This window comes from Curcuma longa, chromosome 4 (genome assembly GCF_044706935.1).
Source record: "Curcuma longa cultivar G26 ecotype Majalengka, Jawa Barat chromosome 4, ITB_CL_G26_1.1, whole genome shotgun sequence".
Lineage (NCBI taxonomy): Eukaryota > Viridiplantae > Streptophyta > Magnoliopsida > Zingiberales > Zingiberaceae > Curcuma > Curcuma longa.
In genome coordinates, this window is record NC_133864.1 from 11752956 (window position 1) to 11874851 (window position 121896).

The window sequence follows — 121896 nt, forward strand, 5'->3', positions numbered from 1 at the left end:
GCCCTGACACAGCTCGCAGCGGAGGGAATCCGTAAGAGTGGGGAATCCAACTCGGGAGCTTGGTTCGGCAGGCGGCAATGGCGGCGCCGATGCACAGAGAAGGAAGCAGAAGCAAGAGAAAGGGCTGGGCAGCCAACCGCCTCAGGTATTGTGTGTGTTTGGGCGGAAGGGGTGGGAAGTCAAGCGGAAAATATAATAAATTTGCTTTCTCCGTTTAGATTCAAAGCCCAGCCCATTATTATTAACATTTGCTAAATTTGCAATTTGGTCCTCCTATTTTTGTAGTTTGAAGTCAAGTTTGGTTCTCTCAAAGTTGATAGATAATATATATAAATGTGAGTTCCTCCCTATCGTGTAAAACTCATATTGGTTGAGAGAGTAATTAATTAAAATATTACGACCTTTTGATTTATTTAAGTACTCTAGTGCTCGATCGAGCATCTCTCGTGCTTCTTCACAAACTAGCTAGAGAGGCTAGCTAGGAAAGGTAACCACATCGACTACACACACGATATATAGCCATTGGATTTGGATACCAAAGTTGAGCGATGGGTTTAGAGCATAGGAAAGGAAGCCCAAAGGGGCGGGTGGACCTCTTAGAGTAATATTCTCCGAGCTTGAATATTCTTCTCTTCTTTAGTTCTCCGAGCGAGGAGGGCATAGACGGATGCACATAAGGGCTATCCTGGACTATAGCTCAGCTCCTACGTGCAGATAATATCATAGCATATCATGTCAAAACTTAATTATCGCGAGATATGGATGAAGGAGCCCACACCAATGAAAGATGGTGCTCGTATCTAATCGGAGTGACATCCTTATCTAGTCGCTTCAAAATTTATGGGACACATTTTGATCGGTTAAATTCATAAATCATTCAGTGCAATCTATTATATCTTCAAAAAGTATGAGCTGGACCGAGGAATATGAGAACGAGAGGTAGGTATCAAAGGATGGTGGAGGAGGAACTAACAAATTAATTAAAGAAAATAGTAGATAGAAGCAGTCGATCGATCGAGATGTGTCAACAAAATCTCCATTGTTCACTACTGTTTTGTCAGCCAATTTGCAAAGCAAAGCATTAATGTAGCAAAGTGCAGTGAGCAGTAGGTCCATAGAACTTTAATTCAGGGGTCCAAAATGCTCGATCGGATGGCTTGCAAATGGTTAGCTCCTTTCCTTTCCTTTCCTTGCAGGTCTTGTTCAGGTATGAAAGCTTTATTTGTCAAAAGTCATACACCAACTTTTTCCAAGTGTGCTTCTCAAAATGGTTGCCTTCGATCGACAGTGCCAACCTCCTTTGTTGGCATGGAATTAGCTAGAGGCCGACAGTTGTATTTCCATATCATTTTTATGTTACCATCCTTCTTTGTGTTCTTCTTTCTTGTAACATTGTCCTAGTCTCGAAAGATTTGGTATTGACTACACTCAATTGCTAGTTGTAGACAAGTCGCGGTGGGTTAGGTTTTCACAGCTTAGCCATATATGTACACGTACGGTCGAGTCGAGCTCTACTATTTAACGGTCGTCTTAGAATATTATTTGAATATTATGCCTTCTAATATAATTTTTATAAACTAGTTTTCCATTTAGAATGAATGAATGCATTAAATATTAATCAAGATTCTTGATCGATCGATCATTCGCTAGTGGTGTCGTATCATTTGTTTTCAAGATTTCAATGATTTCAAAGTCACTATGCATGGATCGTGTCAACTTTTTTACCTTTCCTATGATACTTTCAAAATCCTACGAAGATAGTGACAATTATATAAAGAATATATAATTAGTTCTACATTCTTTAAATTTTTTACCTAAACAATATTCCTCTATTTTTTTAATTTCTTATTGGATTTACTTTTGATGTGATGAAAGTTGAAAAACACATGAATGAAGAATTCAAATATCTAATCATGATGTTTCAATTCATGAAACCAACTAATGTTGATCAGGAACCGAACGAAGCACATTAATTCAACTACATGATTCGACTGATTAAGTAACAATCGATTGATAGTAATGATTCATCGACTCATGTTGAGATGGATGGAGTAGTTAAGTTGCTAAGTTAAAGAAACATTTGAATCTATAGTGGATTAAGCGATTGATAGATAAGATCAATATTGAGGCTATAAAAAGAATGCTTTTGAGAATATTTTCGACGTTGATTCCTAAAAGTTTGAGAATGAAGTACTAGTGTATTTTCGGACCAACAAGAGGCATTCCACAACAATCAACAGAGATCAAAAGTGAGATTCTTGAAAAGTTGTCACTTTCTTTGTATTTATTTTTGTGTATTTATTTTCTTATTGTATTAATTGTGAAAGATGTTGGGTTGCAAGGGTGCAAACATAGTCCCACATCTAAAGCACATGGAAAAGATCATGAGGTTAAAAGGATGGAAAGTATCTCCATTGATGTGAGGTCTTTTGGAGAGAGCCTAAAAACAAAGTCATGAGGGCTTAGGCCCAAAGTAGACAATATCATACCATTGTGGAGATATTTTGATTCTATCGGTACTAACAAAAGAGTTGTATGAGGTTTCTTCGCCTCTGAAAGGTATCCAAGAATGAGTTTGTATAGAATTTGCATTCAAACGACAAACACTCAATATCAAGGTGAAATGATCAAAGTTTTTCACCTCCTCTAACTCGCATGGGTCCTAATAAAATTGAGAAAGAATTTTACTCTATTGTTATTTTTGTTGAACCTCATTGACAAAATCTCACCTTTATTGTAAGCCTTTTGTACCTATTACAATGATCTTATAGGGTTTTGCCAGTTTTGCCACTTTAACGATGAAGATATAGAGGATTCTAAGAATGATCCATCTAAAAGATTGTAGGCTGTGGATTGAGAGTATGAGGGTTGTCGAACCATGAAGATTGCCTATGTCTCTATGGTGTGCTATAATTAAATTTATTTTTAATTTATATTTTCTATTGCTAATTCTACCTTATTGGGATCAGAGAAAAGGATTAGTTTTATTTGTAGTCATGATCACTATTCACTCCTCCTTTTTAGTGTTCACCTCATCAATCCAACATAAGTACATGACAATTAGATTCATGATGAAAAAGAAGAAGCCCTCGAGTTACAGTGTAGTAATAGGATGCTTACGTAGTTTTTCAGGCATCTAAGGTTCGAGTCCCAATTACAGAGCCCTGCATGATGAATTTTCTCCGATGGAAAGTTGGGCCTAAGAAAGTCAGGTTATTGAGCTGCCCCCACTGCAAGCGCTTCCAAATTTATATTAATGATAGATGAAAACTTCTATAGAGTCGATCAGTCATTCTTAGAATTAATCGATTCTAAAAGTTAGATATCTATACTAACTAAAACATTGATAAAAAAAAAACTTAATCATGGACACCAAGGTTTTCTCTACGTAATTAGCAATATATCTTTTCTAGAATGTGTAGGGCTAAAGTACTTTGAACTTCAACTAAAGCTTTCTATACAACTTAATTATATATGAGCCACTTGAAGTGATTTGATTTTGGCCTAACTTTTTGCATATTTAAATAAAGATACCAAATATAGATATATGATTACAAGCAATGATAACCTATAATAGCATATAGTATTCATTGATGCAAAATAAAATTGTTATAAATTCACAATGATATATATATGTCTTACGTACCTAGCTTATCTTTATTCGCATTGCTCAAATGGCCGTCGATATCATGAGGAGGGAGTGGGGACGTACACCATGCGAGAAGGGATTTCAACGGTAGCATCATTAATTTCTTCAAATGAAGTTGTCTTCATTTCATAGTACAATTATAATTCTAACTTATTTATACAATAAAGTGAGGTGAAAAGAATTTTAAATGCCTTAATTCATTTCTTGGATTACAATTATTTACTACATGCATGATTTGATTGACGCTTTACATAAACATTAATTTTAAACGAGTCAGTTGCTAATTTTATAGTGAGTCTAAATGGTCTAGCTAGCTAGCTAGCTATATAAATCGACACACTATGAAAATAAGTAAGACAAATTGTATCATGTCATAGACACATAAAACCAAAATTATATATAATTTTAAATAAGTAAATATTGATTTAGGCAAATCTTACACGATTCTCCATTCAAAATAAGTACTTATACAACAATAATTAAATAAACTATACGTGTTAATTGTGGTCCTTGGTCAAGAGACAAAATCTAGAAATGACCCAACCATTTGACTTAAAGTAAACAGTGATGAAGACTTTTCTAATACTTCAACAAGTCGACAAGTGAATCATGAATGTCGGCAAAATCAAAATCAAAAGATCATTTTTTTAATCCATAACCTAAAATCCTTAAAATACTTCTCTTTTAAAATTTATTAAAATATATTCACTGATAATTTAATTTTCAAAATATACTCTTTTAATTTATATCCTAATTTTACATAACTTTGATCAAAATTAATTATTTTAAAATCAAAATTATTTTTTTTGTAATCAAGTATTTAGTTATTGTGAGTTGACTAATTTCGAAATAGATGATTCAATCTTATATTTTATCCATCAAATAAGTGCCTCCTGACATGGCTACCGACATCATCAATAATTCAATCATCGTAGGTGTGTTCTATAGTGGTGGACTCACATGTTAGTCTATTTGGGGGTCTGACGACGTTAATAAGAAGAACGTATATAGAAGAGGAATTTCTAGCTTCCCCAGGTAGAGAGGATTTCTGACTTTTTTTCGATCAACCCGGATAAATATATATATTAATTTCTGACTTTGTTATTGTTTATGTAAGAATTAAATCTTGATTGCTTGAAAATGTACCTTGCCTCTTATGATCACATTAAACTTTGGGGATAAGATCAAAACTAACACTGCTCTAAGATTATACCATTTTAATTAAAATTATTTCAAGATGATATAAGTTAAAGTGTACTGTATCTAGAATCTAGAATAGTATATCTTTTCGTATGTGCTTCCCGATTTATCCTGGTGGCCGGTGAGAAACTTCTGTAGGACCGGACCGGTCACTCCCAGGGATTGAGTCCATGAGACTGACTGAGATTTATCATTTTTTTTAGAATAGTATATCTTTATCCTACGGGTTGGTTCAGATGATTTCTATATGAAAACTGTCATAATAATTAAGCTGTATAGAGGTCAATTCTCAATGAATATGAAATGCTCCATTAGCTATCTCACCCCTTTGCAATGGACCACTGAGCCCAATCGGAATCTCCATGATTTATTTCCCTTTCAAATCATTTGAGACGGTACCGAAAGAGCTAGAGTATCGTCTTTTAGCAATAGATTGTATCTTCGTGCAGCAACTTTATTATTGGTAAAAGTGAGAGTGGGGAATATTTACATATTAAATTATGAATAAAATATTATTTTGATATTTTTTTAAAAAAATATTTTTTAGTAATATAGATAATTTAGGGTTCCTTTTCATTTGTTTGCCATTTACATGTATTTTGAGTAAAGCATCTTTGTCCAAATTGATAGTTTTTACTACCTTAAACATTCTCTTCTGCCCTATAAATCTGGTGATCACTCTTCTCTGTGCCACACCACGTACGTACATCTCTCTCTCTCTCTCTCTCTCTCTCTCTCTCTCTCTCTATTCAGTATTGAGAAATGGAGTCGAGCGTGGAGTCCTTCCTCAGCTCATCCGCCGCTGCTATCTTCCTGGTGTCGCTCTCTCTCCTTCTTCTCTTCTTCGCATACTTCTCGGTCCCCTACTGGAAAGTCAGGCACGTCCCCGGCCCTCCGGCGAGGTTCATAGTTGGCCATCTGCCTTACCTGGCCAGCCACGGACCTGACGTCCTGAGAGCCTTCGCCAAGAGATACGGCCCCATCTTCAGGTAATTAATCATCGATCAGTGTGCTAGCTAGCTTGTTCCATGTGTGCTTGATTCATGCACAAACTGAACAGTAGTTGACGATGATCGATCGATCGATCAGGTTCCATATGGGAAGGCAGCCGCTGGTGATTGTGGCAGATGCAGAGCTGTGCAGGGAGGTGGGCATCAAGAACTTCAAGGACATCAGGAACAGGAGCAGGCTGTCCCCTGCTGCTGGCTCTGATTTGCTTCAAAACGGTCTTTTTCTCACAAGGTCACGATATATCGATCTTAATTAATTTCAAAATTAAAAGATTTATTATATTAATAAAAGAGTGTTTAATTGCAAAAGGGATTCAAGGTGGTCTATAACTAGAAACCTCATCACCGCTCTGTACCAGCCGACCCACCTCGCCGGCCTCATCCCCACCATGAACCACTACGTCGCTGCCTTCTCCGCCGCCGTCTCTCACTTCGACCGCCTTCACGAGGACGTCCCTATCTCAGACCTCGCCCTCCGCCTCGCCATAGACGTCTTGGGAAAGACGGCCTTCGGCATCGACTTCAATCTCTTGAGCGACCTGACCATCAGCGGAGTCGGCCGCGGCGACGGCGACAGAGAAGAGGACGCAGACGACGAGGCCTCTGCCTTTCTGAAGGAGCACACCTACTCGGTTTCCTCGCTCAAGATGGACCTGACCAGCTCATTCTCCACGACGCTCGGCCTCATCGCGCCCGTGCTCCAGACACCTTGCCGCCAAATTCTGAAAAGGATCCCCGGCACTGCCGACCACAAGCTCGAGCGGACCCACGAGAGGCTGTGCGCGCGTCTCGAAGCCATCATCGCGAGGCGGTCGAGGGAGTTGGGGCCGGGGGAGCCGAGGGACTTCCTGGAAGCGCTCCTGAACGCAAGGAGGCAGCCCGGCACGCCGGCCGCCGAGCTGCTCACCGACGGCCACGTGCGCGCGCTCGCCTACGAGCACCTGGTGGCGGGAACCAAGACGACCGCGTTCACGCTGGCGATGACGGTGTACCTGGTGTCGTGTCATCTGGAGGTGGAGCGGAAGTTGGTGGCAGAGATCGACAGGTTCGGCCCCAAGAGTTCGGTGCCAACGTCGGAGGATCTGCAGAGCAAGTTTCCTTACCTCGACCAGGTAATCGACGTTAAAATTCCATTCTGGCCCTTTAAGTTTTGTTTATTTTATTATGGTCTTAAAATTTTGGTTATACTATATATTTTGTTATGCCTTAAAATTCTATAAATTTTGCTATTTTTATTTTTAAAAAATAGGATTTCAATAAATGGTTATTTTTTTCCAAAAAAACCATTAATACTTAACATACAATTACATTAATGGTTATTAAGAGTTTGGATAAATTATGTATATTTAATGGAAAAAATTGATGAGATTTGTACTGATTCAAATTTGATAGATATATAGGAATGAAATGATTTTAAATTTGGAATTAATTATATTAATTAAATTCAGGTGATAAAGGAGTCTATGAGGATGTACATCGTGTCGCCATTAGTTGCAAGAGAGACATCCGAACAAGTGAAAATTGGGGGATATGTTCTACCAAAGGTCACCTTCGAAATTAAATTATATATATTAATTAATTAGCACTTGAGTTAATTTCTATATATTTTGTAAATAATTAATTATATTATACTGATCAAATTAAAATACCAATTTTTGTTTTTGAAAAAAAAACTCTCAGGGAACTTGGGTTTGGCTTGCACTTGGAGTGGTGGCTAAAGACCCGAAGCAGTTTCCAGCACCAGATGTGTTCCGACCGGAGCGGTTTGAGCCTACCGGCGAAGAAGAGAAACAAAGACACCCATACGCACACATTCCGTTTGGCATCGGGCCGCGTGGTTGCATTGGGCAAAAATTTTCTATTCAAGAGCTCAAGCTTGCGTTGATTGAGCTTTACCGACACTTCATTTTTAGACCATCTCCGATGATGGATTCTTCGCCCGAGTTTGAGTATGGTTTGGTTTTGGATTTCAAACGTTGTGTCAAACTCCGACCTATCAAGCGCACCACGGATATGTGTATATCTATATAATTAATGATGTCAAGGAAGAAATTAAGTTGATCCGATCCATCGTTTATCAAAATAAATATGTACAATGTGTATATATGTATTGTTCTGGTCAAATATCGCGGATAGTCAAGTCATCAGTCAACAAATTATCTAACACAAACGATTTTCGGGTTGAGCCAAAGAGTAGGACCTGATCTGAATCTGAAACATACTTAGAAGAAGAGATTAGATTGGTATCGAAAAATCCCGACAAACCACTCTGACACTCAAATTAGGGTTCCAGTGAGGATAGTGTAAAACAAGAGAGAAAGTAGTAGGAGCAGAGTTTCAGGGATCGAACATCTAACATAGTGATGGAGAGTCCTTTTATAACTTGCGCGGGGTCTCTCCACGTCGAGTGGGGTGACATCTTTCTAACTGCCTGCAGTCGCCTGTCGAGAAAGAAAATTCCTTCGAATCATCCTTCCCTTTTGATCGTATGTGCAAAAAAAAAAATTAAGGGGGGCACTGAAGGGAACCAGATCTGACAGCTTTACATTCATCTTGGCTTCATGCACAAGAAAGGGGGGGTATCAGAGGTGACCGCGCCTGGCCACCTGGTACCCCCTTTGTCCTAATGCGCAGAAGGAAGGGTATCAGAGGGGATCGAACTTGCAACCACAATGGATACATCCCCTGCTGGTACGTTCTTACATGGATATCTGCCTGTAGGAACATTCTCTCTGAGGAGTTGTGTGACGTGAGGGCGCACAGAAGGCCTGAGACGGGAACTCCGGAAGAGGTGATGGGGGGTGGAGTGGTTGAGGAGAGGTGCTAGAAATGATCGAGATGAGGTTGATCGAGACTAGAAATGATCGAGATGAGGTTGGCCAAGACGAGATTGACCGAGATGAAGTGTTTGGTGTGGTCCTGAGGGCCCGCTGAGGGAGTTTGGGCCGAACCCAAGTGACTCCCATGATATGGTTCAAGCTTGGGTCACTGGCCGACTAAATCTGGTGTAGTCGGGGTCATGTTGACTTGTTCTGACATTTTAATTTGGACCTTGATCATCAACAGACTTTGACCTTTGGTAAAGAAAAAGTCATATCATCCTTACCATCCGTATCATGTATATTTTCATTATGTATTATTTATGTAAAATTGATAAGAATGTAGAAGGAAAGACAAAAGATAGTTTCAAATCTATGCATTAGTTGAATGAGTATTATGCAAATAGAGTATCCTTTTTAGTATTTTTGATTAGAATGGGATGACTTTTTAATGATCATAATAATAGGGAGTGATTTTTTATTTGCCCCCAATGAAATCTAAAGCAAATCTATAAAAAAAGATAATAAAAAATAAAAAAGTGCCTTTTTTTTTATTAGAACATTTTTTTATTTATCATTACAATAACATCTCATTCTATTTCAATATATTTTTATTTATAAAAATACTCTTATTTTTTATTATTTTTCATACCTAATATAAATATTTCAACTTGGATGAATATTAATAATAATAGTACCTATAAGATGTACAATTTTATAACTATAATAATTATAAAATTATAATTATTATATAATTATAGCTGTTACAATCATATATTTATTATAATTTTAAAAAAAATAAGAATATTTTTTTAAAAAAATTAAGGGATATTTTGATAATAAATAAAAAAAATACTTGTGTGGATTCCAATAAAAAGAGACATTTTTTAAAATTTACACAAGGAACCCCTTTGCTTTCACGTAGAGAAAACTCCGATTCTTGCAATAAAAAAAACACTAAAATTTCCCCTTTGCTTTCACGTAGAGAAAACTTCGATTCTTGAAAAAAAAAAAAACACTACAATTTCCCCTTTGCTTTCACGTAGAGAAAACTTCGATTCTTACAAAAAAAAAACACTAAAATTTCCCCTTTGCTTTCACGTAGAGAAAACTCCGATTCCCTCTATCACACAAACACTTTATATTTTCTGTCTTATTTTTCAGCAAGATTGCCGCTGGAAACGTCGACATCTTAGTATCATCGATCGTCTACTGCTCTACGTCTCCAGCAAAAATGAACGATATCATTTCCGGCATCACTTCACTCTACACTTGTCTCAAGGATTGCTGCTTCCTTTCTTGCAACTACGTCGTGTCATACGAGGCTGCCATCTCCTCCTTGGCCGCAGAGCTCGCCCAACTCAAGAGCAAACGCGAGGATATCAAGAGGCAAATCGAGGCAGCCAAAAGGGATGGGCTCAATCCAAAGCGAGAAGTCCTCGGCTGGCTTGAATCCGTCGAAGCCCTCGCTTCGGGGGCTGAAGACATAAACGCCCAGTACCGCCGGATGTTCAAGTGTCTCTGCAACTTTCCGGTCAATGTCTGCTCCAGCTACCACCTCAGAAGCAGAGCTGAGGCGGCGCTCACGGAGGCCGCCAACCTAATGCAGAAGGCCGGAGAGTTCGCCGACGTGGCTGACGACCTGGACGTCTATCGCTTTCTCAAAATGCCGAATCCTAAAACCGTCGGCCTGGATACAGCGCTGGAGGCACTGCTAGGCCATGCAAGAGATGACGACGTCAGCATCATTGGGATCCACGGCATGGGCGGCGTCGGCAAGACGGCACTTTTGAGAAGATTCAACAATGATTTCCCAGAGAAGGAACTGGACAATCTGGATGTCGTCATCTACCTCGAGTTATCGACGGGGTACAAAGTGGAGGAGCTCCAGAAGTTCCTCTTCGATCGATTGAAACTCACATGGCAAGACGAGGAGCCGCAGAGGAACAGAGCCGACCGCATTTTCCGCGTGCTGAGCAAGATGAGATTTTTACTGTTGCTGGATAACGTATGGGAGCCCTTGAACTGCCAGGTCGTGGGAATTCCACTTCCCCAGCCGCCGTCCAAGAGCAAGATCGTGTTCGCCACCCGCATGGAGGAGATTTGCAGCCGCATGGGCGCAGAGAAGACGATCAAACTGGAATGCTTATCGGAGGGGGAGGCTTGGGCTCTCTTCAGATTCAACGCAAAGCTGGATCTCGATAGCACCAACGCATCGATACTGCATCTGGCTAGAGCTTTGGTCAAACAGTGCGCCGGCTTGCCGGCGGCGCTTATCACAGTGGCGCAAGCAATGGCGAGCAAAAGGACGGCCGAGGAGTGGAGGCATGTGCTGGCCATCATGAAGGAGGCTCCGTTCCAGCTTCCAGGAATGGAGGAGCATGTCTATCATCCTCTCAAACTCTCCTACGACCGTCTGAGCGACACATTGCGAACGTGCGCGTCCTACTTCGCTCTGGTGCAGGAAGGATGTTGGCTGAGCAAATTCTACGTTAGGGAGCTCTGGATCGGCGAAGGTTTCATCAACGACTTCGAGAGGTTGACAGATACTGCAGACAAAGCATCATATCTGCTCGGAATGCTACTCGCGGCGTCTCTGATACAAAGAATCGACGGCGAGTTCTTCAAAATGCACCCTATGGTTCGCTCCATGATACTGTGGATGGAATGCGATTGTGGGAAGAAGGAGAGCAAATGGCTGATAAGAGATCGACATGGTCTTGCAGAAGCACCTGGAGCCGAGAAGTGGAGAGTCGCCGAGAGGATATCTTTGGGCTGGAACAACATAGCTCTTATTCCCGACGAGCCTCAGTGCCCTGACTTGATCTACTTGCATCTTCGAGACAATAATCCTCTCAAGAACATACCCAATGAGTTTTTCTCCCACATGCCTTGTCTCAGAGTCCTGGATCTTCGGCACACTTCCATAGAAGAGCTTCCACCAGGGATTGGCAATCTTTCCCAGCTCCAATTGCTTGATTTATCCGGCACTAGGATTGCGTCTCTGCCGAGGGAGATTCAAGGTCTGGTGAACCTCAGATTTTTGGGGATGATATCAGTTACACATTTGAGAAGCATTCCTGGCGATGTCATTCGTTGTCTTCACCAACTGCAATGGCTGAATTTGTACAACAGTTACAGTGGGTGGAGCGTGATGGGAGCCCTGCAATTGGACGGAGAGGGGATACTTCTCGACGAGGTAGAAAGCTTGAAGAAATTGAAGGTTCTTGGCATCACCATGAGCTCAGCAACTGCTCTTCGAAGATTCTGCCAGTCGCAAAGGCTTGCAGGCGCTGTGTATTGGCTCCAGATCGAAGGCTGCGGAGGCTTGGCGAGTCTCGACATTCCATCTACTTCCTATCTTGGAGAAAACATGCACAATGTGATACAGATCCGACTCCATGCGATGCCTGATCTTGAAGAGGTAATCATTGGTGGTGATCTTCATGTGCTCAATGCTCTGTGGCACCTTGAATACCTTTATCTCTCGGATCTCCCAAAAGCTAAGATTATCTGGAAGAGCAGGCGTTTAGAGAATCTACATGAGCTAGAAATTACAGATTGCAATGCAATTGATCGGCTAATAAAGTTGGAAGACAATGCAACTAATTCTACAGGGATTATTACAATCTTCCCTGTCCTAAGAAAAATTGTGCTTCGAAAGCTACCGGAGTTGGAGAGTTTGAGTGACGGAGATCGAATAATAGCATTTCCTTCCCTGAAGACCATGGAAGTGAGGAATTGTCCCAAGCTAAAGAAGCTGACATTGGTTGCTGAAAAGCTGACAGAGATCAAATGTGACAGAGAATGGCGGGATGAGCTAGATTGGTCAGATGAAAGAACATTGTCCTTCCAGAAACTCTTCGAGGGAGCGAATCAAAGAATCATCGTCTAGATTGGTGAGTTTTTTGCTGGTTGCAGTGTTCTTTTGAGAGAAGTATATCTGCATGACTAATAGAATCTAGTAACGCTTGCTAATAGAATCTATCACAATCTCTGAATCACACTAGTTTTCTGCATCTATTTGTATGAATCTATCACATACTTCGTAGAGATCTGAATCCTCTATAATTACAATTTGTTTCTCAAAATAACTCTGCCTTTACTAGTCACAATGACGTACAGAATGAGAAACACGAAAAATCTTAATCTCTATGTTGTAGAACTCCATGAGTATCTTGTGTATAAGAAATATTGTGAGTAAAAGTATTAGTCTCGGATCAATTGGACTGTCACTGTCTATAGATGAAGCATTTCTTTAATCATGTCAAGTCCTGTCTTTAATTGTCTAGCTTCTCTATGATAAACAAGCAGTATAATGTAGCTGCAAGCTGCAATCTTTTATAATGACTTACATTCAATGTATTATCCCTAAGAATGCCATAATTGGACTCTAGTTTTTTATTTTAATGTGCAATTTTTTTAACATAAATATGTTTATGCAGTTCATCGTGCAGTATGTGGAGGTGATGTCTAACTTTTGATCATTGCAGTTCTCTCTCGAAGTTCTTGAAGACGGTGCCTTTCTTATCGCTTTGAAGTACTTTTGGTTTTGTTGGTTTGTGTGTGCTGGGAAAGATAACCTGTAGAGTTCAGATACAGGTTATTTTCTAGAAAGTTATGGGAATAAACTTTGCACTGATGGAGTGGCTTCTATGATGCTGGGGATTCCGAAAACTCGAGCAGTGGCAGTTTCTTGTATTCCGATTCTCTTTCGAGCTTCTAGATCAGCTCAATGTCGCGTGTTGTTCAGTAGATTTATGTGGTTTCAGTTTTTGCACTATAACATTGTGAAAGCCTATTTGTATCCGACTGTTCTTCCCACTGAGTGAAACATGTTTCCTTCATTTTGCCATGTTTCTCGATGGTTTCTGCAGTTTTTCTCTAGCAGCTGAAGAGTTTTACGAGAAGTGCCACAAATGGCATGATGATGGGATCAATCTACTGGCAGAAAGGAAAGCTCCAACCCGGCCCGCCATAGTAGAGGAGGGGCTCCGTCCACAGAATCTCTGCGGAATTCTCAGCGCTGTAGCAATCTGCCTGGTTCATGTAGATTCCGAATGGGTCAGGATACTTGTAGTACCCGGAGAAGTCCTTGATCCTCGGCTGCCGGATGAAAGCGGCGCCCATGAAATGGTAGGAGGCAAAGCTGCCGGAGCCCATGGCGGTGGACGGGTGCGGCGACTTCCATATCCTCGGGCTGTACACGTCTCCGCCGAAGAACACCAACGTGGCTGTTCTGCACAGCCCTCCGAAGAGGGAAGCTGGGTAATACCCGACCGTGGTGTCGCCGTACACCACCCACCATCTCTCGTCGTCGAAGTCCTGAAAATTACATTCTTGAGCTCGTCGACTCGGAATTCCAAATGTTATATGTCGATCCTAGCTCGTTTACCTTCCATACTTCTAGTGAGAATTCATACTGAAGTCCGTCGCCGGAGACATGGGAAAAGGCGGCTCCGAGGGCTATCTCGCTGCTCGTGTGGACAAAGCCCGGGCAAAGGAGGTTAAAGCAGCCTGTCTCCTTCCCTGAGTCGGCCTGTGCGATTGAAGAAATAAGCTAGGATCAGCGAGGAGATGGAAGCTAGAAGAAAATCATACTGTCCAGTAGATGAAAAATCTCGTCTTCTTGTCACCAAAAACACTGGGGTTGACCTGGTAGATCAGAGGGCAAAAGGATTATATTACTAGCTACTGGTGTCAAATGTATACAGAATACCGTATAGATCAAGAACATGACTGACCATCCAGCCAAGTTCAATGGACTCTGAGTTGTTATACCCTCCATGCCTTAGCCAAATTTGGCAAGTGGTGTATTCGTCGTCAGCCTCGACCCTGGGGTTGTAGATGCCGAGGCTTGCTTTAGCGCCAATGTAGTTGTATCCGCTTCCAATTAGCACTGCATACTGGATATCGGAAGAACAGATTCAGAGGCATGATGCGATCATGACTTTGTGAATGAATTGCAATGGAATTTGACAAGGACCGACCGCGTGCAAGCCTTCGATACCAGCAGCTATCGTCCGATTAGATAAATGGAGCTCGTGCTCGACAACCCCATTCCATGGTTTCCTGCCATAGTTTTCAATGGAAGGAGCATTGAGCAAGTGATGGTGTTGGACGCGGAGGATTGGTACTGTTCCATTGGGACATGTTCCACTCTTTTGCCATGTTTGTGTGAGCGTTAGGCCCGTCGAAGTAGTAGCCTGAGAGGAATACTTATCTCTCCTCCTCCTTGAGTGATCGTCAGTGGGTTTCATCTGTAGTAATCCATAACCATTTATCTATCTATTTATCTTATCTAGCTTATGAAAAAGCTCACATGTACCTTGATGATATGATTTTTGAGAAGTGGGTGATCAAAAGCTGGTTGCTTGTAAATATCGACACAGTCTATTACGTCACCATCTGCACTCTGAAAAAATTCAAGAAATAGCAAGCACAATTAGATTGCATCAAAGTCTTTAAGGTTTTCTGTACAAATAATGAAAAAACCTGAATGGTCTTCACTGCAGGTTTGTTGATAAGTTTTAGCTTTTCCTCCGCTAACAGTTCCTTTTCGAGGAGAGTTTTCGATTCCCTGGCCATCACTTGTGCGGCGAAACAGAGGAAGAGGAAGGTTAACAGAAACATCCTTTTTTCAGTTACTCTAAAGGCCATCGTTTGTACTGTGAAAGTCAAGTGCCTAGCTCTTCAGTAGATTTAAGCAGTGCAATGCCCACATTGCTTGGATGATTCAACAGATAGCCCGCTCACTCACACTTGTTGATGGATACCAACTAACCAGATGGGTGTCCCATAGCATGAAGCCCATAACACAGCAGCATGAAGCCATAACCAACCGAAGCACGAAAAAACACAAAGAACAAAAAAAAAAAGATTGCTCGTAGGAGTGTGAGCCCCGTTATGTTAACCCGATTCCTGGGCCAAGTGAATTACTGTGAGAGAACGGTCAAGATCTGCCGATCTGATCTCAAGGCTCCACGCAGGTCTCGGCCTTCCCCTGAATAGGGTTTGAGATCAGATCCAACAGGCCGCATCAAAGCGGACGCATCGCTGCGTTGAGTGACCCGGGGACTTTCCTGGATCATGTAATCCGATCACTTCATCCTACGAGCTGCAATGAGGGTCTAACTCATATCTTATTATAGAGCATTAGGAAATTTCAAAATTAAGATGTGGGACTAAATAACACGTAGGTTTCATCCGTTTATTTCCGCACTCTCCTCCAGAATGAGAATTGGCTTTGAGTTGTAATAATTTTAGTTAAAATTGTTATATTAATATTATAATAAAGTAATTTTTAAAATAAAAATAGGATAAAGAGCTATTTTAATATTTTTTAAAATTGGAGAGTTATTTTGACGATAAAAAAGGAGGATCTGATTTGCCACTAAAGGAGGTATTTGTCTTATTAAAAGCTAAATGATTGCTATTTTTTTGCTAAATTTCATGGAAAGGACGGTATCCAGCCGCTTAAATTATAAAATCTACTCAAAATGTCAAATAAAATGGATAAAATTTTCTAAATTCTAATGCAACCGTTTGAGTTGCCGCAATATCTGCAGATAAAAAAGACAAAAAAAAAAAAGCTTCGCTGGATCAAAAACTAACCAAAAAAGGAAAGGAAAGGACAATGGAGGGCGAATGAGGAGTGACGGAGTTCTCCTCCTTCCGTGAAGCTTGCGCTCGAGAATCGGAAGGGCTGGAGCGAGAATATGGACGACAAACCACTCTGGGACAAGATTTAATCAACATCTCTTTGAATCCGGAAAATTCGCCTACCTTTTTCCTCTCGATTTGGATCCCCTTCCTGTTCTTCCGCCTCCTCTTCTATAAACGCCGATCTGCTGCTACTGCTTCCGCCTCTGTCTTCTCCTGCTCTCTTCTCAGCTATGGCGCTCGAAGGCCATAACCTGACCAAGGTTGGGTGTGGCATTCCATCGAACGGCTCGTGCGCTCCGGCGGCGGCGGCAGCAGCGATCAAGTACTCAAAGAGGAACAGGCTCAATAAGACCCCGCAGCGCGGCCTCGGGGTCGCCCAATTGGAGCGTCTCCGCTGCCTCGAAGAGCAGCACAAGAACGCCGGCGACGCGTCTTCCTCCTTGGACTCCTCACAGCCTTTCGGACTCTCGCCGCCGCCCGCCGACTCTGTCGCCAAGCCACGAGCCTCTTCTGCTTTCTTCGCTGCGCCTCCGGTTCGCAACCTTCTAGCCTTCTCGCCGCCACGGCCTGTAACCGATGCCGCCGCCATCAATGAGCAGCAACGGCCGCACCAGCAACAACCGCAAGGGTTTCCCCCGACGCTTTGGGATGCTATCGATCTTAACGATGATCCTTCAGTGAAGAAAATCGAAACCCCTCTTTTCAGTAGCAATGCCCGATCGACAAACTTGGTCTACATGAAGCAGCAACAGCGGCCACCAACTGAATTGGTTGGCAAAGCTTGTTCTCCGATTCCTGACCTGCCTTTACTGATTTGAAATGGTGGATGTTGCGTGTTTTGCAGGTGAATTCTTCGACATTTCTCATGTCACCCGGAGTGAATCATCCTATGGAGCCCCCTTCAAACCAAAATACCTCAAACAATTACGACTTGCTTTCTTGTTGGAGAGATCAGGGAAAGGTATGACGAAGAACTTTTGGTTCCACTGGCCAATGTTGAATGTATGTGTTGCGTTGTGATTGTTGTTAATTTTGCTAGAATTTAGTAGAGATAGTTGGCAACAAGCTGTCTCGGCCTTCTCATCTCGACAATCTCACCGCTTATTTCCCTCAAATTCCTTTGCACTCCAGAGACGATTACTGGCCACCAATTCCGCACACTTCCAGAAAAAGGTCAGATCGATGCTCGTCGACAAATGGCTGTAATTTGCGAAAACATGAGTTCCAAGCTGTTAGGTACTTGATGCTTTTCTTGTTGTCAAATTGAAATTTAGCTTGTTTAGAGAAGTAACATGCTCCATCTCAGAGGAACCACTTCAACTTCGTTCATGGACTTGACGAGTTTGGATCGTTATAGTGAGAAAAGGAACAACGTAGGTTGCAGGGGTAATGATGGTGGTTTTCTTAGCTTAGGTGTGGTCTCCACATCGAGTTCGAGATCTATTGGCAACCCTCCGTATTGTCAATATGACTGTCCTAATTTCAGCTTGCAACATACTCAGGCAAGAAAAATACTTCATGGTGTCTTTGTTTTTAGTGGATAGTAGTTTGAGTAAATTGTTTATATTCTGCAGAAAAGCTCAGGCAATTTCTCTTCATCTAATGGAGTACTGTTCTATAATTTCCTGCCTCCTGGTCCAATTAGAAATGAGAAAACACCATCAGAGATGAGAGAACCACTAGTTGGTGGCATTGATCTCGACCTGAAACTTTAGGAGATTTTTGTGCTTTGGATGGGTTCTTCATACAAATAATTATTCCACGGTCATCTATTGTTATTTATTGTATCAAGGTAACAACAACTATGTTTATTTCCAACCATTGCTCCTTTCGTATGTTAATTCTTTTTGCTAGTTCAGTAGTCTTGCCATTCGTTAAGTAAAACATTAGTTTTGTATTTATTTGTGGAAATCGTTAGTTTTATTTGATCATGATAGATATCATTGTTTCTTTCCTTAGTGTTCGTTAACTTTATAGTCAAAATGGTTCACCATTACAATTCTATCTTCATTCATTGATCTGATTCTTGATGACAAACTAAAGAAGTATTGTTGATAACTTTGTCTAGCAATGCAATTAGATAATGGATCGCTAATTTTATGATAACAATTTGCATAAATGGTGAATTCTAATGCATACAAATTCTTAATGAAAAAAGATAAAAACAACTAGATGCCTTTATGATATGGGTGTCATCTCTTCAGGCCCTAGATTCTGAAATGGTACCCTCTATACGGAGGTCTCTAAATCGTTTGTGAGCCTACTTTTGTGCGTTGCTACTTGCTTATGCTCGCTACTTCATAATCTCGAATTTGAGTACATCTAAAGCATCAGCCTAATTGCTCTTATTATCTATTGGAAGTACACCTAACCACTCTCAAAGATTTTTTTTTTATATTCTATCTTTTTGTGGAAACGCAATCATCTTAGCATTTTCATCAATAGTACATTAATTTTTTGTTACATATGTTGTTTTCTAACTACCTAAGGCTCCGATTTATTAAATATAGCGGCGGGTCAACATCACAATGTTGTAAAATTCTCTTTGTAGACAAAGGGGCACAGCAATCACATAAGACATCAAAAGCTGACGCCGGATGGGATAGTGATTATCCTACGGGCAATATTGATTTTGTTGACCGACTGCAAACGTCGAAAATAATTTTCTAAAATCTGTTGATTCGGAAGAATACCAAGAAATAGGAAAATAAACGGCATTGTCGAAAATATTATTAAATCAAAAACTTTGTAAAGGAAGGAAAGAAATCCTAACAGAAAGGAAAAATTCTTAACAGACTCGAAATCCTAAAAATCCTAAAAGGACTTAAACTCATACGATATAAAAAAATAAAAATTTTCAAAACTACTCTAAATACCAAAAATCTTGAAAATTATTAAAAATAAAAATTATCAAAAATAATAAATCCTCCTGTATCAGTCGTCGTCGCAGGTTAAAAAAAACTCTTCTTCGAGTTTAAAGTAGTATCAGGTGGTCGCTAAGGAGGAAAATCAACTGACATCAATTTGGTAAAATCCACCGTCACCGCATCTGCTATTTGTCGCAACTTCTAGATAGGTGAAGCAGCCTGCTCCTCAAGCTCCATGATCATTGCAGCGATCCGCGACTACCAGCCTAAGCTTCGCATACGGTGACGCATAACGAGCACAGCCATCGCGCATGCAGCCACAACACTCACCATCGTCTTTGTCACTGGCACCTTTCCCATGATTACTAGAGCTGGTCCTAACGGATCCAACGAGCCACTACTTACCTCCCAAGCAACCAACGACCGAGGCTCAGAGCTCTGTATTCCAATATCCTTTTGCAGGATGTCAAAAAAGAAATTGAAGCAACTACAGTAACTCAAGCTGGCAAATTAGTTGACATGAAATTTGATGAAAAAAGATTGGCAAGGCATATATATTGAGGAGGGGGATATTATTGAAGAGATAGTTGGCTTCTCTTGATTTCCTTCGTCCACGAAAATGCCTTCATTCAAATCACAAGCATCTGTTATTTTTTTTGTTCCATTAGTTGAAACCTTTGTTAGCATTTGCTCATGTCCTTCTAAAACAACCGAAGTATTTGTATTTTCTATGTCCTTGGATAAATTTGTTTGCTGTGGCATGCATAAGGTGGTTTTTGATGAGTTTGTCCTTTATGGCCAAGGGGAAAGAGGATTCGAAAGCATTCCAGAGAGTATTAGAGGGAAGCAACATTTCATTCTGTGGACAAATAACAGGCAGAAGTTTATGATTCAAGAGGTAGTAGAGAGGCAAGAGTGGTGCATGATCATACGATCCAGAACCCTCTGACCTCCACAACCACACTACCTGCTTTCCTAGGTAACATCCCACTCCATCAAAGTTGGTGACAGTCTCGCTGACAAATGGGTCCTCCCCAATCTACCATTGTGGCGGGCGGTGGTGTGGGCTAGACAGAGTGGCTGAGTTGATGTGATCAGTCGCCCACGAATGCCTTGATGAACATCATTTCCTACTTGTATCTTGGTGGAAGAGAACAAGAATAGGGAATCCTTGATTAGGTAATAACAATAGAGATAGAATTGGAGATATAAAGGTAATCAGTAGATTATAACCATCAACCCTTGGTCTGTCCGGTTTGGGCAGACCAAAAACATTGGATAAATTAGAATCTCTTTCCTCGCACTCATATTTTCTGGCTGATTAGTGCTTCTTATCCATCCGCTCAGTTATCCATCGTTCGGCTTACTATGCGAATTAAACAAAGCCTTAGTTTTTCTTCACAAATCAAGGCTTGAATTGAATCTATAAACACTCTCATCAACTGGCATTCAGAAGTTTTATCTTACATATGATTAGTGAGTTCATCTAATATTAACTTTAAAAAGACAATGATTCATATCACATCAATTTCTGTCCCTTTATTAGCAGCATCCTGCCTACAGAAGCTGCATTTTATCTATAGCAAAGTAGTTAGTTTCCTAATCATTTTCTTTAAATTAGAGGAACCCAATTAGTGATTTCTTCACTAACAAGTCAATATTTGTTTGCACAGGGAGACTTAAATCACTAGAGGAGTTTCAACTCAGTGACAGGCAGAGACAAGCACCCAAAATTTCAGACACACCTTGTTGATGGGTCAAGAACAATCCGTCATTCGCTTGAATCACATTAATCATATGGACAACCATATAAAACAGAGTAACGGTGTATTAAATGTTCAGATCTCTACTTCAATATTTGTCACTTGTTCAGTGTCTTTCCTGATGGATTAAACTTATGCTGTGTGGTTGTAATTCTGCTTTCCTTAGTAAAACCCACAGAGTGTTCCAGTCATGATGCAAGTGAGAATGAAGGTGGTTGTTTAAAGTGAGAATGAAAGACACTGAACTTTCTCGATGGAAACAACTAATATCTTTGCATCTCTTCCTGGTGAAATTGCCAAAGCTCTGATTGTGCAAGATGATCCACACAAAATAGGTTTGATGGGAGAATATCTTTGGCTCATCTTAATAGCCCACAAGCATGTAACTGGTGCTTTGTGCTACAATTTAAGCATGAACTTTTCACTAAGCTGGCTATGAGCTAGAACACTTACCATAAGGAATCGAGCCTCAGTTGCTTGCAATGTGTTGGGAGTGCCATAGCTCTATGAGCCACAATTGTTATTGGAGTCAAGACAGTCATCCTTGTTTGTTTGCTCTATAAAAAAAAATCTCAAACTCAATTTTGTGTGGCTCACTTGTATTCTTTGTTGTTGAAAAAACATTTCAACTGTCTGTGATTGATCATTTTTTGGCTCTTTCTTTTATAGAGATAGGATCAACAAAATTAATTCTAATAGAGACATTGGAACTAATAGGCAATTTCCATGTAATTTTCCCCCCATATTATTCTACACAATTAGTCAACGTAGTCATTCCTCTAAATCTAGAAAATATCGGTATGAGAATAATATATTGTCCTCTTCTTGGAGAGCTACATGCATGATGATGAATGGGGAAAGCAAGTAACACAAGGAAGGTGTGACCATTGTCTCCTTGCTCTTTTCCCACATTTTATTCCATTTTTAATAGTTAGGTAACATTTAGAACTTCTCTTTTTTTTTTTTATAATTTAGTTATCTAACTTTTATAATTCAGTTAATCTTGGAGGTAATTAATCCGGCTCCACTTAAGTTTTTCATGTGGGAGGGGAAATTTTCTCGAGGGCTTTGCTCCCATGGGAATCAAACTTCTTATGCATTGGAACAAATTTACTATTTGTCGACCATCTCAGTTAAGTTTGGGAGTTGAAATCATTCTTTTATTGCAGCAAAAGGGGATAACCATCACCTCAGCAACCCTCTCGGACTGTCCCACGCGATCTGGAAGAGAGGTAAATCACAAGGGGCTTCATCCAACACAATGGTCCTCTGCACGGGGGTCAGTGAACCAGCGAGGTATTTTGCACATATTGAGATTTGATCATATGGAGATTAAACCCTTCTCTTATTATAACAAAAAGGTAAAATTCGTCATCTTAGCAATTTTACATGATTGATTCCATGATTATCTATGAGGAGATAAATCGAAAAATTATAATTCACCACTAGAGAGTTCTCAACTATTTTATTGAATGGAAAAGTATCAGTCATCATGATTTGACTAATAATTAATCATTGTGCTATATTTGTGGTGATTCACTTATATTGCATTGTAGCTTATGTTTATGATTGAAGCCAATCATTCAACCAGAGGGAGGGAGAGAGTTCCAGAGAGTTTTTTTAAATAAATATCTATAGAAAATTTTTAGATAATCATAAATATTCTTTTCGATAATCATTAGTCTAAATATAGAGATGAAGGAACCACAAGTAAGATTTTTTTTTTTCAAAATTAAAAGTTATTTAAACAATATATTATAAGAGAAAAAAATAAAGGAATTTGATAATTTCTTATATGTTCAAAATGGAAGAGCGAAATAATAAAATATTCAATTTTAATTTAAATTATCTTAGTTTATTTTTTTGTTAAAAATGGAAAAAGATAACCTAAAAAAAGCATGAGCCCCTGGTTAAATGTCAATATTCAAAATCGAAACTATGTTATGAGCCCTTTGGTTGTTATTTTTCTCGTCTATTTAGTTGTTCGAATGTGAGGAGCACATTCGAAGCATGACTAATGCTTTTTAAAACAGATTAAATGAATTAAAATTCATTGTCAGTGGACTACAGTTTGAAAACTATCCATTTTAAGTTAATAGTTCAATCGACTCAATCAAGTTCTCAATCGATTAAAATTTTATTCAATCAATTAGAACTCTAATTAACTCAACTAACTCATATTGACTAATTAACAACAGATTTACTTGCCTTTTCCAATCTTAAGAAGCCACTAGAGTGCAAATTAAAGAGGAGCATGCTTCTGCTAATTCCCTAACCATTAGAGAAGCTTCAAATAATGACTGGAGAATTCGACTTAAACTAATTAAGCCATGGTGGAAATAAATGAGGAGGGCGACAAGAGAGAAGAAACCAGTTGGAGTTTCATGTGGCGAAGGACCACCCAACCTCTTCGGATGAGGATGGTCACTGGTCAGCCTCCATTAATGACCCACACCGCACAACTCCACCTCCTCAAGGTTAGGTTGCTGCATCATATGGAAAGGCAGGACAAAACACATGTGAACAAAGTCAAAGCTTCACATATATATGTCTATGGACTACATCAAGTTTTATGATCTTGAGAAATTTATCAAAACAGTTCTGGACGACTCTCCATTCTCAGCATGTGATTCGTCCTTGAGCCAGACAATCCATGTTGTATCTTTCCTTTATTTGTAATTGTCTGTGTTGTGTATAAAGTCCCAGCTATAACTGCTTTCCTCCACTCAACTACCTTTGCCTTTCCAAGTTCCAACCCAATTAGCAAAACATGCTCCTCTCAGGTGCAAAGTCCAGTTTTCAGGCCTTTTGTCTTGCTGGCTTCCATGGGGAAAGCAGTGGCTACAGCTTCTCCAGTGACCTCTTGCCATCTCTCGGGGCGCATATCGACCAGTCAGTGAAGCTGAGGAGGTTCATTATATCGCCTTTCGATCCTCGTTACAGGTGAAGCACTGAACAATCAAATGATCGATGGTGATATTAATTCATCATTAGCCTGCAGCTGATTAACTGCTTAATCTTGTGTTGATTCACAGAGCATGGCAGATGTTCCTGATTCTACTTGTCATTTATTCAGCCTGGATTTGCCCATTTGAATTATCTTTCCTGAGATATCTCCCAGCAAAGCTTTTATGGATCGAGAACATTCTCAACAGTTTCTTCGCAATCGATATAGTGCTTACCTTTTTCGTTGCTTGCCTCGATCGGAAATCGTACGTCTTGATTGATGATCCAAAGAGAATTGCAGTCAGGTTTGTGTGTGCATGATTCTTTGTCCTAAGATTCAAGATTCATTTAGTTATCATGTAGCCAAACCATACAGATACCTGTCCTCCGGGTTCGTCTTTGATATCTTATCGACTGCTCCGTTTGAGGCAATCAGCCTTCTCTTCAGAGGCAATGGCAATGATCTCGGTTTCAAAATACTGAACATGTTGAGACTATGGCGGCTGCGGCGAGTTAGTTCACTCTTCTCAAGGTCTGCATCCTAAAAATCACAGTGTCTTCAAAGTCGGATCAAGAGTGAAAATGGTTTAACATCATGTTCCATATTCTTTTAATAGGCTCGAGAAGGACATCAGGTTCAACTATTTCTGGACTCGATGCACAAAGCTTGTGTTAGTAAGCTTTCGAGCTATCCTCTACTTCCTTTGTGTCCAAACACAAGTGGTGGTGAATAATGTACTCACACTTGTTGTTGGCTTCAGGTAACTCTCTTTGCTGTGCATTGTGCTGGATGCTTCAATTATCTCATTGCCGATCGATACCCCGACCCGAGGAGGACATGGATAGGTGCAGCCATGCCACACTTTAGATCTTCAAGTCTATGGGTCAGATATGTGACTGCAATTTACTGGTCCATTACAACACTGACAACAACTGGTTATGGGGATCTGCATGCTGAAAACACAAGAGAAATGCTATTTGGCATCTTCTACATGTTGTTTAATTTGGGGCTCACAGCTTACCTTATCGGAAATATGACAAACCTTGTTGTCCATGGAACCGGCCGCACGCGACACTTTGTATGTGTTCTTCCTGTTTTTGATTATCAGAAATCATTATAATCCATCTTAAACTGTCTGGTTGATTTTGTATGCTTAGCAAATGTTTATTGCACAAAGTACATCAAGTGTGGTAACTGCTAGTAGGCACATGCAACTCATGAGGTCTAGGAAGTAAAGAAGTCAGCAATTAGATTTGAATTGTTATTGTACTACCATCCTAGAAAACATTCTACTATATTGCTTAGGCCAATACAAAATCATCTTCAAGACTGAATGCCTTAACTATCTTCGAAAGTAATCATTTGTCTTCCTTAATCTTCTTTTGACAATGATGTGATGCAACAGAGGGACACAATTGAGGCAGCCACAGAATTTGCTGCAAGGAATCAGCTACCTAAGCAGATCAAGGCTCAAATGCTGTCTCACATATGTTTAAGATTCAAAACAGAAGGGCTAAAGCAGCAACAGACCTTGAATGATCTCCCCAAGGGTATTCGTTCGAGCATAGCATACAACCTCTTCTTTCCAATTCTACGGCAAGCATACCTTTTCCATGGAGTTTCCTTCAAATCCCTTCATCAACTGGTAGACATCATCAAAATATCTAAACTGACAACTTCTTGATTGTAGTCTTCAAACCTCAATAACAGTTAACATCTTTATTCACTGTCTTGCGATAAGTAGGCGATAGAGACGCAGGCCGAGTATTTCCCTCCAGGGGAAGATGTGATACTACAAGATGAGGCACCAACAGATCTATACATAGTAGTAACAGGAGCAGTGGTAAGTAATGAATAGTCGCTTTCATTTGTTAACAATGAGGTTACTGAATAGCTAGCTGATCACAGTTTCTTGCTTAATTTAATCACAGGACTTGAGATCATACATTGATGGAACTGAACAAGTACGTTAATGTTATCATATGTGCGATAAGTTTCATACTGAAGTATGTCTCTAAATTTGTGTTTTTATTCGAACAGGTTCATGGAAGGCTAGGACCTGGAGAAGTATTTGGGGAGATTGGGGTCCTGTGTTGCAGCCCGGAGCCATTTACTGCTCGAACCGTCGAACTATCACAAATATTAAGGCTGAGTAGCACCATAGTTATGAGCATGATCAAGGAGAATGTAGACGATGCGAACACGGTTATGAAGAATCTTTTAGAAGTATATAGATTGATCAGTTAGCCTCCCTAATAGATACGATACATCTAGTAGACTGCATTTCTGACACCTTGTTCTTCTTGATTTCATTTTACAGAAACTAAAACTACAACAAGGATTAGCTGCCCGAGTCGAGGAGGAACATGGTTCGTATAGCGAAAACCAGAGCCTCGTTTCTAGTAAGGAGAGTTACGAAGTCCAAAGAGAGCCATCCAGTTCAATTGACAGTAGTAACATGGAGATGCCTAGAAGAAGAAGAGTTGTCCTTCATAGGCTTTCGAGAAAGAAAAGAAGTTCGAAAGAAGACATAGGGAAACTCATAAACCTGCCTAATTCTTTGGAGAACCTCTTCGAAATTGCTAGTAAGTTTTACTTTTCAACAGTAGAAAGAATTCAGTGCACCATGTTGATGAACCATTGAGACTACGTGCAGGTGAAAAGTTCTCTGGCCATCATCCTATAAAGGTACTCAATCGAGACAATGCAGAAATCGACGACATTAGAGTTATTCGAGATGGAGACCATTTGTTTCTCGCAGAGGAGGACGATCATTGTGTTTGATCTTAGGCAAGGTGAAGATACCTGCTTCCTCACAGAAAATACCACAGTTCTCAACTACCCTGTCACCAACTGTATCACTAACAACAATGTGTAGTTTAGTAGAAAATCAATTGTTCAGAATTAGAATGAGAAATTTAAGTAAACAAGTTAATTTAGCTTCGAAAGAACTAGTTTCGGTAAGGGATTAAGCGAATAGAATGTTTAACAAATCCAATTTAAGGTTATGGACAAGGGGTTTAGGGCATGAAATTGGAGTTTCATGTGGACTTCAAACCCCAAAATGAAATTGACTTAATTCAAACAAAGTAAAAGAGATTTAAAAACATTGTCCTTGAACTCTAAAGTGAAGTAACAAACATAAAGATTAGAAAATCTTAAAATTTTAAGCACAATTATGCATGGAATAGAAGGAATAAAAGGACATGAAAATAATGAGTCCCTATTAAACTATTATAAATAAGGAGTACTATTTGTTTCCTTTCGATCCATTGTGCCATTGGTACTCTCCCACTCTATCCAAATCTCTCCAGCCTAAACTTTTTTTTTTTTTCAGAAACAGAAAACATCAAACTAAAGAATGTTCAGCGATTTGCAGAGCATTAAAGAAACATTAATGGCAGACAGCATTAAGACAGATCAATGGCAATAATGTTAGAACAAGGTTCCAAGATACACCCACTGAAAATGCCGGTGAACTCACGCTTCTGTGTCTTAAACAAAGCATTAAGTACCAATTTAAATGCAACTTTAAAACCCAATTAATCATCGCATCTCATTCAAAGTCTGATGGAATTCAGTAAGAAGAAGAAGAAGAAGCAAAATGATAAGAGAAACGGCGCCGCGGGTCCAAACTCATCTACTAGCTACTGTCATAATTAACAGTATTAAACCTTCATAATTCTCCTTCTGCACTCGAAAGTTGGTCGATCTTAACTCTGAATGATTGTGAGAATAAAAATGCTTGAAGTGTTCTTTCAGGTTTAGATTTTGTGGATTGAATTGGTTGTTCAGATCCAAATCAGGTTGGTAAGTACTAACTAACAGTGCTAAACTGCTCGGCCTCTCTGCCTTTATCTTCCTCCCCTGTTTTGTTGCACCACCCCCACCCAATGTCTCTCCCCCATGCAGCAGCCTCTGGTCTCTGATGGCTTGCTTCACTTCTTTCCTCTTCTTCCTTCTTCTTCTCCTCCTCCTCCTCTCCTCCGCTCTCCCTCCCGCCGCGTCCTTCTCCTTCTCCAGCGCCGGAGGAGGAAGCGTCAGAGACGGCCGCCATGGCCGCGTCCGCGTCTTCAAGCCTCGGCCATGGATTTACAGCGGCGAAGGGAACGGCGGCGGCCGCCGGGGCGGGAACAGGTTAGTCAGGAGGAAGGGAAGGCGAGGGAAGAATGCCGGCGGGGCTTTCTCCGCAATGCTGCCGAGGGGGTTCGTACCGCCGTCAGACTCCTCTTGGTGCCACAACGGCTCGCCCAAGTCCGTCTCCCTCTTCTGCGGTGGCAAATTGACCTCGCCGTCGCCGCCGCCAACTAGATGCCTCAACTGCTGATTGGATTAACTAGTTTTAGATGCTACTTAACTGTCCCGTCTTTCTTGGTATTTTTCTTGTTCTCTGTCATCTTGTCCATGTCAAATTCTCTTCTTCTTCTTCCTCATTGTTAGTTTAGTAGCTAGCGATGTAAAAATTGAGGTTGATCCAGAATTTTGATGAGTAGTGAGATCGCACGTTGAATTTTTTATGGAACACCAGTACTCTGATCTTCCATAAGTTTTATAAAATCTTCTGAATATTAAAGTGAAGCAAAAACAAAGCAGACAGAGCGTGGAATGAATGGAAGATTCTGCTTAGATAGTGTGCAGCAAGTAAGCTACTATTGAACTAACAGACAAGAAAGAAAAAGAAAAGGAACCACTTTTCAACTACTACTAAAAGTGGCAACAACCACGAGAGGGACATGATCATGTTCCCCCAAACCCTTCATTAATTAATGAACAATTAATTGAGAGAAAAAAGAGGAGTTGGAAGGGAATTATGGGTGAGCATTATTCACTAATTACGGTTACTTAATTGTTAGTATGATCTCTCATTATTATTTTGTAGTGATAGGTTGATAGCCTTTTTTTTGGTACAGAATTTAATTTGTCATAAGTGTTATCCCATTATCCAGAGAGAAGATTTGGGAACTCGAAGGGAAAAAAAAATATGACAAAGCTACAAATAACTCAAAAGACTACGATAGGAAAAAGACAAACCTTCGCTCAGAAATCTTGAACAGGATCTAATAAAAGAACGATGATGGAAAAAGACAAACTTAACCTCAGCTCGGAAATCTTAAACAAGATCTAAATAAAGAACTTGGGGTAATTTTCTTAGTGGAGTATATGCAACTTGAGGACTCAGACCTTGTGTATGTCATGCTAGTATTTCATGCTATATTTTCATACAATTTATCATTTCTCATATATATATATATATATATATATATTAGATCGGTTTTTATCGGATCTGATTATTGAGTCGACAATTGTAAAGCCTAACAACACAAAGACTCTGACAAAAGTCTTCTAGTGATGACAACCGAAAGAATTGAAAAAGAAATTAAGGAGAGATCAAGACAAACTTTGATGAGACCTCTCCGATACTCAAATTGGATTCAAAAAGAGAATTTGAAAGAGATGATAATGAAGTGGAAATAGTAATGCTCAAAATCACATCCGGTCCTCCTCAATGTTGCCTTTGTTACCCTATATAGGAAATGAAGAGGTGGTAAGAATCTCCAAGGACGTACCTTTTTTCTCTTTATCAAAAGGTGTGATCTTTTTGTAACGGATACTATTGTAACTATTGTATCGCATTCGAGATCTAATTGGCTGGACTAATTTGGTCAAGCTCGGCCATGAGTCAGTTGATCATGAGCTGATTGACTCGACCCAAGTTCAATCATGGGTTAGCTAACTTGACCCAAGTGCATTGATCAAGCCTTTAGCCTGATTGATCGGAATTGAACTCGGAAGAATTGGTACTCTAAAATCATAATGAACCAATTTGCGACCTTTCTTGGTGATTTAGTTTCAGCATCCTAAGCAAGTTCTATTCCCATGAGACACAATTCAGTCATTATCATTCATTTTCCACTCAATCTAGAAAAAAGTGTTATATTGTAAACCAATCAAGTCACTTACAAGCTATTCAGGTCTTGGTTCGAAAAAAAAAATTATTCGATTAAATTGACAAGCAGAACTTAAGTCTGATTTCGAGCTTGAAAAATATTATCGAGTCAATTAATAATATTTCGTTCGTGAGATGACGAATATATTTATTTAAAAACTCACGATCATGAATTATAAATATTATATATTAACGAATCAAATTCAAATTAAACTAGTTTAATTTTTAAATGAGTTATTTTTAAATTGAGTTCGAACTAAATTTGTTTAACTTTTAAATGAGTCATTTTCGAACCGAGCTCAAACCGTTTAGGAACTATTTAATTTCACTACGAGTCAAGCTGGAGCTTAAGAATTAAAATTCGAATCGAACTCGAGTCAAGCTCAAGCATAAGGAAAACAAATCGAGATCTAGCTCAAGCTTCTTACTGTTTGTCTCAGCTCCATTCAGTTACACCTCTAGCTATAGTGCAACGATAAATTATTTTCGTAGTTAATCATGCATTTATGGATCGATACGATGCACTACGGATTAATTTTCTCTCATGAAAAGACAATCCTATAAAATACCTACAGAGCAATGTACATTGCTCTTTTGTACTTTTTGATTTATCCTAGTAATTGATGAAAAACTTTTATTGGAATGAGTTCGTCATTTTCCGGACTAATAGGTTAAAAGAACTAGATACAGGAATTATTTAAAAAAAAAAGAAAAAAAATAGTACATAGCCACCAAAATCTATCTAAAAAAACCCTTCACCCTTTACAGACTTAAACTGAAATTCATATTAGCAAAATGTTTTTAACTATTTAAACTAAATAAGATTATTAGTACTGTAGCTTTCATAGCTCAGCTGGTTAGAGCACCCGTTTAGTAAGCGGGAGGTCTTGAGTTCAAATCTCAATGAAAGCAGGCGTTTAAATTATTTTTAAATTTACTTATCAATTAAAGTAATTCCTGATTAGATAAAATATTCTAATTTTTCCTTTTCAATTGTCACAAAAGGGACCATTTTCAATTGACCCTGTTGACTAAATTTCTTTTAGCTCCTAACAAAAAAGCAAGAAAATCATTTTTTTAATAAAAAATAATTATTATTTGAGTGCTGAAAATGGTAAAATAAATAAATAATTCATCCTAAACTATAAATTAATAAGAGACTAGACTTAACAATTTTTTGAATTTCATTTTCAACAAAAGAAAATATTTCAAAAATAAAATATGTTTATTCCCATGTCTGCTGTGCTTTTACATCATGATCTTAAAAGAAATTATAAAACGTCATAGAAAGATAAAATTGTTTAGAGAATAATAGTACAGAAAATGATCGAGATACTTGGGAACATTTATGAACGCTAAATCAAAATTAGATCGGCAATTTAATGCTCGTATTAATAAATTAGATTTATTAAAGAAAATAACTATATTGTGTTGCTTCGAGATCTGATTGGCTGGACTAACTTGGTCGAGCTTGGCCATGAGTCATTTGATTTGACCCAAGTTTAATCATGAGCCGACTTACTAACCCGAATTCAATCATGAGTTAATTAACTCGACCCAAGTGCATTGATCAAGCCTTGAGTCTGATTGACTGGAATTGAACTCGGAAGAATGGTCTGACTGAACTTGAGTTCGTCTAGAACTGATCCAGATTTGCATTGACAAAGTCTTAAACTTGCCACCTGCCCGTGCTGTCTCTGCCACATCACTTATACCTTAACAAACACATTTTACTGGAACCCTTATTAGAAAAGGAATTCACGCATAATTAATTAACTAACGTACTCTAAAATCATAATGAACCAATTTGCGACCATTGTTGGTGATTTAATCTGACCATCCCAAGCAAGTTCTACTCCCATGAGACATGTGCAAGACAATTTAGTCATTATTATTCATTTTCCACTCTGATCTAGAAAACGTGTTATATTTGCCTCCAAGGCTACAGAGAGGTGTAAATTAGTCTAAGTCCTTCGTGAGCTATTCAACTCTTGATTAAAAAAAAATCATTTAATTGAGTTAACGATCAAAGCTCGAGCTTTATTTCAAACTCAAAAATATTATCAAATTGATTAATAGTATTTAATTCGTAAGATCACGAACATATTCGTTTAAAGGCTCGTGAACTTATTTGTTAAGAGACTTGCTTATATATAGAGAGAGAGCCGTTTATGAATTATTTAATTTTGTTACAAGCCAAACTCAAGTTTAAGAATTAAAGTTTGAATCGAAGTCAAGCGGTCAAGCCGAGCTCGAACTTAGGAAAAATAAACTGAGATCGAATGTGAGCCTCTTATTATTCGGCTCAGTTTAGTTTGATTAAACTTCTAATTATATTGTAATAACAAAGTACTTTCGTAATTAATTATCCATCTGGATTGATTCATACCTATGACACTCTATGAATTAATTTTCACCTATGAAAAATACTCTTGTAATATTGATTGTAGGGGATGCATCATTTGTACTTCTAGATTTATCGATTTATCGGCGAAAAACTTGTATGTGACTGCATGGTACTGAGTCTGTAAAAAAATAGAAAAAGTAGTATATAGCCATCAACATCTATCTTAAAAAAACCCCTTTACAGACTTAAAAGTGGAATTCATATTGGTAAGAGAGATTTTAAAGTATTAAAATAATTCTGAATTCTTATTGTAGCTTTCATAGCTCAGTTGGTTAGAGCACCCGTTTAGTAAGCGGGAGGTCTTGAGTTCTAATCTCAATGAAAGCAATCATTTCGATTATTTTGAGTTTTTACTTGTCAATTAAAGTAATTTCTAATTAGATAAAACCATATAAAATATGCTAATTTTTCCTTTTCTTCTGACGCATAAGGGACGATTTTCAATTGACCCTGTTGACTAAATTTCTCTTAGCTCCTAACAAAAAAGCAATAAAATATATTTTTTTAATAAAAAATAATTATTATTTGAATGCTGAAAATGGTAAAAAAAATAAATAATTCATCCTAAACTATAAATTAGTAAGAGACGAGTCTTAACAATTTTTTGAATTTCATTTTCAACAAAGAAAATATTTCAAATATAAAATATGTTTATTCCCATGTCTGCTGTGCCTTACATCATGATCTTAAAAGAAATTATAAAACGTCATAGAAAGATAAAATTGTTTAGAGAATAATAGTACATAAAATGGTCGAAATATTTCGGGAACATTTATGAACACTAAATCAAAATTAGATCGGCAATTTAATGCTCGTATTAAAGAAACAACCTTTAATAATTCATGTATCACAGACAAAAAATAAATCCGACTTGGGCAGAGTGCAACGGGATTATTATGGTAATTTCAACATCAATTGTTATTTTAAAAATTATAGATTATTAGTATAGTAATTTCAACTCGTATGACTGTTTAAATTGTCCATGAAAATTTGAAACTGGGCCAATTTCATGTCACGCACAACACAGAGACAGAGACAGAGACAGGAGACACAAAGACAGAGACTGGAGACAGAGACAGATGCACTACACGGCCTGCTGTGGGTGCTGCTGGGGGATGAGGGTGGCCGCCCTCTTGCAAGCCATGATGGGTTCGCCGGAGAGGGAGATCACCGGCAGGTTGTCGCAGTTGCAGATCTCGATCATGAAGCCGTCGGGGTCGTGGAAGAAGAGCTGGTCCACGTAGATGCCGCCCTCCTCCACGCCGCTCTGGACGTACGGTATCCCCAACTCCTCGAGCTTTTTCTCCACCATCGCCAAGCTCTCGCACTGCTCCATTACAACAATCCCTTAACCGATCAATTTTTTTTTTTTTTTACAGTAGTGTTACAAAACAGAGTACGAACGATGAGATATCTATATATCACCTGGAAGGAGATGTGGTTGTCCTTGGGGTTGATCTCCCTCTTCTTGGGCAGCTTCTCAGGGTCTTCGGATCGGAGCAAGTGGACGCCGATTCCGTAGTTGAAGAGCCTGAAGCATGAAGAAAGAACTGATCATGAAAACAGAGTGGCATATAGGGTAGATTGGTGAAAGGAGTAGTGGATGGAGTTAGCACCAGGCGCCGTCGAAGTCGAAGGAGTCCGGGCGGCGGATGGGGTGGAAGCCGAGGACGTTTTGGTAGAAGTCGAGCGACGCCTCCACCGATCTGCAAACGATGGAGATGTGGTTCAAGGACGCCAGCGGCAGAGCTCCTCCATCCCCACTATCATTCAACATTTTTTTTCTCTTATAATTATTTGTTTGCGTGTTCAATTACAAACTCTGCTATTACCCGCTCGAAGATATGATCAAAAACAGAAGAAGAAGAAGGAAGAAGGAGGGGGGGAAGAAAGGAAGGGAGGAGGAAACGGATTCTGTGGAAATGGAAATGAATGTTGATCAACAGAGGGAATTGGACAGGACGTCTGAGGAAGGGTATATATATATAGAGAGAGAGAGAGCAAGGCGAAGTAATCTGACCAGAATTTAAGGCTCATTTACTTGACTTTGACTTTAGCATTGCGATAAGACCATTGGATGCTGAGTTGGCGAAGGGTCCCACTGGAGGAAATATATGAGAGGTTTTTCCTTTTTTTGTGGATCAGATTCTTGAATAATTCTTTGGCTTTTTCCGAGCAATTTCCTTGGGATTATCCTTTTTTTATCAAGTCGAGGAACCTTTTTGGTTAAGGTTTGTTTTTGTTGACTAATTTTATTTATTTATTAGTTCTTTCAAGCAAGCAAACGAAGGCTTAATTTTAATGGAACACACAACATATATATGGAGTATATATACTTAATATCTTCCTTTCCAAAAACTTCATGTTAATTAATTACTAAGTATAGCATTTGCGTGACATAAATAACATGTTTATGCACCGAAGTTACATATGCATTATATATAACGTAAACTATACAACAATAGTTATAATTAATTACTTCAATAAATTAAAGTTATTAATAGAGTTTGAAAGCTAATTAACATGTGATCAAGAAAGGATTGAAACAGTCCAGACTTGCAGGACAATGGTGCCACGGTAGGAAATGGTCGTGGGGCCGAGGTTGTCACTTAGGACTACTGGAATTATCATTTTTGTCCCCGGGGCAATGGTGCAACGGTAGGATCCCTAGTTACGACGTATTTACAGAAATTTTCTTTCATGTTTATTAGTTCTTTCAAATGAAAAAAACTTCCAGGTTGTCACCTAGGCACTGCGGGATCCCTAGTTACGTCGTATTTGCAGAAATTTTCTTTCAAATGGGAAGCGCAATCAAAGGATGTTAGGCGTCTGAGTTGGTTGCGATCACAATTTTTTTTTTAAAGAACTGATTGAAACAACCTATAATTTAATTTGGAGATATATATCCAATGACTACAATAATGTAATAGTGAAACAAAAAGAAAATTTCAAACTAATTCAAAAGCAATGATCGCAGTATCGTGCAAAAACAACTATTAATTAATTAGATAAATTTACTAAAATACGTGTACAACTGTACGTTGGATTCCAAAATATATAGTTAGTTCATGCTGATTATGTCCTATAATCTTCTTTTTTATCAAAAATATTCATTTTTATTCATAAAATGAATAATTAGGTATATGTTAATATTTCTTTATGACATCTAATTTCTTTAGTGTGTGTTTGTTCTTAACAATCACATGTAATCAAAAAGTAGTTCACATAATATAATACAAGCAAATATATATAATGAAATAGAATGAGTATTTACAAATTAACATGAGGAGGGTACATAAAATATAAAAAAATCCAACTTAATTTCCTCTAAACTTTCTCTCATCATTTGAGATCATATGATGAAATCCTTAGAATCCATCCATGTGGTTCACAACTGCCAAGCACCAACTCGCATAAGTGGTTGTTGAGTGGTACCAAACTAAGATGATATATATATATACATATATATATATATAATTACTTTATAAAGTCTTAGTGACATAATCATTTTTTTATTTGGAGTTTAAGTAAAGACATAAAAGATGATATTTAATATCATCAATCAACAAATTAAGAGATGATAGATTTAGTGCTTTGCAAGCAAGTGCAAAAACACCATGCATGTGTGAGGTTAATTTGACATGCATATATATATACAATTAATGGAAGGTGATGTGCCAAGTTTAGAAAACTTGAACTTCCAACATGCTAGCTTTTTTCTCTGTTGCCAACTAGCTATACTTCCATTAAATATTGAGTTAATGGGTTTGCATGGTGGTTTCATTGCCAAGAGGCAGCTTGAAGTAACATGAAGAGAAGAAGAAGATGATGAAGATATGGCTTGGTGTTGGTGGTTCCTTGTTGGCATTATGACCTAATTGTTCGTGCTTACATATATACAAAGAATTGGCTGGCTATATATGAACTATATATCCAACTAGTCATCATCATTAGAATACTGATTAATGCATGTGCATGTATAAATAATTAGGTATATCAGGTACTCTTTTATCATTGTTAATTTGTGTCGACATCATGTATGTCAAAGGATATATGCAAAAGAGAATGATTGAAATTTTTTGTTTGTTTGTTTGTTTGTCACTTGCATGTTTAAAGGAAAAAGATACGCTATACCAACTTTAATAATGCTTAAAAGAAACCGTTTGCTTGAACATTTCTTTCCCTTGAAAGCCTTTATCTTTATGCAATAAAAGAATGTTCGAGATATTCAAAGAAGCACAAAGAAATTAAAGCCCCTTCAAAATTAAAGCTAGCTTATTCTCGAGTTGCCTATGCTTTTCATGTATAGTTCCGAGGAGTATATATCCATGAGATAACCAATATTTAGCATCAAAGTTGACCTATATAGGTTTGGATAGATTCTGATTCGTAGATCATAAGAACCTATAATTCATGAATGATGTTGAATCAACACCAAATACATTACTTAAGAAGACTCAAGTTAAATTATGAGGCTTTTCCTCACTCATCATATATAAGAAGTGAAGATGATTTTATCAACATCTCTTATCCAATCGAGGATATATAAGAGATGATGATGTGGGCATTTGTTTGTTCCATCATTTGGTTAAAATGTATGTTAACTAAACATTTACACAATCCACGAGTTAAACAGTAAACTAATTGATTTTATTTATTCCTTAAATATAATTAAATTGGAAAAAAATCAATTAAGTTTGATCCCACCTCATCTAATATAATTATCCCATATAATAGTTTTGGCTATATAGTGCACGTGATCATATAACCATATCATCTATTTTATAGAGATCAAGTATCTCTACATACCAAAAATAATCTTTTAAATTAAATAATATTAAAATCGAAATATAATTTTAAATTTGAATTTTAAGAATTTAGAAAACACTAACACGCTTAAGTAGTTTTAAATTTGATTATGTTGGTTTTAATTTTCCACTCACAAATCAAGTCAACATGAATCGAAGTTATTCATCCTCTCTAACTCACACCAATCCCAACAAAAACTATCAAGGTATAAAAATAAACATATTTGATGAAGAAGGAAGAAGAGAAGGCCATTGATGATGAAAAGATAAAATGACATTTAGAGGGAGATAAATGAGTGTTCGAAAGGGAGACAAAATGACATTTGTAATTTATCATAATTTTTTAAAAAAAATGATTACTATTTGTGAATTTAAGCAAGTTTCTTTTTGTTTTTTATTTTTGGCAAGTGGGTGAGTGGTGTAGGTAAGTTTAAAGTGCATTTAGAGCTTTTCGCAATGGAGTAGGTGTGGAATACCCAAAACAAAAACACACCCAAAATATAGGAGCTCTAGCGAGGGACGTAGGAAATTTGGCCATGTTTTGTTTTGTATTCCAAGTATTCCTCATCCTCACAATCGGACATCCACATCTCTCAATGCTTGTCTCATCGTTTATTGCTAGCTCCACCACCATCTCTCCCTAGTGCCGGTGGTTGTGCATGACCGTGGACTTGTTCCAGATATTTTAATTGTAGATTCTTTAATATATTTTTTTCTTTTAAATTAAATATTTGAAAATCGAACCATAATATATATATATTCTAAAATTTTTCCAAATCACCTAAACTAAGTTGGTGAGAGACATCAACTCATATCTTAGCCTAATCTACCAATGAAAATTAAAAGCCCCTAAATGATTGAATTAAACTAAGATGGTGACATAGAATCAACATCCATCCCCTGACCCATTTAATCAAGATGAACAAAAAAAACCCTAATTATTAATTTTATCAAAACACCCTTTTTTTTTTAAAAAAAAAGAGTAAAATATTATCTTACTGTATTTCTTTATTATGTTTAAAACACTCCTATTTGTTGTTATTATAAAATAAAACAACATGTAACAGCCAAAACATATTAAAATAATTTTGATTAAATTTAAATAATTTTAATTTAATAGGTAAAGAATTTTTTATATAAAAATATTTGATTAGTTTATTTTAATAAAAATATTTTGGAATTAGAAATATGATGAGAATATTATTTTAATGTTTTTTTTACAAAAATTAATAATAAAGAGGGTTTTTAAAAAAAAAAATTTTTGCCCAATGGGAGGAGGGTTATAAGAGTCGGTTACATCTGTCTCCATTGTGCGTCGTCCTCGCCGGGCCACCGCGCGACTTCAATTCCCAGATTGAAGTGCCAACTGCAAGTGGCGGCCACTGCACTTCCAACACACACACACACACAGGAAGAAAGCAAAACAGAGAAGGACACTGAAGGCCACCGCCTCGTCCTTCCTTCTCCTACTTCTATCTCATCTTCTTCTTCTTCTTCTTGACTGTGAACTGTGAAATGATGAGTTCGGACGGAGAGGCTCCATTGAGAAGGGGCGGGGAGAGAAGGAACCACCCTCACCCTCCTCTTGTGACCTCTTCCTACCTTCTTCCTTTTCTTCTGCTAAATCTTTTTCGTAATTTCTTGATATATGATTAATCACGATGCAATTTTTGTTTACGAGATCGCGGTTTGGTCTGCAGGTTGATAGCTCAGCGTGCCTCTGCAGAGTAGATGCGGGATTCAAGACGGTAACCGGAGCCAAAAAGTATGTACCGACCTTGAAGCTCTGTGCTCATCCGAGCATCAGAACCTCGATCCATCCTGTGAGAACCAGCGCCAATATCAAGCGAGAGCTGCTCGAGAGAAGCCGATGCGGATCTCCTTTTCTGCCCGGCCTTCCCGACGACCTCGCCGTCGCCTGCCTCGTCCGCGTGCCCCGCGCCGATCATTGGAAGCTGAGGCTGGTGTGTAGGCGGTGGCAGCGCCTCCTCACCGGCAACTACTTCTACTGCCTGCGCAGGAGCCTCGGTCTCGCCGAGGAATGGCTCTACGTCATCAAGAGAGACGGCCGAGATGGCCGGATTTCTTGGGAGGCCTTCGATCCCGTCCGCCTGTCATGGCACCCTCTCCCTCCCATACCCGACGACTACTCGCTGGCCGTCGGGTTCGGCTGCGCGGCCCTGAGCGGCTGTCATCTCTACCTCTTCGGAGGCAGAGACCCCCGCAAGGGCTCGATGAGGAGGGTGATCTATTACAATGCCAGGACCAATAAGTGGCACCGCGCTCCGGACTTGCTCCGGCGCCGGCAGTTCTTCGGCTCCTGCGTCATCGACAACCGCCTGTACGTCGCCGGCGGGGAAAGCGAAGGCGTCCGCCGGTCCCTCCGGTCGTCGGAGGTGTACGACCCGAGTAAGAACCGGTGGTCATTCATCGCCGAGCTGAGCAGCCCAATGGTGCCCTTCGCCGGCGCCGTCTACCAAGGGAAATGGTTCCTGAAAGGACTCGGAGCGCAGAGGCAGGTCCTCAGCGAAGTATACGCGCCGGAAAGCGACACCTGGGAGAGCGTGCTCGACGGCATGGTGAGCGGCTGGAGGAACCCCTCGGCTTGCATCGACGGCAAGCTCTTCGCTTCGGATTGCAAGGACGGGTGCAGGCTGAGGATGTACGATCCGGCGACGGACTCGTGGAGGAGAGGGAGAGACAGCAAGGCGCACGCGGGGAGCTCCCGAGCTGTGGAGGCGGCGGCTCTGGTCCCTCTCATTGGGAAGTTGTGCATCGTGAGGAACAACATGAGCATCACTCTGGTGGACGTGGAAGATGGAAGTGGGGAGGAGGAGAGACGGGTGACGATCGCCGGAAAAGGGCAGATCAAAACTTTAATCACCAATTTCTTGTCGAGCATTGCAGGCCGCAGTGGCATTCACAGTCACGTTCTTCACTGTCAAGTTCTTCAGGCTTAATTAATTATATTAGCTGTTGCAGCCTAATTATATTAGTGAATAATTAAAGCCATCTCCTAATTAAGCATTGCCATATCGTTTCGTATTTGTTAAGTGAATCACTCAAATACAAATGAAAGTAAGGGAGAGAAAATAATTAACTAGATTAGCTTACCATTATATTCATCCATGAGTTAGTGAAGATGATTATTAAAAATAAAAAAAATAAATCAAAAGCTATTTTTTTTCAATCAAAACGAACTCAAATCTGATTTAATGGGACCAATTTGATTTTTTTAATTTTAATTTTTATTAGTTTTAGTTTAACTGCGTAGTTTAATGGGGTTGTAGTATTTTCTACGGTTATTTATTATTATTATTATTATTATTATTAATTTAAAATTTGTTTATATATTATTATTTTAACTCGGTTCCTGCCATCAATAGCAATAGGACCGAAAAAAAGTATGCAGTAGCAAAATCGTAACCGAGTGGTGCCGGCGCGGCGGAATCCCTAAAGCGGCGTCAACAGCTAACTCGTCACGCCCGATGGCGGCCGCAGAGCAGCCACCGAAGAAGAGGAAGCTTTACGAGGCAATCCTGGAGCACCGCGCCCCTCCGCCTCCCCCTCCGCAGAAGTCCTTCGTCTCATCCCCTCCCCCGCCCCCTTCGCAGGAGGAAATTATCCGCAAGCGGAGGAACAAGGAGGAAATCAGGAATCTGGTAGATTGCTACCGAAGGATCAAGTTTTGCACTTCCCAGAAGGATGCTCGCCTCATGCCAGAACTTGAGCAGGTCTATCTGGCCCTAATTACCGCCTCCAGAGGTTCCATATCTCTCGCGCCTCTTTTTCTTCTTTGATTTGCCTAAAATTACCTAAAGCTAAGAATCTCCCCAAAATTGCTTGATCTTTTTGTATCTTTCCGTTGTCACATCAGCATTTTTTTTCTGCACGAAAAGAAAATTAGCACTGACGTTCATTCAAAATTTCAACTCCAAAGGATCAATTATATTTTCTACTTACAATTGGTAGAGACTTCATTTCAGTTGTCGATGGTATGTACGTCGTTTCTTGATGTCATAGATCACATAAAATTGGCAAGAATTATACTACATGTCATCTCCAGCAATTTTCTTGTTTACAAGTCGCCGTCCATTTCTTAACATTCCTTTACTCATCTGAAAAATCTTGGGCTTGTTTATATTGGAGAAGAATGGGAGAAAGGAAAAGAAAAGGTCCTCTTTATGTGTTTGGTTAACAATAGAGAGTATAACAATGTGTGTTCCTCTGGTTGGATACCAAAGTGGTAGAAGGGATTGACATACAAAGATATGATTTATTTTTCTCCACCCAAATACTTATTTAAAAACTCAAGGGAAGATAAAGGCTAAGTGATACAAAAAAGTATTGGACCAGTATTATCCTTTTTAATGTTCAGAAAAGAAAAAGAACTTCTCTAAATTTTACTAATTTTGATATGTATCAGCGTAATGCAACCAATTTATGCTCATCCAATCTGTAGTTACAATTTTAAATGGACCCTATGGTGTAGCTATCATTAATTGAATCAAATTTTCAATTTAACCGGCATTGGTTTAATTCTAGGAAGGACTGAAGTCAGATATGATTCCTTTAGATCATCAAGGAGCACCGGGGTAAGTCAGTGTTACTTACATTTGATGTCTTTGCATGATCCTTAGTAGGCCTTTGTGCATATGGTGTAGTTTTGATTTGTAAAAGTTTAACCAGATGAATGAAATCATAACTTCAAAGGGCACTGTAGGAAAAAATATTGTTTTTTTACTCTTCTTTATTTGTTCTAATAAAAAAAGACTTTTCTTTTCTCTATAATACATCCAATTAAAGGAAGAATGCTTCTTTTTGTCTCCTATGTCTTTACCTTCCTCTCCTTCTCATTTCGTCCTCTCCACATTTCTACTGAAACAAGACCCTAATAATAAGTAAAACTTGGGACAATACAGGAAATTGAAGTACCACAAAGGCTTTACAAGTCTCCCTATCAGTTGATATAAAGACTAAATTTTGCATCATATCTTCTTAGTTCTTACCAAATTTTTAGATAAACTCTTTTGAACTTTAAGTATTTCAAGTTTCATATCAATAACTTGCTTACCTATATTATAGTACATTGGAAGCACCACACTGTATTGTTATAATGGTGTACAAATCATACCAATTAGTACTGAGATATCCAAGTGTGTCTATCTTGTATGTGTGTTGGTGCATACCAACCAATTTGATCAACTCAAATATAGGTATTCATTATATTCTCTTTATCAAATTATGTTTGCCCCAACTAAGGATCTTATTCCTCCATTAAATTTTATGCAAGGTTATATCACTTATAATACTTGAATCCATTATATCACTTGTAATCCAAATTATCAAATCGAGATTGTATCATGGATCATTTTGTTGAATTATTGAATTGTGAATCATATCAAACTGTGAATCAAAGTTCAAAACAAGAAATTATAAATATATTACAAATATAATTATACTTTATTCAAAATAATTTGAAATCTAAATTTATGTAAAACAATGCAACATTTCACCTAATAGCATAATAAAATAAATGTGTTAAGAAAGTAGAATATGAGAAAAGGGAGATAAACACTATTTCTCAGTACCACAACTTCAAATGAGGTCCCTTAAGATATGCATAAATACCTAAGAGGTCCTCCACTGAAGTTCCTTGACATTGAACTTGACATTTGGGGTTGAATTAAGCTCATGGAGTAAGTTCTTCTTAATTTATATAAGTTCATATCTTCCGTTGATGATGATATACAAATTATTATTAATTTCATTCCACTAAAAATTAGAATGGAATGAGTAATAAGAAACTTCCTTCTTAAATGATTTTGACATAGAAAGATTATTGTCGTCAAATTGAAGACAACTGAGACAAAAAAAATTCTAAGCTACTAAAAATTGGTGTGCTTATTGCCATTCTATGTCTCAATGTGACACAAGATTCGTTTTTCTTAATCATTATTAGATGCCTATTGGCTATCAACGACTCTGTGTCTCCACTTGATTGTTTTTTTTGTCATTATGAATTTTGAGATTTCATTCCTATAATAAAAAATTCATCCTTATTTTCAATCTTTATAATAAATATGATTTAGTTTATTGAATATTTACGTCATGTTAATTTCTAGCTGATCATATATATTCATACCAAGTCACCACAATTCTTTTTATTTCCAATTCATAAGTATGAATGGTATCATTGTATATGTGAACATAGTCCATCATATGATATGAATTTTATGATTTTTGAAGACTATGTTATCCATCTTATGATATGAATCATGATATGATTTTGACAACTATAAGCTGTAATTACATTAAATAAAGTTTGCTTTGGTCTTCCTCAATTCCTTACAATTTGTGCTTAAATTAATTCGACTGTAACTGCACAACATCAGAATGTATTAGTCTCACTTGAACATCTCTATATCTTATCATCCAGTTTATCTCATTTTTGCACCTATTGGAGCTACACCTTGTTGCTCTCATACATTAGTATTTTGTTTATAAATCTAAATGTAGGCAATTCCATTAGTATTTAAAAACCTTGATTTAATTTTATGTTGTAAGCCTCTCCAATTGTAGCTTTGTTGCCAGTTTGTGGTGTTGGAGAGTTGATTCTTGTTCTAGTAGAAGTACGCTATTTAGCAGTAGGCTTTTGTTTAGGTTCACAGTCAACTTTGAAAATGAAACTGTGATGTTCATTTTTCATGGGTTCTTCTATTAGACTATTACATGTGGCGACCTTCTTTCCGCAGTAAGTACAAGTTATATAATAAAATAAACTACTTTATGCTATGTTATGAAACATGAATTTGACTCTTTTAAATGAGATATCTGTGCTGTTCTGTTGCGTAGGTTGTACGAGCGTGCAACGTATAGTTGCTGATCTTATTCCTCGGTATGCAGCATTCTGTCCTACTGCTCTAGAAGCAGCAGCTAGAGTTTCCATCAACATGTATAATTGGAGTCTGGCTATAATCATGAGAGGAGAGGACATGGATAGTGTGGCATACGAAACTGTTAAATCTTGTATTTTTGGACTGGTTGACATTTCTTGCACGGCATCATCAGAAGCTCCAACATCCTCTGTCATTCAGGGCATTTGTTCTGCAGTTTTCTCAAACATTCTTACCTTTTTTGTTTCAACTTTTGAGGGTAAGGATATATATCCAGTGGCTAGCAGAGAAGTTGAAAAGCTTCAAGAGCCAATGGAATTCCTTCGTGAAATGAAGGATGATAAGGAGGACAATGAACCTGTTCTGCATAGGTTATTTAAGCTTCGAGCACTTAGTTTGCTTTGCATATTGTTTGCCTTCCCAAAGAACTTACTTGCAGCCTGCTTTGAACTCTTTGTTTCTGGTGGAAATGATAACACTCTACATAGTGGAGCACAATTCTTTCTCCGTCAGGTGACAAGTCATTTGAATGGTGCTGAGAACGAAAAAAATAATGTTTCAGATGGAGAAACTGATCCATCTTCACCATGTCCAAAATCAGCAAGAACTGGTGTAGATTCTGATGGAAATGATCAAACCAAAACGAAAGCAAATAATGACAGACTTGAAAAAATGGTGTTTGAATCCAATAATTGTTTATTGGGAAAGGTATTGATATTTTAAACTAATTCACAAATTCCAGCAGAGATTATTTCATTTGAATTTATCTCAGATAGTACAATAGATACAGTGAAAAGTAAGTTAACATTTTTTGTGGGGAAGACACCTTGATAAAGCATGAATTTTTTTTCAACCCTTGATATTCCTAGGCATCGAGTTACATGTTGCTGTGCTTTGTGAAAATGCTTTGTTGAGATTATAAGTGCTTGAAAAGTAATGAGCCTTTATCAATAGGTTTTGTCTTTTTGTGCAACCTTAATTGCAAGAATTGTTCTGTTGTGTGCATGCTGCATATCCACACGTAATAGATTGCTTTTAGACATTGGGGATGGAAACAGTGAATTTGTTCTGGTCCTAAGTTTCTTCTCCCAATTCGTACATAGATTCAGATAGAGAATTATTCATTTTGAATGAGAGATGAATCAATTATTCAAATTGTTAAACATAAATTTCTGCAAGAATGCTGAGGACAATTTTGCTTTGCAAATACCTCCTTTTAGAGTTTACTGTAATTGTCTGACTCTATACATAAAGGCTAAAAGAACTGCCAAAAATCTTAATTTCTGATATGCATTTCTATTTTCTAGTACTTGATTTTATGTCAAGGTGTGTTCTTTGTTGCATGATTGTGATATTCAAACATTCACAAACTTATTAACTCTGGCCTCTCTATGCAGGCAATTAAAAAAGATCCATCCTTGGGAGTTTGGATATTTTCTTATTGTAGAAAATTATCCAGATTACATGGGACACAGGCTACTAAAGAGTTATTATCAATTTTAGAAAATGCAATAGGGTCTGTGTCAAAGTTCATTGATGGAGCAAATCTTGAAGAGAATGACATGGTCTACTCGCATGTGTCAAAATATGCAGATATCAGCAGCTCATATGTGGCTAATAAGTACCCTCCTCAGCATGATAGAGTTCTTAATGTCTCAAAGGATATAATGTCAGGAATTCCTGATAGTTCTTCAGCTGATGCACAGAAAAGAATTAATGATTCTTCTGAAAACACTACTGGCCAACATGTTAGGTCTTTTTTCCCATTGCAACATGAGATAAATGCACTGCCAAAGGATGGAAGTTGCATTAGTGGAGGGGAGAGGTTGGCCAACTTGAAGAAAATGGATCATGAAAACCAATTCTTGGAGAAGACACCTGATCCAAGAGAATTGAAAAGAAGTCAGTCTACTTTAGGCATTGTGAAGGATTCAGATGGTTCTGGTGTTGGAGCTAAGAAGCACCATCATAGTACTGATATTGGCATGACGGCAAATGCATCTACTTCTGGAGCTGCAACTGCAACATTTTCACTGCCTGAAGGACATTCAGGTACTGGTGAACTTACACTGGATAAGTTCACTAAGCTTTTAGTAAAGCAAGTTGATGCTTCTGTCCCAGAAATGGAGTTGATCAATGCATTTTCGAGATTTGGAGAGGTTACAGGATGGCATTTTGACAGACCAAATGGCCGCTGCTATATAGATTTCCGGTTGCATGAAGCTGCAGACCTCGCAAAGTTTCAGTTGCAGGGTGCAAGGTTTGGGTCTACCACAATTCAAGTGGAAACTATGAGTAGAAACATTGGAAGTGCTGCTGACAACGTGCTTTTCTCTCCAATGGCTCCAATGTTGTATGGTGCTAGTGCTGAAAAGTGCAACCCTCAAATATCTCAATTGCATTCCTTGAGTTCGTCGCTCTGTGCTAAGTACAATTTTAATAAAAAAAATTCTCATGAAAGCATTAATCAGAAAAAATATTCACTTTCCATGAAGGATGAAACACCTTCAAACACTCTTTACATTACTATATCTGGTAGCTTGTCCGCACCATTTGAAGATGATGATTTGAGGGCCTTGTGCAATCTTGCTGTTGGAAATGTTGGTGCTGTAGTCAGATTGACACGAGTAGGCTTGCAAAGCTCTTGCTGGTTTATAGAGTTTAATAGTGTTGATGCTGCTGCTACAGCTTTAGGAAATATACAGAGTTGTCCTGACATGTTCCTTCTAGCTGAATTCAGGTATGAACTTCATAAATTTCTCTTGATATCCATAATTAAAACTGCCTCACTTCGAAATTGAAAATATGTTAGTCTGCTGAAATTTTCTCAAATGTTACTTGTCATCCACTTAGTAATTTTATGGAATTTGGCCAAGTCAATTTGTCGTTTTTTCTGACATAGTTAATGAGCTTAGAGATTCAGAATCATAATACCAACTAGATGAGTGAGTAGGTGATTAAGGTTTCAAAATGTGTGTGTAGATGCTATGCGGTTGACATTGCATTCACATATGCCATCAGTATTAAAAAAATATATTTTAAAAATTATGTTGATAATAAGGACTATCTTATATACAAAATAGATATTAATTAGCAAAGTCAAATTCATGCTTCCATATAGAAATTAGTCATACAAACAAATACGCAAAATACATTAATCTATTTAAATACACAATGATATATTTTAACTGCATATGTGGCTGTTACATGGTTTCCTTCCAAATTCCTAGGCAACTGTATATGAGGCTTAGGTAGTCGTTTTTTGAAACCATACAGATGATGAAAAATATATATATATTTTTGAAAAATAGTTATTTATTATCTGAAAACTTAGATAATGTTGTCATCATTACCATCCAACTATTTAGTGTTGGTTGGAAGATCTTATTGCTCTCTTGAATTCTTTTCAAGGTATTTTTGCTATGAGCATCCAAATTAATTAACTCATTTTTTTTATTACATAAATTAAAGTGTTCTTTAGTCTCCTACCTCTTACTCTTTCTACTTCAACCAATTCAACTTGTCTAACTATAAAATTTATTGGTCACGTTTGAATACACAGCACTACCTCAACATATTTTCTCTCATTTAATTATTCTGGAAGCTACACCTAATGGCTCTTATATATTAGGATGTTCTGTCTCCAATTTTTTTTATTAAACCCATATTCAACTTATCTTCTAATTCTTTCTAAATTAATTTGCTGTACATGTTGTTTCCTGATTATTTAACATTCTGACTACTCCGTTGTACCTCATTCTCGAGAAGTTTTCCTTTCAGCTTAAGGGGCACATGATGATAACACAACACAAGATTCTCTCCAATTCAACCAACCATTCTTTATACTATTAATGATAATTTTACTAGTATTTCTTTCTTGTTCATTAATAAATCCAAGATATCTAAAATTCTTAATTACGTAACTTTCATATTCTTCTATCTTTATTTGCCTGATTGTTTTCTTATTACAACAAAAGGACATCTTTCACCTTTTGGTTCTTCCTAGATTTCAAAGCAAGGATTCTATCCTTACTGGAGTGTTTAGTGCTTAGTTGGAGCTATTGCAGTATGCAATCCTTTTTGAAGTAGATCAAGAAGTTGACTTTTTGTAGAGGTTTGTGTAGAATAAATTTGAGTTCAAATAAAATGTTTTGTTAAATGTAAAACATTTCACTATAAATAAAAGAAAAAAAAGGTTTATACTAATTTGAAAAATTCTATCATTTCTCCTTTAGAACTCGGATCATAAAGATCAAGGCACAGAAACAATCTCTACTGCTTTAAGCATGCGTACAGCCGTGTCACACTACATGTAGTGGACCTTTGAATGCTTGCAATGGTGGCAGCCTACGATGGAAGTCATCCATTGGTGGAAGCCTAGCACATTAGAGCCATGCCAGCTCGCAACTAAACACACTTTAACTTTCCCATTGGTAGAAACCTAGCACGCTACATGTACTTTTACTTCGTCGGCTTCCCTCATGAATTTTGGTATTTTATTTACAATACATACTTTAACTTTCCTCTTAAGTTCTACCTTTTGGTCTAATTTTCTTATCACAAAGATTTATCTTTATCGTAGTTAATCTTCATGAGAACTGTTTAGTTTTTCTCTGACTGAAATGGCGGTCTCTTTTGTATAACTCATGATAAGTGTTTTTTTGTTGAAGTTTTGCTCATCAGACTGAATAATCTCCTTTTGAAATCTTAATCAACTAACGCTGTGTCAAGCTATTTATGTCCCTCTAACCTCTTGCAGGAATACTGGAGTCCCTGTGTATCATGGAGAATCAACCACACCAAGGTCATTAAATGCCTTGGGATATTCACCATCTCCTGGAGAATTTGGGTCTGCTGGTTTTGAAAGTAAACCAGGAAATCCTTATGCTAGATCTTTTGCAAATAAACCTGATATTGGTCACCACCATATGCCAGTTTCCCCAAGAGTGCATGTAGACAATTTAGGAATGCAGTTACAGCATGGCCAAGCATTCCAGTCAAATTGGAATCCTACTACTGGTGCTGAAATTCGTGAGATGCCCATGGACATATCATTCCCTGGTGAGTACTACATTGAGGTGGCTTGAATTTCTTGTTCATTTCCATACATTCTTACTGGCTCTACACTTTATCGGTGATTGATGACTAGGTCCGGCAACCAATGCTATTGACAGAAACTGGCATTACATGAAGCAAGAAAATGAGCCACAGATATTTGGCAAGGGGAGCATACCCAACCGCCCTAGCATTACACGTAGTGGCTCTGTCATACCATTGCCATTACCAGCACCTTTGGTGCGCCCTGTATATTTCACTCCAAGTAATTGTTGGGATAGTTCTGGTCGAGGTCCTCCCTTAAGCCGAACTCCAACAGGAATGATGCTCCATGATAACCGTAATATTAATACATGTCCTGTGCCTTTTATCCCCTCTTCTATTACTCCACTTTCACAATTGCCAGGTGGTGCTATGCAGCAGAGACTTGATCAAGTAGTGAATGTTCCTCCTTTACCAAATATAGTCCCACCACCTCCTCTTCCATCAGATGTGGCACCTCCATTACCTTCATCTCCACCTCCACCACCACCCTCACAGCCACCCTCTGTGCCACCTCCTCCAAACTCTCCTCCTTTGCAACAATCCAAGGATTTCCTCTTGCGAGCAAGTGTATTATCTTCTCACCATCAGTGGCAAGGCAATCTTACAAAAAGTGGTGTTCACTATTGCACAATTTATGCAGTTAGAGAGGACTCTGTTGCCTGTAAATATTCAAGCACATTATCAGAGCCAGCAGAGTAAGATTTAATTTTTCATATTTGATTCTGTATCTGATGGTTTATGCAAAGTTTTAATGATTTTTCTCTTCTCTTGATGTTGCAGTTGGCCTTTTAGGTTAGATGTAACAAAGCGCACAGACATTCAACATGTTAAGTCAACTTTTGCAAACACTCCACTGCACAAAGTGAGTTCATGAAGACCCTTGGAATCACCATTGTACTCTGCCAGGCTACCTTCATTTTACTTTTATTTCCATGATTTACTTTATTATTGTTGAAAGAACTAGCTATTTGTTGTAGAAGAATTGGAGCATGTGAAATTGCTTTCTAGTATGCTTGTGTGCTCATACAGGCCAGTGGCAGACAGGTGGTTTCTGTTGGTGCAGTCTGCTATGCTGCAAAGTAGATATAGGTGTACCATTTCAAGGAAACATTGAACAAAGAAGAATGATAGAAGCTATGTTTGTTTTTAGTCAAGATATTAGGGACTAGGATTGTCAACTAAAGGAACTAACTATGACGAGATTATTTCTTGCTTCGTATTTGGTAATTTTATTTATTAGGAAATGTGAATTCAATATAGCAATCATTTAGAAACTGGCCTTTCATATTTGCTATTTTTAGAAGTTAGTTCTTGTTAGTTGTAGGTTCATGAATCATTTCTAATTCAAGTACATAGCCATTGAAAAGGTCTATTATGTAAGGATGGATAGGCTACAAACTATCTGCAAGCAATAAGACTCAAGGATTTATTGGGATTTTATTGTCTTGAAATCAGCCTCTTTTGGAATTAGTTGCCTTGGTAGGTTTCTCAGAGGGATAATTGGTGTGCTTCAATATGAAATTATGTGCTGATGGTTAAAACTATATTGGTTTGAAAGGAAAAGGTGTTTATTGCTTACATATGACCTTCCATTTAGGCTGAGCTTATGGGAATGTTACCAAATTGGTGAATGATTAGTTTCCAATACTATCTTTGCTGAATTTGTTCCACCAATATTTTTGATAATTTTATTGATATATTATATTATATAAATAACAAATTTGATGATTAGGAGCAATCATACATTATATAAATTTGTTTTATCAACAGAGCAACATTTATGGTTGTTATTTTCCTGTCAGCATTATAAATCTATTTATTGAATTCCTTCACGACATCTTACACAATAAAACCTTTAAGTTGGTTATAGAGCTCAGATCACGAGTTCTTATACTTTCCTATTATTTTTCTGTTATGAACTTTTATTGATTAACATCATCACCCATCATGAAAATTTTCATAGAAAGACTGCCAGTTTGAGGCTTATCTTTTTGCAAATCAATAGCATTTCACATTACTCCACTTTACCTTGATGTAGGATGTTCACAACCATTTAATATATAAAATGAATCCTTTAGTAACATATTAAGCCTTTTTTTTTTTGCAATAATTACTTAAATCCAATTCATAAGATGTCTTCATACTTCTAAGACAGGATCGTTTCACATCTCTTTCCATGCAAAATTTCTGATATTAAGTTTGAATGACTATTTGCTAATTAATTTTGTTCTTTTCTTTCTTTTCTTTTTCCTTTTTTTGATATTTTGTCTATACAAAATCACCAAATCCTAATTTTCCTTATTCATATTTTTTATATTTTGTGTATACAAAATCATCCATTGTTGGACTCAGTTTACTAGTATTGCATTCTTTTTTTATAAACTTTGTGTGCATGCTTGCTCCAATTCGGTATGAATTAGTTTTTAGCATTCACCTACCGTTTCACTTTCATATTGTTTGTTCATATACTGCTAGTATAACATTATGTTTTATGCAGAAATTAGCATATTTGGTTGTATTCCTCTTGTAATTGACTGATTTATACATTACATGGTGTAGAGAGAGGTCTGTCGTTTGCTACCTTCCACCACAAGTGACCAAAAAGGAGTAAGTATTTTTCTTTAATGCATTGTACTTTCATCCAGATCTGAAAACATGCCTTTTATACATTTAAGCATATTTTGGTTACTGAATCCATACTGTATTTTCTCTTTATTCTTCCTGAGTATAAAGAGGATCATGCATTACATTGCAGTATCATATTGAATCTTTATCTTTGCCATTTTCATTTTCATCAAGATGTGTTAATTCAAACTATTTGGGTTTGCTATCTTGAATGTAGGCTGTTGGTTAATCCTAGTACTAATGAAAAAATGCTAGGAACTTTAGACCTGACCCACGATGCAAATCCATAGCTATAATAATATTATTTGTCTCACTACCAATAGTTCTAACACTCAGAGAACAATATTATCATTTATATATCATTTATTACATCAATATAATTATTAATTAATCTTTTCTTCTACAAAAACCACCCTAATGTTTTGTCTAGCGAGTATCATAAGCTTTTCTAATCATAAAGTTATGTGCAAATCTTTATTTTTTGTTGATCTTTTTCATTGGTTGTCTTATTAGATAAATAACATTTATAGCCAAATTGGTTGTGAGAAATAATTGTCTCATCGCTTAGGTCCTTTTGGGAATAAAAAACAAGACCTATTTGTAAGGTTCAAAATCTCGAGCCACGTTTAGATCTTTGACCGAAATTCGGTATCATGTCGATGTTTCGTTGTATGGTGCTGGTAATGAATTAAAGTCGAAGAAAGAAAGAAATGAAGCATAGCAAGGAGACATGGTTTTAAATTTTGTATCATACCGGATGAAACGGTCGAAACATATCATTTCAATAAATTATTAGAACTTGATACCATACAATGTCTTCTTCCTTTATTTTATCTCCTTCCTCCTTCAACCTCCAATATATCACATGATACTGGAACAATATCTTTCCAATCAAAGACTGAAACTATGACACTCGAGTTTTTGAACCTTGATGGCGAGTGGTATCGAGTTTCGGTAATTCACTGTTTAAATTTTTGTTCACTGTTTTAGAAGTATGTTTGTCAATTTTTCACCATTTGAAAAAGGAAATTAGGGTGGGGGTGAGGTGGGATCAATCTGGATTGGTTTTAGTCTTTCATTGGCTTGATTTGGCACCGGTCTAAGCTATCCTCAGCTTGGCTCAGGAGCCACCTTAAGGCCACTTGGCCTGTGCCTGTTTACGGCTCGAAAGTGGTTGTGCTTCGTGTTCTAGATGCATGGAAGCTTCGTGGATGGTCTTGCAGGCAAAGGGCCAAGACCTGCACCGTATGAATCAAGAGGTTGTGTTGCAAGTTGAGGCATCATCAGCGACCCCTTGCACATGGTGAAAAACAAGGAACAGAGAGAAAGGGGATCAAGGGAAATAAAGGGAGGTCGGCAGTCTTCCCTTGGGGAAATACTACTTTTAGAAAATCCTAACCTAGGAAGTAGGTTCTAATACCATGTAGAATTTTGGTAAAGGAATTAATTATTGCTTTTATGAGATAATCATATATAAACTATCAACATAACACTAACCGATATACTAATGTGGGATTAAACCCACTAAGCTAATATTCCTATTACTCTTTTAAACAAATTTATCTATATTAGCAGTGCATTAAAGGAGATTGCATTAAAATGACAATTGCATAAATAAACTACTGGGAAGAGAGCCTCCCAGAATAGGTGAGGAGGATGTCATATGCTGAGCAATAGGAAGCAGCATGGTAACTGCTCCTGTGGCTTGTTAGAGACAATATATTTTTCCACCACCATCTTCGCTATTGACTATAAAAAATTCACTCTTGGACTCGACAAATTCACCATTGCCAAGCTATGCACGAGGAATCAACCTCCTCCCATCTATGTTTCATCAGTGCCACTTGACCACCTATTGTTGTTGTCGTTGATGGAGACTCCTGCACTTTAATGTTGCGAGGAAAACCTCTGGGAGAATTCCTTCTTGCCAGTCTTCCACTGAGAGAACATCATGTTGTCTTCATAGATATCAATGTAACAGAGAGGAGGGAGTTTTTGACCTTGATGTCAGTTGTGCTGCCACAAAGGATAATGAGCCACCACTTTTTCCACCATTGTCAGGTGCATGTTGATGAACACTCGTGCAGCTACATGAATGATTGCTTGTGTGTTTGATAATGAAGCCGCTGAAAAGCATATGTAACCTCCAGGAGAGGTGATTAATCAAAACCTAACCATGTAGTGTCTAATCACGTGCCTGGTTGGAATGTTAGATTATGAAAGTGGATGACCTAATTGACATGTGCTTTCAGGCTCCCCATTAGATTACTCCCACACATCTATTGTGCATAGAAACATCCAATGACAATATTGTGCTCTAGTTTATGAACTGTGTTTGATGCCAATACTATAATTTTTCAGTTGTATTTGGTTTGAATTATCATTGCTTGCTCTATTCCTTGAGAATTATTCTGATTGAAACTAGATGATACTTAATGTGTTATAAGTTAATAAGTTCTTGTAATGATACTTACTGTTCCGTTGCAGATTCAGGACTTTACTTCGTATTTGAGACAAAGGGATTATGCTGGAGTGATAAAGCTTTCTGCGAGCAAGTCCATGTGGACAAGATTGCTCTTTATCCTCCCCTACTCGCTTGACATATGCTCCTTGCTGGCCATTGCACCTCAACCAGCGGAATGCCTGATTGCTTTGGTTCTGCCAAAAGAAACAAATGTGGAACAACCGTAGCTTTATATAATGTAGTGTGTTGCATGTGTATATCTAACATTTTCTATTTAAGTATACTCAGGAGCACTTTTTTGAACGCCTGTAAAATCTTTCGTTTTTTTATTATTTTATTTTTAATCTTTGGGCTCTGCTATTTAGCTTCAGGGACTGGGCATCTGAGTGTTGTAATACTGATGCACCGAACAAGCCTGACTTTACCTACGTTATATGTGGTTTTGCGAAACGACTCAATGTTTTGCCCAAAGGTGAACCTGTTGTTTGGTTTTGGATTTTCAATTGATGATCATCTTTTTTTCCTTGTTTTCTTTGATAAATAGAGGGAAGCTTGTTTGAGAAATTAATTTAAACATTTATGCTTCTTAAGTTGGTTTCTTGTGACTAGGTTTTAATTGTTTTGTTTTGATGTTTCACAACTTAAAATGTTTCAAACTAATGGCATCGTCTTAGACTTGTGTAGGGATAATTCTATTGTGGATCATTTTTAGTTAATTGACTTTGTCTTGAAGCTTGATTGTAGCACGTGGAGCTTCCATCTTGACAAATGCAGTGAGAACATTGTTGGTGTTTAAGTAAAGTTCAATTAGATAGTTTTGATGTGATTAATATTTTTTTCTTTCAGTTTTTCTTATTATTTTGATGTGTTTGGAAGTATGCAAGTGTAGGAATTTGACAAGTAACTATAAGGGTAGATGGTGAGGTTTTAAAAAGTTTAAGCTTCTTGGTTGATTCGATATGTAACTGATGAAAAAGTCATGTTGGCAAATTGAAAACCTCAAGAGGTAATTAGAAGATAAAGATTAATCTGTGTTAGACCTAGAAGCGAGTCCTATTGCAAAGGAAGGTCTAGAAGTGAGGCGTTATGGGAAGGCAAAGAAAATGAGAAGGCGGGATCTTTTGGCAAATGAAGAAAAGTGAGTCATTGTGAATTCTCCAATGGAAGATTGAGCTTAAGGAAGTATGACTGTTGGACCGTCCATTGTGAACGTTTTCGAATTTATTTTAACTGATGAAAAATTTTCATAAAATTAGATAATCATTCTCAAGATTAATCTATTCTAAAAGTTGAATGCCTGTTAACTAAAAATGAATAAAAAAGTATTTTTGGATTGTAGTTAGTGAATGAGCTTGATCGAGTCAAGTCAAGATTCTTGAAAAAAGCAATCGATTAGAATTTAAAGGTGTAGATCAGTTGATTGAATAGTAGAGTCAATTTGATAGTTAATATGAATACATTCTACTCTACTCGAGAAAAAAAGAATTCTATTTCATTTTGATTAAACAATTTGCTATTAAAAATAAGTCATCAAATTGAGTGACTAAAACGATCTTGAATTAACTCAAGAATTAGCATTGCAGGATAAGAATCACAACGATAATAATTTGAATCGACTAGAAAAAATTGATTAAACTACAAATAATATTCTCTAACAAATAAACGTATCTGATGTTTGATTGCATCTGCTATATTCACAAGCTAAACTGCACTAGAATGGCCTATCGTAAAACGCAACTTAAATGCTTCATATTAATAGCATTTAACGTAGACGATACAAACCAAGTAAAGCAAAGCATGAAATAGGCCACGAAAACACTGCTCAGTGAGGAATACACATGCATGCAATCAAATGGCCAACTACTGCAATATAAAAGCAGTTATAAATCATTATCTGAGCTAGGTAAACAGAGGCAATTTCACATGCATATAACAGTGCAAGGTGAGTAATGTTACTGTTAAGGAAGCATAGCACAGACTCTGTTATTCATGGAGCCTTCGTTGTGGATATCACAATCAATTCCTACTAAATGCTGCAGACTAAAATATATTACATTCACATCTGCTCTTTGTTCTTACAATATTCTACAAACTTCTACAGTTGGGACTGGACGTAACTTGTACCCCTTGACGACGTGATACAATACAACAGGAGCAAATTACGGCATCCAGCCTTTGTTTCCCAGACTATTATCAGCGGAATGAAGCCAGCTAATTCTGAGAATCTGTAGGTCATGAAATCAAAAAAGAAACAGAAAATGTAACATCCTGGTTGATGATAATTAACCTCAGATGAAAAAAGAGCATGGAAAATGAAGGACTAATGGTTGTGCTGTTGAACGATCCCAACCACGAGTTGAGCAATATTTTTCTTCATTTGGATTTGTTCAGTAAGTTTTTCTTCATAAGGCATTCTAGTGAACCTTCTCATGTGGCTTGGGTAATGCATACAACTGCAAATTTCCTGTATCCAATAGCACACCATTTAGAGTATTCACAGGATCGCTAGCCGAACTCAATCTAAGATGCATCGGCTGTGGTGACGACATGCTAGGACTGATCTCAGAAGCAGATTGTGGTACAGGAGAAGCTGCTGTCTCAAAAGTTTCTAGATGAGAGTGATAGTTTTCCCTGAAGAGGAAAATATTATTGTAACACTTGAAAGGAAACAAGTTTGAACAGTCCTATATTAAGCAAACTGCATGCTTACCCATTGCATGAATTTTTTCCTTTAACACACAGCTCACTTCGTGATTTACTTTTCTCTCTTGGGCAGGCAGTGTTTTCCTGCCATAATGATATGAGACTTTTATGTCATTTGAAATGATAAAACAAAGATTATTTGTAGAGTTGGTTGAATAACACCATGACTTACAATTGTTTTACTCCCTGGAATACCTTCGGGATTGCCAAGGATATTGTAGTTGTAGTGGGAGAACTGAATGAATGGATATTCAAGCAACGCCAAGGCAGTAGGCCTCTCGGCAGGATTCCTACGAAAGCAGGATCGCAGGAAGTCTTTACCCTCATCAGACAACGATTCAGGTATTGGTGGGTCCTTATGCAAAACTTTGAACATAGCTGCAGCCTGTTGTCAACATAACCAACTCATAGTCACATGAACCAAGTGAAAGTACACCATAAAAGGTCAATCAGCGACCTAAAGAATGTAATTTTCCAAGAATAGCTAAATATAACATATTAAATCCGTATTTGAATATCTATCAAGTCATAAATATAGGCATGATTTTTCAATTCCAGAAGAACATAGTTATCTAACCATCAAGCGTTTGAGAAGTATCAGACTTCACAATTACAACCACTGCAACTGAAAGAAGCATGTTTGTTGAGCGCCCGATATTCAGAGTTCACCAATCAGAACTGGAATATCCACTGGGATTGTAATCAACTTCCAATGTTTTTACTTTTAAATGCCATTATACCGTACTAATTCAATCAGCTAGGTCTTACTTGTAACAAATCCTGAGTGAACTTGATGCAAAGACATATTAGTATCAGATACCTTAATCGGTTATTTATGTCGACTAGATTTTCTTTGATCCCCTTTTATCCCACAACCCTTACACCTTAAATTTTAATAGTTTTAAACTCGTGTATAAAATTTATTGATCGTCTTTAAATATATCCACATCATCCTAAGCATTTTCTCTCATTTTTATTGCCTAATGAACCTTCATCTGATTATTCCAGGACTATTTTTTTGTTGGTTTTTGCTTCATCTTTCTAGCAACATCACAGCATTCTCATCTTCGAAATATTGTTGTTATGGATATTTAAACTTCCTAACAGTAATCCAGAAAGAGATGATGAACCCACCCAACCACAATGTCACAAAATTTTACATAACCTAAGAAGGACATGACAGTCATAAAAGAGTCAAGGAATTCCTCTTGGGTTCATATGGCTACTCGTCCTAGTAACAATACATCTTTAATATCTTCGTGTGAATCAGGTCCAACATATCCAAACTTTTAGAAATGTATGTTCATATATCTATCTGAATTATTCACATGTTTCATCAGTTTCACCTCTGAGCTATAAAGGAAGTCACAATTGAAAACTTGCTGTAAATAGGACATTCACAGCTGACGGAAACATGTTTAGAACATTACAATTGCTGTTTTCCCATGTACTATGACATGAACAAGGAATGGTAGGAAATAGGAATTACCAATCCTATAGACACTGATCTCATTCTCTAGAAAAACGAAAAAAGTTTGCCCTTCTGGTTGCCTAATCTAACCGAGATGGAATGGAGGATGTGAAAAGACATGAAGCAAAATTGTCATGGTATAGAAAACAATATAATGAATGCAATACTTTTCTGAGGTATAGCCTGTTCTCCTAATGCCAGTTGCCAATCCTAAAACAACAGACTGAAAGAGACTATATAGTGAAAAACTAGGATAAGATTTATAGCAAGAAAGGGAGGCCATAAACCCAATCATACTAGAATTCAGACCTATGACAGAAGAAACGGGCTCCATTTTGTCACTTTGTCGAGTTTTTGACAATCAAAAATGACTTCTTCGATTTTGAAGAAGTCCAATAATAAGAAGAGTCAAGAAGTATTCAAGACAGCTTGATGCATTGAAGGTACTGCATATTGGCTCCTTGGTCTAGCATTTCATATTAACCAACATGGGTTCCTACTCGACCTCACATATATTGACAAAGCCAGAGAGGAGTCACCATGGAAAACTAAATTGTTGGTTTTACTCCCTTGTCTACTACCCTTGTCACATTTGATGCAATTTTCAATGAAATAATGTAAATATCATGGGCAAAACTAGCAATCTGGAAGTAGTGCCGAGTTCAGGAAATGGCCTGAGATAGTTAACAAAATGATTTAAACTAGCCACTTGTGATTATTAGATCCTTGAACACGTTCATTATGCTGTTCAATATATATGTTTGCAATTCCAACCGTAAATTTGCTTGTTATTATATGCCCTATCAAATATGAACACCAGAAAAAAAATCAATTTCATAGTGATCATTTATGGGAAAAGGAAGTCCAAGGTACAAAAGTCATGTTAATCAGGGTTGTCTATATAAAAAAATTAAATAGGAAGAATTATCAAGAACCAAAAACCAATAAGAAACTGTTGATTGAATCTGTATATTGAGTCCAAATTATCTTTACAAGCATTTGCAAGCTTATATATGATGATTTGACTGGTGAAATTCATAAAGTTATAAATCTAAAAACAAAGAAAAATAGAGCATCTAACCACAAATAACTAGCAGTGTACAAGAAAAACTACCCCTTCTAAACCACACCAAGGCTGTTTTCCTGTAAACATCTCAATAATAGTGCATCCCAAACTCCAAATATCAACAGCAAAATCATAGCCAATATCCTTGTTCATCGATGCTTGCATAACCTAAATAGAGGAAATAGGTTACAGAATTAAAATTGATGTATATTAAGTGAGCATGCAAACATAGGATAATTAGTCAAGTAGTTGAGAGCATGTAAATTGAAATTTTATGTCTAGATCAATTTTGAAACAATATTTTTGAATTGCTTTCATAAGAAAAAGAAAACAAGGAATTACCTGGTTTCATAACAGGGTTGATAAATGCTACAGAAACAAATATAGTCCCATGTCAAATGGGTGTAAAATAAACAGAAAAAGGAATAGCCGCATTTAAAACAGGTAAAAACATTTGGTGAGAAAAGATGAGTACTCAGTTAAAGGTTGCAAATTCTCAGGTGGTAAAATGAAGGGCCCAAAAAAATAAGAAGTCCTATAAAACTTCAGAATTTTTTCATTGGCGTTCCACAAGAATTTGTAGTTGAAAAGGAAAGATAACATACAGCTTAACTTGTAAACAAATATCAAATACAGGAGTTGATCAGAAGGCTACCAGTACTAAAAACCTTATGAAATTGTACGGGTCGAAGTATGATTGGTAAACTTGAATAAGAAAAAAGGTTTGGCTGCCTATTTCTTAGAGAATATAGAAATCTGAAAATAGATAATGAGAACATAATTATGCAAAATTCTCAAAGATCCCTTTGTCATTATTCCCCAGTAAACAACATGAGGTTGAAAAAAAATAAGGTTTCTTCCTCATCGACTACCTATCTTCTCCTTGTATCTAGCTTCCTAGTTTTTTCTTTCCAAGCATACAGAGCCTTAGGATACATAAATGTGATGCAAGACAAGCAGATCAGACCTCACTCAAAAATTTTATAATAATAGGATTCAACCAAGCTAGGAAATAAATCAAATTACAAATTAGCAAAAAACCAAATTAAATTAAATTTTTACCAAAAGCTTCCCCTATAATCCTAAAACTATTGGAAGCCATGGAAAATTTCAATCAGAGAAGAGAAAGCTTTCCAATTTTTGTTGTATTTTCTGGGTAATTGAGTGCTTGAAGATGGCAATGGAATGGGAATGGGAATGCTTGTATCCATGTTGATGTCCCTGATCAGGAGTAAGATCAGGCGAAGCAAAGATGGGACGAGGTGAACCAGTAAGGTGCATTGCGCTGCATTGATGGCTGGAGGTTTGGAAAAGCACTGCAGGACACAGAGGCTTTAGCTAACACATTGGAGAATGAGGCCGAGAAGGCTTTCCAGAAGCTCATGCTTCAGGTAGTTTAGCCTGCCCAATTTCTGTTTTCTTTGTTCGTAGAATCTCGGTACTTTCAGATGGGAAATTGAGATTGGTTAGTATTTGAGCTTCTATCTTTAGATTGAGCGGTTTCCTTGGAGGTTGTGGAAAAAGTTGGCCTTTGTTGATTATTTTGCTGTATTGCTACTGCTTTTGAAAGATTTCCTTTAAAAACAATTATCAGCTTGGAGAGTTTTTGACATGGAGACATTTTTGAACACTTAAGTTTCTTAAAGAGGAAAGCCTACAAAAACAAACTCTCAGATATTTAAAAACTTATAAAAATTAAATTCCTAATTTGCATTAGAATGCTGGCAACTGTAAGCTAAAAGTTAGGTTTACCAAACAACCAGATGGTAAGATATTAAATCATGTCGAAGTCAATATGATCACTCTGCTAAATAAATTTGTATCGATTTATTAATATAGATGGATCATCAAGAATAGCTGAAACCCTATTGTTTAAGTGCACCAAGCAAAAAAAAAAAAAAAAAAAGAATCCATTAAATTTTGATTCTTACACAGAGCAGAAACCAACTAACAGAAATTATTTCATATTCACTATCTCGTTTTATCTAGTAAAAAAGAAAGACAAAAATATCAAAGTCAATAACAAAACCAACAGGAAATTATCACAATCATTAAAATTACCTCTGGAGCCATCCAATATGGTGATCCTTTTAATGAAAGAGCCCCTGCTGCACCACTCAACTGCTCAACAGGACAAAAAAGGAAATGTTAGCCACATCTACATAAGCAAAAGACATGCAAACAAACAAAGAACATTGAACAACACTTACACAAAAGATTTATTTGCAAGTATCTACACTGGATATCAAGGTGCATAGGCATTAATGTACATACCGAGATACATAATTACATAGAACATGAATGAATGCAAGAGAAAACCAAGATTAGTGCTAAAATCCTGAAGCACATTTCGGCATTACATATTTCTTGGATATAATAAAACAATAATCAGACTAGGGTGTCTTGAGATCAAGAAACAAGGGATCTCTTCTCATGTTTTTATTAAAAAAAAGTTATTTTATCTAAGACAATGTGATGCCAATTATTTTAAAATTAGAAAGTTCTAATTTGGAATTTATAAAATAGGAAATTTTTTATTTTTAAAATAGGAATTTTATAAAATAAATTATTATAGGAATTAGTATTTGTTTACCAAGTAATAGATAATAAATTACTTCTTGTCTAATTTTTAAAGAAGGCCCGTGTTGGTCCTTCAAAAGAGACCCTAATCACTTTATTAGTTTTTCTTTTAGCTAATAAAATTTGAGTTCACTTTGTTAGTCTAGATTTCTTTGGTGTAAAATTACTTATCTCTCATGCTACATCAATTTATATTAGAGCCGAATTTCTAAAACCGCTCCCAAAAGTGTTTCATTCTTTCAAAAAATATCACTAGTTTCCTGTATTACTTTATAAGCATAATTACTTATCAATGCACTAAGATCAAACACTATTTTATTGCTACTAGATACATGAGGATGTGCACATTAGGAACGAGATATGGTAAGGTAGATGCCGCTAATTTTGATGGACAATCGAGCCATAATGCATTTCACATAAGTTAATTGAGATAAAGAACTATTTTGAATAGTATGATATAACAACAAACTCATTAGAGCCTCTAAGAAATCTAACTCTATACAACACTCACACACATAGGCCAAAAATAAGACACGCTTAAAGAAAAATCTTCACCTAAACACTTTTCCCATGAACCATATTAGAAATAGATAAATTTAAACCATCAAACCTAGGTGTAGCAAAATATTTAAAAACTTACTTAGACATTAGGTACTACGATATCAAGGAATAATCTAGGTCGACCTTTGTTCGATTCATTAATTTACTTGGGTTAGAAATTCAAATAAAAGGTAGATTATCTTCACCATACAAAGTCTATCATAGACCTACAGAAATTGAATACTATCGTAAAACTAATAATAAAGTGGTAGTAGAGAGTCAATAATATAAAATCTAAAAAGCCATGATCTTAAGTTGAAAAAAAAGTAAATCATCCAAAAGTGGCAACTACTTGAAAGAGAACATCCAAAGCCCCAACTTCACTTAAATACAAAGAATGGTTAATTGTTTCACATAACTCTAAATATGTGATAGTCTAAAAAACATTTTCAGACCAGAACACAAATGTTAGTGTCACCAAGTTATCCTGTTCTTAAGGATAAAGAATCATTGATTGAGCCATGAGACTTAACCTTATAGAAACCTCTTGATAACTAAATCATACATTCCTTAATGATTTGACTTTATAAGATCTAGTGAAATAGCCTTCATAGAACCTCCTATTGTTTTGAGCAAAAATTGATTGGCATGTTGGCCATGACTTAGATGATTGATTATATCTCATTTATATTACCCAAGAAATAAAAAAAAAGATGAAATTGAACAGAATAAATATCATGCAAGATGCCCATTTGAGAATTGGCAAACTGGTTAAGATCTTCTAGATCTGTCCTATAACTATTCACTATCATAGAGTTCATAAGAATGTTGAGTTGGTTTTCTTAATAGCAACTTGCCAATAATGAGAAAAATTGATTCTCTGCATGTCTTTAGAAGTAATGTTGTAGATGAATTAATCCTGCAAACATGAAGTCATCTTTTTCAATTTAATTGAATTTCTCTGGTTTGTTCTCCCCATAAAATTTTGTTAGTAGTGTCACATCACCCTAGCTAAGCCTAGTTTTTTGAAGTTATATGAATGGGAAGCACCTCAGATTAATAATAAAAAGAAAAAGATTTGAGTCATCTAAGAGTTATCACCATTATGTTGAAAATCTCCAGAATGGGTGATAAAAAAATTTAGAAACAAGAAGCAAAATTTCAACATCTACCAACCCTTGAAGGGTCAATGAGCAGTGTAGATTTTGTGATTTCCTTGAGATAATCAGTCTGCAACGAACAATGTAATCTGGTAAATTGTCTGTAGAGTTAATTGTTGTATATATACAATGTAAACTTCTACATAAATTTCTCAGTTTTATTTCAATTATGATCCAACTTTAATTTGACAGTTAGAATTGCCTACATGGACTTACACAAGCATTGTTTCACTGACATGACATGTCAAGTCAGTGAAAGCACAATACAGAAATTTTTTGCCATGGAGAAGGAAGAGGTACAGAAAAAAAATCATGGGACAAAGGGGTAAATGGAAGATGCAAATAACGTACTAAAACTCTCAAAAAACGGCAGACCATGACAATGACCAACATAAAAACAAGCCACACATATCTATATAGGGAAAACTAATATGACAAACCATAACTGAGACAAAATAAAAACAAAATGTATACAGTTAACAAACACAGAAGCACATAATCCTCCAGTAGATACAAGGTAGAAAATAAAATCCAGAAAAATAAATACATAAAAACACTGAATAGAAACACACATGTTTTGCCATCCCAAAATCGGCCAACTTGACAACACCATTTACATCAACAAGCAAATTTGCTCCTTTGATATCCCTGCATGTGTTGGTATTCTTTAGATTAAGCAGGGTCATCTATTGCTGGAAAATGTCAATAAGTAATAGTAGAAACACAATTCAGAAGATGAGAGCTAAAGAACAAATATATCACATATATTGTATTTTCTTATATCTGTGCAAACAAAGATAAAACCAATTAAAATAATCTGAATAAGCTTAATTCATGAATTTACTCCACAAACAAATATGAAAGCTGATCAGACAATAAAAAATATTGACTATAAACCAGCAAGATAAAGTAATAAAGGACAGACCAATTTAGAAGCCAATAGAACAAAGCAAATTCTTAAAAGAAATCTCAAACAGCATTGTACAAGTAGCATACATGTTTCCGCATTGCCACAGCTAAAAAAAGCAACATCAATTAAGGAAAGTGGGATCAAAAGGACTCAAATGAAGCAAAGCACGAAAGGAGGAGGCAAGCCATGTCACATGCACATAGGAGAGTTTGCAACAAATGGAAGTGCAGTTGAGAAGACTCCACAAGGGAGGTCGTATGATCTCAGCCTAAGGGAAATGCCTCTGTAACCCCAAAAAGGGTGCTCTAATACCATGTAGAATTTAGAGAAATAACCATTGTACTTCATCATGGTTAAAGGAAATATCAAGTGAGTGTTCACCTATGCATATCGTAGAAGGATTTGCTCCCTAGGAATGCGTTTATATATGCTACTTTATAAAATTATTCTCAAATTGCAGTTTGAATATAGAATGTCAACTGTTGAAGGGAAATGAGTGGAGATACAACAGCATGCAATACCATAGAAGTGCAAGGAGTTCACAGTAACTATAAGGATACGGACCTGTGCATTATATTCATACTATGCAAGTAGGCCAGCCCTTTGAGAATATGACGAGTGAAATTGCGGACCACTGATTCTGTCATAGATCCACAGTGTTGGTGAACATATTTACTAATTGAGCCAGGATGGACATACTCTAGATATATGTAAAACTGATCATCAATCTGCATGAAAAGAAGTAAAAAATGTAATGAACAGAACAAGTTTCAGACACTAGCGCAAGTACAAATGCTAGCCCCAAAAAGGAACTTACTGTTTCACTCCCATAATATTGGACAATATTTGGATGCTCAAACTGGCTAAGAAACTTTATTTCCTGCATACCAAGAAAAAGAGTAATTTAAAACACAAAAAACAGAAAAGTAATAATTAAAATAATTATTGGCCTCTTGAATGCAATAAGTTGCCAATTTTGACACTTAGGATTGAAGGTTAGAGGTTTCAACTTTGCATCAATGATCTAAGTTCTGAAAATAATCAAGCTAAATTCAAAAGTAATCTTTGTAAATCCAAAACCGAGCAGATAAAAGATTACTTGAGGAATGCCATAAATTAACACAAGGCATTGTTACTATTGTCATTGATGAAAATCGAACCTGTTCTAACTGAGTTATGCATTCTGCAGATTTGGCATCGCCGGGAATTATATTAACTTCTTTCATTGCACATAAAGCTCCTGTGTGCCTGTTGAAACTTTCAGTCCAATAAGATGGTAAAATGAGGCTTGAAACACCTATCAAACAGACACTATACACACCTGTTGGTGGCTTCATAAACGTTCCCAAATGTGCCACTACCAATGAGTTTTCCTTTCTGCCACTGGCTTTTCAATGCCTCAGGTTTCACACCATTCTGATGAGAGAACCCTGAATGTGAAGGAGATATAGCTCCAGGAGGAAGAGGAAGTGGGTGTCCATTAACGTTACTGCCATTCTCATGAGATGCTGCAAAGTTATCTGAGAGTATCCTTGCGTTCAAAGGGGAAGAAGGTGCACTAAGATTCCAGGGTCTTGGGTCAGGACTTCTAACTGTTGGACTGCGAAGTGGTGAACGATCAGGACTTGGAATAATTTTCTCAGGATAGAAAGTTGGCAGCAATTCGGTGAATGGAATCTCCAGAGAAGACCAGACTTGCCGCCCTGGAGTTGCAATGTTAAAAGTAGAAAAATCTACATTACTCGATCTTCGAGGACTATACAAAGGACTGTGCACGGGACTTGAGAACCCGCTTGTTGGAGCACTTTTAGCAGGTATATTGAGTCTGAAGTCAGCAGTTCCATTATAATTTGGATCTTGAGATAGCTTTTTCTGACGTCTAAAAGTAAACCCATTTCTTGAGATGCCCGTGTGTTCTGAATTTCTTGATGAAATATGGTGGGGCAACCTACTGCCAAGAAAAAAGTAAAAAAATAAACCAAGTTCCAAAAGGGCCACCATAGATTTAGCTTTGCAGTGCCATTGCACTACAGAAAAAACAAAAAACACAGTCTTTTAAGGAATGATATAGCATGACTACTGGAAAACCAAAGAATTGCAGTTTTTCCAAATCCAAAGATGCTTCAACTTGCAAAATATGTAACAGAGAACTTCTATGCTCACAAATCCATAAACAGGAGATAACACATGCTGAAACAGTGACAAAATGATTAGCATGAAGAAATCATAACAATAGCTAAATGGAAAAGAGTGTTAATCTCCAATGAATTTTCAACCTAAAAAAGAACAGATTTAGTTTAGGGCCACAGACACATTACAAAAAGTTAAAACAACTGATTTATGTTCCAATTGTTTCAAAGCTACTCCCAATCCCCATCATTGTTACTCTCAATGACCATTGTAGTAGATAAATCTTTCAAAATTGTGAGGTACGCACCTTAGGAATAAGCTATGCTTATGTTTACTGAATAAATTTATAACGCAAGGATGATCCATTTATGAATGGTAGGACTTTCCAACAGCAATGACCTCAAGGTACTGCAATACATCACTTTCATAACGAAGAGCAGAACAAAATATGAATATTGAGATTACTTACCTCAATGTAGTTACAATTATAGTTTTCATAGTTGTTCTTCAATTGACGCAATGACCCTATTCTTCATTATATTTCATCCATCTTTACAACTACTATAGTTGTGTAACTATCAGCCTTATACCCATTGCAGAAGGCTGGTTTAAACCTATTCATCAAATGCTAAAGCTGCAATGGGCATCTTAATATATAAATCTTTAAGAGCTGTAAGGTAGATAACTCGTCAATAAGCTATGATTGATGAAGAACAGAATGAAATAAGCATGCTACAAGATTACTTACCCCAATTGGAGTCACAATCATCACTTCCATTGTTGTTCTTAGAAAATATTAACAACAATTACTCAATTCTTCAATATGTTTCATCCACCTTTACTACTATTGTAGGTGTGTATCTGTCTGTTTAATTCCTTGACACCTTAAGAATAAGCTATACTTATAATTTGCTAAAATAAGTTTGTGACCCAAGGATGATCCACTTATGAAAGGCGGGTATTTCCTGCACCAATGTTCTTATGGTATTGTGATACATCGTTGTTATCATAATGAAGAGCAGAACAAAATAGGCATACAAATTTCGTTACCCCAATGTAATCATAATTATCATTCTCATAGTTCTTGTTAGTAGTATTAAAAATATTTACCCTATTTTTTTATTATGTTTCATCCATCTCTACAATTATTATAGGTGTGTTTCTATCTGCTTTATTCCTTTGGCAAAAGGCTGGTGTTTTCATCAAATGCTGAATTAGCTATTCAATGCAAAATTAAACAATTGTAAGCCTTTATAAGAAAAACCATCATCACACTAAGAAATATAAAATAGCTCATTGAGTACTTCTAATAAATAACACAACAACAACCAAGCCTTTATCCTGCTAAGTGGAGTCGTTATATGGATCCTCTTACGTCATTGGATTCGATCCCCTACTATATCATCATTAAATACATTTACAAAAAAATAATAAAAAGATCAAAGGAAGAATCTCATTACAAATTTGAATGAACTGCTCATTATCTACTAGCTGAAGAGGGAATACAGATTAACAAACTACATAAATGTTAGCAGAAAAATATACCTCATTAACATAATCTAGTACAACAATAGTACCTCTTATATATTGAACATTCAAAAGAAACTAACTAACTCTATTTGCAAGTATCAAATGATTCTCTATTAGATCAGCTTGTTAAAATCATCTGAAACATGCTATCGGAATAAATATTCCTGATATCTATTGGTTAAATACTGAAGGTGTTGAGACCAACTCAACTTTGATTATGGAAGTTTGAAGCTGCTAGTATATTCGACACATATTGGATCGTTTGAGAAGGAATCGGAAATAAGCTCACCTTCCAACTTCACCAGCTGGGAAGGTCCTGTCGCGGGGTGGCTCCATGACAGAGGAAACTTCTGTGGCCACATGAGTCCCTTCATTACCTTCTAATCTCTTCGTAAGCTCTATCGGAGAAGGAAGTCGGCAGCACGCTGAGTTAGACGACGGGAACCCAAACCCCGAAGCAGGTACCTGTGTAGGATCCCGACGAGGCGATGCAGCTGCCGGCGTCGCCGAATCAGGCAAAGGGAGAGGACGCGGTAGCAGCACAGGGGCCGACACAGTCCGACCAGGGATGCTGTCGAGGTTGCCAGTGGAGGAGCGCGAAGCGGTGGGCAAGCTCCCCGATCTCGGGTCGGCGTTGGCGGAGTCGAAGGAACGCCCTCCCACATCGATTTCAGCGAGACGATCGAGTTCGGGGAGGCGGGTGAGGCGGCGCTGGGAGTCTCCACGGCGGGTCCAGAAGTGAAGATCCCTGGAGCGGCTGCGGGCGGATCCGGGAGAGGAGGCGGCGGACGATGGCGAGGAGGAGGATGAGGAGGGCGAGCCGGAGCTCTTACGGTTCCACCAAGGCATGGCAACGGCGGGAGGGGGCGACCATGGTACGGGGGCAGATGCCTGAGCGCAAAGGTCGAAGCCGAAGCCGAAGCTGAAGCCCTATTTATAACCCTAACCCTGATCGTGCGCAGGCGATGGCGTCGCCCATGGAAAAGGTGGAAGCCCGAAACCCTACGATTGGACGGGAAGGGGGAAAGAGCCAAAGAGGAAGAGGTGGAGGTGGTGGTGGCCTTCATCTCTCTTTCTTGATATTTGTTTGAGCGCTTCGCTACGCCTACGCGACTTCCTGGAAGAAGCTGCCTCAAGTCAAACCGTTTACCTGGCATTTGACGTCTTTATTATTTTATTATATTTATGAGCAAAACTAAAGCATTTTTAAAACATTAATAAGATTTTTTTTATAATTTAAATAATCAACTCTTAAATTCAAAAAGTATATATAATTCGATTTGAACTCTATGGTAATTCAAAAATGTCCAAGATTTGAATTTTCATTATTATATGAGAATCATAAATTGTTGTGCTCTCATTGGTCAAGCTCACATAATAATATTAATAAAACTATTACATAAATTAAAACTTAAAAAAAAAATATATGAAGCAAAGTCTTATAGTGGATTGTAGGACAAGAAGCATGGAACTAGAGAAGGCTTAGAACATAGAGGCTTTTTAAGCAAATGAAGATCAAGGCCTAGAGCTAGAAAGGTTTGGACAAGTAAAGAACTAGATGTGAGACATTTAGACAATTGATGAAAACTTGAAGGTGAAGCCTTTGTGCAAGTTGAAACTTAAAGCATGGCACTTTGGGCAATATCATCACGATTCACAAATGATGTGGCATTCGAAGACTTAAGAGATAGTGGGTTGTAAGAAGTTAGAAATTATGTATGCAAATATAATATAGGGTTGAGACTTTGGAGCAACATCAATAATGGATGATGTGAGTAAAATAGGTAATGGCTAATTAGTTAACTTGTAAATAAATGTTGACCAAGGAGCTGACTAAATAGAGTTCTAGATGATAGAGATTTGTAGCATCTATATTACCTTCCTCTTAAGTTGTTTACTATTCATTCTTTTTAGATTCATAGGCCTACTCTGTTTGGTATGAGATTTATTGCTAATATTCTAGGGATAATCAGATTGTAAAAATCAACTATATTGTATGAAATTAGCAAGTGTTGGCTGACTTCAAATGAGAGACAATAAAAAAAGTTATAAGAGAGATACAGATTAAAGAAAGAAAATAGTAATTTTTGTGACAATTTTTTTTTTCATACTGCATCAGATCCTTAGTGTTGTCTAAGAAAACATAGCAACTACTTGGTCCCCTTTATCCATCTACACTTTTTTTTCCCTAAGATATTTTCCTCTTTTGATTTACCTTGAGGAATTCATTTGTTCCGTTTTCCTCCATTTCCAGTGTCAGAGGCTTAAAGCTGGATGTCCTTTCACCAATCGTGAGCACTGACAGATTCCCCTATTTTTCACATCATCATAAAAATCACTGCACAATGTTTTAATTGGAGGAAAAAGTTGCTCAGCACTACCTGAAGAATGTTGACAAAAAACGCATGTACGTTTCAGACTCATGATGAAAGAAGACAGACGAGAATTTTAAAAATGTTGCAAAAAAAATTTAAATTAAAAGGTAAAAAGGATGAAGAATTTTGATACCAGACTTGATACTTCTCAGTAGTTGGAATGAATCATTGCTTCACCTGCCACAATACTTGGCAGAAATCAGAAATTTATCTTGAACAGGCAAGTTCCAGTGTAAGTAACTCAAATGAATCAAGATCTCCTATGTCATACAATCCATCACATTAGCCTCTTTCTTACATTCTTTCAGCAAAAATAGAGAGCTCTCTACACAACTTGCAGAAGTTGCACAGTAAACATAAAGCCTTGTAGCTTTACAGCACCTGAGCTGTCCTAGTTCTTCAGTATCTTTACTAGTAAATAGCATTATTTCCAGCTATAGCTCTCAGATTTTCCATCTTCCTCAAGACAATTGCCGGCGGTGTTAGACCGAGTGAGCTGAAGAGGACTCTGTGGAGAGTCAGATTGAGAAACACTCGGTCGCGAGGAACTGCTGTGTTGCTCTTCAGCATCAGGAACACCACCTGCTATTGGAATAGGTGGGTTCTCTAAATCTGAAGTGGATACTTTCTTTGCATGCAATCTATATTTCTGGAATGAAGAAGGAATTCTTTTTGTTAGTGATCCAAGGAATAAACAGGAAAGGAATTTTATGACCAAACCGACCTGTAGATGACTCTTCACTTCATCATTGGTGAGGCCATCCACCTTCATCAGTTCTCTGATCTGCTTAGGAGTAGCCACTGTTCGATCATCAAAAAAATTGCAGTTAATATTGAATTTTATCCAGCAAATAGAAGGCCAAAATTTTCTTAAAGATCAAAGTTTATATTACTTTACCAAATTGAAAGATGACCAAAAGATTTTCTAGCATAGGCATAATTGGGAAATTAAGCTACCTAAAGATGCAATTTTGCATGGTTTTGGCATTCTAAAATGGTAAGCGATTACAATTTTGAGATTTCAGAGAGGGCAAGATCGGCATCCAACCTTGGACTCCGCCGAGCTGTTTGAGGGCGGAAAGAAAGCAGCGATGTAGATCCGGTGACCAGCACCGCCGCACTTTTCTCGGTGCCTGATGTTGTGACTGTGAGCTGGTAGGGTGGTCATCCGTCTTCAACGGGGTCCTTCTGGCGCCCTTGGACGCGGAGCCAGTTACACGGTGGCCGTCGTTGACGGCGGAGAGAGCAAGAGCCCCTCTATCCGTTGCTGAGGCATGAACGGATTTCTCTGGAAAGTCGAGATTCTCCTCCTTGGAGTTCGCTGCAACGGTGGACGGGCCTTTGAAAGGCACAAAGGCGCCGCCGCCGCCGCCGCCGCCGCCACACCTCAATCTCTTCGATTCCAGGAACAAGTTCTCCTTTTTCTTTCGATTAAGATCATCTCCACTTCCCTGCGGACGAACAAGTCCGAAGATTAACTTGAGAAATAAGAAAAGAACCTTTTTTTTTTTTTTTTTTTTTTTTTTGCAAGAAAACGCTCGAAAAAATTATCCTTTGTACCTCAACCTTCTCGATTTCATCATCCCTACGATCGTTTCTGGCGGAGTTATCGATCCAGTGCTGAGAATAACTCATCCACTTCATCGTCTCGACGGCGCCCCTTTCCCGCTTTACCCTCCTTTCCTCCTCTTCGAATTTTCGCCCAATGGGGATCAATTCTCCGAACACACGCGCATATCTCTCGCCTCTGCATTGCTCAAGCTCCTTCTCCAACCCCTTGATCACTGAAACATTAGGACACCACATACACCAGCTAAGAAATACGATCAATAAAAAAAGATTCCTCTTTTGGGTCTAAGAAACCTAGAAACCAACCGACCTTCGTCGAGCAGGTGCATGCACAGAGGAAGCTCCCTCTTGAAAACCTCGATCTTCCTCCTCTCCTCCTCCAGGCTCCTCACTGACTCCTCCAGCCTCGATACCATGTTGTCTCCGCTCTCCGTCTCCGACGCCGCTTTCAGGAAACCCGCCACGGTCCGCGCTGTGAATAAATCCAGGTCCAATCTGACCTCTGCCTCCGTCGATCCCATTTCTCTGTCCCGGATCCCTCGCTCCCCAGTGAGAAGACAAGAAGGGCATACACCAGCGAGAGAAAAAGAGGAGGGAGACGTGCCCCGTTTATGCAGGAGAAACCAAGGCGATCTGGAGCGGCGGCCCGGTTCGGTCGAACCGGAGAGGCGACGAAGCCGACGAATCGTCGCGTAACGGCGCGGCGCGGTCGAGTCACCGCCTCCGACTCGACGAGTGCGGAATCTTCCTAATTCTTGTTCACACTTTCACCATTTTTTGTACCCAATAGATTACCCACTGATTTTTTATCAGTTGGCTAATGGCGAGGGCCCACGCGTAAGTTTGTAGATATACTATTGAGTTTGAAACGAGGAAGTGGAGGGTAATTAAGGCAGTGCTGGTTTACCAAGTTGGAGCAGATACCGTCGCCTTCACGGTAAATGAGCCGAATAAAGTTAAATGTCATGATATTCAAATTTATTTAATAAAATAATTAAATCGAATGGAATCGAATTAAATTATTAAAATAATTATTTAAATTTAACTTAATTTCTTCTGTACGTATGAGTTAATTGATTTGATTTTTTAAATTAAATTATTTAAATAATTATTTAAAATTAACTTAATATATTCTGTACGAGTTAATTGATTTGATTTTTTAAATTAAATTATTAAAATAATTATTTAAATTTAACTTAATTTTTTCCGTACGAGTTAAATGATTTGATTGTTTGGTATGAACGTCAGCTTGATTCAAATTTGATTATTTTTAAGACATAATTGAATTAATTATGACGGAACAGAATTATTGAAATGGATAAAAATTGAATTTTGACGAAGTCGAAGTAATGCCCCCTCCATCGTGGTCAACTATAGTTTCTCAATTTACCTTTTTATAGATGATTATAGGATCGACCGTGTGAGACCGTTGGGATAGCAAATTCTACCTTTTGCTGTGAAATTGATTCAAATTTAATTCTTATCAAAATTTAAATTTATTTATTTATTTAAAATTTTTATAATTTAAATTTATTTAGTTGATTATTAAATTTGATAATATAAATTTGTTTATTTATTTTAAAATTTTTCTTATTTATCTAGTATGTTAATAAAAATTTTATTGATCAATATGATTTAAAATTAGTATTCACTTAATGAACGTTAACGATTTAAACACATATATATTCAAATTTATTTATTTAATTTAACAAGTTATTTAAATTTATTTATTTAATTGATCTTATGTGTATTAAAGAAACATAAATAAATTCTTACCAAATTAAACATCAAATTTATTCATAAATGTTTGATTCATCTATAATCCTATCTAAAATTAAGTAAATTATATTGCTGATTAAGATAAGATATAATTAACATTTAAGCAAATTTTACCAAGGTACTAGGTAATTTTCAAATCACAACTTTGCCCACCAAGTGAGATATTGTATTTGTTTGTCATCTAAATTCCTATCCACAATTAATTGACATATTGAAACCATTGTTTATATGATATTGGAGAACTTTAATTCCTCTTGCAGAAGAGGGGAAAAGTTCGAATCTCAGTGAAGCTGAGCAATATCCTCCTCCGTCATGATCAATTGTAATTTCTCAATTTACTTCTTCATAGATGGTCGTGAGATCGACTGTGTGGGACTACTAGAGTAGTAGATTTTTTTTTATTTTTAGAAAAATGGAGAACTTTAATCCCCAAACACATTGTTTAACTCCAAATATTTTTCTCTCAAGCAAATCAAAATTCAAAAGGATTCATGAGCTAGCTAGCTAGCTAGCTTCCAAAAAGTATCACCAAAGCTAGTCATCCTTATGATGGAGCTAGAAGGATGATGGCTGTGAGATAAACCTATAGAGCTAGAGCTAGAGCTAGCTGGGATTAATTATGATGCCTTTGACAAAACAAAGACAATGGGATTATCATGCTCATTCTGCAATCAATTAAGTTCCATATATAAACTGCAACAGTTGATATATAATCATTCGAATCCTGATGAAGCTAGGTAATATCCTCCTGCGTCGTGATCAATTATAATTTCTCGATTTATCTCCTCATAAATGATCGTGAGGCCGATCGTATAAACCACTAAGGTGGCAGATTTCACTTTTTTGCAGAACAGTTGATATATAGTCGCATGCAGTCCCTTTCCTGAAAATGTTATATCACTGTGAATGAACAGAACAGAGCTGCTGCCAAAGCGAATCTAGTGGAAATTCCACTAACTCACACAGTTAATGCTTAAATTTGGGCACGTTGTCGATCGATGAGGGCTTACAGGAATCGAATGGAAGGAGGAGTACAGTGGCGAAAGGTTTGTCAAATGCTTTTCTTTGTCAGTGCTGTGCAGTTTTTGGTGGAGCCATAAAAGTGAAGTGTTAGAGATTCTCTTAATGGCCTGGGCCTGGGGAATAATCCAAGAGAGGAGGAAATGAGGAGCAAAGTGTATTCGTATTGTGCTCGATCAGGACCAAGAGAATCCGATCGACCAAACTATCATGGAAGGAACAAGACAAGGAAATGGATGCTGGATGGTGTCTGAGCTGGACTGGTTGGCTTCTTTAGCATGAGTAGTAGTTCTAGTACAATACTTTTGAGGGATGACATACAAGCTGCATGCCCATGGTTTATGCAAATGGTTTAGGGATCAAAAACAGTAGAGAGAATTGGGATTAAAGAGCAGAGCATAAGAAAGAGAGAGATGATGATGAAGGTACAATAAAATTATGATATGATACAATGGTAGAACTAACTATAGGAAGAAAGGGAGAGAGATGCCTTTCTGCTCCATGATGATGAAGATGTTTGTTTCTTCATAAAATACACTACAGATTTTCAGATAAAGATATTATTTTTATAAATGAATAAAACTTTATAAAAAATTGTTGCTGCCCAGGATCGAACTGGGGGCCTTTAGTGTGTAAAACTAACGTGATAACCACTACACCACAGCAACAGATACATTGAGCGATAAAGAGAAGAACCTTTCAATATTTATTATACTTAAAGGACATTTAACATTAATATGTCTAACACTAGATGAAGTTTTGCCTTAGAATAATTTTTACTAACAATAGAGCAATTTGTTATAGCACAACCCAATAGTTGATTCGATTGAACATCATATTCTTTCAACATCATCAAACATCATTTTAATTCATCTTACAATATCTCATCAACACCATGCACTGCAGATATATGCAATATATATATATATAGATATATATATTCTCACATCAGTTGCTCTTCTTGAAATGATATATCTGGATGTTTTCCGCATCCAACTTCTTGAAGTTACTATTACTCCTTGCCATGAAGAACTCCCCCCAGTTGAACTCCTCATACTTGGCCACGTTATTCTCATCCAACAACTCATCCAATGGCTTCACTATCACATAGTGCGCAGGGTTGAAAAATAATGGAATCGAAAATCTCTCTCTCGTCGTGTTCACCGAAACCCTGTGCTCTGCACTCTCATACTTGTCATTGCTCCATACCTGAACAATGTCGCCGACATTGATGATGAAGGAATCGGGGATAGGCTTGACGCGAACCCACTCGCCGTCTGATTGCCTCTTGACGTCGAGGCCACCCACATCGTCTTGGGTGAGGATGGTGAGGGCACCGGCGTCCTTGTGCCGACCGACGCCGAGGGCAAGGTCAGGGGAGGGGCAGGGTGGATAGTGGTTGAGCCTCATGAAGGTGGTCTGATTCTTGAAGAAGCCATTCAGCCTCTTGGCCGGCAGGTTCAAGGTAAGCGCGATCAGTTCCAACAACTTGAAAGCTAACACCTCTGTGGCCTTGGCATACTCTTCCAACGCTTCCCTGGAAAGCCAAGTACACCAGAAAAGAATGATGCATGCTGTTTTACTATCAGCTAAGTTCCAAATCTATGTCAGCATGTTTAATTCCATCAACTAAACATTCGAGACTAATGATAATCGAGATGTTTCTATCGACTAAACTTTTGAGACTAGTGATAATCCATCATGAATAAATTCTTCAACCATAAGTTTTGAGAAGTTGTCCCTGTTTCAGTAATGTTCAGAGGAAACACACAACTATATTGTGGAAATTCATAAGTTCTATGCAGTTTAAAGAGCATGTATGAGAGAGAGCATCACAGGAAGACCAAAATAAAAAAAGATTACTACAAATTGTTTAAGCTTATGAACTTCAATTTTACTTAGCATTTGCCCAAGTGTAGACGATGATAACTGTAAAATGTTTCAGGATATCAAGCATTAAACGTGAAGGATGGAAGTATAGCTTCAATCCGTTGATAAATTCTAGAAAATAAGCAAGAATCCAAAGAAAATGTTCTCTATTTCATGATTTCATCTGCATCAACAACCCAAAATTCTTAATTGTGCATTTATCAAAAGTTCTCTCTTTCCGTTTAGTCTTGGATATGTATCAGGAACCCTAACAGTTTTTTCTCCCAAATTTGTTGAATACAGAGGTGAAATTTTACCTAAATCCAGGCGGCGATTGGGGCCACTGGTTTCGCAGCTGGATCGGCTCATCGGCATCTTCGCCGTCCGCCGACATAGACGGGATAAAAGCGGGCTCGTAGACGACCATGTCAAACACCTCCTTCCAGTCCCGTACATTCTTGGTGTTCTCCGCCTCGTAGTACCCGAGCGGGTTCGCCTCGTCGCGCCGCACCCGGCTCCGCTCCTCCGGCGGCAGGGCGAAGAAGCCCCTCGCCGCCGCCCACGCCCGCTCCACGACTCCTGGTGGGACCCCGTGGTTGATCACCTGGAAGAACCCCCACTCGCGGCACGCCGCCTCCACCTGCGCCACCAGATCCTCCAACTCGGGAGGCAGAGGCGACTCGAGGCGGCCGTCGAGAAGGTAGATCGGGGCGAGATCGATGACGGGGATCTCGCTGGCTTCGGACACGATCGGCTTCGGCCGGTGCTCGGGGGCTTGGACGAAGGCGGGTTCGAAGACCAGCACCATTTTTCTCCTTCTTCTTCTTCTTCTTCTTCTTCTTCTTCTCTTCCTGATATTTTTGCTGGCTGCTGGCGTCCTCGTCGCTTTCTTATAAGTGGGCTCGACAAATGGATGTGGACGGTTTCAGGTCCCGGTTCAACATTTGCAGTCGATGCTATGTACGTACGTATCTGCATGACGTCAATTGTATTACCCACCCCCATGATTAGTGCCTTTAAGTGGGCCATAGTAGGGTCCAAATGACGGCGACTGTATGTGTGGTGGTTGGCTGCGGTGGGTAGGAAAGAAACGAGTAGTCATTTTTTTAATTGAAATAGTAATAGTAATTTTTTTATTTATACAAAGACGTTGTATCAGGATCACTATATATATATATATTTAAATTAATTTAATTTTTTATATTATTATAATAGTTGATAATTCACAACAGTTTAAATACACACATTTCAAAACCAGATCTTTCCTGACTACTATTATAATATAGATATTTTAATTTTAATCAATATAATATAAATATTTCATCTCTAATTAATACTATTTAATATTATATTATAATAATAATTTAATTCTGATTAATATAGACAATACATATTAAAATAATTATAACTCATAGTTCTTATACTATAGACACCACTTCATCTTTAATTAATATTAGTTAATACATATTAACATATCACAACCATGAATTATAACTATTATAATATAAATAATTTATTTTTAAATAATATTAATCAATATTATATTATAGTAATTACAAATCATAACTGTTATAATTATATAATTAATAATTATAAATCATAACTGTTATATAACAATTATAATTTGGTAACTATTATAATAATATAAAATATAGTGATGATTTAAAAATTATAATATACATAGGTGGATGATAATAATAAATAAAAAAGATGTCATTTTTTTTAGTTTTGCCCAAAATCAAAAACATTCTATTTATTTTTATTGTTAAAAGGATTTTTTTATATTTAAAAAATATCAAAATAACATTTCTATCTTAATTTTTATTTTACCAATATAAACTTTATTATTGGTTAAAATTATTTGAGTGGTTCCGTGGAGTCCCACTTATTTATTTGTTATTATTATTATTTTTTCTGGTTAAATATTTATTTGCTCGTTGTCAGCTGTTGTTAGACGATCAAATCTTTTAAGGTTTGCTGACGTCAATGAATTATTCTCGAAACCGCCTCGGTCCTCTCTGTTACGTGGACAAAAAGCAAAACCATAAAGAGACACGAGGAATGAGATTTGTGGATGGCTCTATTTTATCTCATTTATCACACATGAAAAGTAACAAAAGCTATTATTAAAATTTTATCATTAAAAAATCATTCTTTATTTAGAGAATATAAAAACACTCTATTCTAATTTTTAACTAAAACTACTTTAATTTTTAGCAAAATTGATTCAATATCGATAAAAATATTAAATAAAAAAAAAAGTACCTATAACAAACTTTTTTTCTATCCGAACAGAAACACTATAGATATCATTTTTGACACAAATATTTAGAGTCAAAATATTCAATTTGTTATCATAATAAATGTATCACATGCATGCTTTAAAAAAAAATCAATTAGACTCTGTGTGAACAATAGCTAGATAATTCAAAATATCAGGTAAATCAATAGCACATCAGAAACTTTTCCTGCAATTATACACTTTCATAATATTACTTACCTAATATCAAAAAAGAAGAAGAGTAAGACATACTGCATATTAATCCACTGGCATATATTTCTGGTATGCACTTTTTCTAAGTTAGCATAACACTTTGCAGCCATTCTACATACCTTTGTAGAAAAAGCTCACTAGCTTCTTAAACATTTTAACTACTACTTTACTCTCTAACAATATGTTCAAGTTCATAATGTATAATGATCACTGAGCACTCAAAAATACGTGTGACACTAGGAGAAGTTTTGACTTAGAATAATTTTTACTAACAATATATAGAGCAATTTGTTATAGCACAACCCAATAGTTGATTCGATTGAACATCACATTCTTTCAACATCATCAAACACCATTTTATTTCATCTTACAATATCTCATCAACACCATGCACTGCAGATATATGCAATATATATATATATATATATATATATATATATATATATATTTGCTCACACACATCAGTTGCTCTTCTTGAAATGATATATCTGGATGTTTTCCACATCCGACTTCTTGAAGTTACTATTACTCCTTGCCATGAAGAACTCCCCCCAGTTGAACTCCTCATACTTGGCCACGTTATTCTCATCCAACAACTCATCCAATGGCTTCACCATCACATAGTGCGCAGGGTTGAAGAAGAATGGAATCGAAAATCTCTCTTTCGTCGTGTTCACCGAAACCCTGTGCTCTGCACTCTCATACTTGTCATTGCTCCATACCTGAACAATGTCGCCCACATTGATGATGAAGGAATCGGGGATAGGCTTAACGCGAACCCACTCGCCGTCTGATTGCCTCTTGACGTCAAGCCCACCGACATCGTCTTGGGTCAGGATGGTGAGGGCACTGGCGTCCTTGTGCCGACCGACGCCGAGGGCGAGGTCGGGGGAGGGGCAGGGTGGATAGTAGTTGAGCCTCATGAAGGTGGTCTGATTCTTGAAGAAGCCATTGAGCCTCTTGGCCGGCAGGTTCAAGGTAAGCGCAATCAGTTCCAACAACTTGAAAGCTAACACCTCTGTGGCCTTGGCATACTCTTCCAATGCTTCCCTGGAAAGCCAAGTACACCAGAAAAGAATGATGAGCTAAGTTCCAAATCTATGTCAGCATGTTTCCATCAACTAAACATTCGAGACTAATGCTAATCCAACTCAAATAATTCATGTATGTTTAATTTGCCTGTTTCCATCGACTAAACAGTTGAGACTAATGATAATCCAGCACGTTGAGATGTTTCTATTGACTGAACTTTTGAGACTAATGATAATCCATCATGAATAAATTCTTCAACCATAAGTTTTGAGAAGTTGCCCAAGTGTTGACGATGAACTTCAATTTTAAGAAGTTGTTTAAGCTTATGAACTTCAATTTTACTTAGCATTTGCCCAAGTTTAGACGATGATAACTGTAAAATGTTTCAGGATGTCAAGCATTAAACATGAAGGATGAAAGTATAGCTTCAATCCGTTGATAAATTCTATAAAATAAGCAAGAATCCAAAGAAAATTAAATGTTCTATATTTCATGATTTCATCTGCATCAACAACCCAAAATTCTTAATTGTACATTATTATCAAAAGTTCTCTTTTTTACGTTTAGTGTTGGATATGGATCAGGAACGCTAATAGTTTTTTCTCCCAAATTTGTTGAATATAGAGGTGAAATTTTACCTAAATCCAGGCGGCGATTGAGGCCACCGGTTTCGCAGCTGGATCGGCTCATCGGCATCTTCGCCGTCCGCCGACATAGACGGGATAAAAGCCGGCTCGTAGACGACCATGTCAAACACCTCCTTCCAGTCCCGTACATTCTTGGTGTTCTCCGCCTCGAAGTACCCGAGTGGGTTCGCCTCGTCGCGCCGCACCCGTCTCCGCTCCTCCGGCGGCAGGGCGAAGAAGCCCCTCGCCGCCGCCCACGCCCGCTCCACGACTCCTGGTGGGACCCCGTGGTTGATCACCTGGAAGAACCCCCACTCGCGGCACGCCGCCTCCACCTGCGCCACTACATCCTCCAACTCGGGAGGCAGAGGCGACTCGAGGCGGCCGTCGAGAAGGTAGATCGGGGCGAGATCGATGACGGGGATCTTGCTGGCTTCGGACACGATCGGCTTCGGCCGGTGCTCGGGGGCTTGGACGAAGGCGGGTTCGAAGACCAGCACCATTTTTCTTCTTCTTCTTCTTCTTCTTCTTCTTTCTTCTTCTCTTCCTGATTTTTTTGCTGGCTGCTGGCGTCCTCGTCGCTTTCTTATAGGCCATCTGCAACGCGCGCGTTCACGTTCACGTGGCATTAGATCCATCACATGTATTTTGTTTTAATTTTTTAATGTTATTAATACGCTAACGGTCCATGAGACAATGCCTTATGGGCTAGACAAATGGATGTGGACGGTTTCAGGTCCCAGTTCAACATTTGAAGTCGATGGTATGTACGTATCTGCATGACGATAATTGTACGAATTACCCACCCCCTTGATTAGTGCCTTTCAGTGGGCTAGGGTCCAAATGAAGGTGACTATATGTGGGTGGGTTGGGTGGGTAGGAAATAAATGAGTAGTCATTTTTTAAATTGAAATAGTAAAAGTAAATTTTTTTATTTATTATACAAAAACGTTGCATCCGGATCAATATATTTTTTATTTTTAAATTAATTTGTTTTTTGATATTATTATAATAGTTGAGAATTCACAACAGTTGTAAATACACACATTTTAACTCAGATCTTTCCTATTATAATATAAATATTTTAATTTTATCAGTATTTCATCTCTATTAACATTAATTAATATTATATTATAATAACATTTTAATTTTAATCATCATTAATAATATATATCATACCAATTCTAGCTCATAACTCATTATAATATATAGACGTTTCATTTTTAATCAATATCGATCAATATTAATTAATATATATCAACATAATAGCTACTATTTATAATATAGATACTTTATTTTTAAATAATATCAATTAATATTATATCATAATAGTTATGAATTATAATTATTATAATTTTATAATAATTATAATTTTATAATTAATATAATATTATAAAAAATAGAGATGATTTTAAAAATAAAATATATATAGACTGAATGATACGTCTTTTTCATAATAAATTAAAAACAAGACGTCATTTTTTTTTATTTTTTCCCAAAATCAAGAGCATTCTATTTATTTTTATTGTTGTTAAAAGGATTTTTTTTATATTAAAAATATCAAAATAACATTTGTATCTTAATTTTTTATTTTACCAATATAAACTTTATTATTGGTTAAAACTGTTTGAGTGGTTCCATAGACCGGGATAGCATAGGATGTCCTCGAATGGTAGGCCCCATTCATTTATTTGTTATTATTATTGTTTTTTCTGGTTAAATATTTATTTGCTCGTTATCTGCAGTTGTTAGACGAGTATCTGAATGACGAATGAGGTCTGTTACGTAGACAAAAGGCAAAACCATAAAGAGACATGAGGAATGAGATTTGTGGATAGCTCTATTTTATCTCATTTATCACACATGAAAGTAACAAAAGCTATAATTAAAACTTTATCATTAAAAAACCATTCTTTATTTAGAAAATAAAAAACACTCTATTCTAATTTTTAACTAAAGCTACTTTAATATTTAGAAAAATTGATTCAATATCGATAAAAAAAAAATATTAGATAAAATTACTTAAATATTATACTATTAATTAAATCTGTACCTATAACAAACATTTTTCTATCCGAACAGAAACACTATAGTTATCATTTTTGACACAAATATTTAGAGTCAAAATATTCAATTTGTTATCATACTGTATGTATCACATTCATGCTTTAAAAAAAAATCAATTAGACTGTGTGAACAATAGCTAGATAATTCAAAATATCAGATAAATCAATAACATATCAAAAACTTTTTCATGCAATTATACTTATTTTCATTATATTACATACCTAATATCAAAAAAGAAGAAGAGTAAGACATACTGCATATTAATCCACTGGCATGTATTTCTTGTATGCACTTTTTCTAAGTTAGCATAACACTTTGCAGCCATTCTACATACCTTCGTAGAAAAAGCTCACTAGCTTCTTAGACATTTTAACTACTACTTTACTCTCTAACAATATGTTTGAGTTCATAATGTATAATGATCATTGAGCACTCACGAATCACAAATAATCGTCCACTGAAACAAGATCCTATTGTTGCAGTGGAAACAGTTGCATCCAAATCCTCTCCATCGCGCAGAATCACCCTCTATTTATCACGAATGACCATGACTAAATCCTGCGACTAAGTAGGGATGTTTACATTATTCATCAGTGGACTGAAATCTTCATCTGATTTCCTCAAATTGTAAATGCTAGAGACAGAATAAATGCTCCCTAGGCTCACTGTCGATGAATTAAATGTCAGGGAACCATTACGAGTCCTGCAAAGCAAAAGGTTCAATATTATGAAATGCCAATCTTTGCTTAGTACTAATCGATCAGAGCAATGTGCCAAAACAGTTTTGGATGATCGGGCATAATACAATTTGACAGATGGCTTAGATATTAAGTCTATTGATGGCATTGTCCAAGAATCGGCAAAATGGAAACAGATAAAAGAAAAATGAAAGGCAAGTACTACTGCAAAAAGCCACCTCTTCAGTTACTATGTGGTTCTTGTGAAAGAAAAGCGCATCAAGAAACTCCCATTGTATTCATCATCACACTTGGTTCATAGATAGTATCGGAAATTCTTGATGGAGGCCAGTAGCGGAGCACTGACCTTCCAAGAATGTTCTTTACAGGAAGAGGCCCCCTGAAACAACAACATGATGGTTGTAAGTCTTCCGTCTTCAAATGTTTTTCTAAAACATTACATTTACTTAGAAAAAAAAGCAAGCTCTAAAGAGCTATCCAGCTAATTCAGGACTCACCAGTTATGAGAGTCAAAGCTGTGGTTACGATTATCACCCAGCACGAAGACGCAACCTTCAGGCACAAACTGCACATGAGAATTTAGAAATCAGTAAGAGTTTTAGAAGTTAACCAATATAGCACAAATTTCAACTAAGTTTGTTGAGAGGAAAATGTGGAGCAAGAGAAAATTGCTCACACTCTAAATAATACAAAATTGAAGGAAGGTTTCCCAGAACTTTAGCAGCTTGTTAGTTCAGCTAAAATCTCTAGATTCCCAACTTTTATAGGTTTTTTTCCTTTTGAGAAACAATAACATTTTCAGGTTCAAACTTTACATACTTATCTCAAAAATTTAATTTGTGTTCAGCAAGTAAAAGAGAAACTAGCATTCTCTTGCTTACTAAAACAGAGTAAACATATTTCATCAAATATCAGCAGCACAAGAAAATGAAAGTCAATTCATGTTTAAATGTTTGAAAAAGAGTGAGATACGTACCACTGGCTTCATTTCATAGTCAAGTGGCTCGAGAATAAATTCCTCATCCTGGATCATCCCATTCACCAACAATTTGCCACCGTGAGCCTGATAAAAATAAAGGAATGCAAATGATTTAACAATTATTTGGAAAAAGACTACAAATATTTGCAATCCAGTCACAAAATATACAATAGCATAGCAAGAACATGAATATAAAACAAGCTTACTTCAACAACATCCCCAGCTACGGCCACAACTCTTTTAATAAAGACATCATTTGATGAAAACCCATATTCCTGCACAAAAGGATTTTTTTTTTCTGAATCAATGATCACATTACAAAACCAAATTTTGGTTCTCAGCTATTTCATCAAATAAATGACTAGGATGAAAAAGAAAAACCAAAAATACCTGAAGGATTGCAGTAGCTCTGAAGATGACAATATCTGTGACTTCAGGTTCACTAAACAGATACGAGACCTGAAATTTTAACACGCACAATGAATGTTAAAACTGATAACCAATCAATATAATTCAGTCAATGCTAAATACTAATCAGCAGCAAGTAAAATTTGAAAGACCACTTATTTAACATTTGATTTGTTAGTCTTTGTGACATTATATTGTGTTATAAATCAACAATTACTTTGCACCAGTATAGTAATTAAAAAGTTCTACGAAGGACACATTAGATCAGCCATAGCAAACAATATTATCAGCACAAATACGCTAACAGAAGAATGTAAAATTAGTAATGCATAACAATTTTTGTCTAACAGATTCTATAATGTGAAACTAAGAAAAAAAGTTTTAAAAAGTAATTATAATCCACCAGGAGAAGAAAATAATTAAGAGCTACCTTCTCGGCCAAAATTCGATCTCCGACTTCAAATGTTGGAAGCATCGACTTGGAAGGGATCAATTTTGTCTCTGCCAAGAATGATCCATATAGTAGCGGAACAGACACTGCTGCAAACAATGTCTTGGCATCATCGGAACAAGAACTCAGGAATCGCGAAATCCAGCTCCTCTTCTCGCTGGAGCTCATTTCATATGTTTCTTCCAACTCTTTCATCAAAGTCACCCTGGGACCGGAGCCACAACAGTGCTTGGAATCTCCAGTCGGTTTGCCAGAAGAAATTATTTTCGTTTCTTCCCAAGGAGGATCTGAAGAATCAGCCCCTCCCTTATCCACTAGGTCGACTCGTCTCGGCCCGGCAAGGAACTCATTGCACGGGAACCACCTGGACGTCTGGAAAAGAGGGATCAAAGACGACGGCTTGAATCCCATCGCCGACATCGAAGAGATGCTCATCGCACCACCTCTCCCTGACCTGGATCCGGGCATGATCACAGAGAACAGGCCAGTAGCGAGAGAAGTTCCCCAGTCCTTAGCCTGCGTGGCTTCGGATAAGAAAACCCGGGGCGAATCCTGACAAGCGACGGATCGGCGTTCGAGAATCCGCGGAGGCTCCGAAGGAGGCCGTGTGAAGAGGGCGACGGGGCGCCCGCCGTCGTGGAAAAGCCGAGCAGTTCCTCCGCAGCGGACCCCCGCCGTGGCGGTAGCAAGGTTTTGGGCCAGGAAGCCCGAGAAGGAGATGGTGACACGGATCGCCATATTCGCAATCTGGTAGAACCGGCGGAGGATGGGATACACTGGGGCGGAGATTGAACGCGAGGAGGAGGGGAGGCGGCGTATCAGAAGGCGGATCCCATTCCGGCGAGGTAGGAAGCCAAGCCGGGACGGGGCAGGGGGAATCGGATGGAATCTCCGGACGCCGGAGAGATCGGAAAGCTAGGGTTTCGTACTGAGGAGAAGGAGCTCGGCGATGTTGCTGCGGCCCGGAAGACGAGGAAAGAGGGCAGCAGCCGAAGGAGGACCGAGAGGAAAAGGACCTCCTCGAGTTATCAAATTTTTTTTTGACATTTTTTAATTTTTATTTTTTTCTTCCCTTTCAATCCAAAAACAAAATATAATATAATTTGTTTTTTTAATTTACAATAATGTTTTAAAAAGAGACGAAAAAAGATGACATGAGGTAAGCCCATGCGTCAGATCATATTTAATAAAATAGTTTTAAAATAATAATATAATAAAAAATATTATATAAAGAACTCTGCGTTTGACTTTTGACTCGTTCAACATTGCATTGAATGATGTGTAAATTTCACTGCCATACATTTCTCTAATGATTTAGTAAGGTCCCGAGGCAATGGTGCAACATTAGAACATTCGAGTTGTATATATATATATATATATATATATATATATATATATATATATATTTTGTGTTATTCATAGGATGTGTAAATTTCACTACCATACATTTCTCTAGTGATTTAGTAAGGAATAATACATATTGGAGTAAATAAGAATGAACGATGCTGAAAAATGTGCAGGGGTTAATTGGTTACTCTGACAAGGACCAGGATTGTGACGGCGGGGGAGAGGCCGATCGTCGAGATGCAGATCGTCCTGCCGAAGACAAAGAGCTGAAGCAGCACCCTGTTGAAAAAGTATGGTTGCTACTTGAGTGGCCTCAGGCAAGAACTTTCCAAACAAAAGAAGAAAGGCAAGCTAACGAAGGATGCCCGGCAGAAGCTCCTCAACTGGTGGGAGCTGCACTACAAATGGCCATATCCATCAGTATCTCCTCCCGTTCTACTCGATCCATGAATTCGATAACTAGCTCTCGCCTTAATAGATTCATGGCATGGAATGCAGGAAATGGAGAAGGTGGCACTGGCGAGTCCGCCAGCCTCGACCAGAAGCAAATCAATAACTGGTTCATAAACCAAAGAAAAAGGCATTGGAAACCATCTGAGGACATGCAGCTATTCGCCATGGATGCCTACCATCCTCAGACTGGTGCTGGTGGTGCTCTCTTCAGTAGGGATGGGCAATTCATGAGCTTTGGACCATGATGATTTAAGCTCTTTAGTTTAAGCATCATTTAATTTTAATTGGTATCGAGTTTCAGTAATTCAAACGTATCTATCTGCTTTATATATTTTTGGAATGTAGTCCTTAATTAAAGGTTCCATGTGGGCTTGATCTACAAGTCAAGTATATATCAGTGTAAAGGAAAGTGTATATTTGTTTGTACCAGACTGCTGTCGATAATGAATGATAAGCTGAATAAACTATTGTATTAGTTCTTGTATTACGTGAGTAAATAAAGAGCAGAAAACATGCATTTGAAGTCCAGCAACAACTGATTTGTAATTGCTACTGTGATGTCTGAATTATTCGAGAGGGTGTCCTAGAGCAATCAGATTGTATGAACACCCATAGAGGATTACGGTATTAGTTCATGAAAAATGTAAAAATGTCATAAGAACCAACTGCTACACTGAAGTCTACACAGTTTATGATACATTTGTGGGTTCTCTAATTTTTTTTTTAGCTAATTCAGTAGGTAACTTTCGTTTGCCATAGAAAACAAGCTCCAAATTCCAATTCAAAAAATTAAAAGGATTAATTAATAAGTTCCTTACAAAGGATTTTTTTTTTAAAAAAATACTAATAGAAAACTAGTGCCCCATAGGAAGCTATCGAAAGAAAATAGCAGTACAAATTTCTAGAGCTAGCATTTGTAAGCTGGAATAATGCATGAGAAATGTGTGGCTTGACCCTTAATCTAATCTCCAATATTTGAGTCCGAATTAAGCAGCGTCAGATCACTTTCCTCAATCCTCCAAAAGCCCAAATCTGCCATAACAGTTAAGCCAATCAATCCTTTCTTAAAAAAAAAAATTTGTCAACAAGCTACTCGGCCTTTAGTTGAGAATGCCATATTTGCACTGCTGATTGCGAAAATCCTCAAAAGGCAATTGTCAAAAATTTACATGGTTTGTATGTGTAGTTATTGCCCACGTCAGAGTATTTGGTTGAAGATGCCAGGAAGATGAATAGGTTATCAAAAGTCTACCAGGTGCATTCAAATGGTTGCAAGTGGAAATGCATTTGCAGACAATTCACTAGAAATAAAATGGGAATATTTACCTTTAGGTTCTTGTCCCAACTTCCTGTACATAGAGCACTCCCATCATCTGACAAACCCAAGCAGCTTATGCGACCTTCATGGGAACTCTGTAGCTTACCAAGATTAAGAACTACCTGAAAAGACATTGATACAGTTCTTGATGGTACTACAATATGCCTTTGCAACATTAACATTATAATTGATTTTCATGAATAAGTCCAATGCATGAAGAAAACAGGCATGCAATCTGCCCGATCTATGTCTAAAGCTGCTATATACTGTTTCATGATCATTCCCAGTTAATAGTGACATTCAATATAAGGTCTCGTTGGCAGGTGTTGCCCTCAATTATTTTACAAAACAATGTTATAGGACATCAATCAATAGTTCTTAAATTCATGTACATGTAATTGAATTCATGCACTAAACTAAAGTCTCCAAGATAATAAAATTCTTAATAGTTAACCATGATATGATCAATATACCATGATTCAAATCACACAAACATGACATCAACTATTTTAGATCCTCCACAATTTAAATAAAATTTGCTTCTAGAGTGAGCTAAGAAATGTAAAAACTTATGATCCCTGCATAATTGCACAAGGAGAAACACGTACCTCAGCTAAGAGGGTATCCCACACATAGCAGTCACCATTTGAGTACCCAGCGAAAAGCAGTCTTCCAGATATAGAGAATGCTATGGATGTGACCATGGGAAAATCTGGTTCATTATTGTTATGTTGTTGGGCGTATACTTGAAGCAGATGCCCAGTTCTCATGTCAAATAGCCTGCACATGCCATCATCTGATCCAGTACCAAATCTCTGACCATCAGGGAAGAATTTGACAGTGTTAACATCACCTTGGTGACCATTATAAGTTCGAATTGCTCGACTAGCGATTCTAGCATCCCATAATCGAGCAGTTGCATCACAAGAACCAGAGACGAACATATTTGAATTTGAGCTGCTGACAGATACACTGGAGAAGGGAAAATTGTTTTTGGATGAGACCTTATAATAACTAAGAAAGTTATAATCTTTTTTCTCAATAGTAAGATAGCATGCAAGAAATGTCTTTAACTTTGAGAGAATTGCTTTGAGCCTTCAGTTAAAGATGCAGATAGCTGAATCTACTTTATATTTTGAAAACAGGGAAGTCAGGCATTAGCCTACTCTTTTTTATAGAACACAAAGATAACATAATTGGCATTGCCTTTACCAACAAGACCATTGAGAAAATGCCAATCACTGTGATTAGACCATTCATGCTTTAGTACCTTGAGGAACCAATTACCATGCTTCACATTTGATAACAGCTGAATAGAATATTTTAGAAGCCTAAACTTGTTGAATTAGCACATGGAAGCCTGACCTCCTAGGCATTTGCACAAGAAATACACTGAAACAAGCTGAAATGTCCCTTATCAAGTGGTTTTTTTTCTCTTGCTTTTATAAAACAGATTGTCTCACTCATACTCTGTTGTAGGCAATTTATAGAAACATGAAAATTTGGAATAGTTTTTCATGACTATTAAACGAAATTATCTGATACAACAGAAGTTACAAGCCTATTATCCAATATGGCAAATCACTTGCACATTGATAGTCATAGCCAGCTTGTGGCCTCAAAAGAAATTTGATTTAAATGTTTCCAAACTGAGATATAAATGAGGCAAATAGCATTGGGCATTCAATATCTATAAGAAGATTCTTAGAGGTAACTTTTCATATCAAAATACTTAGAAGGTTAAGATGTATCAACAGATTCTTTTGGTGATTAATCTAAATCATGGAAATTAAACTAAAGGTTCGATTACTTGGATAGAATATATTAGGGCACAAGGGAAAGTGACAAAAGGATGTGCATAAATGATAGAGTTCCATGAGTAATTAATCCTCTTCCTCATACCAAGTAATTGGACTATAAAAGTTACCCAAGGGAAGATAAGTAAGTTGACTTATAATTGTTAATAATATTTCCTAAACATTTAAATAGGTAATAATTATTTCAATGTATTAAAGGGGAACATCTGATTATAAATAATTTTTCCTGTAAAATGATTAATTAAATTTCATATTCTTTTAATCCCACATGTCATATTTCTTTAAACTTATCTTTTCCCATTCATTTAGATAGAGTCCATCTATTCCTTCTCCATGAATTCCAATTGGGTATCTCCATGAGAAGAAATAATAGGAATTCATATCATAACAATGTAAGCCATTTTCATTTATTCTTGAATTCCTACATCTTTTTGAAAATTATTCTTTTCTCACTCATATAAATAAAGTCTATCACTTCCTTTCTTACTCCATGAATTCAAATTGGATATATATATCTCACAAAAAAAGAAAAGAAGAAGAAGGAAAGAAGAGTAAGGCATCTGCAACCGACTAAATCCCTTTGGAATAGGTACGCCCAAACAGGCACAGACATTGCAGGCATATGCCTGGCCTACTATGAAACAACTACAAGAGTCTCAACCGGAGGCAAAAAAAAATGCAAATCTTCTTCTCTTCTCTCTCTTGCATGTTAAGCTTTAAGTTCCAAAGTCATCAAGCAGTGCACGCTTGGTGACTCCGCAAGATAGGCATTATTTCCTACGGAATTTTTTTGAGAAATTATGGTGCATCAAATTGCTGGAAATTTATATAGTTATGAAAGCTTCTATAAGTTATCTTTCTTATTAAATCTTTTTTTTTACCTTACGTAATCTGAAATCTGAATCCATCTTCTCTATCTCTAACAATAACAGCACAAAAAAAGTAAAAAGAAAAAAAAATAGAGAGCTAAAGTACTCCTTATGCCAAATCCCATAAAGTCTAACCAGTTATTTCCATGGGAATTCAATTAGATATTGGGATTTCTGTCCAAACTAATGGCAAAAAAATTAAAGACACAACAGCAATGCAATGAGCATTAACACAAATTCCAAATTCTATCTGCCAAATTTTAAATCTAGAAGCTCAGTGTTAAGAACATTATTTTGACAAGTATCTGACAATTTTCTTATACTAAAAGGATCAGTGCCTGTAATAATTCTGTGATATAATAAGAATCAGAATGAGAAATGAAAGAGAGACAAAATTATGGTTACATTAATCTGAAATGATAAATTAGCTACTCGAAATACATCTCAACAAGGAACCTATTCAATCTACATCCCTAATCATAAAGAGCAAAACATCCAGAAAATTTTCCACTAGACATCAAGTTTGGCTCAAAAAGAAATCACTGCAATACCTCAATACATCAGATGTATGACCTGAAGGAAATTCTCCACCAAATATAGAAATCCTTTGTCCAGTGGTAACATCCCATAATACGCATGTCTGATCTCCTGAGCTGGTAACCAAATGACTTTCTCGATCAGGGAAATATTGGCATGAAGATACATAGCCTTTATGTCCCATGAGAACCTGTGAAACTGGTATATTCCCATCACGGTCGACTTGAGAATTAAGATTGAAAATGGAACATGCACTGTCAAGACCACCACATGAGATAGAATGTCCATTTGGAGCAAAGGCACATGTCATGACCCATGCACAAGGAAGCTTAATGGCATGAGTTTTCTGGCTTGTCAAAGCATTCCATATGATTAGCCTCCCATCTTGAGAGGCACTGACTATCCGATTCCTTTCAGAGGTCCAATCCAGTGAATAGACCTAACAATTTCTCAGAAAACAAAAATCATAACCGAAGTTGCAAAATATTGAGAAATTGAAAGCAGTGCGAGAGGGAAAAGCTAAGGGTTCATACCAAGTGGGATTCATCTGACAATATGTACTCAGAAGTCTCAAACCACAACAGCTGGTCTATTAACATACTAGAGACTTATAAGAAAAATTCATCTCCATAAAGCTCAATATATTCTAGCATATAGGCACCTCCCTTATCATTGTCAATTATATGAATAAAGATTTAAGGGGCGGTATTAATGATGTAGCTATAATTAAGATGAAGTTAACTGAAAATCATATAAAATATAATTTTTATTTAAAATTTAGTTACCTTAATACATTTTGAAAGGAAGGCTTATGCTTTCTTGCTGTCAAAACCAAAGCTTAAATGAATAATTTCACTTCAATTCAACTTCTCTCATAGCATGACTATTGTACTATATTAGACGCACCTTCCCTTCTTCGTCCTTCAGGACAATTGGATACGAAACATAATTATATTCTAACAATTAAAAAATTAATTGATTCCACATATCTGGATTGTAGTCAGGCTAGCTAAGACAAACTCCCAAATACTTCTGCAATCTGCCAAAGGTTACCTGCTACTCCACCCCTCCCCCCTCCCCCCTCCCCCCTCCCCTTGTTTTTTCCCCTTCCTTTCCAACTCAAAACTCTTTGGCCTCTAGAACATTAAATAAAGTAGCACATCTTTCCACCTATTTCAGTAGAAACCAACTCAATGATGCCACATGCACATCTACCATTTACACTTCCATCTTTTAACTAGTGGCCTCATGTCTTAGCTTTATGGAATTTACATCAATCCCGTTTTATGAAACCTAGAAATTTATTTGACCCAAACCAAAAGGTACGCTTCAAGGATTATTAGCCTCATCCTAGAATCCCTAAACACTTCAAAGATCTCCCTCAATTTTGCCACATGGCCCCCTCTCAACTTACCCTTAACCATCATGTTGCTTATCATAACCTTCTCAATCAACCTCTCTAATCGCATGCTAACAAAACGTAGAACCTGCATTTTTCAAACCAAAAGGTATAACTTTATAAGTACCTTAGATATTCAAAATGATGTATAGGAGTCCTCCTCCAAGAAGTTCAACATCTCAAACCCAGCTGTAGTGCCCGCCACTAATATGAAGCAGCGGAAACAATCCTTTGGACATATACCTTATTTGGATAAGTGAAACCATACAAATTCATCTAAAGTAGGTAAGGTGTTAGAAGGTTCAATCGAACTGGGATCAGAGTTGGGTTTGATTCACCTAAACAGGTTCAAGCTCAACCGAGGTGGGTGTTGTTGGGTTGTCTAGGTTCAAGTGAGCAATAGTGACTCCTTTGAGGTGGATTAAATTGATTGTGGTTGTGTTTGATTCAAGTGAGCTCAAAGGAGGTAGTGAAGCACTAGTGAAGTCGATGCCAATGAGCAGATTGAAGTGGGGTCAAAGATTTTGAAGTGGATCATTTTTTGACACCCTATTTAATTAGTTATTACAGTCATTCTTCCTCCACTAGTTTGAGGCACACCCCTTTGATGGCTTTGGCTCCTATTTTATAGGCCCTGGAGTGTTTGCATGTCCAATAGGATATTGTAAGGCAGAGAAGCTACTAGTGACATCGACTTGACTTAGTAATGTCTCTAAGTATCAATTAAGCCCTTATTAAGGACATGTATCAAATTCTAATTTAAGTGCACATGTCACCCATCTCAATAACATTGATCAGTGAGTAATTTTAAGCACATCACCTTGGATGACAAACTGGCAGGAAGATGGGAATCGAAGGCAAGGAACCTTGGTTGCAAGAAGTTAAAGGTTAAAACTAATAGCAATGATGGTTGTGGCATCATGAACGAATCGATCTGCAGTGAGGGCCTTGCTGCCATGAGGAAGCTTATGAGATGGAACTCGGGTGTCTCAGTTGGGTGCTATTCTAGTACTAACGATAAGCATGCTAACAAGTTGGCTAGCAAAGCCTTGAGGAGTCATAGCTGCATGTATTTTTTGAGCAACTACCATACATGTGAAGGCCTATGCTCCAGACTTAGGAAGCTTAGACCATTGATCATACCCCTGTTTGATACTAAATAATAAAATTCTACCAGTTTTAAAGAGTCTTTTGATTTTTTCGTGCAAATACACCTCTTATCTTTGTACAATGAAGCAATGCCCTTTCAAATTCAAGAAAAAGTATGTATGCTAAAGCTTTCTCGCATGAAGGTAACTCCAAATTGTTCTGAGATCAGTAAGATGTTTATAAATGAATAATAATAATAATAGGGAGATAAAAATCGATTTGCCATTTTTTATGCCTAAGGAATCTGTATCCAATTCCTTTAAAATTTCGAATGACGCACAACAAATTTGACAGCATACAAGTGTCCTTTATGAAGTCCTTGTCAACTAAGGAAAGTTAACAATAGTCAACAGGAAATCTATATGGGTGATAAAATCCGAGGGAAAGTTGGACTACCTTGCCAGTATGTCCCTGAAGTGTCCTGCAGCAAACCAGATCCGTTGAGCTAAAGTTGACCGCCGTCCTCCCCTGGGTCCTCGTATAATTAGCCACTAGTCGAACCAAACCGCACGAAAAGATCCAAGTCAAAAGAAGAGCACGAAAAAGGTCAAATCCAGCAAGAAAAAGTAAGCTCAGCACCGTCCGTGTCAAGCAGCTGCTGCCGCCTCTGCTTAAGCCGCTCCCGCAAAGAGTTAACCGTCGCCGTCGCGGCCGCGTGCCGCTCCTTCAGCTCCGGAAACGACATCTACCAGACGAACTCCGCATTCAAACAAAGTCATCATAAAACTGCATAAGAGAAAAGAAAAAAAAAATCATGCGGTTGGTCTTCCAACGATACCGTGCTCGACGGAGCTGGATCCGAGCTCTAAACCTTCAGCTCCACGGCTCCAGCTCTGGAAGTTCCCCTCGGGAAGTGAGATCGACTGTGAGAAGGCGGCAAACGCCGATTCGAAAGCTAGGGATCGGCAGTGAGACTGAGAGCTAGGGAGAGAAGAGGTGGAGAGGAAGCATTGGGAGCCAGCCGCTCGGGTCCACTCGGGACGGGTACAGACTCATCACTGGCGCGGTCATAACTTAACGTGGGTTCTGAGCTGGAGCCAGACAAACTTTCTAAATCCGTATCATTCCATTCGAACCATCCTGATCTGTTTGTTTTTTCTTTTCTATTCTTGATTTTTTTTATTTTCATTTTTCTATAAATAAATACGTATGTTAATTTTTGCACAGTATGCATAAATAAATTAGAGGTGCCAAAAAATTAATAGCAGATATTGTTATTAAATTTCAAATTTAGAGGTGTCCTAAAAATTCATCATAATATAAGCCGATAAAAAAATTATATTGCACAACAAGAATATGACATAAAATATTGTGTATAAATCATCATTTTCAAAATAGAGTCGTCTTAAATTCATGCTAAATGTCAATTAAAATTTATGCGAAATGAAAAGGTATGAATATTTATTATTATCGAGTTAATTAAATATTAATTTAAATTTGATAAATACAAAATAATTATAAAGTGTAGAAATTTCTAAAAGGTTGAGAAATTCTTTAGTTAAGAATAATTAGGATTAGATCTTAATTAATCTCTAATGATTGTTTAGATTTGACGACTGAGTTAGACCTTATATCTAGAAATCAATATTGTCAGTTAAGATCCTAAGTAATGTTAACATAAGAATGCTAATTACATCTACCTCTTTATGTTGTTGATAGAATGATGCTCTCGATAGGTTGAGTTTGAGTAAGTTGTTTTGATGTATTTAACAAAAAGATTTAAATTTACCTATCATACTAATACAACAATCAAATCTTAACCCACTAGCTAGGATTGGTTATTACCTATCATACTACAATGTCCATTAGATGTATAAGGACTTGACAAAGTACACATGAAACCGATAGAGTTTGTGACTTAACATGATCGAGTTATGGTAACGGATAACTTCACAGTCAAGTTGGATAGGTTATGCTTGATGGTTAGAGGTTTATAACGATATAGACAAGGAGATGATTGATGAATGATGACTTGGAGCATAAAAGCATTAGAAATTCCTAACAAGGTGGACTCAAAGGTGATTAGAGAAGGTTGGCTTGGAGCATCCAATCAATTAAAAATTCCTAGCGAGATGAACTCTAAGGTAGTTTGATAAAAGGTAGACTCCATAAGTGAATAAAGAAGAATGACACATTGGAGCAAACTTAGAAGGCTTAGTATATCTGAGGGAGTATCAGGTGACTAGGTTTTTAGCCTATCCTTGTAATAGTTTCCATCTACTTAATAATGCACATGGAAATATTGATGAGATGCATTTGAATCTATGGCATATCAACTACTAATGGATTTAGTTCTCTGGGAATATTTGTGAACAAACACTAGTAAACTACAGAAACTGCAGCAAGGCAAAAGTCAAGTCAAGAATGCGATGACTAACGTAAGGGAATTTCAATGCAATGCTTTGACAAGAACAAATAAATTCCACAAGCACAGTGGCCATTTGATGACATTTCAAAATAGTATCAAAGATGAAACTTAGACAAGATTCCATGAAAAGAAAGTCAATTCTTGTCCGACAAATTGCAATGTCTAACCAATCTTTGAGAAGAAAAAAATCAAGTAAAATCTCGTACGTGAACAAAGAAATAACATAAGAAATACTGCAAGATTAAAGAAAATCCCAACCCACTAAACTTTTGATCCCTGTAGTGGAGAATAACAGTGTAAATATCAGCAATGGACAAAACATACACCATGCAATTGACATCATGGCCTAAGCGATTTTAACATGAGAATGCAGTGAAGAGCTTTGCAACAAAAGGCAAATTCACAAGATTTGATACAATTTTGATAGCAATGAAACTAAAGTGGATCATGGCGACCATATACAGGATGAGCACAATAATCTATCAAAAGTCCATATTTCACTTTAGAATGGCTAAAAAGGTGGGAGAAACATCACCCTTACCGAATTTGCAAGCACGAGAATGCTTTCTTCAGTTTCCAACAGATAGCAGCACCGCTCAGAATTAGCAGATTATCATAACTGCATAGGCTGGTCACCATTGATGGACCACGTTAGAAAATTTCACCATTAATCGATCATATTGATTAATTTTTAGCTAATGAGTGTCTTCCTTTGAACATGCTTTAGTCTCCTCTAGATCTTCAAAATCTGAATGGTGAATAAGAATGGTAAATAATTTATGCTAAACAAAATTGATTATAAAGCAATTCAAACTAAAGTGTAAATCAGCATGAATCATTAACATTTAAATACTTTATATAAAATGTCAAAAAAAGCATGAGATGGATAATTAACCGTTAGCAATTTTTGTTCATATAACATCACTTGATAACGATAACTACAAGCAGCATTCCATGGCTTAGAAAGGCAGATATTATTTGCCATAGTACCGAAATCTAAGTAAATGATCAGTTAGTAAAATTAGTATTACCTAACAAATCATCAACTTATCCACCATAATATGAAAAATATCACTGGAAGTAGTATTCTGATGGGGTAAGCAAGTTTGAGAACCACTTTGAGCTTAAATTAATTGGTCCTCAACAATATATGTACGTAAAGCATCATCATCACCTTCGACCTATGGACCAAATACCTCAAATGTATAGGGAAAAGGCCATCATTGCCTTTAGAAATATTATTATAATTAGTTTGATATGAAAAAATCCCCGCACCTTCACGAGTAGCCTATGATATGAGAAAATTATTATACTTGATTTGACAAGCAATAACTAGCAGTAGTATATTAATGAAGTTGCAACAGCTTCAAGAGACAGAGAAAAAAATCATCATGCTCACTACTGTAACAATGGCAGCCTATGATAAATGCATGCAGTTATTCCAACTATTACATGCGAACACCAACAAAAACAACAATTTTGAAGATACTTGTGTGCAACTTTTAGCATATAAACAAAAACAGACGTTAAAAAATAATTAGGAGAGGCTCCATTCAAATATCATAAACTTCACCGGTCTATATTTACGATCACATAATATAAATTCACTACTAAGAAATATAATATCTTCAAATTAAGCACAATCTGCGAACAGTGTAAGGAATTATACCTTTCTATGATGGTGGATTGCACCATCCTTCCAAACTCAGAAGGAATTCATCTCGAGAGTGTAACTCCTCCTCTTCACAAGCATTGCTACTGCTGATCTGTAAGGCTCTTTGAATGCACTGGAAATCCAGCCCATGTCTGACGAGCCTATGGCACCATCACAATCTCTGTAACAAGCTAACTCGCTTCCCCACTCTTGGCTTGGCCGAACAGCCACCAAAGTTGCCCCTTCGAGCACTACACCACCATGTAGCTCCAGGTGAGGCGCATACCATAGCCGCATACTAAGGGCTGGCACCAGTGTTCGTTGTGAGCTTCCAGCTGTAGACAGTGGTTTCATCCTGCATTCCTGCAACTGCTGCCGGCTCATCGTCAGCAACCCTTGTCCATCAACGTCTGTGAGCTCCAAAGTCTCGAGAGTCTCATGGTCACTGATGATTGACTGGAGGAGGTAATGCCGTGCTGACGCAGCAATCATGGAACTGATCGTCCAAAACAATCTACGCTTCAGGTTCCCGTTGCTGTAGAATGATTCCGGCATGCTGCCGCTGTCATCACTCAGACAAGCATCCTGGAAGCTAGAGTCAGGGTTGGGGTTCGACGATATAGGCGAGAAAGACGCAGAAGAGAGAACAGAGGCAGCACCAAGGATGACACAGCTGTTAAGGGTCGACCCAAACTCGGCCCTCCACTTCAAGAGGACACCGTCCTCGAGGCCAAGCTCCCCAGCTGGAAGCTCAATCCGGAGATAGCGAATACCCTTAAAGTTCTTCAGTACCTCGGCGGGAGAATGGTGGGAAACATCCGATAATATCGTGGAGGAGGAGGAGGAAGGAAGAGGGGAGAGCGTGGACCTTCGGCCGGAGGCAACGGAAGCAGAGGGGGCGAGTATATGGCCGAGAGCTTGTAAGGGCTTCACGATGCCCCCAAGGACGATGCGTGCTAGGTGGGAGATCATACCACGGCCCCTATCCCCGCCGGGACTCGTAGCGCTGGAAGTGGAGGAGTCGTCGGAGATAACGCAGTCGATGCGCACGACTACGGACTCTACGAGTTGGGCAAGGGCGTGAAAGCGACGGCATAAGACGCGGCACCTTCCCAGGTCTTTGACGTCGCCGAGCAGGTTGAAGACGACAAGGACCAAGCAGTCCGGAAGCAGATCGAAGTGGTCGATTCCCTCCCAATCCTCCACCTCCGCTACCGCGGTATGCCCGCGCGAGCGAATAGGATCCTCCGAGACGGAGGTCATCGGAAAGGATGAGGGGATTTGCAGCAGGCTGATGAATCCGTCACTAGCAGCTCAAAAGGATACCGTTTTTAGAGATCGAGACGAGGAGGAGAGCCGCCGCCGGAGATGAACCCTAACCCTGGTTGCGACGGTCGGAAGCCGGCGGTGGAGAGGACATTCCCATTGGGGGGAAATGGCGTGGTCTCCCCGCTGATGAGAGAGAGACAGAGAGAGAAAAGAGACGGTCAAAATGATTTGGATATTTTAAGGAGAAATTAATAATTTCATTCCATTTTCGCTCTTTTTTTTTCTTTGATTACGCCTGCTGCTCCTCATTTCTCGTTTAAAAATTATTAAAGTACATTAAATTAAAATAAATTTAATTAATATAATAATATTTTATGTATAGTAATTTTATTTAAGTTAAAACAATTTTATTCTATAAATATATTTTTGAAATTATTATCGGCTCCCAGCCGCGGCGTTCTCTGACTCGAGCTTGATAAACATGAGTGACGATGGTGATTGGTGAATTCAAAGCTTGATAAACATGAGTGACCTGTAAATTAAATAACTATTTTCCATTTAAAATTATGGTTTTATATGTAACGGATGCGAGAAGAACTAAAGAAATACGTTAATCATGATCCAACCAGTGACCAAGATATTTGGCAATCACTAAGTTGGTAAAATGGAAGTGGTGGAGATATCTCAACTACCGTCTCCCCACCTCCTCATCTAACTTGGCACTCTCTTAATTACCAATCATAATCACTCATTAACATTTTAAACACTCCCCACACAAGAAACGTCTTCCTTCTCTCTTAATTAATGACCAACCATAATCATCCATTGGCATTTTAAATACATGAGGAGGATTATTCTCCTTGCAAGGAGTGTCTAGAAAAAGAAAAAGATCACACTCAATCTTCTTTTTTTTCCTCCTCCAAATCAAAACACAATTCAAGGACAATCATGGATCCTGTGTAGAATATAATTAGGTTTCAAGATGTGTGTTTTAATGAGAATAATGATTGAACAGCGAATGCTAAAAAGAAGTGCATTATTAGCTATAAACATCCAAGATAACTAGGCTAAAGCCAAATAAATCATGTATGAATTAGTATTGCAAAGCAACATTCACCCCCAGGAGCAATCATTTGAAGAACAAAAAACATAAAATAAACATAAATTTCAACCAGAATAAATACAGGTGATACCTGTGATCGTCATGCAGTTTTCCTACATCAAGGAAAATCAAACATGATTATTATCTATTGGGTGTCGCGATGCTTGCCCAGTTAATGGCAGGCTTTTGGAAGACTCTAACAACAGGCATTCCGTCACCATCATCGTTTCCCACCCTCCACGAGCGATCTTTCTTCCTCTGAGGCTTCTTATGCTGCTTATGTGAAGCGGCTGTGGCTTTCTTCTTTGCTACCGGGGCATTTTTAGATGCTAATGCACCAGCCAACTCAAATGATTTGAGATCATCCAGAAGATTGCTTAGAGAATGTTCTTTGGCACCAGCTTCAACATTTGTACAGTTACCATCTGGATCACAAGCATTTGGTTCATCGTCTGATGACGAATTTGAATTGACAATGTCATCTGCTTCATTCACTTCTGCATCTTTATCTCGTGGTGGCATTTCATAATGAGAAAGCTTCCCATCCACATAGTCTTTCAAGATTATTCGTGCAGCTTTAGTCTCATCTGGCAGTCCACTTGAGCTAACATAACCGCGAGATGAGCAATATGCTCTAAACAACTCAGAAGACAACGGCGGTCTTGATTGTGGCTCATAGGACTTTGGCCTTGGCAAGGTGATGTTGTATACGCTCTCGATGACTTTCCGGGGAACTCTATTAGCCACAACTTGCACTGCCTCCCTGTGCTCAGTCATTCGATCAATGGGCAGAACTCCAGATGCAATCATTTCATACCTCGAGCTGGAGAAAGAAGGGAACACCAGACCAGGGCAGTCACAAAGTATAAGCTCATCAGAGATGACAATTGTTTGGAAATGCTTCGTCTTACCAGGGGTAGAGGTTACACCAGTCCTCTTGTGCCCTACTAAAGCATTTATTGTAGAGCTTTTGCCAACATTAGGATAACCAACAAAACCCACAACTACTTGCTTGGCAATTGGATTCACATTGCTACTTTCTAAATGTTTTCCACCTCTATTATCATTGTTCCTAGACTTCCGTGCTGTGATAACTTCTGCTTCAGACTGCAGACGAACCAAAAGCTCTTCCCTGTCATATATTTTTGTATCTAAGTCTTCTTGGATGAGTTGTTCTGGAGTTATCTCTTCTTTAAATTGAACAAGAAATGGTTTGCCTTCCATAGCAGCAGAAGCAACTTTAGCAGACCAAAATACGAAAAGAATATCATGCCGATGAAAGTAATCTGCCCACTGACGTCTGCAGGATTCAAGTAAAACAAAGAATATATACTTCAGATTGATACTCTTATGTAAAACAAGGCCAAGAAAAACCCACCTTACACTGATTGGTAGAAGATCTGCTTTATTGACAAGTAGAAGTGTTTTTTTGAGCTCATCCAATTCTCTTGCATATTGCTGGTCATTTGCAAGAAATTTTATTACTATAACCACAAAGTGGCTGGACAAGTGCATTAGATCAATCAGTTTAAAGCATAGATTTAAGGGCCGTAACAACATTGGATCAGTCCCATCAAGTAAAAAAGCAATAATCATGCTATTCTATGATGTAATATAACTAATTTTGAGGATATCAGACAAATACCACTACCATAGTTATATATATGATCTTGGTTATGTCCTTGCACCAGATATTAACCCTGCTAAAAAACCTAAACACGTATCCTTAATTCATTGTATTGTTGCTTAATTGTTTCAAGATTAGTTGAGAAGATAATGAATTGCTAGTGACTGGTGGCAAAATTATATAGAATCTATTATACATAATTTCCAGGATCGGCTAACTACCATTTCCAATATCAGTCTGGTCCAGACTAAATTTTTCCAAGGAATTGGACTACCTACATGAGACAGTCAGAAATTGACCGAGAAGCCTGAATCACCTTAAATTAACTGAAATAAAAAAATGGCTATAATTGGATCGATTAAACAATTTCTTGTAAAAAAACAAATGGTCATATCCAATTGAAATGCTCACAAGAAAATCTTTGCAAACTGCTTCAAGGCAGAAGGATGGTCAGTGCAGGTGACAACAACAAGAAGATCAAGCAAACTCATGCATAATGCAAAAGGGGCACAAGCTCGTCGCACAATTTGATGCAAATGCATATGGCAACAAAGAATGATGGCTGTGGGGATGGCAATTCACTTCATAACCGTTATTTCATATCAGAAGTTGCATGAGATTCACAGCAAGGTGATCCGTGAGTCTCTTTGGTAATATTATCCAAGGACAAGTTATTTACTTAATAAATTCTCTCTACTCCTATATGTACATATTGTTTGCAATTTGCGGTCTCTCATTTGGTTGTCAACTACTCCTTTTAACGTCATCATAAAAGCCAATTGTAGACTGTCATGTAATTTTGTATATCCTACCATAACTAGGATGCTAGTAGAATCCATAATTTGTTGAATTCCGTCTATCACGCCCTCCTATGTTGCTTTGCCTCTAATAATTAGTCAATTAAATTACAATTTTAAATCAATAAATTTCAAAAAAAATTACAAGCATCTCAACTAATTTTCCTTATTAATCACAAAATAAGTGTCATGCATCCAATAGAGCATTGTTCCTGTAGCATTATAATGAGATCAAGCCTTATAATTTTTTGATGCCTAGAATAAATAATGCTCGCAAGACATCTAGTGATAGAACTAGTTTCTCCATGTCTATAAATTCTCGATTACCCACTAGGGGTTGAACTTGGACTAACACAACTAGAACCGAATAGGCACAGCAAAAAGATATTGATACATGTCGATTCCTTCGACTTTGCTCTCTCCCTTCCTTTTTGTTGTTATTGGTGCTTGAGTGGTGTTTCCCATTTTTTCCTCCTCTCTCTTTCCATGTTTCTTTATCCCCCTATGGTTTATACGCAGAATTGAAGGATGAGGAAAATCCAACCGTCTCGACCGATTTCAGTCGAAACCAACCGAAGACAAGCATATCTCAGCCAATACCACTTAAATTGTGTTAGTATGCCCAGCAAAATGTGATTTATCCATGCTCATGAATATTGTATATGTCAATGGTCAGAAAGATGCCTTCCATCATACCAACCAATACCAACTGCCACTTGAAATCGGGCTTAGGAATTTGTTTAAATTGATACATTCCTAGCCATTGAATTAAATTTTTTCTGGAATTGAGAAGTATACAAGTCAAATCTGCATAAACAAATTGGAAAAAAAAAATCAGAAATCAGCTCTTCATATAGATGAGGAATTAACTGGTAGCTAGATGTATTGTATACTCTGAACATATTTTCATCAATGCATTGCATTGCCTTGGAGAGGAGAAAACACACACACACTAGACTGGTGGTTACCATAAAATTGGGATTCTTTGGGAGTTGAGAGTGAAGTTGTACTGACAGAACTAGTATTCCACACATGTATGTGCTTTTGAGCTCCATCGGACCTCAAAAGTATGTTTCTCATCAATGGAAGCATGATTGTAACCATATCCTTTTCAATGGATGGACAACCTGGATTCAGTTTCTTTTAGTAAAATACATCCAGCCTCCAGTGAATTGCTATAATCTTAAGCAAATAACCAGATATGTCCTGGTTCCCAAGGTTAGGGTCTGCCAATTATATGATGTTTATTCCGCAATTCATTTGGGTTTAAATAATATTCCGGAGATTCAGAAAGTAACATCATGAATTTCCCAATAATATTGAGATTAAAATCTGTAGACATGATCACTGAACTGAGAATCTAAACAGCACTTGCAGTGCAGAACTTTGCAAAACATAGCCACAGGTGAATAAAGTTTACCACCAAACAATATGAAACATAGCACTAAAAAAAATAAAACAAACCTCAAGGTCTGGGCATCGATAAAATAGTGGATCCCGAGCATCAACCACCATCACAATCTAAAAAGTTTGATTCATTTGTATTAGTTTCCATCAGATATTTCATGAAAAATAATCACACCTGATTGAAAAAAAAAATGTCTGCAAAGCTGATAATGTAACTGAATAAACATAATTTCTACAGGAAATTTACAGATCAACCAATACACTTAACATGATTGAAGAGTTGAAATACATTAAAATTTAACCAATCTTACATATTTTTAAACAACAATACATTATTCATGTGATTAATTCAACATATGAATCAAACTTCTCAAACTGTCACACAAGCTGCAAACTTTCGCATGCAAGTATCACAAAGAAAAAGGGTGGGTAGATACAAATAAGATGGCTAGTCAACCAGAACTATACTGCAAAAATGTTACCTACAAGGAGGCCAATTTCAGCGTCTAAGGTCAATTATGTTCTTGTAGTTAAGGTCATTGACTTCCTGAATAACATGTAGACATATACCAACAGAGTGGCTATTATGTAAATTCTATTGCAAATTTGCAATGCATAATAAAGCTATTTATTTTTTAATAAATTCAAAAAATTTCAAATACATAGAAATTGCAACAAGAAATTGCATCAAGTACTGCCAGTAAGGGAAAACAGAAAAATAGTAGTTAAATCTAAGTTCAGAGAGGAAAAAACATTTACCAGGTCACTTCTTTCAAGAACTCTCCAAAGTTGTCTCCAAATGTCCAGGTTTTTCTCAAAAGGAGTGAGTAAAAGTTTCTCATTCTCCTCGAGTCTACAAAATAACACGCAAATGTGAGATTCTGAAACCAAGAAAAACAAAATACAAGGTTCCTAAAGAAAATAACTACAATGGTAGAATTTCATACAAAAGGTTGGCCAAATCCAACCACTATCAATCTTGACATACAGTGGATGGTGTTCTAGGTTGGAAAGCCAGGCTATGATGTATGATTTCAAGTGTGGAAAAAAATTGTGACTACTGTCCTTTCTAAGAAGGAAATTGTGGTTTGAGATACTGGTGGCAATTTACAAAACAACTCAAGCTCTGCTGATCCACATACCATGGAGAAGGATTAGAAACAATGAATGAGTTGAAAAGCATAGTTTGCTCTTAAAGAAGCAAAAAAATTGAATGTGATGGAATGTATATAAGAGCAAAATGTACAATCAAATTCCAACAATAGTCAAGAGATGCATCTTAGCTAAAAAGGAAAGAAAATAGCAAGAGAATATTGTGCGGTGCCTATGAAAAAAATGACCTTGCGAGATTTCTCCGCCACTCTAGAAAAGCCTTTGTTTCATTGGCATCAAGCTCCTCCACAGACATCTGAGCATTCCAAGGTGGCCTGCATCCAGTGAAACATTTAACATGTGGATTGGACAGACTACACATTCACAGTAGAGAAAATGCAAAGTTGAAACAAAAAAGAATGCATTTGAACCTGCGAGGAATCCGGAGACTACTAGCATACAAAGCTTCCTCCTGTTTCCTCAGCTTTCCACTCTCCTCTTCCGTCATTTCATCCATGTCCGTGCTAGAGTCTCTGTTCCAAAAAATCATCAGCAAAGAGTCACAGGGAAATTGGACTATCAGAAGGATAAGCGAAATGTAGACAGAACCATCCTGATCCTCCCAGATAAATCAAAAAATTACATTTATTAAGCTCTTGTACCTGGCAGAAGAAACAAAAAAACTAATTCATTAAATATTGAACCATCAAGAGAAGCAAGACGCACATATTGATTAGGACATTAGCGGAGGGGTTATCGAAGGAGTATACGCGATCGGCCTCTGCGGCTTTCTCTAGGACGGCCTCGATGTCACCGACGTCGGTGACGGATTCGAGAACCCGCCGCTGCTGGAGGTGTAGGGCGCGGCCCTTCTCCTTCGAATCCCGTACCATCTGGTTGTGGTGCTTGATCAGGGCTCGGCCCAACCCGTCAGCTGCACCCTTCTTCCCTCCCATTCTCCGAATACTGCTTCGATCGGCTCGCCGCCGGCGCTGTTCTGGAGAAGGTGCGATAAACCCTAGTTTTCCTTTTTTCGGGGTTTCTTTCGACGATGGGAACCGGTTCGTTGTGCCGTCGAGCTTCGTGACAGAGACACTTCTATAGTACAATTATGGAGCATTTCATAATAATCCAGAAGTTTGCGCGGTTTGAAAACACCCCTGAAATTTTCCAATTCTCAAACTCTGCCACCCAAAGATTTGATTCCATAAATTTTATAAATCCCAAAAGCTTTAATTTTCACAAAATTTAACTTTAATTATAAAAAAAGTTTCCTAATAATGCCGATTCAAACAACTTTTATAAAAGTTAACAAAATTTTCATATATCATAAACATAACGAAACTAAAAATTTCATATTTGAAGACAAAAGATGTGTATTTGCGTTGATGAAAACGGTCGTATCATTGGCCCCTCTCCGATTTACCCTTGGTTCATCCTTCATTTCTATACAAAAATTTATCATTTTTTTTTTCATTGCTATGGCCTACACCTCTTTATTAAAAAAAAAAATTAGAGGGGCAATATAAATACTTAAATTGAGGACCCAAAAAATTAATTCTATAAAATACAACCATATGTGACAATATGATATATTATGATATCTATAAATTATAAAAGAGTACTAGTGTAAAATGGTAAATCTTAAAAGATTTAATGTCATTAAAATAGTATATCTCGTGGTGAAGTTTTCATTGAATATAATGAATTATGCAGATCCACTAATTAAAAAAATGAACTAACGTGAGATCAATTATATTGCATGTATAGGAAATAAGTTTAAAATTCAATATCATGGTTCAAAAGGGACGACGACACCTAGGAGTAATTACTTAACTCATTTCTCCAGACAAAAGATGTGACCTATAAAATGAATAATAAATAAATAAATTCTTAATGATTCCTATATTATATCACAAAGGGTATAATGGGGTATTACATAATACTATTAATAGGAGATCACTTACATGAGTATAAAAACGGACTACTTTAATGAAACATTTATGAAAGTGTTGTTCATGACCAAAACAAATATGATAGAAAACCAATAGAAGCCTAAGGGCTATTGTGTGGATATGATTGTTTTGGCTTACACCAACAATTGAACAATTCAAGACATAGTACATTAGATAGTTAAGTAAATCCGATTGTATTCTACTACAGAAAGTTCAAAGCTACCTCTCTCGATGCAATAGTCTTCCAATGAAACTTTTGTTTGAGTTTTGAAATATAATTTATATTCATGTGGAAAATTATTGAAAAAATTAGTTTTGGTAACTAATAAATTAATTATATGATAACTATTTCACTATAGTAGACTATATATGGTAAATCACTTTCTCAAGTGAATGAAAAATTAATATCTAATAGATGGTTGGTTTGATATGATCAAACCAAAGTTTTGACTCGCACACGAGTCAAATTTATGGATGTGATTACATCAATACTAACTCAAATATGCGTGCATTTAAATCCATATAGCTACTATTGAGGGGTGTAAAATTGGAAGTAATTTCATTGATTGATTGAGAGATTAATCAATGATTGTAATATAATATAATTAATAATTATAATATATTAATCATAACTATAATATTAATTTAATTAATTAATATTATTAATTAATCAAATCAATTATAATTGATAATATTTAAGTGAAAAATCATAATGAAGAAGCCTTTCACCTCTTGAAAGTAATTCTTCATTTCTATAAAAGAAATATCTTTCCTTTCACTCAAATCATCCAATTCTTAAATTGTTAATTCTTTTCTTAAACTCTCTTCTCTTTCTCCTTTCTTAAATAAACCTCTCACATTTTTTATTATATTAAAAAATAATTATGATTCGAACTATAAATTTGTAAATATTTACTGAATACCTTGGCAAGCCCGAGGCATACAGTGGCTGCTTCTCAAATCTCTGAAGCTTGCAGATAAAAGCATGCATGGAAAGGCAAGCAGTACAACCTTGGATCAGTCACGCTGAGAATGAGACATAACAACAAATTAAATTAAAATACCACATCACATTTAAAAGATCGATCGAACATAATATATATGTTCATATTAACCGTACCCTTCAAACCTTTTTTCTTTCACTGTAGTCTACTTTGGCATATATACATGCAGTTTCACAAGGAGTGAAAACCTCTTGGCTGATTATGTAGCGAATTAAAGGATATATAGAAAATATATATAGAGAGAATTAATAGGAAATTGTTGTTGGAATATCGATCGACTTATATATATATATATGGTCAATATATATATGTGGTAGATAATTGATGGTGTAGTCACTGTGCTTTTAATTTGTTTGGGTTAATTAATAAATTAAAAGATATTGAGAAAAAAATTAAAAGGGGGTTAGGCAAAACATGTGAAGAGTTGTAATTAATTTGGGGAGAGAGACTGCCACCCACTCATTCATTCATTCATTCAGCCATAACCCTTTTCCCCCACCACCTCCGGCCTTCATCCCACACCCTGTCCTTCTCTCTCTCTCTCTCAATTACACCACACAACCTTATTCCCCATTTGCTTCTCCATCCAATTAATGCAAAAGATTACAACTATACAGCAAGGACAAACAAAAGATAGAAACAAGGAGAGGAGAGAAGAGAAGAGAAGAGAAGAGAAGAGAAGAGAAGAGAAGAGAAGAAAGAATTGAAGCTCTTACTACATAATTAATACACAGATATCTCACCTGGGCGTACATAAACTTGCACCTGTTCCATGATCTTCCACCCTTTGTGCATGTAGATAACCCCTCTGCAGCCCTTCTCGAGATCGAAAATGGCGACGCAGATAGTTCCTGAGCAGGTTTGCTACCTCCAGTGTAACTTGTGCAACACAATCCTTGCGGTATTCCCTCTATCTCTTCTTCTTCTTCTTCTTCTTCTTCTCTCTTCTCTTTGATGCCCTTTGATCAAATGGAATTTTAGATGAAAAGGAGCTAGGTTTGTAGAAGGAAAACAACTCGAAAGAAAGATCCATCTCTTAGATAAACAATTCAGTTCCTTCTTTAAAAGAATATACAGAAAAAAATTAATAATTTACATGGAACCCTAAACAAACTCATCTATCAAGTTTTGAAGATCTGTTTGTGCACGCTGATAACAAATTAATTAAGGATGTACTACTGCTGAAGATTCGCTCTGTTGATTTAATTTTAAGGGTACTATAAAAAAACCATGGAATTTAATCACATTGTTAGCTTCTAATTAAATTCTGCTGGAGATTATGGTTCTTTAATTTGTTAAGTATACTTCTGAAAAAATCTAGTTCCTCAAATATATCGATATTTGTTTAAAATAATCAACTGTCCTCCCACTAACCATTAGTGGTTTTGAAGAAGCAAGAATTATTTGCCATTTTCTTATATAGACCTGGTCAGTGGTGGATCTTTACTAGCTTTCACTCATCCTGAAGAAGTCAGAACAAGTGTCAGAACTGTGAAAAAAAGTGATAAAATGGCATGAAGCATTCAACTCGAGCTTTACTGCTCTCAGAAGCAGCTTTGCTTTTTCTTTCTTTCTTTCTTTCATTTTTTATGGCTGGGGATTTCTCCTCCATTCCAGAGAATGAGCTCCCAAGAGCAAACAGTGAAGAAGAAAGTCCAGAATCATTCAAATAGTGACACTTTATGCCATGCTCTTACTGATAGAGTCGCTCATGTTCAGAAATTTAATCAATTTGCTTGATCATGGTTTGTGTGCTGATGTTTATGCAGGTTAGTGTTCCTGGAAACAGCTTGTTCCACATTGTGACAGTGAGATGTGGCCACTGTGCTAATCTCCTGTATGTCAACATGGGAGCTTTCTCTCAATCTTTCCCTCTTCAACAACTGCAGGTTAATTAATTATTTGCATCCTAGAAACTTCATATCATATATTTATATATAAATAAAGTTCAGAAAACTTGGATGAAAGTTACTAGCATTGTTGCTTCTGTTTGAGAGAGAAAGGGATAAGAACAACAAAAGAGAACATAAGGTGTTTGTACTGAATTAGAAAGAACAAATTCAGACACTAGATTTATGTTAGCTAGAATTTTGTTGTTTTATTTTGTTTTTTATATATAAAAGATTTCTGATCCTAGTTTGCTCGTCATAATTTTGTTGACAATTTCAAATCATTAACAAGTTTTTGTTTGGTTGAAGTGCAGAACTTGGGGTCTCAAAGTAGTAGGATAGATCTTGGCTCATCCTCCAAGTATGGCAAGAGTTCTTTGATGTACTCACTAAATGATGATCGACAGATTATAGCCTTACATCGTAAGCACCCGATTTTTCTCTAATCCAAGCTAAACAAAGTTCAAAAGGGAAAAAAAAAGAGAGAGAAAAGAATGTCAAAGAGATATATCTATGTTAATTAGAACTTCGGATAACGAATTTTGCAACCATATTTCTTTTCAATTTGCAGTTCTTTAATGGCAATGGATTCCTTGAAATATTGTGCCTCACAAATAAAGAAAGCAGGCAAAATGACAATTGTTATATAAACAACATAGAATGATTCTTCTGCGGAGGGGCATTGTGTCCATTAATTGCTATATAAACGACATATGTGTTGTTGCTCACTTTGGTTTATGAACTCTTCTATGGCTCATGAGATGAATCTCAAATTTAACTTCTTGTTTTATAAAAAAACACATCCCTTTAGATTAATTATGAGCTTATTTTTCTTTGGATTATATAACATGTGGTCTTTGGATTCATCTCTATACTCCATATATATTAGCTTCTCACTTTTTTTTATTATCAAACTCGATCCTCTCGATATTGCAAAGGAATATGAGAGTATAGTATACAATAGGATCTCTCTTATACTAGGATTCTAATGAAGTTTTGTTAAGCACTAGTTTCGATTATAGGTTTAGCCCCTAAATTATTTGGCTAACTCTTACCTTTTAGTATGTGTTAAGCCATTTCAATAGTAATGCTAATTTTTCCTTCCGATAACTCCATTCGTCAAGCATTCATGTTAGTTGTCTTTGAATGCCTTGGTGTTTATAATATTCCATTAATGACTTATAAAGTCATAATTGAAGTCCCCTTTTCTTCTCAACTAGTGCTTTGAATTGGAGAAAAATTATAATAACAAAAAAAAGCCTCATCAAGCATATATATGCATTGTGTAATTATATATATTACAATTAAATTATTGTTACATAAAATATGACAAGTAATACCTTTGTGTTCTCTTTTTGGTAAATTTCAAAGATTTTAATGTAACTTATTATCAAGATATATATATACTAAGAAAACATTTAACACAAAACATTACTTGCAATTTTGTCTCTTTTGATTAGGTTAACGTTGGTTAATTCTTTTATTTTCTATCAGCCCCACAGAAGAGGCAACGTGTTCCTTCAGCATATAACAGGTTTATCAGGTACATACATACATACATAATAATAAATAGTTTCATTAACTAAACTATATATTTCTTTTCAAATTTTCATTTTCAAGTTAATATATATTAATTAAATTGGGAGATTATAGATGATCTCTGTTTATATAATTTCTATGGTAAAACAATATATAAACTATGTTGTTTGTGATATATTAAGGGAGGAGATACAAAGGATAAAAGCCAACAATCCTGATATTAGTCACAAGGAAGCTTTTGGTGCTGCAGCAAAGAATGTGAGTATAGTATAGTCCTGATACTTTTTCCACATGATATATATATATATATATATATATATATATATATATATATATATATATATATATATATATATATATATATATATATATATATATACTTTTGGTAATCTTGAACTTGTACACTAAATATTATATTATTTTGAACATGTGTATGTTTTCACTCTATTAGTTCAACCTGCAGATCATATTTTATATATATATATACTTCATCCTTTCATGAATGCATTACAAGTTCATTGGTGGAGAATACCATTGAAACTACAATACAATATAAAACTGCTTGATATATACTTTCTTTGTTCTCTAGCTAGCTAGCTAGCTAGCCATGAGCAGACATTAATTAGATCGATATATATAATTCTTTTATTTAATTCCTTTATATGAAAACATGATAATTATCTACTGTGTCTTCATGCATGGATGCAGTGGGCACACTTCCCTCACATTCATCTTGGGCTAACCCTAGAAGGCAGTGACCAGCAAGTGAACCTCGACGAGGGGATAGGAGCGACTGGAGGGGGAGATCAGAAAGGCCCTGCAGGCTTCTATTAACCATCGATATATCGATCTCTATACATTTAGCTGCGTGATCAGCACATTTATGTTTCTGAACCGAAATATATATACTTTGAAGCTTGTGAAGTGTGCCTGCATAGCATGCCTTTGTGATTGCTAGCTGATGGATGGACAAATAAGAGGTGTAACTTTCTCTGAACTCGTCATTTCGTTTCTGAATTAACAAGCCATTTTACAAGATCACAGAGAGAGAGAGAGAGAGAGATAGAGTTGTTGTGTAGTGATCGATGAAGTGTCACTCTCAACAGTGATTCAGAATGTGCAGCGATGAGTACTGGGTCAGCTAGCTGGCTGGCGTTTAATTTACTTCCAGCTTCAGATCATCGTACCCTCTCTCTCTCTCTCTCTCTCTCTCTCTCTCTCTCTTCTCTGGAATCTGGTTGTGGAGTTAATTGTTGAGGAATTGAGAAGAGCGATCATCAGGAGTTTGGCTGATATATGGGTGGTGGTGTCATTGATAGATTGAGGGGAGGGACGAGGGAGGGAGGAGGAGGAGGAGGGCACGCGGGATCGGTGGCTGCTGTCGCGGCACAAAGATCGCGCGGTGGTTGTCGGGTCCCAGCTAGATTCTCTCCGGCTCTTTGTGAGATTTGGTCCCCACTTTGCAGATTGAGTCGCTGCCCTAGTTCTTTATTTTCCATATTCTCTCTCTCTCTCTCTCTCTCTCTCTCTCTCTCCCTCGGTACTTTCTCGATTACTATAGAATTTCATTTCGAACGAAATCTTTATTCTCTTTATTAAAATGCTAAAATTTTCGAATATTTAGGACGATAAATATATCAAATATTTATATTCATGATACATAAATTTGAATTCCTCATTAAAGTAAATAAATAAAATTGAACCGTATGTATTTCATGAATGATCGATATTTATAGATAAAGCTTATATCAATAAATCTCTAAATAAACTTGAAAATAAATGTATAAATAAATAAACAATTTTTAAAATGAATAAATAAATTTATAATATTAAATTCACTAACTAATCAATTAAATAAATTTAAAAATATAAACTCTTCAGATAAATTTAAATTAAGAATTTGATAATATCTAAATAAACTAAACTCAAGTTAAACTCAAATCAAGTTCAAGTTAAAAAAAAAATAAACTGAGCCAATAAGCTTAATATTAGCTCTTTGGATAATTTTAGCCTCGGTTTAATTATCTTATAAATAATTATGAACAATAAAAAGTTTAGTTTAGCTTAGCTTGGTTACAATCTATACTCATTGTTATGTTACTTCACTTGAACCAAAATTAATAATACAAGACATATGTGGTATAATATCATTATTTTATCAAATGAAATAATGATGTTAATGGTTAGAAATGAATAACGATAGTTTTAAAATAGTAGGAGATATTCTAATGATTTTAAAATTGGAACATTTTTCATTATTATACTATCAATTTAAACTTAAATTCATTACAAGTATTGATTGAAAGAACCTAGCTCCATATATTTAAATCCCTGTGAAAATGATCTCTATGTATATAATTGGCTTGAACTTATTATATCTTTTATATACAAGTCATTGGATTGCCCATATTTAATTTATTATCAATGAATTATATTAGTACATAAAACGAGAGGGATAGAGCAAACAGTTCATTGTTAAATAATAAGTTAATAACCTCTACATTAGTGATATTTTTTCAAAATTTATTTTATGCATCATATCACTAAATAATATATTGTGATAAACTTTTATGACATAAATATATATAATAATTACCTACAGTTTGTTAAATAAAATATTTCTAGTGTTTTATGATTTTATTTTATGATGTTTTCTTGATTTATTTATATTTTTTTGTTTTCTTTTTTAAAAAAGGTTAGTTGAATCATATGTATATAATAAATGACAATTAAATCCTTGTATAATGAAGAAGTTGAGAACAAAGATAAGGATAGGCATTTCGTTTCATTTCATTTCATTTTTCTTATTTCATTTGCCTAAGTAAACAGAGTCAATGGATGCTTTCCCCTCTCCTCTCCTCTCCTCTCCTCTCCTCCACTGCGTCTCTGTCTGTCTCCACTGCTTTCCGCGTTTGTAAACACATGCAATAAAAGGGGTTTTACTTTCTCCTTTTCCAGGATGTTCCCTTTCTGCGATCATTCTTCTTCTGCTGGGCAGGAAGAAACGAAGAGATTGGGAGAGTGGAGCACAAGAAAGGGAAGGAAATTTCCGAAATTTGGTGAGGAGCGACGGGGAGTCGATGTCGACGCCGGCGAGGAAGCGACTGATGCGGGATTTCAAGAGGTTGCAGCAGGATCCGCCGGCAGGGATCAGCGGCGCGCCACATGAAAATAACATCATGCTATGGAACGCCGTGATCTTTGGGTGAGTATTCCACTTCCGCCCTTTCATTTTCACTGTCGCTTTTGGTGAAAGCTTGGATCTTTATGCTAAAATTGGGTCACTGGATGAGGGTTTAACGCGTTTTGATCTGGATTTGCAGCCCTGATGATACCCCATGGGATGGAGGTGAGTTTTTTTTCCCGATCGAGCTTTTGGGTAAAGAGTTAGGGCTATCAGATGTTTCGTAGACTGGATTTGTATGATCCCCTTTCCTAATTGGTCAATTTGTTCCTTTTTCATAATTTAACCATTCTTCTCCTATGAAACGCTGTTATTGTTTGGTTTAATATCTTCATAGACCGGATGTTTTCTTTCTCTGGTTATGCAATTCCTCAAATTTGAGAAATCTGATCTGCAACAAATGAAAACGGAAGCCAGTGAGTTATGTTTGGACCATAAAGAACACTTGAACAAGGAATAATAACTGTGAGGTCTCTTCTTTCAGTACAATCATAGGATAGGCACTGTCCAAATAGAGATCAACTTACTTTTTTCTGACTGGAAAGAAGAGAAAAAATGAGTCGTTGTCTTCTCTTTCTAATCTATTCAAATAAGAGAAGGTAAACTATTTTCCCTTTAAATTTAACAAAACGCATGAAGAAATGTATTATTCAGTTCCTATATATATTTTTTCATAAAGAAATAAGTTAAATGCTATGTGATTATCATGGTAAAATTTATAGGAGTCATCTCTGCATGCATTGAAGTAGAAATGAATAAATTCATTTTTAATTTAATTACTAATTGATATAGTCTCATCAAAAGTAAAAAATCTGAGTGAAAGATGATTAAATGATTAAACTACGTTTGAAATCATCTTAACATGCTTTAAGATGTCTCAATACAATATTATAGAGCAAACTTTAATTCAATTGACTATTTAATGCTTTAGAAAAATTAAATGAGAGTATTAAAGGAATGCAACTCATTTAAATTCATTCTGATAATGTTATGATGGATACCAAAGCATGTCAAATATCAACACAATATGATGCCAAAGCAATACCATTTGATGGGGGACCACGACTCTTGCATGGAAAGATAAACTTTGCCTCTAAGTATGTAATTGCCTTTTTTGTTTTGTTTTCTTCATTATCTTCTTCCTCTCGTCACTTCTATTTGGCCATTGGCACCATGTGTTGACACTTTAGTGTGGTTCCAAAGTCACATTGTTTCATGAAATATCGAAATTCTAGCATGACTTGAGATCTAGACCTTGACCTCAATGGATGGAGGTTGGTAAGTTCGAAAGAGATATCCATATACTTCTCTTTTCCTTTGATCACAAGAAGAGCATATCCAAACCATTCTATAAAGTTTCTCAGAGTAGTTGTTAAAGGATAGACAAGGTGTAGGATCATGTAGGAGGCTTGCCAATGGAGTGATGGTGGTTGAAGAAGAGTTGATCATTGTCTTTTTTTTTTTTGTTATGTTCAACTAGGTTTTGTTGATCTTTGGTACTAGGAAATAAGGGGGGAAAATTGATCTATTCCAACAGTCTGAAAGGAATATATTCAAGATGGTTGTTCAAAAATAAGAAAAATAACAAAGACATATCTTGCAATTATTGGAGAATATGATAAGTAATTTCCAAAAAATAATAGAAAATTACAATCCCTTAAATCAGGGATCTCCTGTCGATCCTCCAATGGATCAGTATCCAATCCTCAACAACCAATATTAAGGTAGTGTTATAAGTATGCTTCATTTTTTTTCCATTCATTTGAGAAGTTCATAATTGTGATCCTGATAATGCTATTATGCATATTTTAATGAGAATTTTGAATTGATAAGGATCTCTACCAACTGTTACTCAGGATTTTAATTTTTCATCAAGCAATCTTTTAAAGGTTAATTTTTCTTGTTAGTACTTATTTTGGGTTCAAGAACAAAACTTTATGATAATATTGGGTGATTGAAGATCATTGCTTTGAGGGTCTAAATAAAAAATATTGTGCAGATAAGAGTTGGACATTAGAGATGAACATCGTATAATCATAATTCTTTTTTAACATTGTTAAGTTAGGATGTATAGAAATAAGTAGATGAAGAAGAACAAAGAACAAAAAAAAGGTAAAAGTGAAGGTCAGTTGGTTCTTGATCCCTCTGAAAGCTTTATCTAAAGTTGTTTTTACTGAAGTCAAAGAAAGTGTTGTAGGTCTTTTGTTGTTTGTCTTGTTTCTTTCTACCTCTGAAGACCTCCGAGCCTCAAGAATTTCTTTACATTTTCTCTCTCCCCTCCATTTGGATCTGCATAATAATTCTTAATTGCATTATTGTCAAAACCAGTATTGTTTGCAGGATAAAATGGTAGAAAGTCTAAATATCGACCGTGTTAGATTGATGAAATCTGGATCAATTAGAAAAAAATCAAAATAGATTAAAAAAATAAAAATTCAATGATGTCATGCATACATTGTTTCATTAAATATCAAACAACTAGCAATATAAAACAAAAAACATATTAAAAATGTGTATAAATAGTATAGTTAATAAAAATTAGATTAGTAACACACAATGTTATCAGAGCATTGACAAGATAATATTATCCTTTTTTATCAGGTTAATTACATTACATTATTGTTATTATGGGTTAGTTGGGGCTAGGTCCGAGATGGCATCCAAATGGTGTTTATTGGAAAGAGAGTTGAGGCCACTATTTTTTTTTTGATAATCTAGGTGTCCGGTCTTTGCCCGAGGTAGACGACTTCTCCATTGGTTCACCTACAAAGTAAATCCGGAGCACAACTTATACATACACTCATAAACCAACCTCGAGGATATTCGTCTCAATTGGGATTCGAACCATGGTACTCTTATTGCTCCTTTGAGTGTTTTACCACTGCACCACATCCGTGGGAGCAATTTTAAGGCCATTATTGATTGAGAGAAATGTATCCTCTGTCAAATCAGCAAGAAACTTTCTTGATGGAAATTGAGCTTCTCAGAGATGGATATGACGATAGCTTTAGGGATGGTAGTCACAATTACAATTTGGACCTTAGGATGTACGATTCTATGGTCCAAATTTTCCTAAACGATCTATATTCCAAATAAATCTTCATTGGGCTAGGGCCTTATGATCCTACCTGATTTCAATTTCAACAATCTTGATTGAGAGAGAGGACATTTTCAGAACAATGTAGGGAGGGAGAATTGGGCAAAAGGTGGATGGTGCCAAATTAGGATTTGATTTTGACACCAATTGGTGCAGTAAAAATTGGAAGAAGATTAAGCCACCTACCTCAAACAACAAATCTCACAAAGTTGTGTGGCTCATTTGGTGTCTCGCAAGAAGAAACAATTATAGTGAATCAAAATTTAATTAATTGGAAGGTATCCAATAAGAGTGGGTTGGGATCCTATGTAAAGGTCCATCTATTACTCAATCTTAGAAATAAACAAATTTTCCCCTACAAACTTAGTAACTGATTAACTAATTTATAAACTATGTTACTTGGACTTATGTACAAGTATTCAGAAAGTGTGTGAATCCAAGTGTTTGTCACGGTTATTTCAATTTTTTTTACACGTAATATATAGAAATATCAACTATTCACTTATAGTGTTAGGGTCGAAGTGTTGGTATTTGAGTGTTGGACACTAGCACGGGTATAGGTAGATGAGAAGCCCAAGTAGAATTACTAAACTTATCCTAATAAAATATAAACTTCCTGAATTTGTTTTGAGTATTTCAAAATAATAACTCACAACTTTTTAAAAAATTATAAAATTGAAAACTTCCTAGTCTAAGATTCCCAATATAAAACTTTATAATTTTCAACTGCATAAGGAATGCACCTTCACATGGAACAAGATCTTATACCTAAAAGACTCAATCAAGCATAAAAATTTATTGCAAGACTGGCGAAGTGTCAATCTTTTCAGCTCAGTTCTTGAATATGGTTGTCATGTGGATCAAACTTTTTTTCTAATTCTAGCTTATACAGCTCATATCACTATTATCAATTCACTTTGATAAGGATTTCACGACCTTTTCATTTATTTATTTATCTACAAATTTTAAATGACCTGACAAGTAACTTCTATAGAGTAGTTCAACCACATGTTTTGTTATTAATGGTTGAAGCATCTGTGTAATCAATCGAATTTGATGCTATCCCTCTGCTTTGATATAACATTTCAATTATTATAGGTTCAAAAGATGAGAAGTCTGTCTTAGACATCCAGACAAAGGGGTGTAGCTACTCTTATTTCATTCCAAAATATTACTGAACAATGCGCTTGTATTTGCAATACTGCAGTCAAATTTCATGTTACTATGGTCTTTGATCATCTTGCTATTTTTTCTGGTTTTCTGATACTTACCTTATTAATCTGCCTCTTATTGATTTATGTTTCTGAAAACCTTAATCAATTTTCTTATTTCTATAAGATATATTTGATTTTGGCTATATTTGTTGCAAAACTCAAAGACTAGGTTATTGCTTGTGATTAACACAAATACATGATTTACATAAATTTTCCCCGCTTAGTCATGGAAGGTTATATCCCATCACATGCATTTGGTATTTCTTTATTTTGCTGAAAAGCTCAGCTCACTAATCTGCCAGTGGCATGGATTTCCACATAAATTGCTTTAGAGACTATCCAAGGGATTTATATACCTGCATGACTTTGTTAGACTGCTATAGGTTCTTCCTCTCACTGTTAGTTTCTCACTGTTTATAATGATTCACCAGGGACGTTCAAGCTAACTTTGCAATTTACTGAAGACTACCCCAACAAGCCACCTACTGTCCGATTTGTCTCCCGAATGTTCCATCCAAACAGTATGTGCATTCAATTCATCTTCAGTCTTGTTTCCTTGAGTTGTTAGCGCATCACTTATATGAGAAAGCACTTAAAAAAACCTTGCCGCTGCTCTCTTATCAGTCTATGCAGATGGAAGCATTTGCTTGGACATTTTGCAGAATCAGTGGAGTCCCATATATGATGTTGCTGCAATACTCACTTCTATACAGGCCAGTATTTTTTGTCATCCTAACCTAGCTGTTTCGGAAAATAGTTTATTTAGGAATCAATTTGCCATTGCTCTCTAGAATAATTTGCAGTTTTACTAAAAAAGATTGTCTTATCCAAATCAGTTTTCTTCTAAGATGCTTTCGTAATTGATGCAGTAGGTGATTTGCCTTAAACCATATAATTATATTTAGCCAAGATAAGGATCATCATCCACCTTAACCCTCTCTTATAAGTATTTTTCTTCCAACTTCCTAGCTCCAATCTTGGAAGTGTTTTAACTTCTGACCGACTAGAAGAAGCTTCAGGAGAAGAAAAATGGGAAATTTTGCTTCAATAATTATCCATTGACAACTGAGGATTTACACTAAGCTTTCTATGCAGTCACTTCTCTGTGATCCAAACCCGAACTCACCTGCGAATTCTGAGGCAGCTCGGATGTTCAGCGAAAACAAACGGGAATACAACCGGAAAGTTCGTGACATAGTGGAGCAGAGCTGGACAGCTGATTGATCATAGGAATTGGTTCTCTTTAGCAAGAAACATGTTTGTATCAGGCAACACTTCTACCATGACTTGCATTCTTGCCTAAGGATGTGGCTAGTGTGTTGATATTCTGAAGCCCTTTGAGATGCTCCTTAAATATTTTGCTCATATGCAACTATTTTATAGATTGCTAAATCAAAATTGCCATGCTTTTGTTTAAGTTCTATCTTGCCTACTGCAAGTTTTAGTTATAGAAGATAATTAAATCTTGACTCTCTTTTGTTCGGTTTCTTAACTATGATTATTTTGTAATTGGTAATGCTAGAAATAAATAATTACAAGTTAAAAAAAATAAAATTTCAATGTATATTCAACCACACCAAACGTACAAAAGCAAATGTTATTTTATTCCTACTTTAACTATTACAAATGCAAGTAGCATGTCACAAGAGCTCTAATAAGGATGTTAGAATTATTTGGAGAGACTAAAGAAAAGAATTTAAAAAGTTTCTTGTTCTTTTGTATCTTCAAGGAAATATCAGAATTTTTTTATCAAAAATTCATAAAATTATTAGTTGATAATTTTGAACGTTGTATCAAGAATATAAAATTAGTGTCTTGAATTATGGTACAACGGTAAAATATTTTTTCAAAATTACATATTCTACCACTGATTAATTTCCTTTAGTACTAACATAATTCTAGAACATTGTATGTGAAATAGCATATTATTTGCCATTTATAATTTATTATAATGATTGATAAAATTTTTTTATAAAATTAAATCAGTCATTTTCAAAATTAATCAATTCGTGTGTATATATATATATATATATATATATATATATTCAAAATTTAATTTTTAAATTGAAAAAACAAAAATAGAATGATGATTTTAATGTCAAAGATTACCAAAAACCACCGCTGGAGCGATGCTTTCTTTTATCTCATGACGACCATTCGCATGACATAATAACGGTTAATACAT

The 121896-nt window shown here is 36.8% G+C and overlaps 20 protein-coding genes and 3 non-coding genes across 26 annotated transcripts in view; 11 read left to right on the forward strand and 12 right to left on the reverse strand.

The window, feature by feature from the left end:
- The window catches only part of LOC141827620 (uncharacterized), a 9567-nt gene extending 9440 nt beyond the window's left edge, over positions 1-127 (reverse strand). Inside the window, exon 1 of the mRNA XM_074714910.1 lies at positions 1-127. This exon is cut by the window's left edge and continues 272 nt beyond it. The gene's annotated coding sequence lies outside the window, so the exon portion shown is untranslated.
- A 5438-nt stretch (positions 128-5565) lies between these two features.
- On the forward strand, positions 5566-7953 carry LOC141827879 (cytochrome P450 711A1-like). Its single transcript, XM_074715211.1, has 5 exons — positions 5566-5838; positions 5939-6091; positions 6170-6971; positions 7308-7403; positions 7540-7953. The coding sequence occupies exons 1-5, from the start codon at positions 5612-5614 to the stop codon at positions 7888-7890; spliced, it is 1629 nt and encodes a 542-aa protein (XP_074571312.1). The 5' UTR covers positions 5566-5611; the 3' UTR covers positions 7891-7953.
- A 1959-nt stretch (positions 7954-9912) lies between these two features.
- On the forward strand, positions 9913-12573 carry LOC141827089 (disease resistance protein RPS2-like). The gene has a single exon (XM_074714362.1). It carries the CDS (start codon positions 9913-9915, stop codon positions 12571-12573), a length of 2661 nt encoding a protein of 886 aa, XP_074570463.1.
- Positions 12574-13619: 1046 nt separating this feature from the next.
- LOC141827090 (protein neprosin-like) lies at positions 13620-15338 on the reverse strand. The gene is made up of 7 exons (XM_074714363.1): positions 15174-15338; positions 15007-15093; positions 14669-14938; positions 14423-14584; positions 14280-14333; positions 14074-14217; positions 13620-14003 (listed from the first exon to the last, which is right to left on the reverse strand). The coding sequence occupies exons 1-7, from the start codon at positions 15336-15338 to the stop codon at positions 13620-13622; spliced, it is 1266 nt and encodes a 421-aa protein (XP_074570464.1).
- A 1235-nt stretch (positions 15339-16573) lies between these two features.
- LOC141826086 (uncharacterized) lies at positions 16574-18102 on the forward strand. Its single transcript, XM_074713345.1, has 6 exons — positions 16574-16814; positions 16899-17113; positions 17188-17304; positions 17383-17579; positions 17650-17845; positions 17918-18102. Exons 1-6 carry the CDS (start codon positions 16574-16576, stop codon positions 18056-18058), a joined length of 1107 nt encoding a protein of 368 aa, XP_074569446.1. The 3' UTR covers positions 18059-18102.
- A 5641-nt stretch (positions 18103-23743) lies between these two features.
- On the forward strand, positions 23744-26757 carry LOC141826889 (potassium channel KAT3-like). The gene is made up of 11 exons (XM_074714209.1): positions 23744-23916; positions 24009-24224; positions 24296-24451; positions 24537-24594; positions 24681-24998; positions 25326-25565; positions 25665-25763; positions 25852-25884; positions 25961-26146; positions 26241-26505; positions 26577-26757. Exons 1-11 carry the CDS (start codon positions 23744-23746, stop codon positions 26702-26704), a joined length of 1872 nt encoding a protein of 623 aa, XP_074570310.1. The 3' UTR covers positions 26705-26757.
- Positions 26758-30705: 3948 nt separating this feature from the next.
- TRNAT-AGU (transfer RNA threonine (anticodon AGU)) lies at positions 30706-30779 on the forward strand. The gene has a single exon. It is a non-coding gene; the product is annotated as a tRNA-Thr (tRNA).
- A 1748-nt stretch (positions 30780-32527) lies between these two features.
- On the forward strand, positions 32528-32601 carry TRNAT-AGU (transfer RNA threonine (anticodon AGU)). Its single transcript has one exon. It is a non-coding gene; the product is annotated as a tRNA-Thr (tRNA).
- Positions 32602-33189: 588 nt separating this feature from the next.
- LOC141827963 (glyoxylase I 4-like) lies at positions 33190-34140 on the reverse strand. The gene is made up of 3 exons (XM_074715312.1): positions 33891-34140; positions 33700-33805; positions 33190-33601 (listed from the first exon to the last, which is right to left on the reverse strand). The coding sequence occupies exons 1-3, from the start codon at positions 34049-34051 to the stop codon at positions 33359-33361; spliced, it is 510 nt and encodes a 169-aa protein (XP_074571413.1). The 5' UTR covers positions 34052-34140; the 3' UTR covers positions 33190-33358.
- A 4278-nt stretch (positions 34141-38418) lies between these two features.
- On the forward strand, positions 38419-40076 carry LOC141827497 (F-box/kelch-repeat protein At1g55270-like). The gene is made up of 2 exons (XM_074714762.1): positions 38419-38669; positions 38783-40076. Exons 1-2 carry the CDS (start codon positions 38598-38600, stop codon positions 40040-40042), a joined length of 1332 nt encoding a protein of 443 aa, XP_074570863.1. The 5' UTR covers positions 38419-38597; the 3' UTR covers positions 40043-40076.
- Positions 40077-40504: 428 nt separating this feature from the next.
- LOC141828392 (uncharacterized) lies at positions 40505-54522 on the forward strand. Of its 2 annotated transcripts, none has more exons than XM_074715818.1 (8): positions 40505-40847; positions 43938-44686; positions 45376-46718; positions 48738-49039; positions 49128-49773; positions 49859-49940; positions 51638-51685; positions 54191-54522. In XM_074715818.1, exons 1-8 carry the CDS (start codon positions 40571-40573, stop codon positions 54392-54394), a joined length of 3651 nt encoding a protein of 1216 aa, XP_074571919.1. In that variant the 5' UTR covers positions 40505-40570; the 3' UTR covers positions 54395-54522. The 2 variants fall into 2 exon arrangements, with proteins under 2 accessions (XP_074571919.1, XP_074571920.1); XM_074715819.1 differs by having other exon boundaries at positions 43989-44686.
- Positions 54523-56125: 1603 nt separating this feature from the next.
- LOC141825931 (mitogen-activated protein kinase kinase kinase 5-like) lies at positions 56126-69312 on the reverse strand. Of its 2 annotated transcripts, none has more exons than XM_074713190.1 (11): positions 68547-69312; positions 65919-66545; positions 65758-65845; positions 65415-65477; positions 65162-65325; positions 64260-64335; positions 61469-61528; positions 59456-59575; positions 57043-57255; positions 56878-56954; positions 56126-56798 (listed from the first exon to the last, which is right to left on the reverse strand). In XM_074713190.1, exons 1-11 carry the CDS (start codon positions 69104-69106, stop codon positions 56582-56584), a joined length of 2265 nt encoding a protein of 754 aa, XP_074569291.1. In that variant the 5' UTR covers positions 69107-69312; the 3' UTR covers positions 56126-56581. The 2 variants fall into 2 exon arrangements, with proteins under 2 accessions (XP_074569291.1, XP_074569290.1); XM_074713189.1 differs by having other exon boundaries at positions 65919-66548.
- A 1545-nt stretch (positions 69313-70857) lies between these two features.
- On the reverse strand, positions 70858-72770 carry LOC141825932 (transcription factor HHO5-like). Its single transcript, XM_074713191.1, has 5 exons — positions 72512-72770; positions 72193-72416; positions 71681-72083; positions 71357-71433; positions 70858-71281 (listed from the first exon to the last, which is right to left on the reverse strand). Exons 1-5 carry the CDS (start codon positions 72720-72722, stop codon positions 71057-71059), a joined length of 1140 nt encoding a protein of 379 aa, XP_074569292.1. The 5' UTR covers positions 72723-72770; the 3' UTR covers positions 70858-71056.
- Positions 72771-75595: 2825 nt separating this feature from the next.
- On the reverse strand, positions 75596-75668 carry TRNAV-UAC (transfer RNA valine (anticodon UAC)). The gene has a single exon. It is a non-coding gene; the product is annotated as a tRNA-Val (tRNA).
- A 154-nt stretch (positions 75669-75822) lies between these two features.
- On the reverse strand, positions 75823-77715 carry LOC141827443 (protein LATERAL BRANCHING OXIDOREDUCTASE 1-like). The gene is made up of 2 exons (XM_074714691.1): positions 77187-77715; positions 75823-76537 (listed from the first exon to the last, which is right to left on the reverse strand). The coding sequence occupies exons 1-2, from the start codon at positions 77675-77677 to the stop codon at positions 75949-75951; spliced, it is 1080 nt and encodes a 359-aa protein (XP_074570792.1). The 5' UTR covers positions 77678-77715; the 3' UTR covers positions 75823-75948.
- A 1979-nt stretch (positions 77716-79694) lies between these two features.
- LOC141827800 (protein LATERAL BRANCHING OXIDOREDUCTASE 1-like) lies at positions 79695-81563 on the reverse strand. The gene is made up of 2 exons (XM_074715128.1): positions 81034-81563; positions 79695-80413 (listed from the first exon to the last, which is right to left on the reverse strand). Exons 1-2 carry the CDS (start codon positions 81522-81524, stop codon positions 79825-79827), a joined length of 1080 nt encoding a protein of 359 aa, XP_074571229.1. The 5' UTR covers positions 81525-81563; the 3' UTR covers positions 79695-79824.
- A 1776-nt stretch (positions 81564-83339) lies between these two features.
- On the reverse strand, positions 83340-86609 carry LOC141828066 (thylakoidal processing peptidase 1, chloroplastic-like). Its single transcript, XM_074715423.1, has 7 exons — positions 85604-86609; positions 85156-85224; positions 84972-85040; positions 84763-84849; positions 84284-84351; positions 84005-84165; positions 83340-83791 (listed from the first exon to the last, which is right to left on the reverse strand). Exons 1-6 carry the CDS (start codon positions 86360-86362, stop codon positions 84045-84047), a joined length of 1173 nt encoding a protein of 390 aa, XP_074571524.1. The 5' UTR covers positions 86363-86609; the 3' UTR covers positions 83340-83791; positions 84005-84044.
- Positions 86610-87126: 517 nt separating this feature from the next.
- LOC141827091 (homeobox protein knotted-1-like 4) lies at positions 87127-87669 on the forward strand. The gene is given in 4 exon segments (XM_074714364.1): positions 87127-87249; positions 87251-87391; positions 87470-87488; positions 87491-87669. Coding segments are annotated over 4 exon segments (462 nt in total).
- Positions 87670-88256: 587 nt separating this feature from the next.
- Positions 88257-95640, reverse strand: LOC141827608 (guanine nucleotide-binding protein subunit beta-like). The gene is made up of 7 exons (XM_074714898.1): positions 95292-95640; positions 95093-95198; positions 94910-95004; positions 91980-92404; positions 89351-89714; positions 88751-88864; positions 88257-88456 (listed from the first exon to the last, which is right to left on the reverse strand). Exons 2-7 carry the CDS (start codon positions 95196-95198, stop codon positions 88421-88423), a joined length of 1140 nt encoding a protein of 379 aa, XP_074570999.1. The 5' UTR covers positions 95292-95640; the 3' UTR covers positions 88257-88420.
- Positions 95641-97235: 1595 nt separating this feature from the next.
- On the reverse strand, positions 97236-100092 carry LOC141828164 (F-box protein At4g18380-like). 2 transcript variants are annotated; one of them, XM_074715536.1, is made up of 2 exons: positions 98551-100092; positions 97236-97509 (listed from the first exon to the last, which is right to left on the reverse strand). In XM_074715536.1, exon 1 carries the CDS (start codon positions 99796-99798, stop codon positions 98587-98589), a length of 1212 nt encoding a protein of 403 aa, XP_074571637.1. In that variant the 5' UTR covers positions 99799-100092; the 3' UTR covers positions 97236-97509; positions 98551-98586. The 2 variants fall into 2 exon arrangements, with proteins under 2 accessions (XP_074571637.1, XP_074571636.1); XM_074715535.1 differs by having other exon boundaries at positions 97236-97629; positions 98551-100082.
- Positions 100093-100872: 780 nt separating this feature from the next.
- On the reverse strand, positions 100873-106883 carry LOC141827389 (GTPase LSG1-2-like). Its single transcript, XM_074714617.1, has 7 exons — positions 106556-106883; positions 106261-106362; positions 106078-106164; positions 105497-105590; positions 104795-104851; positions 102285-102364; positions 100873-102206 (listed from the first exon to the last, which is right to left on the reverse strand). The coding sequence occupies exons 1-7, from the start codon at positions 106783-106785 to the stop codon at positions 101048-101050; spliced, it is 1809 nt and encodes a 602-aa protein (XP_074570718.1). The 5' UTR covers positions 106786-106883; the 3' UTR covers positions 100873-101047.
- A 2441-nt stretch (positions 106884-109324) lies between these two features.
- On the forward strand, positions 109325-113179 carry LOC141827972 (protein YABBY 2-like). Its single transcript, XM_074715323.1, has 6 exons — positions 109325-109689; positions 110558-110677; positions 110992-111100; positions 112172-112220; positions 112399-112474; positions 112925-113179. The coding sequence occupies exons 1-6, from the start codon at positions 109621-109623 to the stop codon at positions 113048-113050; spliced, it is 549 nt and encodes a 182-aa protein (XP_074571424.1). The 5' UTR covers positions 109325-109620; the 3' UTR covers positions 113051-113179.
- Positions 113180-115162: 1983 nt separating this feature from the next.
- LOC141827794 (ubiquitin-conjugating enzyme E2 2-like) lies at positions 115163-121128 on the forward strand. The gene is made up of 5 exons (XM_074715118.1): positions 115163-115421; positions 115540-115565; positions 120143-120232; positions 120336-120424; positions 120807-121128. Exons 1-5 carry the CDS (start codon positions 115297-115299, stop codon positions 120933-120935), a joined length of 459 nt encoding a protein of 152 aa, XP_074571219.1. The 5' UTR covers positions 115163-115296; the 3' UTR covers positions 120936-121128.
- Positions 121129-121896: the final 768 nt, after the last annotated feature.

Excerpts from the sequence above, each read along its gene's own strand:
- LOC141827879 (XM_074715211.1), top strand. The coding sequence starts at position 5,612 with ATGGAGTCGAGCGTGGAGTCCTTCCTCAGCTCATCCGCCGCTGCTATC. Across the intron at positions 6,092-6,169 it reads AACGGTCTTTTTCTCACAAG|GGATTCAAGGTGGTCTATAA; the intron begins GTCACGATATAT and ends TAATTGCAAAAG. Across the intron at positions 6,972-7,307 it reads AGTTTCCTTACCTCGACCAG|GTGATAAAGGAGTCTATGAG; the intron begins GTAATCGACGTT and ends AATTAAATTCAG.
- LOC141827089 (XM_074714362.1), top strand. The coding sequence starts at position 9,913 with ATGAACGATATCATTTCCGGCATCACTTCACTCTACACTTGTCTCAAG.
- LOC141827090 (XM_074714363.1), bottom strand. The coding sequence starts at position 15,338 with ATGGCCTTTAGAGTAACTGAAAAAAGGATGTTTCTGTTAACCTTCCTC. Across the intron at positions 14,334-14,422 it reads CCATTGAACTTGGCTGGATG|GTCAACCCCAGTGTTTTTGG; the intron begins GTCAGTCATGTT and ends CTGATCTACCAG. Across the intron at positions 14,004-14,073 it reads TCTCACTAGAAGTATGGAAG|GACTTCGACGACGAGAGATG; the intron begins GTAAACGAGCTA and ends TGTAATTTTCAG.
- LOC141826086 (XM_074713345.1), top strand. The coding sequence starts at position 16,574 with ATGGCGCTCGAAGGCCATAACCTGACCAAGGTTGGGTGTGGCATTCCA. Across the intron at positions 17,580-17,649 it reads CATGAGTTCCAAGCTGTTAG|AGGAACCACTTCAACTTCGT; the intron begins GTACTTGATGCT and ends GCTCCATCTCAG. Across the intron at positions 17,846-17,917 it reads TCAGCTTGCAACATACTCAG|AAAAGCTCAGGCAATTTCTC; the intron begins GCAAGAAAAATA and ends TATATTCTGCAG.
- LOC141826889 (XM_074714209.1), top strand. The coding sequence starts at position 23,744 with ATGCTCCTCTCAGGTGCAAAGTCCAGTTTTCAGGCCTTTTGTCTTGCT. Across the intron at positions 25,885-25,960 it reads ACATTGATGGAACTGAACAA|GTTCATGGAAGGCTAGGACC; the intron begins GTACGTTAATGT and ends TTATTCGAACAG. Across the intron at positions 26,506-26,576 it reads GAACCTCTTCGAAATTGCTA|GTGAAAAGTTCTCTGGCCAT; the intron begins GTAAGTTTTACT and ends GACTACGTGCAG.
- LOC141827963 (XM_074715312.1), bottom strand. The coding sequence starts at position 34,051 with ATGTTGAATGATAGTGGGGATGGAGGAGCTCTGCCGCTGGCGTCCTTG. Across the intron at positions 33,806-33,890 it reads TTCGACTTCGACGGCGCCTG|GCTCTTCAACTACGGAATCG; the intron begins GTGCTAACTCCA and ends TTCATGCTTCAG. Across the intron at positions 33,602-33,699 it reads ACAACCACATCTCCTTCCAG|TGCGAGAGCTTGGCGATGGT; the intron begins GTGATATATAGA and ends GTAATGGAGCAG.
- LOC141827497 (XM_074714762.1), top strand. The coding sequence starts at position 38,598 with ATGATGAGTTCGGACGGAGAGGCTCCATTGAGAAGGGGCGGGGAGAGA. Across the intron at positions 38,670-38,782 it reads ACCACCCTCACCCTCCTCTT|GTTGATAGCTCAGCGTGCCT; the intron begins GTGACCTCTTCC and ends TTTGGTCTGCAG.
- LOC141828392 (XM_074715818.1), top strand. The coding sequence starts at position 40,571 with ATGGCGGCCGCAGAGCAGCCACCGAAGAAGAGGAAGCTTTACGAGGCA. Across the intron at positions 44,687-45,375 it reads ATAATTGTTTATTGGGAAAG|GCAATTAAAAAAGATCCATC; the intron begins GTATTGATATTT and ends CTCTCTATGCAG. Across the intron at positions 49,774-49,858 it reads ACATTATCAGAGCCAGCAGA|TTGGCCTTTTAGGTTAGATG; the intron begins GTAAGATTTAAT and ends TTGATGTTGCAG.
- LOC141825931 (XM_074713189.1), bottom strand. The coding sequence starts at position 69,106 with ATGCCTTGGTGGAACCGTAAGAGCTCCGGCTCGCCCTCCTCATCCTCC. Across the intron at positions 57,256-59,455 it reads CTTGGTGTGGTTTAGAAGGG|GCTGCAGCTATGTTCAAAGT; the intron begins GTAGTTTTTCTT and ends TGTTGACAACAG. Across the intron at positions 56,955-57,042 it reads TTCCAGGGAGTAAAACAATT|GAAAACACTGCCTGCCCAAG; the intron begins GTAAGTCATGGT and ends TCATTATGGCAG.
- LOC141825932 (XM_074713191.1), bottom strand. The coding sequence starts at position 72,722 with ATGGGATCGACGGAGGCAGAGGTCAGATTGGACCTGGATTTATTCACA. Across the intron at positions 72,417-72,511 it reads CATGCACCTGCTCGACGAAG|TGATCAAGGGGTTGGAGAAG; the intron begins GTCGGTTGGTTT and ends CTAATGTTTCAG. Across the intron at positions 71,282-71,356 it reads AAGTGAAGAGTCATCTACAG|AAATATAGATTGCATGCAAA; the intron begins GTCGGTTTGGTC and ends TCTTCATTCCAG.
- LOC141827443 (XM_074714691.1), bottom strand. The coding sequence starts at position 77,677 with ATGGTGCTGGTCTTCGAACCCGCCTTCGTCCAAGCCCCCGAGCACCGG. Across the intron at positions 76,538-77,186 it reads CAATCGCCGCCTGGATTTAG|GGAAGCGTTGGAAGAGTATG; the intron begins GTAAAATTTCAC and ends TTGGCTTTCCAG.
- LOC141827800 (XM_074715128.1), bottom strand. The coding sequence starts at position 81,524 with ATGGTGCTGGTCTTCGAACCCGCCTTCGTCCAAGCCCCCGAGCACCGG. Across the intron at positions 80,414-81,033 it reads CAATCGCCGCCTGGATTTAG|GGAAGCATTGGAAGAGTATG; the intron begins GTAAAATTTCAC and ends TTGGCTTTCCAG.
- LOC141828066 (XM_074715423.1), bottom strand. The coding sequence starts at position 86,362 with ATGGCGATCCGTGTCACCATCTCCTTCTCGGGCTTCCTGGCCCAAAAC. Across the intron at positions 85,225-85,603 it reads ATCGAATTTTGGCCGAGAAG|GTCTCGTATCTGTTTAGTGA; the intron begins GTAGCTCTTAAT and ends TTAAAATTTCAG. Across the intron at positions 85,041-85,155 it reads GAGCTACTGCAATCCTTCAG|GAATATGGGTTTTCATCAAA; the intron begins GTATTTTTGGTT and ends CCTTTTGTGCAG.
- LOC141827608 (XM_074714898.1), bottom strand. The coding sequence starts at position 95,198 with ATGTCGTTTCCGGAGCTGAAGGAGCGGCACGCGGCCGCGACGGCGACG. Across the intron at positions 92,405-94,909 it reads TTCAGGGACATACTGGCAAG|GTCTATTCACTGGATTGGAC; the intron begins GTAGTCCAACTT and ends AGAAATTGTTAG. Across the intron at positions 89,715-91,979 it reads CATACATCTGATGTATTGAG|TGTATCTGTCAGCAGCTCAA; the intron begins GTATTGCAGTGA and ends TCCCTTCTCCAG.
- LOC141828164 (XM_074715536.1), bottom strand. The coding sequence starts at position 99,798 with ATGACCTCCGTCTCGGAGGATCCTATTCGCTCGCGCGGGCATACCGCG.
- LOC141827389 (XM_074714617.1), bottom strand. The coding sequence starts at position 106,785 with ATGGGAGGGAAGAAGGGTGCAGCTGACGGGTTGGGCCGAGCCCTGATC. Across the intron at positions 106,363-106,555 it reads GCTAATGTCCTAATCAATAT|AGACTCTAGCACGGACATGG; the intron begins GTGCGTCTTGCT and ends TTTTTGGAACAG. Across the intron at positions 102,207-102,284 it reads CTTCTACCAATCAGTGTAAG|ACGTCAGTGGGCAGATTACT; the intron begins GTGGGTTTTTCT and ends TGAATCCTGCAG.
- LOC141827972 (XM_074715323.1), top strand. The coding sequence starts at position 109,621 with ATGGCGACGCAGATAGTTCCTGAGCAGGTTTGCTACCTCCAGTGTAAC. Across the intron at positions 110,678-110,991 it reads TCCCTCTTCAACAACTGCAG|AACTTGGGGTCTCAAAGTAG; the intron begins GTTAATTAATTA and ends GTTGAAGTGCAG. Across the intron at positions 112,475-112,924 it reads TTGGTGCTGCAGCAAAGAAT|TGGGCACACTTCCCTCACAT; the intron begins GTGAGTATAGTA and ends GCATGGATGCAG.
- LOC141827794 (XM_074715118.1), top strand. The coding sequence starts at position 115,297 with ATGTCGACGCCGGCGAGGAAGCGACTGATGCGGGATTTCAAGAGGTTG. Across the intron at positions 115,566-120,142 it reads TGATACCCCATGGGATGGAG|GGACGTTCAAGCTAACTTTG; the intron begins GTGAGTTTTTTT and ends ATGATTCACCAG. Across the intron at positions 120,233-120,335 it reads CCGAATGTTCCATCCAAACA|TCTATGCAGATGGAAGCATT; the intron begins GTATGTGCATTC and ends CTCTCTTATCAG.